General features: G+C 41.6%; 2 protein-coding genes across 4 annotated transcripts; both read left to right on the plus strand.

Annotated features, from left to right (window-relative positions):
* Positions 1 to 19,258: 19,258 nt before the first annotated feature.
* Positions 19,259 to 31,480, plus strand: Bloc1s6 (biogenesis of lysosomal organelles complex 1 subunit 6). The gene is made up of 5 exons (XM_036185975.1): positions 19,259 to 19,459; positions 26,702 to 26,843; positions 28,240 to 28,327; positions 30,188 to 30,274; positions 30,629 to 31,480. Exons 1-5 carry the CDS (start codon positions 19,378 to 19,380, stop codon positions 30,746 to 30,748), a joined length of 519 nt encoding a protein of 172 aa, XP_036041868.1. The 5' UTR covers positions 19,259 to 19,377; the 3' UTR covers positions 30,749 to 31,480.
* A 19,436-nt stretch (positions 31,481 to 50,916) lies between these two features.
* Positions 50,917 to 90,728, plus strand: Sqor (sulfide quinone oxidoreductase). Of its 3 annotated transcripts, XM_036184727.1 has the most exons (11): positions 50,917 to 51,008; positions 59,917 to 60,045; positions 70,000 to 70,250; positions 72,398 to 72,568; positions 76,916 to 76,969; positions 80,970 to 81,164; positions 82,283 to 82,492; positions 86,943 to 87,126; positions 88,736 to 88,803; positions 89,084 to 89,262; positions 90,424 to 90,728. In XM_036184727.1, exons 3-11 carry the CDS (start codon positions 70,017 to 70,019, stop codon positions 90,479 to 90,481), a joined length of 1,353 nt encoding a protein of 450 aa, XP_036040620.1. In that variant the 5' UTR covers positions 50,917 to 51,008; positions 59,917 to 60,045; positions 70,000 to 70,016; the 3' UTR covers positions 90,482 to 90,728. The 3 variants fall into 3 exon arrangements, with proteins under 3 accessions (XP_036040620.1, XP_036040619.1, XP_036040621.1); XM_036184726.1 differs by lacking the exon at positions 59,917 to 60,045; XM_036184728.1 differs by lacking the exons at positions 50,917 to 51,008; positions 59,917 to 60,045 and adding an exon at positions 51,135 to 51,271.
* The last annotated feature ends 53,451 nt before the right edge of the window (positions 90,729 to 144,179 follow it).

The raw sequence follows: 144,179 nt of genomic DNA on the forward strand, positions 1-144,179 counted from the left end.
GACAAAAACAGCCTTCCTGGGACATATACAATGTTTGGCATAATAGCAACTAGCATAGTGATTCATCTCATATCATTGAAAAATTGGCTTAATAATAACAGCAAAAATGAGACATTAATGGGACAGATACAGGCTTTACAAAGTGGCAATGAGGACTTGAATGGAAGGATTCTTTTTATGGAATCTGCTAATTTACCACAAGAACTTCAGGCTTTGCAGATGGCAATGAGGACTTAAAAAGATGGATTTGTTCTTTGGAATCTGTTAATTTATCACAAGAACTTTAGTCTGCTAATAATAACTGGATAACCAAATTCTATTGAAAAGAAATATGAATACTTAACAGACAAAACAATAAATCTTCAGAGCAATCTTAATGCTATTCAGATCATTTCTAAGGAGGAATGATCATTGTGAATTGATAGAATAAAATCTTTGGAATCATAGGTTTCTAGTGAAGATAAAAATTGTCTGATTCCATGAAATCTCTAGCATCCTTTACTACAGATGAAGTTCACACACTGCAACAGGTGGTAGTTGATTGATTTCAAGCTCTGGAGGAGTCTCTCAGAAAGGGCAATAAAGAAAATAATAAGCAGAAGGGAAAAGTCATACAAGTCATAACATTGCCAGGTGGCTCTTATAAAATGGCTTATCCTGTCATCATCTGTGAGAAGCCAGCAGATGATGCACATCCTGAAGAATATGTAGAATGTATCTGTCAACCTATTCATATGAAAGATTTAAAAAAGGAAGCAGTAGTCACCTATGGAATATATCCAACATATGTAAAACAGATGTTAAATACATGGTCTTCTAGAAATAGAATTATACCAGGTGACTGGAATCAGTTAGTCTCAGCTGTATTAGGATACAGCCAGCAGTTACAATGGAAAAGCTGGCTGAGAGAAGAAGCTTGAACAACAAAGTAGGATCAGAAGTTTTGAGATCTCCCAAGATCAAATTCTTAGTGAGGGCCATTTTGCTGATATAAATTTACAAGCTACCTTTCATGAGCATACATTATCCCTATTCTGTACAGCAGCTTTAAATGTTTGGGAAAAAATTCCAGAACCAGGGAAACCAACTGAGCTATATAAGAAGGTTTTCTAAGGGTAAAAAGAACTGTTTACTGATTTTTTACAAAGACTGACCAAGGCTATAAACAAGACAGTGTCAGACCAAGAATTAAGACAAATATTAACTCAGTCTTTGACTTTTGATAATGCTAATACAGAATGCAAAATAATACTTATACCTTTAAAAGTCAAGTCAGCACCTTTGGTGGAATGGATTCAATATATAAATGGTGTTGAGTCTCTTAGCCATAGTAATGAGGCTTGGATAGGAGAGGTGATTTCCAAAGGTGGAAGGAGGCATCAAGGTAGCAAATGTTTTAACTGTGAGAACCAGGTCATATAAGAAGAAATTGTACACAGGGCACTCCTAGAAGCAATTCTTCTAGAAATAACCCAAATAGGAGACCCAACCTTCTGGATAATGCAGAATATGTAGCAAAGGTCAACACTGGACCAATGAATGTAGATCAACAATAGATATACAAGGCAACCCTTTACTGGTGGGAAACACCTCAGGGGCCTTTTGCAGACCCCCAAATTGAACGTGGTCCAAATGTTTCCAGTCACTGTAGAGGAAATTCCTCCCCAGGACAATTAAATAACCCAGTGCCTAATGTAAAGAATGATGCTGCACTGGATGATAGAACAACTTTGATAGATGGATCAAAAATTCCAAAAAAAAAAAACCCACCATAAAATGAATATTTTGACAGACTTCCATAAATGAACAAAGCTTAGAGTGTGAATTAACATTATCCTGCAAGGATTGGTGGACACAGGTGTGAATGTGAAGATAGTTACACCAAAATTATGGCATCCAAATTGGCCTCTTCAAGAGGTAAATGTCCAATTTCTAGGGATTGGAACCCTATCTTAGGTAAAACAAAGTTTGAGATGGGTTGAATCCATAGGGCCAGAAGGATAAAGGAAAGCTGAAGCCATATGTGGCAATTGTAGCAGTAAATTTTGGGGGCTGAGATCTGTTAGAGCAATGGCATACCCAGATTAGAATTCCTCCAATCTCAAAGATGGAATAAGGACCAATTCTTGTTTCTGGGAATAACATTATAAGATACTATAAAAAACAGCTGCCAACCATTCAGGCTGTACATAAACACAGCACAACTGCCGTTGAACTCTCAGAAGTACCAATGGCCCTACCTTTAAAATGGCTAACTGATAAACCTGTCTGGGCTGGACAATGGCCTATGACACAAGAGAAACTACAAGCTTTAGAACAGCTGGTTCAAGAAGTGTTAAATGCTCAACACATTGAAGAATCTACCAGCTCTTGGAATTGTCCTGTATTTGTTACTAAAAAGAATATGGTAAATGGAGAATGCTGATAGATCTGAGAACCATAAATAAGTAATTCAGCCTATGGGCTCCCTACAGAATGGGATGCTCTTGCTCTCTTTGTTACCTAAAGAATGACCTATTATAGTTATTGACTTAAAAGACTGTTTCTTTACCATACCTTTACAGGAAAAGGATAGAGAAAAATTTGCCTTCACAGTACCTAATTATAATAATTCCCAGCTAGTCAAGAGATATCAATGAAAGGTCCGACCACAGGGAATTTTAAATAGCCCTACCCTATGCCAGTATTTTGTGTAAAAACCATTGGAAATAATTCATGCAAAATTTCCACAATCTATAATCTACCATTATATGGATGGTATCTTATTAGCTGATCCAAAGTTAGGTACCTTAGAAAGCATGTTTAAAGAAGTAAAGAAAGTTTTGCATTGCTGGGGACTACAAATTGTTTCTGAAAAAATACAAAGAGGAAATTCTATTAACTACCTGGGATATAAGATAGATCAACAAAAAATTAGACCCCAAAAGGTACAACTCAGGAGAGATAAATTATGGACTCTTAATGATTTTCAAAAGTTGTCAGGAAGCATTTCCAACCTCCAGACCATCACTGGAATACCTAAGATAGACTAGTAAATCTGACCAATGCCCTGAAAGGGGACAAGGACTTAAACAGTCCAGGAGAATTGTCAGTGGAAGCTAAGAAGAAATTAGTTCTAGTAGAAAAGAAAATATGGGAGGCACATGTGGATCGTGTGAATCCAGAACTTTATTGCATTCTGGTCATACTCTCCTCTAGACACTCCCCACAGGGATTTTGATGCAGAGGGAAGATATTATATTGGAATGGATATTTCTACCATGTAAACCAAGTAAGAAGTTAAAGACTTAGGTAGAAAAGATCTCTGATTTGATTGTAAAAGGAGAATTAAGACTTTGTCAGTTGACAGGAATGGACCCAGCAGAAATTATAGTACCTTTAACTAATGAGGAAATTTCCTCTTTATGGAAAGAAAATAAATACTGGTGAAGATCCTGCTGTAACTTTTTGGGAGAGATTAACAATTGTTATCCCAAAAGCAAGAGAATAGAATTCATAGAAAGAATTGAATGGATCCTTCCTCACATTGTATGGCAAAAACCAATCTCTGGAGTCCCCACATTCTATACTGATGTAAATAAATCATGAAAGGCAAGATATAAATCAGAAGACTTAAGTAAAGTGGTTCAAAGCCCCTACAATTCTGTACAAAAGGCAGAACTGTATGCCATTCTTATGATACTAATGGACTTCACAGAAACTCTCAATACAGTTACTGACTCTCAATATGCAGAGAGAGAGTTGTTTTACATATTGAAACTGCTGAATTTATTCCTGATAACATAGAATTAACTTCACTATTTATACAATGACGGGAAATCATCAGAAATAGGGAACATCCTACATAACACATATCCTACATAACACATATTGGATCCCATATAGGTCTTCCAGGTCCTCTAGCACAAGGTAATGATGAGACTGATCAGTTATTAATAGGTAATGTGCTAGAAGCCTCAGAATTTCATAAGAAACTTCATGTAAACAGCAAGGGTTTGAAAAAGGACTTTTCCATCACTTAGCAACAAGCCAAGAAAATTGTAAAAAAAAATCCTACTGTGTCTTCTATAACCAAACTCCATTACCTGAAGTCCAAAAGGTATACAAAGAAATTTGGCAGATGGATGTGTTTCATTTCACTGAATTTGGAAGAATAAGATATGTGCATCATACCATTGACACCTATTCAGGATTTCAATGGGCAACTTCTATGAGTTCTGAAAAGTCTAATTCTGTGATTACACACCTATTAGAAGTTATGGCCATCATGGGTATACCTGTATAAATTAAGACTGACAATGCTCCAGCATATGTCTCAAATAAAATGAGATAGTTATTTGCTTATTACAATATAAAGCATGTTACAAGTATACCACACAATTCCACAAGCAAAGCAGCCATAGAATGATCCAATCAAACTTTAAAGGATATGCTAAATAAACAGAAAGAGGTAACAATGATCCCTAGCAATAGATTACATAATGCCTTATTAATCTTGAATTTTCCCAATGCTGATGAGAAAGGGATAACAGCCCCAGAGAGACATTGGACAACAGAAAAAACTCCTGAACTAAACCAGTCAGTTTACTTCAAAGATGTGTTGACCTCAGAATGGAAACCAGGATATGTCCTACTTTAGGGACGGGGTTTTGCTTTTGTTTCTGCAGGAGAAGAAATGCTATGGATACCAACAAAATTAATAAAAATTTGCTACAGACAAGAGAAACCCCTTGATGAGAAGTAATAGCTCATCCACCCATGTGACAACTCTATAAGTTGTAAGAAAAACTCAACAAACAAGGATCAGGGCAGGGTTCTGTTTTTTGTCTTACAGGATAATGGAAATACCCATCTTCAAGAAATCATAAGGCCTTGGTCATCTAGACATCTACTGCATAAAGGAAGGACATATTGGTACCAATATACTCTAAAGTGTAGATGTAACCATCTTGTTAAATAATAAACACAGAGCCAATTGCAGAGTTAAAAGCCAAGAGGTCAGAGCAATAGCTGAGAGCTGAAAACCTTACCCTTCACTGCTGTTCTGTCTTTCCTCTCTGCAAGAAACCTACTTCTTCTTCTTCTTCTTCTTCTTCTTCTTCTTCTTCTTCTTCTTCTTCTTCTTCTTCTTCTCTCTCTCTCTCTCTCTCTCTCTCTCTCTCTCTCTCTGTGTGTGTGTGTGTGTTTTATAGACTTTCTGTTCTGCTTTCTCACTGGTTGTAAACCCAACCACATGACCTCCTCATCACTGCCTGTCTGTACAGACCTCCAGGTCTTCTATGGTTGGTATTGAGATTAAAGGCATGTGTTGCCATGCTGGCTGTGTCCTTGAACACACAGAGATCCTGCCTAGCTCTGCCTCCCAAGTGCTGGGACTAAAGGCATGCACTACCACCACCCATCTTCTGCTATGGCTTGCTCTGACCCCAAGGCAACTTTATTAATATACAAATAAAATCACATTTCAGTATAAATAAAATATCACTATACTACAGGGTAATATCTCACTGCCTAACATCAATATCTCTTTCACTCTAGAATAGTTGTGGTCCTGATTTGATTATAAATCAAGCTGGTGTTGGAGTTGGAATGTGGCTCTCTCCTCTAAACCCAAGCATGTGCTAAAAGAAAAATTAAGAGATTCTGTCTCATGTTCAAAGAGCTGACTGGTTTGAGACAAAAGAAAACCAATAATCTAGGGACCATTGTTGTTAAGATTCTATTTCTTTCCATGCTTATCCTTGATTTCTGGAAATACTTCCTAAAATCACCCTAAATCCAAACTTTCCATTTTGATATTATTAATGTTCAATTTTTCCACAGTGAAAAATAAGTCTTTTTAATAGTTTATATATTTCCTTGAATACTTGAGGCAGGACCAAGACCTTCTCCCCTATGTCAAATTGGAGCAAGGTATCCCACCCTAGGGAATATGTTCCAAAAGGCCATTTTATGCTCCTGGGATAAGTCCTTGTCCCACTGCCAGGGCCTCCCCAAACAGATGTAGCCACATAGCTGTCACCCATATTCATAGGGTCTTGTTCAGTCCCATGCAAGTTCCCCAGTTGACAGGCCGGAGTCATGAACTCCCACCAGCTTGGGTCAGCTGTCTCTGTGGTTTTCTCCATCATGATCTTCACCTCACTTGCTCTCGTGATCCCTCCTCCCTCTCTTCAAGTGAAGTCTAGGAGTTCAGCCAAGTGCTTGGTTGTGGATCACTGCATCTGCTTTCATCACTTACTGGATGTAGGCTCTATGATGTCAATTAAGGTGGTTACTAATCTGATTATAGGGGAAGGTAAGTTCAGGCACCCTCTCCATTATTGCTAGGAGTATTCCTGGAGATTTCCCTAGTACCAGGTTTCCCTAGCACCATGGTTCTCTCTACCAAGATACCTCTTTCATTGCTTTCCCTCTCTGTCCTCCCTCCTCTCAGCAATCTCAGCCCCTCCTACTCCAATCCTTCACCCCTTCCCTTCTACCTGCCCTCTGTCTTTCTGATTTTAATTCTGTCATGGATTTTTTTTTTATTTTGGTAGTAGATGACTGCATAAAATACATCCAATGCTGAAAATGTAAAATCCAGTTTTTATAAGTTTGGTTAAGAAGTATCAGTATCTAAGAGATTTTAACTATTTTCTCTTCCTGGGGCCCTCCATGTGTGTCCCTCTTAGGGTCCTCAATTTTACCTAGCCTCTCTGGGGTTGTGGATTGTAGCCTGGTTATTCTTTGTGTCTAATATCCATTTAAAAGTGACTACATACTATGTTAGTCTTTCTGGGTCTGAGTTACCTCACTCAGGATGATTCTTTCTAGTTCCATTCATTTGCTTAAAAATTTCATGATGTCATGTTTTGTTTTGTTTTTAACCACTGAGTAATACTCCATTGTGTAAATAAATATACCACATTTTCCTTACCTATTCTTTGGTTGAGGAGCAGCTAGGTTGTTTCCAGGTTCTAGCTATTATGAATAATACTGCTATGAACATGGTTGAGCAAGTGACCTTTTAGTATAATTAAGCATCTTTTGAGAATATGTCCAGTAGTGGTATTGCTGGGTCTTGAGGTAGGTTTATTCCCAATTTTCTGATAAACCACCATGCTGGTTTCCAAAGTTTATGCTCCCACCAGCAATGGAGGAGTGTTCCCCTTACTCCCCATCCTCTTCAACATAAGCTGTCATCAGCGTTTTTGATCTTAGTCATTCTGACAGGTATAAGATGGTATCTCAGAGTCATTTTGATTTGCATTTCCCTGATGGCTAAGGATGTTGAACAATTCCTTAAATGTCTTTTGGTCATTTGAGATTCTTTTGTTTATCTCTGTACCCCATTTTTAACTGGATTATTTGAGTTTCTTGAGTTCTCTATATATTTTGGAGATCAGCCCTCTGTCAGATGTGGGGTTGGTGAAGATCTTTTCCCATTCTGTAAGCTGCTGTTTTGTCTTGTTGACTGTGTCCTTTGCCTTACAGAAGCTTCTCAGTTTCAGGAGGTTCCACTTATTAATTGTTGTTCTCAATGTCTGTGCTACAGGTATTATATTTAGGAAGTGGTCTCCTGTACCAATGCATTCGAGGCTACTTCCCACTTTCTCTTCTATCAGGTTCAGTGTAACTGGTTTTGTGTTACAGTCTTTGATCCATTTTGACTTGAGTTTTGTGATAGATAATAATCTATCTGAATTCTTCTACATGTTGAAATCCAGTTATACAAGCACCATTTATTGAGGATGCTTTCTCTTTTCCATTGTAAAATTTTAGTTTCTTTGCCAAAAATCAGTTGTTCATAGGTGTTTGGATTAATGTCAGGGTCTTCATTTCATTTTCATTGACCTATGTGTCTGTTTTTATGCCAATACCAAGCTGTTTTTTTTTACTATAGCTCTATAGTAGACCTTAAGGTCAGGGATGGAGATGCCTTTGGAAGTTACTTTATTGTACAGGATTGTTTTAGCTACCCTGGGTTTTTGGTTTTTCCATATGAAGTTAAATATTACTCTTTCAAGGTCTGTAAAGAATTGTGTTGGGATTTTGATGAGAATTACATTGAATCTGTAGATTGCTTTCGGTAAGATTGCCATTTTTACTACATTGCTCCTACCTATCCAAGAGCATGGGAGATCTTTCCATTTTCTGATATCTTCTTCAATTTCTTTCTTTAAAGACTTAAAGTTCTTGTCATACAAGTCTTTCTTTTGTTTGGTTAGAGTTACCCCAAGATATTTTATGTTGTTTGTGGCTATTGTAAAGGGTGATGTTCCTCTGATTTCTTTCTCAGCCTGTTTATCACTTGTACATAGGAGGGCTACTGATTGTTTTGAGTTAATCTTGTGTCTTGCCATATTACTGAAGGTGTTTGTCAGCTGTAGGAATTCCCTGGTAGAATTTTTTGGGGTCACTTATGTATACTATCATATCATCTGCAAATAGTTAAAGTTTGAATTCTTCCTTTCCAATTTGTATCCCCTTGATCTCCTTTTGTTGTCTTATTGCTCTAGCTAGAACTTTGAGTACTATATTGAATAGGCATGGAGAAAGTGGGCAGCCTTGTCTTGTTTCTGATTTTAGTGGAATTGCTTTGTTTCTCTCCATTTAATTTGATGTTGGCTGTAGGCTTGCTGAATATTGCCTTTATTATGTTTAAATATGTTCCTTGTATCCCTGATCACTTCAAGACTTTTATCATGAGGGGTGTTAGATTTTTGTAAAGGCTTTTTCAGCATCTAATGAGATAATCATATGGTTTTTTCTTCAGTTTGTTTATATGCTGGATTACATTGATATATTTTCATATATTGAACCATCCCTACAACTCTGGGATAAAGACCCCTTGATCATGGTGGATGGTCTTTATGATGTGTTCTTGGATATGGTTTTAAAATATTTTATGGAGTATTTTTGCATCAATGTTCACGAGGGAAATTGGTCTGTAGTTCTCTTTCTTTGTTGAATCTTTGTGTGCTTTGGGTACCAGGCTAACTGTGGCCTCATAAAATGAATTTGTCAATGTCCCATCCTTTTTCTATTTTGTAGAATAATTTGAGGAGTATTGGTAATAGCTCTTCTTTGAAGGTATAGTAGAATTCTATGCTAAAACCATCTGACCCTGGGCTTTTTTTTGGGGGGGGTTGGGAAACTTTTAGGGATTATAGGTCTATTTAAATTGTTTATCTGATCCTGTTTTAAGTTTGATAAGTGGTATCTATCAAGAAAATTGTTCATTTCTTTTAGATTTTCCAATTATGTGGAGTGCAGGCTTTTGAAGTATGACCTAATGATTCTTTAAATTGCCTCAATGTTTCTTGGTATATCCCTTTTTGTTTCTGATTTTGATAATTTGGATATTCTCCCTCTGCCTTTTAGTTAATTTGGGTAGAGGTTTGTCTATCTTGTTGATTTTCTCAAAGAACTCTGTTTCATTGATTCTTTGTATTGTTCTCTGTATCTATTTTATTGATTTCAGCCCTGAGTTTGATGATTTCCTGCCTTCTGCTCCTCTTGGGAGTGTTTGCTTCTTTTTGTTGTAGGGCTTTCAGGTGTGTTGTTAAGTTGCTGGCGTGAGATCTCTCTAATTTCTTTACAAAGGCACCTAGTGCCATGAGCTTTCTTCCCAGCATTACTTTCACTGTGTCCCCTAAGTTTAAAGATGCTGTGCACTCACTTTCATCGACTCCTAGGAAGTCTTTGATTTCTTTATTTCTTCGTCGACCCAGTGGCAATTCAGTAGAGAGTTGTTCAATTTTTATTAGTTTGTAGGCTTTCTGTTGTTTCCATTGTTGAAGCCTAGCTTTATTCCATGATGGTCTGATAAGTTACAAGGGGTTATTTCAGTTTTCTTGTATCTATTGAGACTTGGTTTGTGACTGAGTATATGGTCAGTTTGGGAGGATGTTCTGTGAGGTGCTGAGAACAAGGTATATTCTTTTGTGTTTGAGTGAAAGGTTCTGTAGATAACTGTTAGGTCCATTTGCGTCACACTGTCTATTAGCTCCATTATTTCTCTATTTAGTTTTTGTCTGGAGGACTGACCATTGGTGAGAGTGAGGTATTGAAGTCTTCCACAACTCATGTGTGAAGTTTGATGTATGATTTAAATTTTAGTAAGGTTTGTTTTACAAATGTGGATCCCCTTACATTTGGGGCACAGATGTTAAGAATTTCAATGTCCTCTTGGTGGATTTTTCCTTTGATGAGTATGAAATTTCCTTCTCCATCTTGTTTGATTAATCTTGGTTGGATGTCTATTTTGTTTGATATCAGAATAGCTACACCAGCTTGTTTCTTAGGTCCATTTGCTTAGAAAATCTTTTTCCAACCTTCTACTCTGAGGTAATGTCTATCCTGCCATTGAGGTGTATTTCCTGTATGCAGCAGAAGGATGGATCCTGTTTTCATATCCATTTTTTTAGTCTGTGTCTTTTTATTGGGGAATTGAGTCTATTGATATTGAAAGATATTAATAACTGATGATTGTTAATTCCTGTTATTTTGTTGTTGTTGTGTGAAATGTTTGGTTCTGGGGGAGCATTTTGGGGTCAGATAGAAATCAAGGGAAACTCCCAGAAATCTACAAGAATGACCCCAGCTGAGACCCCTAGCAACAGTGGATACATAGCCTGAACTGGCCATATACTGTGACCAGGAAAGACTTCCAATATAGGGGTTGGGTCTCCAACCAGTCACATGACCTTTGACCTACAGCCTGTCCTGTCTAAGGGAGGTGCTGGGGTAAGGGTGGCACAGAGATTGTGGGAGTAGCCAACCAATGACTGGTCCAGCCTGAGACCCATGCCAGGAGAGTGAGCCCAGAGACCTAGGATATTCCCATTATTCTTAGGTTTGTTCTTTTCATAGTGTTCCAGATTTCCTGGATATTTTGTGTTAGGAATGTTTAAGATTTAACATTTTCCTTGACCAATGAATCTATTTATGTATATATATTTATATATATCATATAGTATCTTCAATGCCTAAGATTCTCTCTTCCATCTTTTGTATTCTGTTGATGATGCTTACATCTGTAATTCCTGTTTTATCCAGATTTTTCACCTCCAGAATTCCCTCCATTTGTGTTTTCTTTATTGCTTTTCCATTTTCCAGTCTTGAATACTTTCCTTCACTTGTTTGTTTTTCTTGGATTTCTTGGCTTTCTTTAAATATTTATTTCCTCTAATATTTTGTTTGTCTTTCCCTCAATTTCTTTAAGGGATTTTTCATTTACTTTTTTTTTTTTTTTTTTTTTTTTTTTTTTTTTTTTTTTTTTTTTTTTTTTTTTTGCCAGAGCTGAGGACCGAACCCAGGGCCTTGCGCTTGCTAGGCAAGTGCTCTACCACTGAGCTAAATCCCCAACCCTTCATTTACTTTTTAAGAACCTTTATCATCTTCATAAAGTTGGTTTTAAGGTTGTTTTCTTGTTTTCAGCTGCATTGGAATATTCAGATCTTGCTGTCATAGGATAGCTGGGCTCTAGTGGTGCTGAATTGCCCTATCTATTATTGATTGTGTTCTTACATCAAGGTTTAGGCATCTGAATTTGGGATAATTGTAGGTCTAGGTGTTGATTCCTGTGTTTGTCTTTGTTATGTTGGTGTTTTGTTCCTTAGTTTCCATTTCCTCTTTGGTCTTCTGGCCTAAGTGGCCAAGGGTTTTGGTGACTATTATGTCTTCAGGTTCTGTAAGATGTTTCTACTGGGATTTTTTGTGGCCTGCAAGACCTCTGGAGTTTTGAATGCCAACTTTGTCTCTGCTGTTCCAAGTACCTGTGTGGCCTCTGGGATTCTGAGTACCTGCTTTGTCTCTAGGATTTCTAGAATGGGGTGGCTCCCAGTAAAGCAGAAGTTTTCTGCTATAGTTGTGGCCTGGGATATGGGGCTCAGGATAGAATGCAGTTGGGGGCTGTTGGGGCAGCTTTAGGGGGGGTTAGCTGGCAGTGTCCATAGGACCAGCCTGACCTCTGGTAAAGCAGCCAGAGTTTTGGGCCAGAATATAGAGCCCAGGGGAGGGGGTTATTTACTGATTTTTAAAATGTCTCTGGGGCTTGGAGATTTTAAATTTGGCTCTGTGTTTAAGAGTGCTTCTTTGCAGAGGATTTGATTTCAGTTCATAGCATTCACATCCAGGCTCACACCTACCTAGAACTTCACCTTGGTCTCCTGGGTGCCAGTACTCATGTACACATGCTCCCCCATAATTAAACATTAAATAAAATCTTTAAAAATGGGAGAGGAGCTCAGAGAGAATAAGTGACCTGATTAAGTTCTGACAATTGATAAAATGGAAATCTGTTGTTTTATTTAAAGCAATTCCTCCCTTCTGATATTAGAATTCTGACATTCCTTTAAGGAACAAACAACAATGACTTCCCTCAACAGTGCAACTTCTTTCATAAACTCCTGGAAGAAATGTCAATGAAAGATTTCAACCTTTCCATGTTACATGGCTCCCCATTGGCCTGTTAAGGTCTTGTATATATATATATACATATATATATATATATGTATGTATGTATATATATATGTATATATATATGTATATATATATATCCTCCTTGTTGGTATAGAGGTAAGCATCAGATTGGTATAGGGGTAAGTATTGGATCCAATTTGAGTAATATTTTAAAATGTAGTTGACCATTAAGAATGAGTTGGTTTTTCTTGGAAGCTTCAAGGACATGAAAATGTGGGGAAAGTTTTCCAGCTTTACTGTGAGAGCTGATTCAGTGAAGCCCACAGAACGGAGGGCAGACTAGAGAACTGTAAAGACAGATGGGAAGGGATTCCAGATTTTATGCGAGAGAATGCATAGACTTGAATCTTTGAAGCCACATCAAGTACAGTGGATCAACACATTCCTAGTTTTGTGCAGGTGAGTTTGAACTGCCCTATTTTCAACCCCTGCTCCAATTTTGATATAACCAAGATGATTTAAACCAGGCTTGAAGTAGGTCTTTGACATTAAGTGCCTTGTTCCCACTGCTGCATACTTCAAAATGTTTCCCCTAAATATGATGCCCAAACTTTTGTGGCAGATTTGAGAATCTTCCCTGTTTTCAGGAAGATACAATCATAGGATCCCTTGAAACCTTCCCTTAAAAATTACATAAATGGGATGGGAAGGGAATTAGTGAAAAGTATTTGAAGACACATTTCAGGTAAAGGACTATTGTGAAAAATATAGAAGATACTTTTAAAAAAAAAACCCATCAAAACAAGAACACAACCTGGACAGACAGTGGTGGAGCACACCTTTAATCCCAGCACTCAGAATGCAGACACAGGAGGATCTCTAAGTTTGAGGCCAGCATGGTTTACAGAATGATTCCTAGGACAGGCTACACAGAGAAACCCCTTCTCAACAAACAAACAAACAAACTACACACAATAACAACAAAAAGGACACAATCTGCTTAAAAATGGGAAAAAGTTCTAAACTGACAGATGGATGGTAAATGATGCACATGAAGACGTTCTGACTGAAGAGTTACAAATTAAAACAATGCACCATACTTGTACATCCATTGCAATGGACACCGTTCAGGGTTCTTGAGGTTGTAGAGCTAGCTCGGTGGTTACCAGCACCAGCTCCTCTTCAGAGGACCCAGATTTGATTCTCAGCACCTATGTGGCAGCTCACAACTGTCTGTAACTCCAGTTCTAGGGGATCTGATGCTATCTTCTTGGCTCTGTGGCCACTGCATGCACATGGTGCTCAGGCACAAATGCAAGCAGAACACCCACATACATACAAAAAAATCTTTTAAAAAATGGGATCCCTATTCACTGCTGCTTTGGATGCAAAATGCAGCATCATTTTAGAAGAGAGTTTGTCATTTTTTATAAAATTGTACATATTATTCTAGGATCCAGAAATCCCACTCCTTTATATTTATGCACTGGGTTTGAAAATATGTCTACACAAAAACTTGCACATGGGCATTAATAGCATATTCTTTCATCATTGCAGAACTTGAAAACAACAAGATCTTTGCTCTTCAATGGAAAAATATATATATACATATATTTATATATGCGTATTCATTAAAGTATTATTAATTAAATCAGCACTAAAATATGAGTTACCAAGTTGTAAAAAGACTTGATGGAAACCTAAATACATATGCTATGTGGAACCAGACTAATGAGCCTGAAAAGACTATATACTATATCATTCCAACTATATGGCATTCTGAAAAGGCAAGACTATGGAGACTAAATGAAAGAGGCCAGTGGTTGCCAGATGTGTTCATTAGCTCTTCATTGCTATGGCAAAATAACTGAGAGAAACCATGTAAAATAGGAAGGGTTTACTCACATTTTCAGAGTCTTTGGTCTACCACAGTCAATCATGGGTTCAGGAGTTTCAGTCCATCACAGCAGGGAGTGTGTGGTGAGCAGAGCAGCTCACACTGAGAGGGCCAGGCAAATATTATGACAGCCGGCCCAAATAACTCAGTGAAGAAATAGACCTTGGTCCCTGATTTTTGGAACTGAGCAAGCAGTTTCTGAGGAAAAGCCATGAACAAAGGACAAACAATCTCTAACATCCCATAACAGGAAGGACAAGCAGGCCTGTTCACCTGTTGTATGATGCTTTGTTTGTGTTCTGGCAAAGGAAGCATGCCTGGAGATCAGAGGGCAGAGCTGGCTACTAGTTAACCATGGAGGCTAGGCAGTGGTGTCACACACCTTTAATCCCAGCACTTGGGAGGATCATGCCTTTGATCCCAGCACATAAGAGGCTCATGCCTTTAATCCCAGCACTAGGGAGGTGGAGATAGGAATGTGAGGCAAGTTGAGCCAATCATATCTACAACAGTTAGACACAGTTTTCTTGGGGTCTTCACCATCTTGCCTTTATGTGGGATGGCAGGCCCCAGCATGCTGGAATAAAAACGTTCTTGCTGATTCCATACTTGGATGATGGTCTTTTGTGGGACCTTTCCAGGACCCTAACGACATCTTGCAGTGATAGCCAGAAAACGGACACAGAATACCTTGATGCCAGGCCTTTTCCTGTGCTCCTAGTAGTCCATCTTGGCTTCTGGCTGTAGCTGGAAGTCTTCCTGTGTCCCACCCACCCAGTCTGCAGCTGCTCAGACCCAAGTAAACACACACAAGGCTTATATTAATTAAAACTGCTCTATCATTAGCTCAGGCTAACTACTGACTAGCTCTTACACTTAAACTCAGCCCATTTCTGTTAATTTATATGTCGCCATGTGTTCTGTGGCTTTACCTGTGTGCCATTACATGCTGCTCCCTGAACAAGGGGTTGGTGTCTCCTGACTCAGCCTTCCTCTTCCCAGAATTCTCCTTGTCTGCTTATCCCACCTATACTTCCTGCCTGGCCACTGGCCAATCAGTGTTTTATTAAACCAGTGTACAAAGTCCCAAAGCACCTGGCCCATGTGGCAATACTGCCTGCATTGAGAGAAGGTCTACTTTCACTCTTTTAGTGAAGATGGTCTGGAAACATTCTCAAAGGCACACCCAGAGGTGCATTTGAGTAACCTAACTGCTTCTGAATCTAACCAGATTGACATCTCAAATTCATTTTTGATGAGCATTGGGGTGCATGGGGCAGGTGTGTGTGTGTGTGTGTGTGTGTGTGTGTGTGTGTGTGTGTGTGTGTGTAAAGAGTCCTGAGAATATTCAGGCAGGGGAATTATGATAATATAATGGTGCCATGTATATTATATTGATAAACTTCCATGTGCTCACTGAGAAACTGTCTCTAGAAGTGGAAGATTATTTTTTTATGATCTTCCCCTCATTTCAGAACCAAGCACATATTTTCCAAGTCCCCTTGTCTGGATTTAGGCTGGTCTGCCTAATTCTGTGACAAGGATATCGACACAGAGTAAAAACACTATGTCCTTGAGAACAGCAAGAAGGTAAGCCATTTCCAACAGAGGTTACCATTGTATATCCCATGATATAAAAGTGCCTGCAGTGGAAAAGATAAGTCAGAAACCCAGCCATGGGAAGCTCATCAATAGAGAGAAAGTGCATCAGGAACCTCAGCTGACTGCCTCAACTTCCCCAACTGGTTTCTGATGGTTGTTGTGAGCTCCCAATTTGACGATGTTACTCCTATCTGTGACTATTTATTCTTTCACTTGGAGGTTTTACTTAAGGGGACCCTCTGCCATGCCTGAGACTCCCATTGGGGAACTTCAGCTGGCTGCCATAATGGGGCTTCCACAGTGAATTTCTGCTGGATATTTTAAGCTACTGATTTGACTATGTTTTGCTATTTATCCATCCATCATTCCATCTGTACACCCACCCATCTGCTATTTATTCTTTTACTTTGGCTTCATATATAATTAATAAACATTCTCTCAAAACCCAAAATTTGGTTATTATAAATTATTGTCTGGACAATACAGAACATTGTTACACATTTTCGAAACATGTAACATCAAGACAAACTCTAATGTAACCTATGGAATTTGGTACATAACAATGCTTCTGGTGGACAGGAACCAGAGTTCTATTTTTAGCATACCCTCTAAGGCACATAGTTTAATTCTAAAAAATATTACATTAAGGGATTTGGAGTGTATACCTTTGGTCTGTAAAAGGAGATGGGAAAACTAAAGGCACTTCAAAAAACATTATGCAACTCAACAAACTGTTGTGTTCTTTGCAATCAAATTCCAGCATTTTGCTTTTGAGCTCTGTGTCACATGCAGAGGGTCCTTAACAAAGAAGTGACACATTGAACTGCCATGTGTAAGAAAAAAAAGAAGGAAAAGTTTAGCATAAGAGCAAGATGACTCAGTACAAACTCCTTGTTTATTTAGTTGATTTTTGTTACAATGTTAAAATGTTGAAAAATAGTATTAAAATTTTTAACAAGACTTCTCCTTGGAGCAAAATAAATCATAAAGACAGGCAGGATGTAACGGTTTATTTCACCCATTAAATTTAAATTACCAATATTTAAAAATTCATGAAATATACCTAAAACTATGCCAAAAGATGAAGCAGCTAATGACAACTCACAGGATATGGATCTATCCTAAGGGCCCCACCACACTGTTGGTACATAAAACTCACAACCAATGATGCCAGGTATTTTATCAGGGGCAATGCCACATGATTCAGATTTTAGAATTAGGGGCTAGGGCATCAGTAGTTCACTAATTAGCCAATTTACTTAGGATTATTTTGATTCTCTCTGAATAAGGGCTTTTATTTGGCATTCATGAAATGGCTAATGCAAGGAGAAGCTAAGTGCTATATAGCAGGAGGATGCTTGTAGTTGTGAAATGTTATTACTGTAACTTCTGAATGAAAGGGGGAATGATAATGAATAGCTTCCAAAGTAAAAGTATGCCTGAGTGTGGGGGCTCAATTCAGTAATCAGAACATTTTCCTGGCAGGCAGAGGCAGAGGATCAGGAGTTCAAGGCCAGCTTTAATTACATAGTGAGTCTGAGGCCAGCCCAGGCTGCATGATACATTACCTCACAAAACAAAACAAAACAAAAAAAAAGCTATTATTCCAGAGCACCTTGAAAGATGAATAGGCTTTTGAAAACAATATTCTAGTTTAGAGCAGGAGCAAGCACACTGCACAGAGGAAGGACTGTTTGTTTTAGAATACCCAGAGTGCATAAGATGTTTGAAGGGTGACACATTGCTTTCCTATTGGTATAACAACACTAATCATTACTGTGTTAAGCTCTGGTGAGAAATGTTTCCCCAGTGGGAATGCTACAGCTCTAAGAGGAAACACATGCTGGCAGTTGGGAGCCTGAGAATACCACAAAGTCACACTGCACAACAAACCTCACAGAGATTTATTGAGATAGACACAAGAGGGTGGCTGCCTTTGCTCGAGTGAGAAGCAGCAAAAACAGGAGGCAAGGTTCATATAGGATTTCTTGGGGCTTGTGGTGGAGGTTTCCAGGAATTGGCTTAGGAATGGAGGAATTTTGTGGCCTGATCTTGGGATTTTTTTTTTTTTTTTCTTTCTAAAGGGTAGGCCCTGAAAGGGCTAGAAACAGACAAGTCTTAGGAGCTTACAATTACTTTATAAATTATCTAGTTCAGCAACCTCACGGGGAATAAAAATCCAGGTAATTTACAGGGTTGAGTTTCATTGCTTTAGGGAGGAATCGATTTACTTCTTTAAAGAGGTCACCCATCATTCAGATTGAAGACTCCCTCTGTCTTCAAACTCACCAGTGTTACATCTGTTTAATCATCCTTTAGAGTCAAATCCCTTTTTTGATGCCCTCCTTTCAGTTTTAAAGACTGTTACCTTGGGCTTATGGAGTAACCTTCCGATTTTCTAAAAAAAAAAAAAAAATTATTTATTTTTATTTTATGTGCATAAGTGTTTTACCTGCATGTGTATTTGAGTGAAGGTGTCAGAACTCTGGAGCTTGAGTTACAGACAATTGTGAGCTGCCATGGAGGTGCTAGGAATTGAACCGAGGTCCTCCAGGACGAGCAGTCAGTGCTCTTAACCGCGGAGCCATCTTTCTAGCCCGGTAGCATTCCTATTTTACGGTAGAGTTAACTAGTAATCTTTATTCATTGCCATGCATCCCAATGTATTTAGAGGTCTGTGGGATTAGGCTGCGGACATCCTACCTTAGAGAGTAAAGAGGTGCTGCTCTTGAATTGAAAAGTGGCTAAAAAGAAACGGTGTGAACATACTGATGAGGGTAATGGGGAGCCAGTGCACTCCTGAAGCGTGACATCATCATCATCATCATCATCATCATAATTGTTTTTAAAGATGGCTTTGGTTACAGCATGGAAAACTGAGCAGGTAATTATTTACGGATCAACATTAGAGGCTACAAAATGGTGGAGGATCGTTACATTTGCTGTGGAGCTGAGTCAGCCGGCATCTAAGTGCGTTCGGTCAGAACTCGTGATGTCATCCCACAGGATCTCAGCAGGTGCTTTTGGTAATTGGGCTTAATTTGTTCAAATGCTGCTCCAACAAAGACAACGTCATCTGCGAGCAACTGGAAGAGGTTCTAAAAACCGCTCAAGCTCTCAGGACTGAATCATTTTGTGGCTTACGTTCTTCAGGCTTTTGCGTAAACCGAACACAACACTGAAAAGGTTCACCGGGTTAGGGCTACGACTGGTCCTGGGGCCGTTCTTCCGGTTACCACCGCCCACCCTCTGCGAAACGGAACCGCACGCGCACGTCTGTGTCCGCGGCGCTCACGCGGGGGCGGGCTTTCCTGCCTGGCTGTAACGAGCGGCGCCTTCCGCTCTCGTCACTTCCGTGTGCGCCCGCAGCTTTTTGCCGGCTGGACGATCGAACCGGTTAGGTTCCTACCTCTGGCATCTGACTTCTTGCGTACACTCAACTCTTCTTTCGCGGCGCTCAGAGCGGGGACATGAGTGTACCTGTGCCACCGCCTCCGGATGGGGTCCTGACCGGGCCCTCCGACAGCATGGAGGCCGGCGAGCCCACGCCGGGTACGGCTGTTGGGGGGGCGACTGCCTACCTAGGCCGGGACCGAGTGGGTGGGACTCCAGCGCAGGCTGCCCTCTTGTTTTGGGCACCCACGCGCGGCAACCTTAGTCACTCGGGGAAACGCACGGTTGGGTGCGGTCGGTATTGAGAATCCGAGTTTGTGTTGTATTTTGACTATTTGTCATAGGGTCAGTGGTTGGGGATGAGTTTGTCAGAAAGACGATCGATTTCCAGAGAACTATCCAATCCTAGCTGCTCATGAAATAGTCTGACTCGGTGGCATTACTTACCCCGTCCCCCGTCCCCATAGTTCCAGGAGAGAATTAAGCATTAATGCTCGAACACATTCATTGAAAGAAAGGGTTGATTTACTTACTCTACAGCCGGATGGACACTGTTCATGTACACCGTCGTCTTTGTGAGATTGAGACCACCACCACTCAAAGCATTTTCTGTTCCAGAAATAGGAAACTACAAATCACTCTCAGCCTTTCCTGGTCATGCTTTTCTTTAATGACGTGCCCTCTTCATGGCTTGTTCCGTTGTGTCTGTAAAGATCCTGTAGTACCTACTTGCAGCTTGGGCCACTCGAACTTTTTTGCACAGAACTCATGAGCGTGCATATGAATAAAAGCAGGTGTCAGAGAGCTGGTGAGAGACGGAGATAGGTGCTGCAGATTGATCTCGGGGCTTCGTGCTAAGCAAGTGCTCTGCCGCAGAGCTAGATCCCTAGTCTCAGATGTCTGATACTCTGTTAGTGGTGTGAGGTTACTCTCCCATGAAACTTTGAAATTGTGTTCAACTCTTCTATTGACGTTCCTTTGTTTACTGCAGAGGATTCTACAGTATCCCCCACTCCCTCCCTCCCTCTCTCCCCCTCCCTCCCCCTCCCTCTCCCTCCCCCCCCTCTCTCGTTTTTTTGCACCCTAGAGTCAACAGTTCTAAAGCTAGTCCACCTCCAGTCTCTTATTCTTCCAACATTGTCTGTTCTGTTGTTACAGTGCTGCTCCACAAAAGCTCCAGCCATGTCATTCGCTTGCTTAGAATCCTTAAATGTCTTCTTACCACTTACTAAGTTTAGACCCATAAAATTGGCACTCAGGGGTCCTTACAGGCTGGCTGCACGGTATATATTAATAGTTTATTGTTGCTATTCTCTGTATGCCCATGTTCCAGACACATTTTATTCCCACTGTTCCTCATTTTGTTTCCCTAGCAATGTTACATCTTTTACACTCATATCATAGATTTGTATCCATTTGGAAGCGGTGGTAGCTGTGAAAGTTGGCGCCATCTTTTAGGAGGGTTTTCACAATGTCAAAGATTGCACAGATGTTTAGCCCCCGTTTTCTAAGAATTTATCCCATAGAAATGTGCAAAGATTAGCTAGGAATATCACTGCAGTTTCCTAGCAGCTAGAAGATCACAAGCATTTCACTGTTTGAAATAGCAAAAGATGAAAATAATGTAATTTATCCACAGGGGACTGGGTCAGCTACCATAGAATTTTGTTTTGCTGAGAAGAACTGAGTAGATCATATGCATTTCTGTAGAAATATCTCTTAAGAGGTATTTAAGAGAAAAGTTTGCCACATGTGGTAGCACATGTCAACACTTGGGAAGTTGAAGCAGGAGGATCAAGGCCAGCCTCGGCTGTGTGGCAAGACTTTGTCTTAAAACAAAACAAACAAGTAGACCTTCAGCACAGTATGTTGTATTTATGATAAACACACTGTGTGCATGGCTGGGTAAAGACAGTTTCTGGATGTCTCTTTGAGAAAACTGCAGAATGACTTTGGGAGTTAGGCCACAAGGAGGACCGTTTTTAAGTTGTGCCCTTCCCTGCAAGTTTCCACAATGATTAACACAGAGAACAAACAGGAAAGTAAAGAAATGAAGGCATTCAGTGTCTTCAACACCAGACTTCTTTGGAATCAGACTCCTGAACAGTTTTGGTAATGGCTTTGCATAGTCCCCTGGATTGTGCACTACCACGGAGGAGGATTTACCTATTTATTGTTGTGACTAAAATTAATACTCTTTTCTCTTTCATTTTTGTTTTGGAGTATTTCAGTTTCTAAGTAGCTCTTTTTCATTTTAATTCTGCCTTGCAACTTTAAAAATTCCAGTTGTTTGTGTTTTCAGGGTTAAAGTTAAAACTGTACAATTTTATCTTGATTTTCTAAAAGATTGAGCGTGACAGCTTGTTTTCATCAGCCTTTTCTAAATTTAAATCTGAGGTAAGAAGCATGATGAGAACTTTGCAATAAATGTGTTGTAAAACACACTCTAGAAAGTGATCTAATTTGATTTTTAAGAGATTTATTTTCATTTTATATATGTGTTTTGCCTATATGTGTGTATATGTGCTGTGTGCTAGCTGGGTGACCTTGGAAGCCAGAAGAGGACATTAGATCCTTTGGAATTATAGCTGGTTTTGACCTGCTATGTGCTTGTTGGGAACAAAACCTGGATTCTTTTAAGAGTATCCAGTGCTCCTAACCACTGAGCCATCTCTCTAATCCCATCTTAATTTGATGTTATTGGTTGTTACTAGACTGTAATTGATGACAGATATTTTAGAGCTTAATGTTAATTATGGAATGCTTTTGGGGTACAATTTTAGTGAAGTGAACATTTTACCTTTTTCTCTTTCAAAATCAGTGATTGTAAAAACCTTATAAACATTCATTGACCCCACTTTGAAACATTTCTGTACTTTATTCCTGGGACTAGTAATTGATTATCTTAGATGTTTGAATGCCTAGAAAAGGGTGAGACATCATTCCTGTGTCTAGATTAGCCCATGACATAATGAGAGCACCCTATCCATTTCCTATAGCAAATTAAGGTACTGAATGTTTTTTTCTTTCCTCCTTGAATTGAGTGATGACAAATCACTGAACTTGTGTCAATAGGCCCAGGTTCTGGGTCCCCATTTTCCAGCTGACTTTCCTAGCTTTGGCCCTCTTCAAATAAAGTGCTGAGTCTTAATTAATAAATGACAAAACAACCTTCTTTTATATGTAAATATATTATGCAAAAATGGCCAGCATTTTCTTTCTTTTGTGTTCAGAACTGATTTTGGATATTGCATCTTTGTTTATATAATATAGTTAGAAATTTCTCCAGTCCCACCTGGGCCCTGTGGTCAGGATGAATCTCTCCTGCCTGGCCCTGCAGCCGCTCACACCCAGCATTGCTGCATTGGAACTGAAGTCCCCTTCCAAATTGGCAGGTTTCAAAATCTCTGTAAGAACCAATTTCTCCAATTTCACATTCATGATTTATTATCTTAAAGGGTTTCCCAATTCATTCATGGGTAGTGTGCTATACAGGCATGGTAGATCCTGTGGTTGAGGAAGGTGCCCTCAAGTTTTCCCGATCTTCATTTTCCAATCGGTGAGATTTTTCCACACAAAAGCACTTAGGAACCAGCCTTATATTTAGTGTTTTTGATGCAGAAATGTTTTGCTCAAATTTATGTGAAGTTCTGTTTGAGACTCTTCTTGACTGTCATTAGCCCTGTTTAGTTCATATAATAGGAAGTTTTTATTTCTTACTTCATCCAGATAGTATCACTTGTACTTATCCGGTTCTCTCTTGCTTGATTTGTTGGAAGTTTTAACACTGGAGACTCCTGACTGCAGCCTCTTAATTGTGTTTTCCATCTCAGTAATAACTGAGTTATTACTGCAGTGTGCTTCTTACAGAGGTTCTTATTTTCCTGAACAGCTGTCTGGGCCAAACTGGAAGTCTGGGCCAGGTCTCTGTGTGTCTTTCAGGTGTCTCTGCAGATGTTCTATTTCCACCTTCTGTTTCTTCACTATAGCTGGTAAAGTGGTATTTTCTAGTTCTAACATTTGTAGGTGATCTTTTCTTTATGTAACTGCTTCAACTCCACATCTCTTGTTTTCAGACATATTTTAAGTTCCTGTGCCTCTGTAACTTGTCTGTTGAATTGTTCTCCTCTTCTCTCAATCATCTCTTTCTTTACTCTCAGTTCCTCCACAATCTTATAAGCACATTTATATTTCTTTTCTTCTCCACTTGCTCTTTTATGATTGACCTCAGATTACAGATTCTTTCGTTCTTTCTTACAAGTTTTTTCTCTAACTGTAAGTTCTCTTCTTTTACTTCAGATAATTCATTTTCCACTTTAGTTTTTAGTTTTTTTTTTTTTTTTTTTTTTGTGTGTGTGTGTGTGTGTGTGTGTGTGTATGTGTGTATTTGAACATTGATTTCCTTAAGCTCTATTAGCTCTTTATATGAATTAAAGATAGGTTACTTTCTAAGGAGCTACCAGGATATTCTGCTGAGCATGATTTAGTTATCGGAGTCAAGGCACTAAGATCATGTGTGTCTTTTCCTGGCTTTAGGACCTTAACCTTTTCCTTAGATATTTCTTTTTGTCCCCATCATGTTACTTCTGCCTCCTCAACGTGGGGTTGCTGCTTTCTCTCTTCCACATAACTTTCCTTGTAGAATCAATCTTCCTTTTGTAACGTTGGTGGCAGCGGTGGCGGTGGTGGCGGCGGCGGCGGTGGCAGCAGCAGCAGCGGGTGCAGCAGAGGCAGCCTCGGCTACAGCAGCAGGAGTAGCTGCAGCAACAATGGTTGCAGCAGCAATAGCAGCCACAACAGAAGCCTCAGAGACATCAGGTGCAGCAGATGCTGCTGCACGACTCTAGGAGTGTGTTGCATCTTCCATTTCATTGCTTGTACGTTTCTTCCTGTTTGCTGCAACCAGTGGCTGGTTACTTTTGCTGCCATCACACATATCTTGATCATTTTTGATAACACTTGCCACCTCCTCAGTTGATCCTGTTTCCTCAGACTGAAAGCCTCTGAGTACTCATCTGGATGGATGTCAGCTGAACTGCTCAAGGCGGGGCTCTTGAATTTCCATAAGGCCTAAAAGAGTTTAAAAAGGGTTTCTAAACATGATAATAGAGCCAAAACCAGCTTCCTACTTCCTGTCTCATGTGGGTCCAGATATAATGATGCCAAGATACAGAGACATTGTGGCATGTGGAATTGAGCTACAATATGTATTCACGGCATATGGGCTTGAGTACAGCATGGGGGATTTCTGCCACAGTACACAGTGTCTCCAAGCTGCACATTGTGGTATGTGGTGGATTTAGCCTTTGCTAGTACAGACCGGAAAAAAAAAGTTTCTGGGCTACACGCAGCTTTAATGGAGGCATAGACTCACTGCTTCTGAGAGTTGGTAGGAAGTTTGGCTCCCAGAGCTGGCAGTAAACATACCACCATCATGTTGAAAAGCTGAGGTGGGTGGAGTCAACAAATGTTTTAAAAACTTAAACATTCTGAACAATGAGATACATCTGCTCCTGGCAGCGCTGATTTACTTCAGAGAAGAGGATGGGCGTTGAAGAGACTCCATATGGAGTTTATCTTCTTGGCAAAAATAGCCATTTGGGCAAGAAACTGTTCTTGCCTGGACTGCTGATAAAATGTTGTATAAACTGGACATATAGGACTCATAGGATAGTGACCACTAAATTTGCCAAAACAAGATGAAATGGTCCTTCAGGTTCCTGCTTCTCAGAGGAGATTGCCAGACATTCTACAGGACACAGAGAGAAGTGGCTGAGAGATTCTAGGTCTATAGGCTGAAGATGGATGCCCCAACGTTACAGAGGAATATTGGATGACTGTCCAGGCAGCCAGCTGTCTTTGTCATTCTAGATTTTTGAAAGTTGCTTACAATGCTCTTGCTGTTTATAGGTAATATTATATCCTTCTGAGGTCTTTGATGTAGTTGAAGACTAGATATAATTTTCCTTGGTTATGATAAAAGAAATTAGGTATGAAACTTTAGACTCACAAAAATAGAATAGATAAAATATTTAATTTTGCCAAGTACAACTAGACTAGATATTGTAACTGTAATTCTTGCTTAATAACTGTTCTATTATATGTAATCTTACTATGCTAAACTTAAAACCTTCCTTTTTGATTAGACAGAAAAGGGGAAGTGCTGTGGAATCTCTCTGTATGCTGTGAATATGTGTTGCTCTGATTGGTTGATAAATAAAATGCTGATTGGCCAGTAGCCAGGCAAGAAGTATAGGTGGGAAAAACAGACAAGGAAAATTCTGGGAAGTGGCAGGCTGAGTCAGGAGTCACCAGCCAGACACAGAGAAGGCAAGATGACAAGGCAGAACTAAGAAAAGGTACCAAGCCATGTGGCTAAACATAAATAAGAATTACGGGTTAATTTAAGTGTAAGAAGTAGTAATAAGCCTGAGCTAATGGCCATACAGTTCATAATTAATATAAACCCCTGTGTTTATTGGGGTCTGAGCAGCTGCCAACTGGGTAGGACACAGAAAAACTTCCAGCTACAATATAATTTCTTTAATAATTTGTATTCTATTTGATTGTGAGCCTAGCCTTTAGTGGCTGAGCCATCTTTCCAGTCCTCCCTGTAAATTTTGATTTTCTTCATTATTTCTCTCTCTCTCTCTCTCTCTCTCTCTCTCTCTCTCTCTCTCTGTGTGTGTGTGTGTGTGTGTGTGTGTGTGTGTGTGTGAGAGAGAGAGAGAGAGAGAGAGAGAGAGAGAGAGAGAGAGGGAGGGAGAGAGTCCATTGTGTCCCTGTGAAAGCCAGAGGACAGTGGTCAGGCGGCTTCTCTCCTGCTGTGGTTCAGGGACAGATGTCAGGTCGTTGGACTTGCATAGCAAGCACTCTGACCCACTGAGCTGCCTCACCAGCATCTGTTTATTTAATCTCTGCATGCTTTTCAAAGCATTGATGATTCAGGAATTCATTAATTCAGTTACTGTTAACTCATCCTTCAGTCTGAATCCTTGGGAAACATAACGTAAATTTTACATAAACCTGTAAAATTGGAAATGTAAATACTCTGATGTCTGTTTACTCTAGACTTTGCTCTATACTCACATCTTAAAATTACTTTTCCTCCAGTTTTGGTGATACACAGCTTAGGAAGCTGAGGCAAAGGGATTAAGAGTTCTAGGCCAGCATGGACTACACAGGGAAATCTTGTTTCAAAATAAGAAAAACTCAAAACAACACAAAAGACATCTTTTGCCATGTCTTTAGTGAAAGCTCAGAAGGTACACGTTTAAAAGAAATGACTGCTGTAGTTAGGAGGGGGTGGGCTTTTCCCCTCCTCCCTGGCTGAGCTCCCCCAGCCTCCTTATAGCGCAGCAGCATTCAAGCTTCCTAAATTTGGTTTTCTCTTGAGCACAGGTTTAAGTGACGCTTCTCCAGATGAAGGGCTGATAGAGGACTTCGCTGTAGAGGACAAAGCTGTGGAGCAACTGGTGGGAGGCCTGCTGTCCCACTACTTACCAGATCTGCAGAGGTCGAAGCAAGCCCTCCAGGAACTCACGTAAGCCAATAGGAAGCCAACTGTGCATCAGTTCCCTCTGTGTAGTCAGAGGTCACTTGGTAGTAGCATGTAGTATGACAGTGTTGTCTTTTAACATTGAATCGTTGAGCATTTCTGTGTTTTGTAAATGAGATTCATGGAGTAACTCATAATCTAAATGTCAAAAGTGAAATGAGTACTCCTAGAGAGTCTAGGTTCTTTATAGGAAAATTTGAGAATGAGTGGTCCTTGTGTGGGTTTGAATCATTTGTGTCTTTGAATGAACTGATCTGCTCCATCTAAAGTGATCTAATGTGTGTTCAGACTTGGAGTTTATTGTCCGTTTAATGCCATAATAGCAGCGATGATCATCTCTTTTTGAATGATACTTGTAATTTGCGTCCTTTTTTTCTTGTTCCATCTGGCCAGTGGCTTTTATTGAAGCTGAAGCTTTTGTTTTCATTGCTTATTCTGCCCCACCCCATGGTTTTCCAGTTGTGACCACCTGCCTTTTGCTGTCCTGTATTTGGCAAGTTGTTGGATATTTTGTTCTCCACTCTGTATTTCCTCTTCTGTGATCCCTAGTCTGACATGAAGGGACAGATTAGTGACACAGGCCTGATGGTGAACACATGATTGCCCTTCAGTCTCATCACTAATTCACCTTCACTGCTCCTTATTTTGCAACAGATCACTTTATTTTCATTTAAAATGTTCATTTAGATGACCTTCTCTGGCACTTAGCCCTGTGATCGCCTTTGGTCAGAAGAGGAGCAGGAAGGAATTTAGCTTTCCTCCCTCGTAGGATGGAATCCAAACATTAACGAACCCTTAACGTTGTCTGGTCTGACCTTGTGTAGTGAGACGTAGAGCCAGAGCAGGAACAGGACCTTCCAAGGCCACACAGCTGTGAGGGAAGGCCACGGATGCTTCCGAGTCCTGTGCTGATTCCAACGAGCTGCTCATGTACCCTTGAGGAAGTTCTGTCCTTCAACCCTGCATCTTTCCCAGTGCCAAATCAAGAAACTCTTTGTTTCTCATTTACTTTTTGAGAATGCTCCAATTTTTAGGATACAGAGAGAGTTGAGTTTCATGAGTAAAATGCTATAAAATAGAACTTTTGGGGGGAGAATGCAGAATGGTGTTAAAACAGTAAAATACTTTTTAATAATCTGGTTATTTTTGTTATTAAAGTCTGAAATTATGACAAAAGTAAAGCATACACTTAGTTGTCAGAATATGTCTTTGCAATATGATATTGGGAAAGACTATTCTAAGGCAAGAATGTCTTAGAGAGGCACTGTATTGCCAGCTGGGTTTCCAGCTTTGCTTATTAGCTGGAATGAATGTGATTCCTTGTAATGAACCAATACTTAGAAAATGTAAAGTTTGCTTTGGCTGTGTGCTTTTGTTTCAGACAGAACCAAGTTGTATTACTAGATACACTGGAACAAGAGATTTCAAAATTTAAAGAATGCCACTCTATGTTGGACATCAATGCTTTGGTAAGTATGATTTTGCTTATGCAACTTAACAAGATCTTATTTTAGAAAAGCTTTGTACCTCTGTATTTTGGTGATCTTATCCTCTAACTTTTATGTGTAGAATTTATCAATTTTCACAGAGATCCTTGGTTGCTTTATTAGAGTTCCCATGGTTGCTGTCTTTCACATGCTGAACATGTATTAAGAAATTTATCTTATTTGCATTGTGGAGAAGATCTCAAGAAATGATGATATAAAAAGAAAACAGAAAGTAAGGGACATTTGAGGCACTGTGTTTACCATCAAGGAAAGGGTAGTCCTTTTTGAAGGGTCAGTTATGTGGTTTCTTAATTAATTATTAGTATTTCTAATGCCATGGCAAGATGGACACATTGAAGATGAGTAGTTGGATAGTTGAATTTCACAAGAAGCTCGTAAGGGAACATATCCTCATTAAGAAAGAGACTTAGCATAGGCAGGGTCCTGTTGCTTAGCATAGGTTAGATTGTGTTGCTCCTTTTCCTTCCTGGACATTAGATGCCACTTGTCAGCATGACTTTGCAAAGAATCCTACACAGTCAGAAGTGGATTCTGTATGACAAATGTGGGTCAGACTATTTCCCTTACACAGCAACCAGTGTTCTTCAGCATTGACAGGCTTAGTGCAGAAAGTGCAGCCTTCTCAGCAGCTGACTGACTGCTTGTGGAGGAAGTGAGCATGGCCACACTCACTCACTTGTTTTTTCCTAGGCATTGATGTTTCCATTGGATGGGTATTTTTTTAATGAGTGGAAGTTGAATAAATGAACAAAAATTCTGTTGCATCAACCTGGAATTGCATCAACCTTGAAGGACAGAACTGAGTTTTTTTGTTTTTTTAAAACTTATTTCTTCCCTTTGCCCAAGAGTGGTTTTAATTCTCACATAGGAATTGGAAACAGGAATGCCTTAAAAGCTCACAGACATAAACAGTCTCTGAGCTGACTTTACTGGCAGCTATTTGAGAAGTTGCTCTTCCCTCTCTACAGGCCTGTTTCTCATTCCTCTCTCTCTGTCTCTGAGAATAAGGTTCCCTTTACATTCTTTCCCACCTGTCTGGGCCTCCATCATCCTTCAGCTCCTCCCAATGGGACCGTTTTGACTTCAGGCTGTGATGCAGAGTCTGCACTTTAACACTGGGAGAGCAATGGTGACCGTTAGTAGATGTGTGGTCATTCTGACTTTAAAAACCCAAGAAACATGACTGCGTTTGTTGGCCATGCTTTCAGAATCTGTGCCCTGGCTGACATTTTTCTGACAGGAAGACACATCACTAACTGCCTGTGTGCTGGCTTGTGGCTTTTCCTGACAGGAATACACATCACACATCACTAACTACCTGTGTGCTGCCTTGTTCTCTCAAAAAGGCAGTAGTGACTGCCTTAATTTTTGGATTATGTGGGTTGTTTTTGAAGGAAAAACATCAGTGTTTTTTTATGTTTAATAACCTTTGTGTGTGTGTGTGTGTGTGAGACACACAGAGAGAGAGACAGAGAGAGAGAGACAGAGAGAGAGAGAATGTGTGTGTAGCACCGTAGCTGGCCTGAAACTTACTATACAGACCAATCTGGCTTCAGATTCACACAGATCTAACAGTCTCTGCCTCCTGAATGCCAGGATCAAGGAGTGCACTGTTATACCCATCTTTAATAGCTGGTTTTTTTTTTTTTTTTTGTCAGCTGAATTGAATCAAATGTTTTAAAAATCCTGCTAATGGTCAAATGAAATCTGCATTATAGAAGTTAGCACATGGACAAAATTGAGGTTCTAAATTGACTAGTTCAGGAGGGATGAACTGTATATAGTTTAGGTGTTGACATTCTGTTTTGTCTGACTGTTGAGTTCACGGAAGCAAAGCACTATCACGCCAAGCTGGTGAACATAAGGAAGGAGATGCTGATGCTCCATGAGAAGACATCGAAGTTAAAAGTGAGTGGAAACCCTGTGTGCTCTTTGAAAGTGGAGTTCTGTTTTCTTCAGTATTCATCTTGTGACTTTATACTTCCGTGTACAGTGAGGTACTAACTCGTGCTGCATTGGTTCCCTTTAAAAGTGAAGTCTCTTGACTCCTTCACCAGTACATGTGAAGTTGCAGTTCTCATTTTGTGTGAGCTTGGAGTCAGGTTGTTGTTGTTTTAAATTAGGAGGACCCTACATTACTCCAGATAAATTTAGAAGTTAAGCATGGAATTTACTAACGTTGTTGATTAACTCGAGTCAAACATTATTTTTCAGTTCTGCCATGACTAACCCTTGACCCCGCCCCCCCCTATCTCTCTACAGAAAAGAGCACTTAAACTGCAGCAGAAGAGGCAGAAAGAAGAGCTGGAGAGGGAGCAGCAGAGGGAAAAGGAATTTGAAAGGGAAAAGCAGCTGACAGCCAAGCCAGCCAAGAGGACATGAGAAGCCGAGCTGTGGGTGTCTGCTGCCTGTCACACCCCTGGCTCTCCAGTGCTGTGTACAGAGAGGATGTAGATGGTACCTTCTGCCATGGGCATGTTTGAAGTCCTTGCCAGGGTTGCTGTGTCTCTGTGACTTTATTTCACTTCACTCAAGAAGCCTTGTTTTTGATATTTACATTTTCAACTTTTGCTTAATTTTAACATTATTTTGATTTTAAACCATTTGTAAACTGAAAAACACTTTGGTTATTACTAGAGTCTGGATACTAGTTCAAAATAAGTACAAGTGTTTGAGCTTCTTGAGAATCGATTTTAAAGTTTCAGTTTCTCTTCTTATGATGACACTGTGACACTGATTTTGGGCAATTGCTTTTCATTGCTTAAAGAGAAATTCCAGTTGTCTGATCATAAGTCTCCCAGGAAGAAAACCCGAGCCTTTGTGAAGAACACTGGAAATACCAGCACCTTAGATATGGATTAGCGGAGGGGATGCCAGACATTCTTCCAGCTATTCTCTGTTTTTCAGTGTTGGTGCTTATATAGATTTTGGGTTTGAAGCAGGATTCCATCCATTGCTGAAGCTGTGCAGTGATGATGGACCTGTCAGATACTCTGATGCGCATATCTGTGTTTTTTGTTTTTTTTCTCAGATGGGGTCTCTACAAAAGCCTGGGCTATCCTGGACTCACTCTATAGACCAGGCTGGCATCAGACTCACAGAGATCCACCTGCCTCTTATTCCCAAGTGCTGGGATTAAAGGCATGCGCCACCATGTCTGGCTCAGTGCTTTTTAAAGTAGAACAAAATCTGCTGTTACTCACATCATGTGTAATTACAGGGTGGGTGGAATGTTGGTAAATAGTATACAGGAGAGGTAGCAGAGTACCTTTAGTTACAGTCTCCATGTTATATGTGGGAACTTACTCTGCAGGGCAAATGAAGTTTCATTGTTAGACATCAATAGTATGCTTTCCCATTTTAGTGTTTCATATACAGCTGGGTTCTGCACCTACTGTGTGTGAGCTGGGCTCTAACCCTACTGTGTGTGAGCAGTCCGGAACTACAAAGGTGTCTGAGTAGAATGTGCATCTTTATACTCCATGTTACACCTTTAGTAAGCTGGAATCACTACCTCTGATCATACACTGGGCAAACGATAAAGAGACCGTTAAAGATAAAGAATGATGCTAAAAACTCGTTGGTTTAAAGGCTTAACTACTTCTTTGAAAGAAGACCTTTTCCTTCTTTAAGGAATGAATTGTGGTCCGACAAGTCACTGCTCTTGACCTTCTGTTTAAGAATACAAAGTGTCTATTTGAAAGGCTGTTACCTTTAGTCACTTGCTGTCACTAGCAGAAGTCACTGGGACTTGCAGGGCAATGTCATTAAATTACAGAATGTACTGTTGTAATACGGTATCTGACACCTGACAGAGTGGAGATTGGTTTTCATGGTGATTTTAGACTGATGGTGCTGGTTGTTCACTCCCTCAGTCTGTTGAAAGGAATCTCTTCATTTGATTTGCTTCACGTTTCTTCCAGTGACTGGTGCACCTTAAAGGATGAGATGCTTCAGGTCTAGTTGCTACCGGCAAGGTTTCCCATACTAAGGAATGTGTCCTTTTCACCTGGGAACTTGAGAAAATACCAACACCTCAGTTCTTACTAGTTCTGATGTGGAGCCCATAGAAGTTTTAGAGTGCTAAAGACAATTCTGATGCAAAGAACTGGTGATATAGGTTGTTTAGTGACTTACGTTTATAAGCAGTGGAATAGTTTCAAAGCGACCCAGTAATTTGTGAAATTAATCTTAAGGAATAAATTATTTACTATTGTTTTTGATATATAATCAGATTTAAAACTGAACCTTAGCTGGTGGGGATTGAAAGAGTCCTGGTTAATTAATTGAACTTTTTGACCTGTATTAAAATAAATCATGTTTAATGAATGAATGGCAAGGCACATACATATGTTTTCAGGATTACATTAAGTTTTAAAGACTTTTTAAAACCTCAGAAAGATGGGCTGGAGAGATGGCTCAGCAGTGAAGAGCACGGACTGCTGTTACAAAGGACCCGAGCTCTCTTTGCAGCACCTGCATGGCAGCTCACAACCATCTGTAAGTCTAGTTCCAGGGGATCCAGTGCCCTCATCTAGGCTCTGTCAGCACCAGACATGTGGTACATGTGGTACACTTCGTCACATGTAGGCAAAACACTCATCCACATTGTATAGAAACAGATAAATCTACAAAAAAGAAATATGTTATTATCCACTATTTTAAGGTCAGTGGTTAATCAGAAATATGATAAGTGATCAATCCGTAAAACTTTAGTTGTATTTCAATAACATGGAAATACAATAATCAAACATGTAACCTTTTTATAATAATCTTGCTGTGTTTTTCAACAAATAGAAATTGACTGGAAAAAAAAATTTGCCCTTGTTTTGAAACAAGGTCAGATATGCACAGAGCTGAAACGTTGGGTGTTCCTTTCATGCTGACTTTGTTATGAGTGTTGTGTAAATATGCAGACATTGAATGTAATGTAGATGTGTCCACGGTGAGTTTTGTTGTGGATTCAGTTTATCAGTACCAATTGTGACCTTTGTATGATTTGGGTCTTATAAATGAAAACTGCTTTTTATGCACTTAATAAAAACATCAGAATCATGCGGTATTATTTATCAAGCACTATTCTGTACACGGCAGTATATATTTCTCTTTATGTACATTTGTAGGTGGTCTTTTCTTTTTCCACCTGCCAGTTCCCATGGTAGCTCAGCCCTGTCACCTCATTTTCTACACTTCCTGCTTCCTCTGCATCTGCTGGCATCTCCTCTGACTCTGCCCTTCTTCACCCCAGCATCCTTAGTTTGGTTGTCCCACCTGTACTTCCTGCCTGGCTATTGACCAGTCAGTCAGCTTTTTATTAAACCAATTTGAGTGACAAATCTTTATAGTGTACAAAAGGGTTATTCCACAGCATTTCCCCCTTTTTGCTTAAATAAAAAAGGTAGGCTTGTGAAAATGTGTTACTCTCATTGTTAAAAAAATAAAAGCAGATTGGTTGATAGCTAGGCAGGGCTTGGGGGGCAGAGAGAATGCTGGAAAGAAGGACAGAGAAGACTTGAGAAGCAAGATAGGCATGCTGTTCTGAGAAAAGGTACCAGGGCATGTGGCAAAACAGATAACAAATATGGGTTAATTTAAATGTAAGAGCTAGAAACAAGCCTGAGCTATTGGCTGAACATTTATTATTAATATTAAGTCTCTGTGTGGTTGCTTGAGAGTGGCTTGTGGGACAAAAAATTCTACCTATAAATGGCACCCAAGTCTTTGGCAACCACATCCACATAAAACCTGAGAGAGCTTTGGAAAGGGGTCTCAACACAGAAACGGAGCTAAGATCAGCTTCCTAGTCTCATGTCTCATGCCGGCCATGGTACAGGGATGTCTCCTGTGGGCTTGAGTCACCAGCACACCATGAAATAAGCCACGTAGTGGGTTCCCACAGTCTCTCACAATGGCTGCAGTACAAAAGTGTCTCCTGACAGCTGCCTGTGGGAGGGAGCCAGCTGCTAAAACAGAGGCAGAGGTCTTAGCCATGCTGCTTAGCAGTTTAAAGGCTCATGTGGTCAGAAAAAGATTACAAATATGCACTAGAGACAGACTCAGATGAAAAAAGCCTCTGAATGAGTTACAGTATGTTTAAAAATATACATAGGCTTAGGAAAGAGAAGATGAAGAGTATATACAGTCATAGATTGAAAAAATAGTTTTAAAAATGATAAAGTCCTTAAAAAGGGAGTAAAGTAATATTTAAAAAAAGCCACATAAAGATGGAATATACACAGAGTCTGGATACTTAAGGTTATTGTGTTGACTGCTGAGGAAGGAGCAATATCTGTTGAGACATTGGATTATAAAAGCTGCTGGATTAAATTAACCTATATATTTTAACGTCTTGACTTCAAAATGTAAGTCAAAATATATGTTACTTTAGGGGAGAGGTTATGCTTTTATTTCCACAGGAGATGAAAGGCAGTGGATTCATTCAAAGTTAAAGATGATCAGGTCTGATCAAAGAAGACCCCCTGAAAGTCCTGACTACAAACATAAAGAAATAAACTTTAAAAAACCCTACAAAACACATAATGTATATTTTACCTGCTCAAACATTAAAAAAAAAACAACAACAACAAACTTTAACTGACTTGTACACATCACGTACTCCATATTTGTAGTTTATGTTACCTTTAAAAGTTTATGTGTTTTCAGAGCAAGGGTACCAGACACCAATAAAAACATAGCCCAGGTGATCCAGCATCCAGAACAGCTTTGAGGATGCTGGTTGAGATGATACAGCCTCACAGAATACTCTAGCAAGACTTAACAATAATCCTGATTTTCTCAAGGTTCCTCCAAAGATGCTAGTGCCCCCAGACAACAGGAAACAGCCTAGAAAAAAACAGTGCCCATGTTCCCAAAAGATGGGTTATGGGTGTTTGTTATCATTTAAGGGGGGTTGGTTATAAGTTATTACTGGTCATAGTCAGAAAAAAGCTAAATAAAATAGTTAAATTTAAACATCTCTTTCTAAAGGAGTAAAGGGGGATATGGTATAGAAATGAGATAAATTATTTAATATACTTTAATTCGGAAACAACTATTAATCTCAAAATATTTCACATTGGTATACTGTGTGTATGTTTCTACTTGTTTGGGGTATTGTGCTTATGCAACTCATTTAAAAATGTATACTTAAGAAATACAGATTAGTAGTCATCTATAATAATCAAATGTGTAGTCATATTAGGCATGTTTTTCAAGGTTAAACAGGTATATTTATATAGATTAGATCATCTTCAAACACTTCAAAGACTTACAGAATATAGTGTTTAATATGTTTAATAACAAGACTTTTCTTGACAGTGAGACACATCTGTTCCTGGCAGCACCAATTTACTTCAGTGAAGATAATGGGCATTGAAGAAACTCCATATGGATTTTTTTAATGGCAAAAAGCTAGCCATTTGGACAAAGAAATGGCACTTGCCTGCTGATAGTATACTGTCCAAACAGGGTGCAAAGAAGGTGACTGCAAAACTTTGCCAAGACAAGGTAGGATAGTCCTTCAAAATTCCCTGCTTCTCAGTATGTTGCTATATTGTGTACCCTAATAAACTTGCCTGAGGATCAGAGGACAGAGCCATTGACATAGAGGTTAGGCAGTGGTGGCACACACCTTTAATCCCAGCACTTGAGATCTCATGCCTTTGCTTGGGAAGCACACACGCCTTTAATCACAGGAAGTAATATGGCAGAGCAGAGAAAGGTATATAAGGCATGAAGAAACAGGAACTCTTTAAAAACAAACAAACAAACAAACAAACAAACAGGGTTTCTCTGTGTAGTTTTGGTGCCTGTCCTAGATTTCACTGTAGACCAGGCTGGCCTCTAACTCACAGAGATCCACCTGTCTCTGCCTCCCGAGTCCTGGGATTAAAAGCATACACCACCACTGCCCGACTGGAACTCACTCTCTTTAGGCTGAGGATTTTGTAGAGGTAAGAACTATTGTCTAGGTGTTCTGCTTCTCTGATCTTTCAGCTTTTACCCTGGTATCTGTCAGATATACTAGGCCTGTAGGCCAATGTTGGATGCCCCAACATTACAGAAGAAGCTAGGGTGACTGTCAGTCAGCCAGATGTCTCTGTCATTAGGTAACATTTCACCCTTCTGGAGTCTTTGACAGAGTTGAAGACTAGATAGTCATAAATTTTCCTTAGTTATAATAAAAGATAAATTAGATATAAAATTTTAGACTCACAAAGAAAAGATAAATAATAGAGTACTTTCTCTATATTTGCCAAATACAAATGGACTGGATATTGTAACTATAATTCTTAGTTAATAACTGTTTTGTTGCATATAATTTTACTATGTTAAAGTTAAAAGCTTCCTTTTAAATTAGACAAAAAGGAGGAAATGTGGAATATTCCTCACTGTGTGAATATATGTCATTGTGATTGGTTTAGTAAAGAAGCTGACTGGCCAATAGATGAACAGGATAGAGTTAGGTGGGAGAGCCAGACTGAGAACAGTGAGAAGAGAAAGGGCAGAGTTTGGAGTTACAAGCAGACTCAGAGAGAAGCAAGATGGGCATGTCAGACTGAGAAAAGGTACCAAGCCACGTGGCAAAGCATAGACAAGAAATATGGGTTAATTTAAATGTAAGAGCTAGTTAGTATCAAGCCTGAGCTATTGGCCGGTCATTTATAATTTATATTAAACCTCTGTGTGGTTACATGAGAGTGGCTTGCAGGACAAAAACTTCTGCCTATATACATTACTTCAGATATCTGACCATTTTGCTACATCTCCTATTTTTTCCTCTTCATGTCCTCTTTGTACTGAATGATCTTTATATCCCATTTCAAAAAAAAAAAAAAAAAAAAAAAAAAAAAGTCCGGGGGCTAGAGAGTTCTTATAATTTCTCTTGCAGAGGACCCAGGTTTGATTTCCAGCACCCACAAAAGGGAGCTCATAATAATCAGTTCTGGGGTTGGGGATTTAGCTCAGTGGTAGAGTGCTTGCCTAGCAAGCTCAAGGCCCTGGGTTTGATCCTCAGCTCAAAAAAAAAAAAAAAAAAATCAATTCCCAGGGGTCTGACGTCTCTTCTGAGCTCTGTGAGCTCCTGCTTGCCCATGGTACATACATGCATTCAAGGATGCAGACATACATATAAAAATAAATACTTGTTAAAAAAAAAAAGAAAGTAATTACCAGTCCACTCATGAAATCCCAACCAGACACATGAGAAGACTGGTTGAAGTGATCCAACTCCACAAAGTTAGTTATTTGGGGGTTCTGCAACTTGAGCTATTATGTTTCTGTTGGAAGGAAAAACTCTTGGCATACACAATTAAAACTCTGCAACTCCCAGCATACACGAGTCTTGAATCTGAGTCAAAGTATTGCAGACAGTACTAGTTCTGAGATGTGCCAGCTTGTGCAGCACAAAGTACATGTTGAGAGTTCAGAACCAAGGTTGCTATGAAGTATCATAGTGCTGGTGAACTCTTCCAGAAACACTTCAGATTCATCACCTGCTCAATTATGAATTAATCTTTGTTTATTGCACATTCAGAAATGTTGAACTGTTGTTAACGTTTTCATGGTCCCGGCATTTAGCTATGTGACTTCATACAGGGTCACAGTTTAAGATGACAGGGTTTCTACCAGCAATTGGTTACTGCTTTTTGAGTTATTGGCCAGTGGGGTCACATAGACCCCCATTCCCAAGCATTCCAGGCTATTGCCAATACTCTTGACTACCCTTCTGAACTTCATGGTAAGACCTTATTGGTGAAGACATCACACACTTGAGTCACAGAACCTGGGGAAATCAAGATGGTACTCATCAGGAAGCTTAATCCCTACTGGCTATCATCCGTGGTTCTGAATGGTGCTATGCGTGATGCTGGAGTGGAAAATTAAACCTCAGTCTCACCCCGCTGTGAAACTGCAAGCTACAACAGTGACTGACCTGACAAGATCTGCCCACTGGTGCAATAGTGGCATTAATGTTATGGGAGTAACCAACCACTTTCTGCTTGGATCTAAGGCCTACCTCATGCGATGTAATACACAGCACTGTTAAAGAGGCTCAAGGCTAGATAGGTCACAGGTATTGGAGAACCCAGTGCTATTATTAACGTGACTCCCAATGTTTTACACAGATCAGAGCATCTCTTAACTTCCATCAGAGAAGCTTCTTTCAGGGAGATGGAAATGAATGTATTGACCCCCCATTCCTGAACCAATCCATGTGCAGAGAATAAGAGACTGAGGCATGATTTAACCATAAATGGGGGAACATATGTCACATCCTTCCCCACCAGTGCTCTGGGGTCTTCACAGAAGAGGGAGCAGAAAGGTTGTAAGAGCTGGAGGTGGTCAATAACAGCAAGGAAACTGTTTTCCAGGTACAACAGGGCAGTTGCTCCCACAGCCACCAGGACAGCATGCACTAGACTTGCACATGCTCCAGAGAGAAAAAAGAGCCCAGCACAAAAGGCAGAAGGTAGGCATGCCAACCTCATCACTAGCTGAAGAGCCGTTGACATCTGGTAGCTCCTGAGAGAAACTGAGTCCAAAGGCAGGTGGAATTTCCTCTTCTTGAGGACCCCTCTCAAGAAAAAGACCCCTGTTGGATAAGCCTTTCACTTCCACCCTTCATTCTGGAGGGTGAGCTGCTTCCTGCAGATGGTGTGCTCTGCTGTTGGAAATTCCCTGGGTGACATCTGAACAGGGCCGGGAAGTTTCCTGTCCTGCTTCTCTCTCTCTCCTCTCTCTCTCTCTCTCTCTCTCTCTCTCTCTCTCTCTCTCTCTCTCTCTCTCTCTCTCTCTCTCTCTGTGTGTGTGTGTGTGTGTGTATTAAAATGAGCTCCTATGCAGAGGGAAGCAAACACTGATCTCACCAAAAGGGCAGGAGAGCTCACTGAGTGACTTCAGAACCCATGCAATCAAATCATTTGAGTTGTTGTTTTCTCTGATGTTTGACCTGAGGGCATCATACATGCTAGTCAAACTTACCACTAAACTACATACACCTCTGGTCCCTCAGACTCTTCTCCAGTAAACAGAAGGGAATAAAGACTGGAAAGGATAGCTAGGTTCTGGCCAGTGTTATGGACAAACAGTTCTAAGAAGACTTGGAGCTCAGGAAAGAGATGAGGACCCAGGGAGGGTGACACTGGGGCCTTAGTATTCCAGACCAGTGAGCCTGGAGCACAACTGATGAGTCTCTACCGTGATGCATTCCCAAAGAAATGTGTACCGGACTGTTCTGTTAATAGTTAATATGTCTTCATTAAAACACATCTTCATAGCACCATCTAGACTAGAATTTGACCACATATCTGGGTACCGTGGCCTAACTAGGCTGCTATATAGAACTCAGAATTACAGTTGGCTTTTGGTGCATATTTGAGTATTATTGATTCTAACCTTTATTTGTCTCTGTGTTATTTCTCTACTATCCATTTCTATAATAAAAATTAGATTTCATAAATACATAACAAAGATTTTCACAATATAATTCTTGAAACCAGGAGATGACTATGAGGCTTCTAATCCTTGGATAACTTAAGCTACTGTTTTCATGACTAATTAATATACAATTAGACTAAGTACCAGGACCCAAGATCTTAGGAGTTGAATAAACCCAAAGACAGCAAATGGATTGGAAAGTAGAAGAACAGATGCCAAATATGTGGTTTAGATTTGCATTTTTTTCATCAACTAGAGGCTTCTCAGATCTCTCAAGAGTTAGCTTCAGGACAAAGTAGGTAATTGGCTGTTAGGTACAAGAGAAACAGACTTTTTTTCTTCCTTCCTTCCTCCCTTTCTTCCTTCCTTCCTCCCTCCCTCCCTCCCTCCCTCCCTCCCTCCCTCCCTCCCTCCCTCCCTCCCTTCCTTCCTTCCTTCCTTCCTTCCTCCCTTCCTCCCTTCCTCCCTTCCTCCCTTCCTCCCTTCCTTCTTTTTTTTGTTTAAAGCAACCTGATAGACCACACATGGGACAATGCTGCCATCTTGTGGTACTGTGCAGTATTATTCTCTCCTAGAACAGATTCTCACTGTATTATTTCACTTGCTTTGATGATGTTTGGCTAATCCTTTAAAAAAAAGTTAATTCTTCTTTGTTTGTTTTTGAGACAGAGCCTTAGGTACTTTATATTGGCTTCAAACGATGACGACGGTGATGTGTGTGTGTGTCATGGAGCGCACGTGGAGGTTAGAGGTAAACTTTGTGGGCTCCTTTATCTCTCTCCTTCCACCTTTACGTGGCTTCTGGCTATTGAACTCAGGTCACTAAGCTTGCATGGCAAACTCCATTACACAGGAAGCCACCTCATTATTCCTCAGCTATAGTTTCTTAATATGAGTTTTTGTTTAAACAGTGAGCTATTCTAAAGGTACCTGTGACAGGATTTAAAGCTGCATTTTCCAAATATTTTGAGTCTTCTAGTTTGATGTTGGACTTAATGGCTTGAAACTATTCTTCTCTTAAAAATCATGACAAATTAACTTATCATCATCTATCAATCCATCCTCTCAATCAACTATTTAATTATCTACATCTATCTATCCCATCACAATTTATCACATTATGCTTAGATTTTCCTAAGGAAAGCACTAAACGACCGCTGTGAGCAAAGATCCTGAAAGTCCACCTCTTTCCACCTGCCTTGTCTAATTGGTCAGGGGTGGGCACCTGGGCCAAGGGCAAATAACCCATGGGCTAGTCAATGCAGCCCTGGCTTGGAGGAAGTTCTACATGGGGCATAGAGTGACCCTCATCATCCTACTCAGTTACTGTCTTGGGAATGTGTTCTAGGATACATAGAGAACCCCTTTAGTAGTCAGAGGAGCAAAGAGTGGGGGTGCAGAGGCAGAGAGCAGCTGGGCGTTAAGTGGGGACCAGTCTGCGATCTGTGAAATTGTACTTCTTCTGAAGTGAACAGAGTAATCCCAGGTCTCAAGATGCTCCTAATTCTGCCTGGGTTCTGTGAAACCTGGTACTAGACTTCATTTAGGATTTGTTTACTGGGCTGTTTCCTATTTTCTACATTTCCACAAACTTTTTTTTATAATATATAATATCCTGCCTCTATTCCATTTATAAGATAACATTATCAATTATCTATTTGTTGCAACCACGGCCATCAAATATTTTTCATTGTCTTTTGTTAGTCCTAGCATGTTACAGTTATGTATTATTTAATAATAGAGGGGCTACTTAGGGACCTAGGTATCACCACACTCACTAATTCAGGAATTTGCAGAAAAAATATGTACAAAGAAAGGAATTACAGAAGATGTGACAAACAGACCAGCACTGGATGAGACTGGCAAGTCTTAAATCCACCCCCCTGAGGGAGGCTTTGGGGTATTTATCTCCCTATCCTAAGGGGCAGGGAAAGTGGCAGGAGGTTAATTAAGAGGAGGTTAAATCTAGATGCTTCCCCCACCACCACCCCGAGGCTTTATCTTCTGTGGCCAAAAGACTGGACAAAAGGTACATCCTTGCACACAGGCTACCATTCACCATGCCACTGAAATGAACTGGTAAGAAGGGTCCTCACAGCTCCATTGCAATCTGCAGACCATGGTTGATTGTAGAGCCAGAGTTTGTGAGCATCCAGAGGCATTATGGAGGCTAGGAGAAGGGCAGCCAATGGGATTCATTTACTGAGGGCTGGGAACATGGTCACTGAAGTATGGTGTCTACTTTTAACCTAGGGCAAAAGAGACAGTCATCAAGGGTTATCAACAATAAGAGCTATCACATGGCTAGGTAAAGTATAAGACAGTAAATACTTCAGGCTTTGGGGGTCATAGGCCCTCAGTATAGCTGCTAAAATCAGCTGTTGTAGAATAAAAATAGACACAGATAATATTAAAATAAAGGGGTGTGGCTGTGTTTTAATAAGAATTTGCTTATAAAGATAGGTGGCTGACTGGCTTTGGCTCATGGGACATTAGATAATGGTCCTTGACCTCTCTGTATATTGATGTCTGCGAGACAGACACATGGCAGTCAAGGACAAGGTGAGGAAAGTCAGATCAGTTACAAGTCATGATCCTTTGCTCAACTCTCAAATGACTCAGTTTTCAGGTCTGGAGCCCACTGACTTACAGGTGGCTGGAGGAAGTGCATTGCTACATGACAAGTAGACACCATGATGACTTCTCAGGCCTTCCAAGCGACCTGGGCCACTCACTTTGATAACAGTGGGAAAGGGGACAATCAGGTATTTTTAGGACTACTAGACATTGTCCTGTCATTGATACTGAGAGCTCTAAAGATGTCTTTGACCCTCTATTTAAGTGGGAGTACATAGAAACCAAGCAAAAAAGGGAGTCCTGGATAGAGCCCAGCTTACAATTGGCCCATGTGGCCTGCTGATCTGTCCAATGGTCATACTGCATCTTTGGCCATTCTTGGTCCCCTCCATCACAATGGGTGTCTGCTGGCAAGACTGGCTGTGTTGTGACTCATACCTTCCATAATACTCTGTCCCTTCCCATCTTACCCAAAGCTGGCACCTTTCTGCTATACTCAGAACAGGACAGAAAAACATCCCAGAGGTGGAAAGTATGGCCTTCAGAATACAACAAGGCAGTCTACAGGAAGAGACTTCCTTCCTTGTGACAAGATTAGAAGATACATCAATTTGGGGTAAGGGAGGGGATCCCAGAATACTGTCACCCACTCTTGTAATTGTAACATCCCATAAACTGAGACACCCTCATCTAGATGCTTCATAGGGTTTATCTCCCTTTTCAAAGCCTCCAGGATACAAGCCTTCTCTGGCCCATCCAGTTAGTCAGCTTTGTGTTGTCTTAATGGAAAGGATTGCTGTCTTTCAGATTTCTAAGAGCTTCTGCTTTCTCTAATATGATAGAAGGTGAAAGGATTAGCATTAGTAAGGTAAATGGCAAATAAATACTGTCTCTTTTTTCCTGACCTGAAAACCTCGTGTGGCACCCTTATCCAGGAACTTAGGCCAAGGTGCAGAACTCCACGTAGCAGAGCAGCCAATTGGCATCAACTTCAAGTGAAGGAGGTGTGGGTCATGATCATGAGAACTCCTGGTTGTCATACATTGCACTGTTTCCAGGGGGTATCAGAAATAGAGGTTGTTAGAGCCAGTGTGCACAGTCACAGTTGAAGACCTGAAAAGACAGTGCCATTTTTTCAGGACATGCTGCACTAGTTACATTGATGATGGGTCTCCAGAGGAAGATATAAGGGTCTGGAAACCAGGTGTGATGTGGAGTGGCCTTACCCCTCACCACCATTCCAATGGCCATCTTACTACCATTCCAAAGGACCCATGGCAGGTGATAGTGACCTACCCAGAATGAAGGTTTGAGTCATAACATTGGCTACGTCACCAGCAACTGCCAATAATGTCATGTTCTGAGGACAAAGCAGATAGAGGAGAAGGTGAGTGTTGATTGTGGCCCTGGGATCAAATGTGATCATAAGGAAGTATACAGGTAACTTTTTCTTTGAGTGGCACCTCAGGAAGGAGAGGCTCCAAGGAATATGGAGGTACTATTCCCTGGGACTGTGTGAAGTAGATTTTTGTGGCCCAAAAGGTGTAATATGGTAGTCATGAGAATACACCTGATAGACCTCTAACAACAGATGGCCTAACTGACCTCATGGCCCAGTGTCTTTGCTCTGAGACACTTCACCACATTGGTGTTGAGGCGTGGTTACTGACACCTGAGCTCAGTAGGGACAATGGAGCAGGTTCAGCCCTGAGAGCACTGTTAGCTGTAATAATGGTAGAAGATGAGGTAGAACCAGAGGCAAGACCTCTGGTTCAAATATTAAGAATTTCAAGATGGCAGTCCCAATGCATTAGTCAAGTGAAGGTCCCATGTGACTTGACAGGTTGCACATATATATTATATATAATATACATATTTATATATAATTTTATTTAAAAATTTTATGTGCATTGGTGTTTTGCCTACATGTATGTCTGTGTGTGGGTGTCAGATCCCCTAGAACTGGAGCTACAGACATGTGTGAGCTGCATGTGGGTGCTGGGAATTGAAACTGGGTTCTCTGGAAGAGCAGCCAGTGCTCTTAACGGCTGAGCCAACTCTCCAGTCCCGACAGGTTGCATTACTATTAATCTGGTTTTACTTGAAATATATGGATCTGACTTCAGCTTTGCTCCTTTAGCTGAGATGATACGTATTTTCTCCTTCATTTTGTTAATTTTGTATATTACATTGATCAGTTTTGTATGTGAACTCATCCTTGAATTCCAAGAATAAAGCTTACTTAATAGTCATGGTGTATAATTCTATGAATATGCTGCCTAGCTCATTTCATTACTATGCTAGTATTTTATTGAGAACCTTTGTGTCAATTATCATAAACAACATAATTTCTTTTCTAGGGTCTTTAGAATGAGTTAAGAATAGTTCTTCCTACTTAGGTTTTTGGGGGAAGTTTGAGAAAACTTGGAGTTAGTTCTTTAAATGTTTGGTAGAATTCATCTGGGAAGCCATCAGGTCCAGGGCCTTTCTTTGCTGAGAGATTTTTTTTTTAATCACTGATTCAATCTGCTTACTTGTTATTAACCTATTAGGAAGATCTATGTCCTCATGATTTAGGCTTGGTAAGTTCTGTGACTTTTGGAATTTGTCCATTTCACACAGGTTAGCAAATTTACCAGTTTGTAACTGTTCATTCTCACAATCCTTTGTATTTCTGCAGAGTTACATCTCTCTGTCTTAGTTTTCTAATTACTGTCACAAAAATGCCTGACAGGAAGCAACTTAATGCAGGGCTCACTCTGGCTTACAGTTCTCGGAAACACAGTCCTCACAACATGGCAGCTGGTACGTGTGGAGGCTGCTGGCCACATTGCATCTGCAATCAAGAAGGCAAGAGTGAACAGAAGGTTCCAGAACCTTCTGAGGCAGGGCCACCATCTGGGGACCAAGTGTTAATCTATCAACCTATGGGAAACATTTCACATTCAAACTACAATCACCCAAACTTATATATAGATATTTTCTAGAACTGAGGAGGATGGAACCCAGGGCCTTGTGCTTGCTAGGCAAGCGCTCTACCACTGAGCTAAATCCCCAACCCATATATTTTTTATTGTAGTAGTTTGAATGTTCTTTCTATATATATCCCCGTATGGGGGAGGTCACTATGTTGCTCAGGCTAGCCTCAAAATTTCCATTTTGCTTCATTCCCAAGTAACTTGGATCACAGGTGTGCACCATTGTGCTGTGTTCTCTTTACACCCAGCTAAAGATCTGTCAATTTCAGATCTTTCCAATTTTTTTCAATTTTATGATTTTTCTGTATTCCTTGTAAATTACGTTGGTTTTAATTTTGTTGTTTTTCAACTGCTAACTTAGGGTTTTGCTTGGTATTCTTTTTGTAATTACTTGAGTTATGAAGGTAAGTTTTTGATTTTAGTATTTGGGACTGAAATGGAGAAATCATTCAGGGAAGAGCCACACTAACAAACCAGTATTGCAGGGTTTTTCATATATCTAGATATTGGATCAGGCACTGAAGGCTAGGTAGGCCAGTGACAACCATATCTCTCCATCACCTTTGAATGACAGTTTTGATGGATAGAAGATTCTTGGAGGAGACTTAGAATAGATTGGCTAACTGCCTTTTGGTCCCTAATTTCTGGTAAGAAAACTAATAATAACCTTCTTGTGGATCTCTTGTATGTGGCAAATCACTTCAGTCTTGCTGATGAACTCAGGTGGCTAGGCTTGTGCATGCAACATGTACTTTTACCCATTGTGCTTAGAACTTAGTCTTATATAATGCCTTCAGCTACACTTATGATTGTGTAGCCCTCATAACACAATCACCTCAAAGGTCCCACCTCTTAATATTGCTATAATAGCAATAAAATTCCAGCACAAGCTTTGGAGGGGACAAACATTCAAATCACAGTAATAACATAATGACACAGTAACAATAAAAACCATGCAAACTGCAGTCATCAACTGAATACTTTTTCTATGCCAGGTACAGTGCCAGTCAGTTTTAAATATTAACTAGTTTCGTTTTACAAGGATCATATGAGGCAGGAACTTAAAAAATGATCTATCTGCTAATGCAGTTAACTGAGGCCAGTTAGTACATTCTCCTTGAGAAAGGTGATGTGCCTGAGCCCCACCCTGCTCTCAGTGCTCTAAAATGTGGGTCCTTAGCAGAACCCTTTCTGGTTGAAGGGCTGAAAATTTTACTATATTACTTTAATTATATGGTAAATAATGTATGTGAATAAAGACTTTGTATTTATAAAGCCTATAGCAGACATTGTGCTCTATCCCCCACTGTCCAGTACTCAATCTCTTCCCCATTGGGACAGAACACCCACTGTGGTAGCCCTAGTGCAAGCAGCAAGACCAAGCATGTGCCAGATATCTGTCCTGGCAGCTATGATATTAGTTGTTTATGTACAGTCAGCCAAGTGGACACTTTCTTTGAAGACTTGGATTCTTGGCTTCTTTTATATTTGTGGCACTCACTTTATAGTCATTTGTGGTGCTGTTGAGAGTATCCTAGGAGGGACCAGCCTGCTTCTGACAATGATCAATATGGCAAGATATACCCAAGGATGCAATAGTGGCACTTATATCTTGGGGATAACCAATTGCTGTCTAATCAAACTTTATGATCTCTCAATTGAAGGAATTTGTGATTGGTCCTGTAAACCTAGCCAACTAACAATGACTGGTGAGGTCATGAACCCCAGAAGAAGACCCATTACTGATACTTTCCTAAACAGTAAAATTCCCAGCTCAATTATAAATATTTATCCTTATATTCATAGACAAATGTAGCTCTCATCCCTTGCCAAAGGAGCTTCTTTTTTTTTTTTCTGTAGATGGAGAACATCACAGAAAGCCACAACTGATTAAAATGATGAAAACAACTGTTCACTTGGTCTACATTCCTAATAGATACATCTGCAACATAACCCCTGCATCTAAGGCTCAGGGCACATTGTGGAGGAGAGATGGAAAAATTGTGAGTCAGATGATCAGGATATCTGCTGTGAGATTGTGTTTTCCATATATGAAAGGGAGCTGCAGTCATAAAATTTCAACAATATGGTCACCTAAGCAAGTTGACACCCAGTGTGGAAGAAAGAAATCTCACCCGCCTTACCCTAGATGAAGAACTACAGGATGGATGCTAAGAAAGGGGGAAATTAGTCTTCTTTGGGGTGAGTCCCTTGATATTTAGGTCAGTCCTAAACACATATACATATGAGCAACACCAAATGGACTCAATGTGTGTGCGTGTATGTGTGTGTGTGTGTGTGTGTGTGTGTGTGTGTGTGTGTGTATCAAGAATAGTTAAAGAAGAGAGATCATGAATTTGAGGGGTAAATATAAGGGGTTGGAGAGGGGAGAAGGTAAAGGGGAAATGGTGTAAATATGATACTAACATATGAAAATCTCAAGAAGAAAATAATTTTTTTAAGGAAAAAATCAGGTTCACATCCCTGGCCACCATCACTTGAGAATTTATGAAAGCTTTCTAACAACCTCTCCTCAACCTAACTGGTTTCTTGCTTGCAACTGAGAATGCTAATTGGGCTAGGGCACTTAGTATTTGCAGAAGTCCACTAGTGCTTTCTGCCTGGAAAATGATTTGATCTTCTGTGACGCAGATGAAGAAGCTCTGACCGCCTTGTAGCTTGATAGCAGTTTGGTTATTTTACAGGCAGTTTGGCTATGAGGAAAGCAGCAGTCCAAGAGAGATTGGAACTACCTTTTAAAGGTCACATGTGAAAAAGTAATCACATTCTCTGTAAGTCTGCTCACTTCCCTTCCGGTTCGGGGACTTCCTGGTGGTCTGGCAGAACGGACAGTGTGCGCTGCTCATTCCAGAAATCCCCGCCCCCAGCTCCCAATATGTCTCATAGCAGCTGGCGATGATTAGCGTCTCTTTGGATGGGTGACTAGCACAGCTAGGAAGGTTTACTGGGGCAGAAGAAGCCACTTCTCTAGCTACACATTCACCCCAGGAAGCATTTGCTTCAGGGGTGAGGGCGGGCCTTGCTTAATGGGCGGCAAGCAGGTGCATTTAAAGCTGCATACCCACAGAATCACGCTGCCTTACCCTTATGCCCGGGTCTTTGCTCTTGACACAGAGTCTTCCTTTTTCCCCTCCATTCTTTATTGCTGCTCATTCCTGCTGCCTGCCCTCCCTTCCTAGCACAGGTCTGCATGGCTTCCCAGAACCTGTGGATTTCCTTTTCCCTGGATCTTCTTGAATAGGGATCTGTTCTTCTGAGCCCCAGCACCCTCCCCATGTAGTCCCAGCCCCCTCCATGTAGTCCCAGTCCCCCCCCCCTGTGTAGTCCCAGCCCCCTCCATGTAGTCCCAGCCCCCCCATGTAGTCCCAGCCCTCCCCCATGTAGTCCCAGCCCTCCTCCATGTAGTCCCAGCCCCCCATGTAGTCCCAGTCCCCCCCCCATGTAGTCCCAGCCCCCCCCATGTAGTCCCAGCCCCCCCCCGTGTAGTCCCAGCCCCCTCCATGTAGTCCTAGCCCCCCATGTAGTCCCAGCCCTCCCTCATGTAGTCCCAGCCCTCCTCCATGTAGTCCCAGCCCCCCCATGTAGTCCCAGCCCCCCTAGTCCCAGCCCCCCATGTAGTCCCAGCCCCCCCATGTAGTCCCAGCCCCCCCATGTAGTCCCAGCCCTCCCCCATGTAGTCCCAGCCCTCCCCCATGTAGTCCTAACCCTCCCCCATGTAGTCCCAGCCCCCCATGTAGTCCTAACCCTCCCCCATGTAGTCCCAGCCCCCCATGTAGTCCTAGCCCTCCCCCATGTAGTCCCAGCCCCCCCAGTCCCAGCCCCCCATGTAGTCCCAGCCCCCCATGTAGTCCCAGCCCCCCTAGTCCAAGCCCCCCCAGTAGTCCCAGCCCCCCTAGTCCCAGCCCCCCATGTGCCCTCTTGTCATCCTTTAATGTTTCTCTTAGTTCCTCATCCCCCTAACTGCACACTCTTCACTCTGGAAACTTCATATGGGTAGGAATCAAGTGCAGGTCAGACAGCAGCCTTGGGGCTTACTTGGCACTCAGCAGGCAAGGACTGCCTGGTTCTAAGCCTGATGACCTGGGATCCACCACGTGGTGGAAGGACAGATGACTTCCGGAAGTTCTCCTCTACCTCCATCTGTACACCAAGGGCACACATGTATACACCCTCCCCCCCCAAAGTAAATAAAATGTAAAAAAATTAAAACAGAATGGCAATGGAGTAAATTCTCAGTGCTCACCCTTAACGTCTGGTAGGCAAGTCCCAACCTCTGCTCTCTGATGGAAAGAAGGGTTCCCCCCCCCCTTTTAGCTTGCACTTGTTAATGCAGTTCTCCAGCCACCAACCTCAAAACACCCAGCAAGCAGATAGCCCCTTGATTCCTTTCCGCAGGAACCAGGCTTTCTTCATGGGGATGGAGAAGGAAGGAGAAACGGAGAGTATGGTGAATCAATTTGGAAATACTTGTGTGTAGAGTTTTATTTTTGTCAAAAATTTCGGCTATAATTGTTGGCATTTAGAAGGAGGGAAGCAGAGATGCCAGCCTCTCGTGCTGGGTGCAGTACCATACCACAGTGAACTGTCTGTGCCCAGGCCTGAACAATTTTTCTGATGCCTTGTTCTTTGCCTAAACTTTCAAGTATGTGAAACATTTTATTGGTAAAATAAATTCAGTTTTAGATAAGATTATGGCAAGCGTTAAGAAATTTTACATAGTCTTAATACACTGTTACCAGCAATAGATCTGTCAGTAAAAGACAGATTACATTTTGTTTTGTTTCCAGGTTCTTTACCTGGCAACGGTTACGGCAGAAAGTCAGGGAGGAGGCAGAGCTGCAGGTGCGAGCAAGTGTCGTGGGGTTACCATTAAACCCACAGTCTGCATTTGTAGTCATGTGACCAGATGATCTTGCCATAGATCCTTCAGGGTGAAGACAGAAAGTTTGAAACAAGAGACTCAAAAAACTATTAAAATGCACAAAAGCAAACAAGTGCAAAAGGAACATTGTTACACTTTTTATTTTTTTTTTTTTATTTAAGCTAGTGGCATTTGCATATCCTCTGAAGTTTTTAAAGCTGAGACGGTGGCAACTTTAGGGACGGTATTTACTTTAATAAATACAGAAGGCCATGGACTCTAGCTTGCAAACCTTAGAACAGTCCTCACTAGAAGGGGTGGAAAAGTTCAATGTCCCCATGATCAGCAGGTTCCCGAGGAAGGTCACCGCGCGGCTGTGAGTGTCAGTGGCCTTGTCTGCACCACCGGCGTGGGAAAAGCGTCTGGGCTGCGTGGGAACAGTCGCGCGGCGCGGGGCGCGAGGCACGGTTGTGGCCGAGGAGCAAGGGCCATCCAGGTCTCGGGTGACCGTGTCTGCTCCCCAGTGCTCGCTCCTCGAGCGGTTCTAGACTGGGTAACGCCCGGGGCGGCCTTTCCTGGGCGGGAGTCTGTGTGTGTGTGTATTGAGGGGGGGTGGCTGTCCCCGCTCCCGTCCTCCGTCCCCGCCCCGCCCCCGCCCCCGCCCCCTCCTCCCAGCAGCCGGGCGGGGCCCCTGGGAGGCCGGAGCTCCAGCGCCACTGAAGTTTTTGCTGCGCCAGCGCTGGGGCCCACGGTGTCGCTCAGCCCGGTAAGACGCATCCCACAGAGCTCTGGCCCTTGGCCCTGGGACGCTGTCACCCCTCACAGTCCGCTCTCTGTCTCTGCTCTGTCCTTGCGCTCTGGGGCCGCCTCTCTTCCTTCCCAACCCCTGACGCACACCACTTCAAGTACACGGATCTGGGACTCAGTTCGTGGACTCTAGAGCCTTCTCGGGAGTGGCCGAGCCTCAGCAATGCGGAGAGGGTGGCCATGGCACCTTCCCCACCCACACCGCCAGGACCTGTGGTCTTGGTGCGTGGGAATTTCAGGAGCGTTAGTTAGTTCCACTTGTTGGCTGTCACTCAGCACTGTGCGTAGCCTGCAGAGGTTGAGATTGAGCCGGGTGCTTTCAGAGAGTCGCGGGGGTGGGGCGTGGGGGGTGGGGGGAGGATTGCCGGGGTGGGGGGACGGTGCCCAGGAAGCTGCGGGGGGGGGGGTGTCAGCGGAGGAGCACAGGCCGGGCTGATTGGCAACTGGTGTAAAGTGAGGAATGGCTCTTTGATGGAACGTTTTCATCTTTCTTTTACTTAACCGAGGAGTTTCACCCCAGCTTCTAGGGCTCACAGACTCAAGCGAGTTTGCGCAGGGTTCTGTCGACGCAGGATTCTGACCCATTATTGTGTCAGGTTTGGGCAGCTTTGAGTTTGGGGGAAAAACAAAGGACTCTTTCTCGGAAGTTTTCCTTTCTTCTTTAAACTTTATTATTTTATTTCATGTGTATGGCTGTCTCGCTTGCATGTATGTCTGTGCAACAGGTGTGTGCCTACTACCCATCAGACCCCTGAAACTGGAGTTATAGAGGCTGCGAGCTGTCCTCTGGGTGCTAGGAATAGAACTCCAGTCATCTGGAAGGAAGTCAGTCCTCTGTACGAGCTCTTAACCATCTCGCCACCTCGCCAGCTCCTCTCAAAAAGACTTTTAAAAGCACAAAATTAAAGGTAGACCATGATGAAAGAGTATGCTTTTAAAAGCAAATAACTATGACAATTTTGAAACACTAGAGAACATAGAATTCAAGATATAGGCACACCCTGCAGTGTAAGAAAATACTTTTTAAAAGGTCATAAATGCTGCTGATATTGCTGTGGCTGACTGCCTACACAAAACTCGAAGAAATTGTTAAATTTCAAGTAGACGGCAGTGACGGTAAAGATTTTTCCTTCATTCAGATGAATGGGACCCAATCTATCCAGATATCCTGTTAGTAGAAAGGGTTTTGCCTTGCCAGTTAGGCAACTTGGTTTCTGGGGCTTAACATTTCCTTTAACTACCATTGTGTCCTCTAGTCGGGCTTCTTTGGACATCTGCTTCACCTAAGGAGGAGAAAAAAAAAAGCCACCCCTCACCTCCTGCAACAAAACCAGCCTAACACCTCCCCCACTTGAAGAGCACCCAAACTGAACTTGTTGTGGAGGGATGCAGTACTGACCACTTTTAGATCTCATCTGTTTCTCTTCCCAGTATTGGCCATCACCCCTGTGTCCCCTGATCGGGTACATCAAAGGTTTGCTGGATGACTTGGTGGGGGTGGCTTGTTATGCCATCCAGGAGACAGCTGGATGCTAGGGAAATGACTGCTGAAGATGGACTGCTGCTTTTGAACCTGGCGGGGCAACTCCATTAACACCCGGGGTCCTGGGAGTGCAAAACGCCAGTAAGGGCTCTTGGGTCTGTCGTGGGTCTGGCCCACCAGAGAAAAGATACCACTTGATAGGAAATTAGGATTCCGGGGTTTCTTTTGCCCATGTGTAGGCTTGTTAATCGGATGTGTTGTAATACAGGAAATGTCTTGTAAATAATGGAGACAGAACCCATGACAAAGCATTTCTAGATGAACATTTCTCTTCCCTCTTTTTATTTTCACCCTGCCCCTCACCCATCACAAAACTCTTTGACTCTGGAGACTTGGCAAATAGGAGAATGGTGGGTAACTGACTAAAAGCTACCCAGACTAGGCCTAAAGCCAACTAAACCTCCAATACAGACAGAACTTTCCGTGGGAGTGTTGGTCCTGTAGTTGGTCTGTGCTTCTGTGCACATGGGAGCATGTGAATGACACTTGAGATGGATGAAGCCCACCCCATTCTTCAGCAGTCTAAGTTTGGATTATCATGAGATTTTCCAGTCCCTCAATTCTAAGCTTGGTTTAAATAATAGAGAAATGCCTTTAGGTTCAAGAGAACTCACCTTAAAGACCTTTCTGAGCTCAAAGTGACCTACCCCGGTCCTATAGCCTCCATTTTCTTGCTAATAAAATAGGGTCAACAATTCTCTCTTCAGGGTTTGCTATGATAAATCGCATAAAGTATACTTTACAATATCTTCCACATAGCAAACTTTCCACAAATGTTGCCCCCCCAACCATGCATTTCTTATGCTTTGGATCATGCATTTAACCATAGCTGCTTCCCAGAGAACAATGGTGCAGAAATGGGACATCTGCTTTCCACTCTGATTGTTGCAGGCCTAACTAAGTATTTGACCTTGCTATTCTTTGCCCCAGAAATTCAATCTGAGGAATCAATAGACAAATAGCCCTAATGGATGTCTGCTGTGAACTATCACCTCTTCTTCCTCCTAAATGAGAAGGTAATGCAGTTTTAGGAAGTAAGAGGCCTTTCATCCATCTAGCCCAGGCCTTTGTCCTGGTGTGAAGAAAGCATGTCTCACAGTGGTTAAAGATGGGCCCTATCTGGTACAATCTGAAATGTGGACCTGGGGGTCCTGACTCATGGCATGCCCTCAAATAAAGCTTCCTAGTAAATGGGTAACTATGCCATCAGGTCAGACATAGGGGAGATGTGAGCTGTTAGGGAATCTGACACACCTGTTCCTGTGTGTATCTCATTGTGTCCTGACCATTAAAGGATCCAATTCAGCATCTGGGTTCAAACAACAGCTAGATAACTCGTAATTGAAGAGTCTTTTCTCATTGAGACCCCACACACTGGATTCTGGATAATGGTAGCCAAAGCAGTTGACCACTCTGTTTACAGTGGCACTCCACCCTTCATAACTTCCTTTCATGTACCTTTGCATCCCAGTGTACTTTGGCCTGATGAGTAATTTTATTGTGATCACTTTAATGATCCAGGAAGCCAGGTGTGGTGGCTTAAACACCTATAAATCCCAGCATTTGGGTGATGGAGGCAGAAGGCTTAGGAGTTCAAGGTTATCTGCACTTTTGTATGTTCAAGTTTATCCTACTCTTGGAGTCTTTTCCAGGCTACATGACAACCTGCCTCCTCAACCATCCATCCATCCATCCATCCATCCATCCATCCATCCATCCATCCACCCAAAGAAGCAAATACCAGATTCAGGAAGTCTGGGCCTAAGCTGACCCTCGCTGTGTGACCCCGTTAATTCACTGGAGACCTCCTTTCCAGAGGGTCTGTGGCTAGGCCCACATGGATTTGTACAGGCCTTGACAGGAAACCTGCCTAGAGGCCTGCCATGCACAATGCAGCAGGGAGTAGGGAGTCATAGGGAGTCTTTTGTTTTTACCTGTAGTGCATTAGACGGTGAGGAATCAAGTTCCCCTGGCAATGAAAAAATGGAAGCAAACAGAAAACAAGGCTTGTTTATGTTTTGTGTACTCCAGTCAAAACCCTTAACTTTCAGTTCATTGATGTGCAGTTTCCTTTTTTGAAGGCAAAAATATGTCCTTTATGTAAATATAAACTTTGTTTTTTGCTTGGTGAAATAATCAGCTTTATCATTATAATTATATATATAATATAACTATATATATAACTATATAACTATATAACTATATAACTATATAACTATATAACTATATAACTATATATATATATATATAACTATATATATATATATATGTATACACACATATGTATAAAACAAAGTACTTAAGCTTTGGAGGGAATTTCTCAGCAGCAAAGGGAATCACGTCTTCATTATGAAGTCTTCATTGGTAATTTTTTTGTTATTCTTTTTATTATAGAGATTATAATTACATCATTTTCCTCTTCCCTTTCCTCCCTCAAGCCCTTCTGTATACCCACGAGGGAGTATATTACTCTTTCTTCATTAATTGTTGTTATATGCATGTATGTGTACATATATATAACCTGCTCGGCCAGTGTGGCGTTACTAGTATGTATGTTTTCGAGGCTGACCATTTGGTGTTGGATAAACAACTTGTATGGTCTTCCCTGGAAAACAATGTTTCTTCCACTCTCAGCATTCCTAGTTGCCTAAGGTTCTTTGTGCAGGACTGAGGCCCTGTGGGCTTTCCCCATCCACTTGGGTGTGTCTGTTGGTGTTGTCTTGTTCAGCTCATGTTTAGGTGGTCAGGTTGGTGAGATTTTATGTGTGTAGCTTCTGATTTGACTAGGAGACACAATCTCACTGCAGACTCCCTGATCCTCTGGCTCTTACAATCTTTCTGCCCCCTTCTGAAATGTTCTCTGAGCCTTAGGTGCAGGTGTGTTTTGTAGATGTTTTGTAGACTCACCTCCATAACTCTGCGTTTTGATTGGCTGTGATTTTCTTTAGTGGTCTCCATCTGTTGCAAAGAAAAAGTTCTTTGGTGAGGGCTGCAGACTACACTTATCTGTGGGTATACGAACACATGTTCAGATTATTAGGTATTATGTTGGTTTAGTCAAGTAGTGGTTGTAGGTTCTCCTTCAAGATCCATGACTTTGCTATGCCAGAGTACTTGACTAAGTTTCCAATACCAGGCATAGTATCTCCCTTTTTGAGTGGGTCTTAAATCCAATTAGAGAGCTGATGATTGTCCCTAATGTATGTGTGCCACCACTGTATCCTTATTAGGGTTATTCTGCCTTGCTGCTGGTTGTTGTTCCAGTTCATAACTGGGTAGAACTGTTGCTACCTTTTCAAAGAAAATTCTTACAGTGCTCCCTGGAGAGTTAAGGAACCAATGTGGCCGCAAACCTTATGAAGAGCCGTATGCAATTGTTCCTCTTTCTTGGACAGCTTAGTCCTGGTCCACAACTGCAGCTCTTGCTTCACAGCTTAATATTTAAGCAATGCTTGGATTGACTGGACCCCACATAAAGTCCTCTCATGCAGGGCTGAGTGAATATTGCTTCACTTCCTTTATTTGTTAACAATATAGTAATCCAATTCCTGAATGTACAGGCAGGCAGGGCCAGCCCCACATTACTCAAGAGGAGGCGAGCCAAAAGCAGGGGCGAGGCCTGTGTGAGCCCTTCTGTTTTCAAGGGGCATAGTTTTCATCTCACATCATACTTCGGACCTTTGCTTCTCTCTGAATAATTTCATAGGATTGCTTTTGTCTTCTTCATTACATCCAACCAAACAAGTAGGTATGATGTCATGGCTCCAATTCTTTCTTCTTTATCACCCATAACTAGTTGTTTTACTCTCAAATGTCTCACTTTCACTTTAATTCTTTCCTGTGCCTGAGACCCAGCTTTTGCTGGTGCCTGAAACAGCCACCGGTGGATCATCATATTCCTGGGCTTTGCTGTGGAAGTAGACAGGCTCTCATTGTTTCTTCTCTGTGCCTAGCACAATGTTCATAGAGTGAACACTTGAAAATGCTGAAGTTAACTAAAGTACTCCAATTCATTCTCCCAGCTTCTCTGTCTACATTTCATTCCATTAAGAACTTCCAAGGCTCTCACTGCCATTAGCAGGGCACAGAAGCTGAAATCCAAGATAGGGCAGAACAGGTAACTTACATGACTCACCCAGGCTGGGTGGGGCAGTGAATTGGAACCTTATATAGGGTGGAGATGGCCCCACTGACTATATAGTTCCAACCAAGGGTTTCCATGTGTGAATGTTGAATGTGGGCTTCCTGTTGTCAGTAAGACCATAGGGTCATTTTTAGGTGATATCTCTAAAGTTTTCTACATTGGCAAGTAATTCAGAATTTAGGAAAACATTATAAGCTGAACAAAACAGCCTCATCTACAGGCCTGGGATTTGGTTGCTGCTTTATGAATGCTGGATTGTTGACAGTGGTTCTGGATTAAGCTTTTGTATTAGTCAGGGTTCTCTGGAGTAGCAGAACTTATACAATGAATCTCTCTTTCAATATTTATAGAAAGGAGATTTATTAGAAGCACTGACAGGCTGTGGTCCAACTAATCCAACAATGATTGGCTATGAATGGAAAGTTCAAGAATCCAGAAGTTGTTCAGTTCATGAGGCTGGATGTCTCAGCTGGTCTTCAGTAGATGCTGGAATCCCGAAGAAGTAGTCTTGATTGCCAGTGAAGGAATGGACTTGCCAGGAAGGGCAAGAGCAAGCAGGCAAAGAGCAAAAGCTTCCTTCTTCCATGTCCTTAGATAGGCCTCCAGCAGAAGGTGTGTCTTCCCGCCTCAAGATCAGGATCAAAGGTGTGAGTCTTCGGACCTCAAAGGTCCAGACTGGAAGTGGGTTCACCCACTTCAAACCCAGCAAAAATAATCTCTCACAGGTGTGCCCTCCACTTCTAGATTGTAGTTCATTCCAGATGTTGACAACCAAGACAAGCTGTCACAGCTTTCAATCCTAAATGTCAGAAACATAGCTAGCCTGTCCAGTTTCTCTTCCCAATGCACATTTCCCCAGTGCTGCCCTCTTTGTCATCTACAGCTCGGTGATCCCCATTCCAAGTGAGTCAACCTCAACTGTGCAAAGCTAGCTCCAGCAGGCCCTTGACATAACCTCCCTGTTCTGCGTATATAATTCCTTTCTCCTGTGTTTCCTTGTTTATTCCCAGAGGACCTTTTCACTTCTCACCTACCTACTCATTCTGTTTTAACTGACTAGTTATTTGAATTTCAGGCCCTTATCACACACACTCATCAAATGCAGTAGACTTGTAATATTTACAGAACTGTAGCTGGGTTTATTGTTCCCTCTGATTAATTTACCCCCTGTCTTATATGGAAATATACTTAGTAAAAATACTCATGAATGATTTTATTCCTTTTAGCAAATATTTCTGAGCTCCTTCATTGTGACAAGTATGTTATTTCCCGGGACTAAAACCATCAGTATATCACATCAAGCTAGCAGAGCTTATGTGAAGTGGAACACAGTATGTATTAGCTCCCCTCTTTCCCCCCCAAGACTGTGTCCCCCTGAACACTGCTTGCCCTGTTTTGCCTTCCTTCTACTGGAGCCTTATCACCTATGCCATCCTTCTGGGGACTTGCTTGTGGGCACTTCTTTTTTTGTTGACATTTTGATGCATCTCTTCTCTCCAGAGACAGACAACCTTCTTTGTGGCTTCCAATTCCAGCTTGATGTTCCTGTTTGTCACTACTGACAGTATCTGGGCTCTTCTTGCCTTTCTCTGGGGTGCTCTGGATGGTTAGGTAGACAGTCAGAAAATCTGTGCTTTCTACCAAGAGAGTAACATCAAGCTTTTCAGCTATATCCTTAGGAATAGTTGTCAGGAATTGCTATATCTTTACTTTTGAGCACATCTCCTCTATACTAGTGGAAAAAGTAATGAGATTAGCTTCCAAAAAAATCTAGGATTGTACTCTTAGACTTTACTGGGGTGTCATTTAACTTCTTTTGAAGCATAGCATCAATATCTGTAAATAGGAATAACAGTACCCACCTCTTATTGATTTGTTGTGGAGACGAGATGATATATGTATTAGTCTCCTGAAGCTGCTATAACCAACTACAGACTTTTTAGGGATACACATACCCCTTCCTTCTACCCCCACCCCAACACCCATTTTGTGGCCCTGGCAGTTGAACTCCAGGTCTGTGCATGCTAGGCAATTGCTGTACCAATCAGCTGTGGCCCTCACTCCAACAACAGAATTTATTATCTTATAATAGTCTACTCCAAAGTTCCAGTACAGACTTCACTAGGCTAAAATCAAGGTTCTAGTAGGGCCTTGTACTTTCTGGAAATTCTACAGGAGATTCTGTTTATTTGTATTTTCTGGCTTAAGTTATTATCCTCACCTTCATCTTCAAAGCCAGTTACTTTTCGTCTTTATGACTAGTCTTCTATGATCATAGCTCCCTTACTGCTGGGAAAATCTCTCCATTTTTAAAGGATTTAGAGAGTTAAGTAAGGTATGCTCACCTGGCTGAATTAGAGTTGTCTCTTGGTGGTGATTTAGATGTTTTCTAAGATGAACTATGTTTTCCTCTGCCATTGTTATGCCTGCATCATGAGCACCCCAGAGACCACCAGGAGTCTGAGTTCATATGCAAAAGCAAAGAGCCTTTATTGCAAGCTTGAGCTTGGGCTCTCTGTCCATTCTAACACAGTGGCTGGATCAGGGAGAGCCTTGGGCTCAGTTGAGGCAGGGTTTTTAAGGAGTAAAGGAAGGGGGAGGTAGGGGAATTCTGGATTCAGATGGGGGTTGAACTGTTGATTGGACAGGAGTGAGGCAACAGAAGTCTTGTCAAACAGTGATCGGTACTGGCATTGCTGCAACAAAATTGGCAATCTATCCTTAATGTTCTAGAGCATTTAGTACTTGTTTGTCTCAATTCTGATTAGTCCCCTGCTTGGTACAGTTTGTGGCTTTTCCTGGCTATTGTAATGATGAGGCCTAGTCCCAGTATTATTAATCTGCAGCCTGTTGTGGCTGCACTAACATTAAATTAGGCCTTGTCACCATTTTCTAAATGGATTTTCAAGACAATGTATGGCATTTCTATCATGATTTGAACAGTGTGATGGCTATTTGTGGTTGTCAATTTGACTATATCTGGAATAAACTATAATCCAGAAATGGAGGGCACACTTGTGATCTGGATCTTAAGGCAAGAAGACAACGTGCCTTTTGATCCAGACCTTGAGGCTGGAAGGCACACCTTGAGTCTGGGCCACGTGTTCTCCTGGAAGCCCATGTAAGGACAATGGAGAAAGGGAGGGTTCATTCTTCGCCTGCTTTCTTTCACTCTGTCAGCACATCCATCCCTTCTTCGGGATCCCAGCATATGCAGAAGACCAGCCGAGACACCAGCTTCATGGGACTGAGCAACTTCTAGATGCTTGGACTTCCCAATTACAACTAGCCATTGTCAGATTGCATCCTGTAAGTCATTCCAATAAATTCCCACTTATTTTCTTTAAGATCTTGTTAGCACCTCCCTTTAGCTAGAGCCAACCAGAAGCCAGAGAACAAGAAAGACTTGGGATGCAGGGTGAGAGGTGAATGTTGGGAGGTGGTATAGAGGATAAGTAGCAAAAAGGTCTAAAATCACTGATATTTGTTTGGACTCGTGTCTTTGGTTAAGAAAGTTTCCATCTTGCTAAGAATGACATAAATTCTTACTTAAATGTTCTTCCAAGATGATTATGGCTTACTTTCAATACTTAGTAATTAAATTAAACTGTCTAACATTAACAAAAGAAAGCCTTTCCCCAAAGTTGGGTCTACCTTCTTCCTGGCCTGTATTACCGGTAGCTGCCAAGCTCGTTTGTTCCCTCAGCATCTGAAGTTGATAAATTAGGAGTGGGGCCAGGACTAGAATGAGGAAAACATTTTTCCATCAGCCCAGATCCTTCCTAGCTGCTCAATGAGTACTCTGGGAACATTCTTGACTAGCAGAGCAAGCATGACTATGCATATTTCATGTAATTCTACTTTTCATCAAGATAATTTTAGACATTTAGCCAAGTAAAATGTGACTTGACATATCTACTTTTATGCAGGGAATGGATCCTGTAAGTTAAAATATTGATTGTATTTCCTGTTTTTCACTTTTGAAAATTCAGCTATTGCCTGATTAAGATGAGCTGAGGATGGGTAAGAAGCTGAATTTGCCCATAATCTTACACCTTGCAGAGAACTCAGTCCTTAAATATCTTTAATGAACACACCTGACTGGTGTGTCAAGGTTAAATGGATCAAAGAGACGTGAAGATTTTCCTTGGTGGAGAAGACACTGCCTAGTTAAGTTCAATAGCGTGGATGGTAGAGGTTGACAAGGGAAAGCAACACCAGGTGGCATATTCTTCCAGATTAATTATTGCATTAAAAAGTCAAACTGTAGCTATGTTATGGAGCTGCAAAAATTTGGCCCAATCACCCATGTAATTACAACATTTTTCAGTGGTATGTAATTAAATTGCTTTTTAAATGCCACCTGACAGTTCCACACACATATAAGGAGAAGAAGCCTAACAGAATTTTGTTCAACATGTAAAATCTTCCATCCGACTGAGCAGTTGGCACACGCATTTTAATGTAGGTATATTAAAATGCACCCAGAATTTGTTTTTATCAAGTATGGCAAGCACCGTAGATCATGGGCTGACTGCCATGAAGGAAGACATTTTTACTCATAGTTCTCAAGAGACCAGGGGCACAGCATGCCATTTAGGGCCCTGTGGGGAAGCACCTGGGGTTTGCCACAAGGCAGAAATGAGTGAGGAAAAGTATGAGCAAAAGTCAAAAGCCTATGTTATGAGGCAGGCAAAAAGGCTGAGCAGGTCAGGACTGGAAGTTGTGATTATGTCCACACACCCTGGGTGCAAAGGTTGCTTCTGGTTGCCTGGTTTCTGGTGCCAATGTGCTTGTATGAATATCGTTGCTCCATGGAATATAAAAGCCAGTCAGACAAGGTGGCATAGACTCCATGATCTGAATTAATGTCTTACAAGTTATGCTGGCAGGCCAGACCTTCAGAAGTCTCCAGAAGTTAGCTGGGCCTAGAAGAGGAACTAATAGATCTCAAAATGTTTTGGTTTCCTCCCTCATTGTTTTAAATCTCCTCCCTATGAGTGTTGGTCTTGTTCTGGATTGGCTGTATGACCTTGAGGATAGAACTTCAGCCTCAATTTTCCCAGCTAGAAAATGGGCATTATGCTCACTTGAGCACCCAGCATTGTGCCTGGCACATAGGAGTCTTGTCTAGGGTAGTAACAAGCTAGTTTTATGCTAAGGATTGTGACTAAGTTTCAGATTGTTCAGAAAAACCATGCTATATAGCTGCGTGCTCATAGAAGGAGGGGAGGGGAGGGGAGGGTGTGGCAAAGCTCAAGGGCGGCGTGAAGGCGAGGGGGTGGGGGAGGAAGGGAGGGTCTCCAGGGGGCCTCTGAGCAGCAGTTAAGGAAGGAGTCCTAGAGAAGGCTGTGGTCCCTAGAGGCAGATTTGCTGAGAAGTTTCTGTTTCAGGGCCTCCATCTTACACAGGGCAAGCCAGGGTTCCAGACAGGGGAAGATGGCTTCTAGTCAGGAAGATCTCTATGTATGTACTTCTGATAAATCACTTAAAGGTGATCTCCAAAGGAAGAGCTCTGGATTTCCAAGGATCCATGCATTTCTTAGGATTTATTTTGTCATTCAGAGGGATATTGAATGTGGCGTCTAAACATATTCTGAGTTTTAGATTCCTAAATTACTTCAGTTTCAGTGCCCATAAATGCATAGATCTGCCCCCGTCTAAGTCTGCCTCTTGCCAGGTGTGGTGGTGCATTAGGTCCAGTGTTTTGGGGGCAGAAGCAGGTGCATTTCTATGAGTTCAAGATCAGTCTGAGTTCTAGGCCAGCTAGGGCTACACAATGAGACTATGTGTGTGTGTGTGTGTGTGTGTGTGTGTGTGTGTGTGTGTGTGTGTGTGAATTTGGAGTTGCAGTACTCTTCTGACTTACCTAGGCCTGCAGGGGGTGCTATTCTGGGTCCTGGATCTGGGGAAAGTTCCAGTCTGGGATGTTTCTTCTCTTTCTGGATTTGATTGCTGGCTGCTGGGAACACCTGCATTGCTGCTGCAGAGGCTCTTCAAAAAAAGTTGCTTTTCATGAAAGGAATCAATTCCATATCTGGCCCTACTGCTTACGCTATGTGATTTTTGAAGGATTACTGCCCTATCTGAGCCTCCGTTTCTCCATTAGGTCAATGTTTTAAAAACTTTCAGTGTTGACTCAGCTGTGGAGCCTATGATGAACGATTCTAAGTTGTGTTGCTAATCTTGACATTAATATTCTCTTGAAATGACTTGAAATATGCCCAGATCGTCACATTCAATGACCAAAGCCTGCCATGTCCTTGCATGGTTTTGGACTTGACCTGACTAGATGCCATGAGGAAATGAAGAAATGGTGGACATACAGACACAGAAAATTGGGATTTGGTGGGCTATGCTTATTCTGTAGGAGGAGTCATAACCCTCTGGAAGCTTAGTGTGCTTATTACATACACTTGAACATGAAGGTGGGGTTATTACACACAGATAAACAGGGAGGCAGGATTATTATGGACAGTGGAACTAGGAGGCAGGAGCTTTCTCTGTAGGGGTGCAGTCTTCAGGTTGTAAACATCCTGGGGACTAAAGCTATGGGTGGCATTTTCTGCACACTCTATCAACATTCACACTCAGGTCCGAAGAAGGCTTTGCCATCACTCTGAGCCTCCCCCAGGGAAAGGTTGGCCATTTTTATGGGGCTGAAGCATCGGTCTTTGGCACAGCCATGCCCATGTCAAACACTGCACATTTGCTCAGGACTTTACTTGATCCCTACAAAAAGTCAGTGCTCTAGCACCCCCCAATTGACCTAAAATTCTTGACTCATGGGCCTTTTTCTTTGGTCTTCATTCCCACCAATTCCTGTCTACTGTAGTATTTTCAAGGGAAATCCAGGCCATTTCAACTGACGGCAGAAAGAGAAAGGCATATAAGGCATGAAGACCAGAAACTAGAAGCATTTGGCTGGTTAAGCATTTGGCTTGTTAAGCTTTTAGGCTTTGAGCAGCACAGTTCAGCTGAGACACATTTGGAGGAAGACTCAGAGGATTCCAGTCTGAGAAAACAGGATCAGCTGAGGAATTGGCGAGGTGAGGTGGTTATGGCTTGTTCTGCTTTTCTGATCTTCCAGCGTTCATCCCAATAACTGGCCTGGGTTTGCTTTTATTAATAAGAACATTTAAGATTCCTGCTATACTTTAGATGTTGGGCCAATGTGCAATAACAATATTGATATAATTTGTAAGCCGTCACTCCCTGGGATTAAAGGCTCGATTTCTGGGATTAAAGATGGGAGTCACCATGCTTGGCTATATCCTTGAACATATGGATTTCTGCCTCTGGAATGCTAGGATTAAAGGCGTGTGCTACCACTGCCTATACTCTATGTTTAATATTGTGGTTGTTCTGTCTCTGGCCTCAGATAAGATTACTAGGGTGCACAATATTTTGGGGAACACAGTACCACCACACTAAAGCTTAGATTTTCTTCTTTCTAATGTACTTAGTATGTTAAACTTTAATATCACATTAGTATTTAGAATACAATCCAGCTACTTTCTGTGAAAATGAAATTCTGCCAGTGGGTACTTTTTCCCTGAATTATTGAAGAGTTGGTTTGAATGAAATCTTGTTGACTAATGAGTGATATGACTACCTTTGTTTTGTGTTTCTGTAACAGGACACCTGAGTTGAGGTAGTCTATAAAGAACAGCTCATTTCTTAAAGTTCTGGAATCTGGAAGTACAAGGTCCGGAGTGCTAAATATGGAGAGGGCCTTCTTGCTGTATAGTGCAGAAGCATTGTGTGGGATGAGAGACCCAAAGGAGGCACACTTACTTCTATAACAACCTTATCTCCCATGTGAAGGACCTTTCATGATCTAAGCACCTATTGGAGGTCTTGCCTCTCATCTCTGTTGGACTGGGGATTAAGTTTTTAACACTTGAATTTGGGGGGCCATATTTCTATAATCACACAGAAGTGACTTTTGGCAAATTCTCTTATTGATCTCCAATCCTCAATTTTCTCATTAGCAAACTGTTTACAGTGTTATGAAGTAGCATAATATCAGCCAGTATAAACATATACCACTACTCGAAGAACAGTTACTATTTTTTATAAGCGTTTCTCTACGTTTTCCTATTTAATTCTGTCTTGAGGAAATAATTTAGTTGAGAGATGTCAATAGCTAGCGACAGCTTTAGGACTGATGTAATTATGTTCCAAATCCTCCACACCTGGATACTACATCAGGCCTAGTTGTTTTTTCCAGCTGAGGATCATGTGCCTCAGAATCTGGAACTCAAGAGTCCTAGAACCTGAACTCACAGGGATCCCAGCCACAAAGCCATTCAGAGTAGGTTTACAGCAAATCTTTTTGGGTAGCAAGAGCTGCTTGCTCCCACTTTCACGTTCCACTTGGAAGTGTTCTGCAAAGGTGAGCAGCTAAGATTGTTCAGCTAAGGTTGGCCATGTGCTTATTGAAGCTCAAGACAAAATGAATCAGCCCAGAAGGCTTGAGGAGTTACTCTGGGCTACACAGTGAGCCATATATTCTTTTCTCAACAGCTGAAAGAGCCAAGGGTTGACTCCAAGCTTGAAGAGTTGGTGGATCTTACATTAAGAATGCTCTAGATAATAGTTGTTGAGATGCCAGCTCTGTTTAACTCTGCTAGGCATCCTGGCTGCTCACAGCCAAGTGGGAGGTGTGCCAAATGACATCAGACTAAGGACCTTTGGACACAGGCAGTCTAATGCTTATTTAGGAAGGGCCCACTATGAAAAGGTTGCCAGAAAGTGATGTAAGTAGAGATGTCCAGGAAGCTGTTGACCCCTCAGCCAGCAGGAGTTTTACTGTGTCCATGTATCTATTTCCACCTTTTGAAGGAGGCACTCAATCGATTTAGGACCAACCTGGGGAATTTTTATCTAGCTTAAAAGCATGGTATCATTTACTTGTAAACTATATTGAATGTGCCACTTGCAAATGAAAGTTAAGTTAGTCTTATTTATTGATTTGTTAAAGTGTGTGTTTCACTTTGTAAGGATGCAGAGGTAAAGTGGCTGCTTCGTTCTGTAACAATGATGGTTGAAACACTTCTTAGACTGATAAGTGCACAGGCTTTGGGCTGTTTCCTGGGGAGACTGAGAAGTTGTGTTAGATTTGTGCTCTGTTCTTACTTTGTTATCCAGGGCTTTCCATTTCCCCTCTGCTGACCTCAGGGTCAGGTTTGGCCTTCTTTTCTTCTTTCCTGTCTTCTAGTTTAGACTGTGTGGCTGTCACTTCCATGACTTGTCTGACGTTCTGGTTGTTGCTTTAGATCTGGTTTAGGTCAATGTCAGATATGCCTGTTGGCTGCTCAGTGTTTCCTTACCCGGCTTCTAACACCAAATATCTCTTTTTGCTCACCAACACCATTCCATTTTTTTGATACCAATAGGGTATTTTAAAAATTCAATTAAATATTTATATTAACACTAAGAGTTCCAGGCTCAGCCCCACAGACCATCTTCACTTTGGATTCCCACAACAAATGATGGCCCAGATGACCCACATGTTTGCCCAGTTGATACAAGTTCAGAACTTCCTGTGATCACCCTGCAGGTTTGATAATTATCTAGAACTTCTCACGGAACTCAGGAAACCACTTCCCTGGCGTCTACTGCTTTATTACAAAGGGTAGAACACAAGGATGCCTGGATGGAAGGTATTGGGAACCCAGCACGTTTGTACTTTCCCTGGATATGCCACTGTCCCAGATCCCACTGCTACTCTTTCCTTCTTTCGGGTCAGAGGTGGGGCTCAAAGTTTGAACCCTGTAATTGTAATAATGTTTGTCATTTCTGGTAACCAGTCCCATGTTGAATCGAGGGGTCCTACCCTGAACCATCCCAATAGCACAAAATCATAAAATATTAAGGTTGCAGAAGCTTTGAGCTAAAAGTCACACATGTATGCATGCACACACATATTTATACACACCCTAGTATACTATAGTTCTAAAATGAGATATTAAATATCATGCTTATGAGTATTTCCACTGGCTTCTTTCTAATCTTTGACATTGTTCCAGGCCATATCTTCTTCATTCACAGTGCTGGGTGATGGTTCTGGGTTCTCTGATCTGATGTTACATGACTAGAATAAAAAGGATGTGGAGATTTCAAGTGATTTAGGGCATGAGACATTTCTCTAATATATTTGTGGTTTTGGAACTGTGTATTCTAAAATGGAATATGGCTTTAACAGCTGGGTCACTCTGTGTTCATTAATGAAGTTGAAAAAACTAGCTTGGAAGGCATTTTACTTAGCTATGCTGAGCCCAGAAATGGACTCTTGGTAAACACTGAAATTAAAATGGAAAAAGCTTTCTTGGCTGAGTGAGGAAAACATTTGTGCAAGTTTCAAAAGAATTGAGGTCAAATAATTCAAACTGGAGTGGCTGCAAACCAGAAACTTAGCTCTTCCTTATTTTGTGTTGTCTTAAAATAATAGAAGTGAAGGAAATGAAACAAAACTCTTTTCCATGGACCTAAGCTGTAGCGTGAGAACAATGGAAAACTGTTTTCTCCTTTCTGGGAATTTATGGAAAATAATCTTCTTTCCCCATTTAACATTATCATGCAGGCATTGTTTTGTGTTCCTGTTTGTTAGTTTTCCATCCCTGTGACACAATCTAAGTTAATGTGATGGAGGACCGTTCCCTTTGGCTCATGCTCTAGGGGTCTCTGTCCAATGTCAATTGGCCTCACTGCATTAGGCATGTGCTGAGGCAGAGCATCCTGTGTGGTGGAGGACTATTCACCTCATGGTGGTTAGGAAGCAGAGAGACAGGGGGCTGTGTGGAGGACATAGAGATCAGAGTCCCAAGGTCCTCTTCAGGGCCATGTCTTCTTTAGCTAACATCCTCCAACTAGGTCTCACCCCCTGAGCTACCACCCCTTGACAACAGTGCTAACAGGGTGAAGACCAAGCTTTAAGACCTGGGGCACTGGGGACATTAAAGGTCTAACAGGTATATGCAACATGCATCCCAGAGGCCACATGCATCTCAGGATAGCTGTGAATGTGGTCCAACCTATTTGCAGATGAAAACCACATATCACAATGTCAAAAAGTTGGATACTCCTGGCAAACCATGGCAGCGCTGATATGGACTTGTCCTGAAGATCATAGACATAGGATAATACGGTGACTGGAACTCCTGTTGCTCAATCAGCCTGCCACCCTTGGGCTGTACAACCTGGAGAGAATCACAGGAACACTATCTGCCTCACTTTGGTCACCTATAAATTAGGGCGGTAATGGTGGTCTACTCACAAGTTCAGTGATGACGGAAAAGATGTCACCAATGTCACTTATTATCACTGAAATAGATATTTTATTGTCAAATATGTATTTAGTAGAATATTTATAAAACACTGAAAACCAGAAAAATCATAACCATCCATTATTTTAAAACCCAGAGAAATTACTTATTCAATGTAACATTTTGACTATTTTTTTTCCTTTTAAAATATTTTCCTCTTACTTTGTTGGAATAGCAAACATATTATATCACAGCTTATTAAATGTAAATATTTGGTTCCCAATCTTGAGCATTTGATATATATTCTTTGTACACATTAGGATTTTAAAGGTCTCATGAGTCATTGTTGTAATCATATTTTACCCCACCTTTGCTCAATATTTGACGTTCAGAACACTCTCTGTCTCCATATAAAACTGAAGTGATCAGAAATTAACATCCATGGAAATAGCCAAGGACCAGGACTGCCCCTGGCCTGAGTGGAGTCTGCTGCTGTTTGTCCAAGGGTGTTATCAGTATTGGTCTACGAATTGGGAAGACAGCTGGCTGTGTTGTGAAAAGCGTGCTAGTGACATCTTTGTAATGCTTTTTTTCTTCTCCCGTATTAGCAGATACTTCCTTAGGCTCGATCCCAAGAAACAGAAGGCAGTGGGGAGGGGCCACAGGGGTTATTTTCTAGAGCAGGTGTATTGCTTTTAGACTGGAGGCAATAATGTATGGGCCCGCCCCACTTTCTGTGGGCCTCTGATTTGGAAGTTTGAGGGATATTTGGCTTTACCAAAGCTCTGCAAATGAGTTAATACTGATTAAAACTGACATCGGCTTCCACCCCATCCTTCCCTCCTCCAGGGTTTTCCTTTCTTCCCACCTCTTGGCTCAGGGTTCTCTACACCTCCCATCTCCCGCCAGCCTGCCCCATGCAACCTTCCCCTTTTCAGTCTGTGGATGTGGTATAATGAAGTCATCTCCATCCAAAAGTTAGTGATGTTAGCGGCTGGGAATCTTACTCCTCATGGAGTGTTCATATCTGAATAAAGGCTTCCTGGGCCCTGGCTGAACCCACAAGGCTGAAACTGATATGATACTCAAAGTATGGACCCTTAAGTCACACGAGTCAGTGGTGTCCTCCACGCAAGGCCAGTGCTATGCATGGAGGGCATAAGGCCAGCTCTTAAAAAGCCTCACTGTTCTCCGAGGAACTGACTGCTCAGCGTGGATGCTCACCTTCTTAAGGGACCTCTTGTCTGGGGGCTGAAGCCCTGACAGCCATGATCAGAAGGAACTCTGAGTGGCAGAAAGTCAGACTCTTATTTGACTCTTGCTCTTCAGCAAGGTCACAGGTGATCTTTGTGGCAAGGACCATTACCTGTTGCTAGTCGGAGACCTGTATGTCCACTTTAGTGGGCTTAAAAGCCAAAGAAATATTTGGATGTGCCTGAGAGAATGGAAGACATCTGAGAGAAGCAGATGGTACCTAGATAGATAAGGATGGGTAGAGACAGATGATTAGTGAGATTCTAAAGGGGGAGCAGGGCTGGAGAGATGGCTCAGCACTTTAAGTGTACCTCCTGCTTTTGTAGAGGATAGAGTTCAGTTTCCATCGCCCACATAACAGCTCATATCCACCCATAAAAAACTGGTAGGATGACTCAGCAGCTAAAGGTGCTTGCTACTGAGACTGATGACCCAAGTTGATCTCCAGGACCCACATGGTGGAAAGAGAAAACCCACACGGGCACACATATGTGCACAAATAAAATATAAAAGGGCAGGAATATGTCCTTCAGACAGTCCCAGATGGCCTAATAGGCAGGAAGGAAAGGGAATGCTTAGCTCAACCCATAGTTCTTAGGATGCTGGCTTCCCGGAAGGAAGATAGTCTTCAGCAAAGGCAGTCGGTACCAAATAGAGCTGATCCGATGCCAGACTCCCCTTCCTCAGGTCATGGAGTGATCTTTCCTTGGTGCTCATAGTCTCCTCTCCTTCCTTTTAGCCTGATCTAGCCTGGTGATGGCCCCCCTGGTTGCTGCTGTATCCAGTCCACGTGCCCGGCTCTTTGCCTATTTCCTTAGGCTGGGCACTCAGCAGGCTGTACCCCTCCAGCTGCATACAGGCGCCTGCTGCACAGCCAAGAACCACTATGAGGTGCTGGTGCTGGGTGGGGGCAGTGGGGGAATCACCATGGCCACTCGAATGAAGAGGAAAGTGGGAGCAGAGAACGTGGCCATTGTTGAACCCAGTGAGGTAAGTGTCCCTCGGCATGTGTGAGAGCAGGTATGTGTATGTGTTAGGCTGTGTGGGTACATGGCTTTTTATATCTTATGGTTAATGCTTTTCCTGGGCATAAAAAAAGGAGGTGGTGAGGATCTAGGAGGAGTTTGGGGAGGGGAAAGAATATGATCGGAATATATTGTATGAAAACAATTTTTTAAAATAATAATAAAAATACATTGGGAGAATGTGGAGGGTGCTCGAGCAGGCAAAACCTCGAAGCCTTTTGTGCCTCCTCTTCAGTTCTGGCTCATTAGGGCTGCCACAGCAAATTACTGCAATGCGTGTGGTTAAAACAGCAAACTGTCACATGTTCTCTCACATTTTTTGAGGCTACTAGTCCCAAACTATTGACAGGGTCATACTCCCTCTGAAGGTTGGATGTGGGGGAGCAAAGGACTTGCTCTGTTTCCCCTCCTAGGTTCTGGAAGTTAGGAGCAATCCTTGTCAAGCTAGGTTTGCAATGGCATCTGCATTCTTGGTCTTTGTCTTCACATGATATCCTCTGGGTGTCTCTGTATTATGCAAATTTTAACCTTGGGGTAAGCCAGGGTTAGGAAAAGTGTACCCCATCCCCATAAAGTCCCAACAATAAACCAAATTTGACTGTAGAAACCAATGGGTTTCCTAGGATTACTTACAGAGCATGGGGAAGGGGTTTGGGGCAGTAGAATAGGTGATCCTGAAGCAGCCTCCCTGGAAAGTCCGCATTCATCATGGATGATGACTGACACATGGCTGTGCATTATAGAGCCCTTCCCTAGTCCTTACATACCTGTATACTCTAACCCCTTCCTGGAATCCCCATGGCCACATGCAATTAGGGCAGAGTTATATACACCTGGTTGGGTAGGATGGCAGGATACTCAGTTGAGGGTTCCATGACCCCCCCCCCATCCCTTTATTTGATGACATAATGTCAACAATCAACAAACCCAGTTGTGATGGTCTTGCTGACATCCTGAAGATGGTGACAGTATGGCTCCGAGGATTATCCTGTACAACATTGTCACTAGGTGTCCATAAAACCTTCTTATAAGGATGCAATTTAAAGGATCTATGGTGCCCCTTATTCAGGTATGACCTCATCTTAACATGACCAAATCTGTTTTCAAATATAGTCATGGTCAGCTGAACTGGGCTTTGAATATCAACAAACATCTTTTAGGAGACAATTCAACTCATGATATCCTCCCACTCCAATCTTTTGTCCAGAGGAAAATCAGCAGGCAGTGTGCCCTTTCCCATGTCTGTGCTTTCCCAGAGAAATTATTCTTCTATCCCCTTTACCACCCTCTGAGTACTAGACTGCTCTGGCCAGCCAAACTGGCCAAAAAGACAGAGCATTTTGGTTATATGGAGAGATTTTGGTTTCTTGATCCACCCAAATGAGTGAAATCTTGCAGCCTATAAAATTAACCTGCCCTTTGCCCCAAGCCCAGAATTCTCACAATTAATGTAGATTAGGAATAGGCTGTCTGAAGCAAGAGTGCTGTGGAAGACTCTGAGAATGTATTTGCATTTTGCTTTGTGAAGAAGAGTATGGCACCAATTGGATTTGGGTGTAGAACCCCAGAGAAAGGAAAAGACAGATGAACCAGAAGTATCTATAGTTTTTTGTGGGAAAGTAGTTTCAAGTTAGTGAGGTTTTGATGACCTCCAGAAATGCTAGTGAGCTTTCTAGACTTGCCATAATTTTCACATTCTCTGAAGAAACCATGTATTGCTTCTGGACCTAATTTTTCTTACTATCTATACACATAAGTTATGCACATAAATAGATTTATATGGTCTTTCTGTATTTCATATATGTAATACATACATAATAAACCAAGCCAACGTTTAGCAATAAGAAATTGTGGCTAACCTAGTAGTCATTATGAAAACTTATCCTTTTTTTTTTGTTGGTCTTGGAAGTACTCTTGGTTGGTGATCTTGGAAGTACTCTTGGTTGGTGTATTAGAAGATGCAACAGTGGGGAATTAACCCTCTATGGGCTTCTCTGTGCAATGCTCTAAGGGCCAGGAAAGGCTAGTTGAGTCTAGTTGAAATAACTTCAGCTAAGCCTCTTCAGATAAGGCTCCAATGGAAACAAACCTCCTTAACACTTTGTTTCTCAGAGACACTTCTATCAGCCAATATGGACATTAGTGGGTGCTGGTGCCAAGCAGTTGTCCTTGTCCGGCCGTCCCACAGAGAGTGTGATTCCATCTGGTGTGGAGTGGATTCAAGACAGAGTGGCAGAGCTGAACCCAGACAAGAACTGTATCCGCACAGACAACGGCAAGGAGGTAACCATCACATCTGTTGAGCTTTCTTGTCGTCTGAGGGTGGCATACCCATTCTCAAGCTGCACACTCTTATTGTAGAAGATGGCATAGATACCCATGTTTGTATTTACATCTCTGTGTTAAAGCTGCAAAAGATAGCAGTGTGTAGTGAATGGCAGATAGGTGGAAGGCTTGAGTGGTTTTGAATTAATAAACTAAAACAAGTACTTGTTGAACACCCACTGTGTGATACAGTGGTCCTCATTGATGAGTATAGAGTTTTGTGACCTAATTTTTGTTGAACAAATGCTATTTTTACATGTTAAAATTGCAGGTCCATTTCCCCCTTTTCTTTGAAGTAAGCTAGTATTTCTAACTGACACCTGGTTTTCCATAGGAGGTGAGTATTGGGAAATATCCACACCAGTTTTGGAAGGGGCACAGTTAGGGGAGTCCTGTGACTAAGGTTTGTCTCAGCACTGAGCAGGAAGTGATGTCCCAGAAATAAGGTTCAGAAGTGCCTAGCACTGTTTAGATGTTACTTTCTACACTAGACCCACAGGGTTTTCAACAACTATTTTCTCCATACTTGAAGGAACAGTTGAGAGGACAGTGATGAGGCCACAGGTCCAGTATCCAGTTGTAGTTTCATGTTCCTATCTGCCTCTGAGCCCAGAACAGCAGCGGCCAGTCAGTTCTCCAGGGAACTCAACCTTCCTTGCCACAGGCCCCTCCCAGAGTTCCCTTAGCACAGGGCCCATGATGCTTTATGGCAGTGGGTATGTTATACAGAAGCCATGCCCTCCCCTACTTCACAAAACACCCCTAGAGGATAAAGGCTGCATCTTCTCCTTGGAGTCCTAGAACTAGTAAGGAACTCAACAGTGCTTGCTGGAGGAGTGGATACACAGGTAAACACTTTCAGTTAAAAATGGAGTTTTATCAAAGTAGATGGATAATAACATCCATCCTGATCTGTATTCTGTGCTCCTCAGAGAGTCAACACCTTGACATTCGTGGTTCTGTAGGAAATTTGGCCATTGAAGGACATGGGAAGGGGCAGGAGCCCTTGGGTCTGGATGATGTCCTAAAGGGAACACTGTAATGGAATGATATTTTGCTCACATACCTTGGTGGTTTAATCAAAGTGTAATATCGATTATTTGTAAGGACTGGGCACAGACAAACTTATGGGAGGGAGGTCTATAGGAAAGAATAAAGCCTAGCTAGAAAGAAAACAAAAAGCAAGCCTCAAGCTTTTAGAACCAGTTTCCAAGCCAGCTGGCCCAAACCCCAAGGAGCTGCAAAGCCTGTAGACATGGCTTTTGAGCAATTGCAGAGAACGGCATAGACCTTGCCAGAAGGCCAAATATGGACAAGTCTCCTCATTTCGTACAAGGGTGGGGGTGTGGACAGGGTGAGGGATCCTGAAACTAAGAAATTATCCTAGTAAATCAGAAGCTAAACCCTTGCAAAACTCCGGGCTCACCTACTAAACAAATGTCACATAGTAATTTAGAAATAGAAGTGTGCCAACAAGGTTCAAAGATGACAAGCCCGCCTTCAGCCAATGACTAAGCTTTCCTTTCCCTTTTTCATGTTCTTTATAAAACAGTAACAACACTTCTTGAGCATGCACCTGTACGAAGCACTGCTCTAAGTGCTTACAGGTTCCCGCTCATTGAGTGCTCAGAGCAGCTCAGCAAGGTAAGCACTGTTCTCCTTTCACAAATGAAGAAACCGAGACATGGCTTCCTTACAAGTATTGACGGCTTAGATGTCATTCTGGAGACTGAACCTACAATGATGAGCAAGACAGAGAGTTTATCTCCTTCAGGAACTCAGTCTGATGGGAAAGATAAGGGCTTCAGATAATCACACAAGAAATTACTAAGCCACAGAATGACAAGAGGGAGCCAATCAGGTCTATCAGGTCAAGGGAGGCTTGCCTAAAGCAATCCTTTCTAAGTTAAAGAGTGAGTAGACATTAGTTAGGGTTAGAGGTAGGAACTGCACGCAAATGCTTTGGGGGGAAAAAGGAAGCAGAGGCGTTGGAGGAGACAGACACCAGTGTGGCTGGAGTAGGAGAGGTAAGAAGGAAGACATGTTCAGAGAAGAATTAAGGCATGTGGTCTAGAAAACAGACTCCCAATGCAGAAGTGTCAGAGACACAGTCTAGGTTGTGGAAGTGATGACAAGTCCAGTTTCTATCTAGTGTCTGTGGCAGGAGAAGGTAAACTAAGAATAGAATGATTTGGTAAATTGAATCATGTTTGCTAAAGAACACTGATTAACTTATGCAATCTGAAGAAAGCTCTCTAGGGACATGTCACAGAATTAAAACGAACTTAAATGAGCCCATCTGTGCTGAAAATTGTTAACTGGGTGACAAGAATCATAAATCCAAGACTCAGACACAGTGGGAGGATAAATTGAAGCCAACAAGCTATTTCCCATGAGATGTTATGTGCCGAGTTCTGATACTATCAGTTTATGCTGTACTCTGCTCAATAAAGTCCTGGAATAACATCCTACCAGATTCACCAACTTTTTCCCTAATCTCAAAAACAAGACCCTACAATTTTCCCAACTTTCTGAGACTTAGAAGACACAAATGGTACATGGTTAGAACATCTACTAGGGTACTTATTCTCAAGAGATGTAAAAATTTGATAATCCTGAAGATAATGAACCTAATACAGAGACACTGAGGAATTCTCAGATCTCCAAGGGGTCTACTCAATGAGGCAGACTTGGTTGTACCAAGGAGCCATGTATGGTATCAGGGAGAAGCCTCTTGACCTATGAGCAAAAGACTGCTAGGTAAACAAGCCATGTACATATGTGCACATGTATTTACTTGTATGTGCTTGTATATGTGTATTTCCGCTAGGTAAAATGAAGAACAGCTTTTCTGTCTTCCAGGGCAGGGCAGACTGACTCAGCAGTGGGTTGTGTAGGAAGGGAGGAATGGAGAGTTGTGAATTGACCTTGAACTCAACATGAATCAACACTGCTGACTGTCACTGAAAAAGGCAAACACAGCACCTAACTGTGAGAGAGAAAAATCCTGCTGATTCTAGGCCTTTCTGTAGTGCTCCTATCCCTTCTCCTGGGCACTTTGTTCATGATAACATTAATAACTCAAATGATGTTCCAAGTAGGGCGCCATCCCATACCCCAGACCTCTTGTCATTTCCATAGCTGGCTTCCCTATGGAACCAAAAATGTCAAGGTGTCGACTCTCTGTGGGCATTGCATACAGACCTGGATTTGTTTTTTTTCTGTTAACCTTGATAAACTTTATTTTTTTAAAATGAAACTAAAACTCTTCCTCCATATATTTATCCATCCAACAAGCATTGCTGGTTCCTCAATAGGTTCTAGAACTACAAGGAGAAGATGTCAACTTTATCCTCTAGGAGTGATCTGTGAAGTGGGGGAGGGCATGGCTTTTGTATAACATGCCCACTGCCATAAGGCATCACAGGCTCTGTGCTAAGGAAGCCCTGAGAGGGGCCTGTGGCAAGGGTGAGAGGCACAGGGAAGCCTGGGCACCCTGGAGCCAAGCCTCCCTTTGGGCAAAATGGGTCCTTTTCAACAACTGCTAGATGCCCCAGATCGAGTGGGACACTCTCAAGTCTTGGAGTCCACTCTCTTTAACTGGAGTTTGCTCAGCTTGCTGCCTGTCCTTCTTAATCTGAGATCATGGAGATTCCCACCCATATCTCCTTGCTGGGCTCTTGGTTCTTATCCAAGTATTTTCTGGTTTAGCTATTTTTAAGGAATATTTTTATACTTTGCATTCCTCTTACAGTTTCTTGTCCCAGTGTATCTTTCCCTTGATCCTAAACATATATATCCATTACCATATTTATGGATCTCATTGTCTTCAGCATGAACAGCCACAATACCCATTTAAATCATTAAACATAAATATTACATTCTTTTCAGTGACCTTTGAAGAAGTTTCTCAATTATGATATTGGTTCAGTTCATATTATATATCAGATTCATATATTGCCCATAGATCTAACAATAATTGACTACCTTTTGAGATTAGAAAGTTGTTCTTATTTACTACCATTTGAAAAAACCACAAGATTTGCACAAAGGATTATCTCTTTGTATTCTTTGGTGTGTAAAATTATAGGCATCCCAAGCTTTCAGAGGCCAGGCAGAGGATTTTTGAGCCATGAGATATGAGGCTACAGAAAAAGAAGGAGGATGATCAACTGTAGTGTGTATCCAACCCTTCCCACCCTGCCCACCACCATCCACCTCGAGGCACTCACATTGATAAATGGAGGCATGGTGCTGATTTTTGAGCATTGGTCTAAACTATATGTTTTCTGATGTGTGTTGTAGATCTCCTACAGATACCTTATCATCGCTCTTGGAATTCAGCTGGACTATGAGAAGGTACAATCTTCAGTTCTTCTTGCTGTGTTGCACTCTCTAGTTTATGCTAAGACAAAACTAAAACACTGTATTCTTTCTTTACATTCATTTATAATAGGGAAATGGTTCGAAGATACTGTACCCCACCAAGCCTTGACTATTTCTCAGAGACCTTTTAATGATGCCAAAAACTCTTCTCTAAGATCCTGTCACTGATAATAATGTGTTTTAGCTTTAAGCACAGCTCAAATGCTTATTCCCTAATTGTGTTTCTTGCAGAAACCAGCTCTTTCTGCGCTCCCAGGAAGCTGGACTTGTTATGTAGGGCTGGGCTGGCCCCATAAAGAACTGGATTTCCTTTGCAAAGCAGATCTGGTTTGAGTTCTGAAGCAGACTGTAACAGTAGAACACAGCAGTTAGTTCGTCAGACTCTGGAAGTGTACTTAGGGGTTATTGTATAGAGACTTGAGTGTTTGGGGTATGAAGCGACCCACACAATATAAATGCAACCTTAGAAGCTTTTTAGATGTGTTTTCAGCAAGCAAGGGAGCCACAAGTGCACTGAGAATTGTGAGATTCAAGTTGATTTTCCTAACACACTAGAGTAATCCATTTGTTGTGATGATCTCCAGGAATGTGGTGGAGAGTTTTGATGCAGTAGGACAAATACTTATGCTAGTACAGAAAGCCTGGTGCTGACACAGGCTGCAGATGTGGGATCCCATCTCAGGAGAGGTGGCCCAGCAAGGGTCTTGGGGGTGTGTTTAGATATGAAGAATCATGACATGCCTGAGGAGGGGTAGTGGAATGTGTTGAGATATGATATATGAAAGTTCGTTCTCTAGTGGCTTCCTTGCCTTGTGAGGAGGGCAGAAGAGGGCAGGATTGAGAGTTTGTAGCACTCTCTTGTAGCCAGCTAAGAAACAACAGTATTTAGAGGCAGCCATTACTATGGAAATCCTACTACTCATCAAGAGAGACAATGCTGGGGACTGATCATGATCCTCTACAGCATCTGATGAGGAAGGAATTTTTCCTCCTCTTCAGAGATGGGGAAACTGAGGCTAAAGGAATGTAACCTAACTGTGGCTACCATGCTCCCAGGTATTCTTTGGCTGCAAATTCCAGAAAACTTCTCAAATGAATGTAAAGCAAAAAAGAAGGCAACCATTTGCAGCTATGAGATCCCCGTGGAGCACTAGGCAGGGGATGTGATGGTTTCTGGCAGGCTGGATCTTCACGCTGTCTGTTGGATGTACGGGGCTCTCATACTTGACATGGACCATCTGTCCCTGCTCTTCGTCATGCCAGCTCCACTGAGTATCTTCAGCATGGTGTCCTGCTAGTTCATTGGTCTGTCATGTGACAGGCAGGCTCAAAGCCTACCTTTGTACTACCAAAGGGCAATTCTATTTCTCCTCTTCCCTGATCCTCATGTGTGCCCTCTCGGCTCCCATCTCTCTGCCTCAGAATTTTCTGAAAGCAACTCTGATTGATGAGGAGCATAAAACACACCTCATCACACAGAACTTCCTGGAAGGAATTTAGTTACCAGGTTGTGGCACCCTTTCTTTTAACAGTGGCTTTTAAGCACAAGGTAACTTACTCAGAGTTACAACACTGCTTAGTAGGAAGGTGGGACAGAACCTAGGTCTTCAGTATTCTGAAGTCCATGTGTTTAATGCTTCACTTTACTGCTTCATCAAGAGTTTGATCTGCACAACCCGAGAGGTAATTTCGGTCTTATTGACATCATGGATGAATGGCTCTCGGTCCTGCCTAACTTCTCAGGAAGGCAGATGGTTCTCCTGAAGGCAGTCGTGGCTGGCAGCCTGTCCCCACTCTGAAGGTGCGGAAGAGCTGTATTTCAAAGGCAGCCTCACATCCAGGGAGGCGGGGTTGGGTTCTCCGAGGCTGAGCCCACTCTGCAGCCTGACAGGGGACTTTAGGGTCATGGCTGTGGTCTGAGCCTCTCATTTACCTGTCTGTTCCTTGTGTGAGCACAGGGGCTGATGCCACCGTAATGTCTGAAGGGCTGGAGGCAAAGAACAAGGACTCTAAAGCACTGTGACAATTTTTGTTTTTTAATATGTAAATTTGCTTTAATTGCCAATAAATGGCAAATTTATGTGTATACCAAAAAGTGCTTTAAAGTAAGCTTCTTTATTTTTTGCTGATGGACTTATTTCTCTTTTAGTTTTGTTAAATAGCATGCATAATAATGGGTTTCATTAGGACATCTTCATGTGTCTTTTCACATCCTGCCCCACATTAGTTAGCAGGCCCCTTGCTCCCTTCAATATTCCTTCCTTAGGGTTTCATGTCCCGGGCAGCCATTACTTCTCTCCTTTATCTTATGGCATCTTTCTTTCCCCTATGGTTCCTTTTCCAATCCCTTCATGTACACACCACACACACACACACACACACACACACACACACACACACATACACGCACACACATACACCACACCCCTCACACCATAATACACACATACACACACCTCACACAACCAGCACACACACACACACACACACACACACACACACACACACGCACATACACCACACCCCTCACACCATAATACACACATACACACACCTCACACAACCAGCACACACACACATGCACATACACCACACACATATACCACACCCCTCACATCATACATACACACACACACCACACACACCTCACACACACACCACATACACATACACACATACACCACTCCCCTCACACCATAATACACACATACACACACCTCACACAACCAGCACAAACACACACACACACACATACACATATACCACACCCCTCACATCATACATACACACACACCACATACAAATATACAACACACACACACCACACGCACCTCACACACACACCACATACACATACACACCATACATACACACACCACACACAAACATATCACACATGCCATACACACATACCACACACACATCACACACATACACCACATACACACATACCACACACACCACACACACACACACACACACACACACACACACACGCACATACACCACACCCCTCACACCATAATACACACATACACACACCTCACACAACCAGCACAAACACACACACACACCACACACATATACCACACCCCTCACATCATACATACACACACACCACATACAAATATACAACACACACACACCACACGCACCTCACACACACACCACATACACATACACACCATACATACACACACCACACACAAACATATCACACATGCCATACACACATACCACACACACATCACACACATACACCACATACACACATACCACACACACCACACACACACACACACACACACACACACACGCACATACACCACACCCCTCACACCATAATACACACATACACACACCTCACACAACCAGCACAAACACACACACACACCACACACATATACCACACCCCTCACATCATACATACACACACACACACCACATACAAATATACAACACACACACACCACACGCACCTCACACACATACACCACACACACATACACACATACACCACATCCCTCACACCATACATACACACACACCACACACAAACATACCACACATACCATACACACACACCACACACATATTGCACACACACACCACATACACACATACCACACACACACCACACACACACACACACACACACACACACACACACACATATACCACACATACACACACATATACCACACATACACACACATACCACACATACACACACATACCACAGACACAGGTGTAAATGTAAGTCTAGAATATGTTTATTAGAAAAATATGGCATTTGCTTTTCTGAATTTGTTATATTTTGCTCAATATAATGATCTACAGTTATATTAATTTTTCTACAAATGTCATGATTTAGTTTTTCTTCATGGCTGAGTAAAATTTCATTATCTATTTATCTATCTCACACTTTTTAATATATCTTTTAAAAGGCAAATTTCTGTGTGTTTGGTTACAGATTAAAGGACTACCTGAAGGTTTTGCTTATCCCAAAATAGGGTCCAATTATTCAGTCAAGACAGTGGAGAAGACATGGAAGGCTCTGCAGGACTTCAAGGAGGGCAATGCGATTTTCACCTTCCCAAACACTCCCGTGAAGTGTGCTGGCGCCCCCCAGAAGATCATGTACCTATCAGAAGCCTACTTCAGGAAGGTGTGTCTCCTCTTCAGGACAAAGATGACAAGGGCAGGTGCCACTGACTGAGTACCTGCCACAAGTTCACTTTTCTCCCTGTCATCTGACCTCTATATTTCTGAAAGTTTTGTTCCACGTGTACGTAGTTACATAGCTGGGCATGGAAGAGACCACTCACCATGCACATTCTCTCATAAAGCTGTTCTCAGAAGTTAGAAGAGGTTTTTCTACAGACTTAAAAAGCATGGATACAATCATACCATACTTACAAAGTAGTCCATGTTAATAATCCTTGTGACAGACTTTAAAACCGAGTATAAAAGTCTACTGGCAAACTGTGTTAGAGATTGTTTAAATACTTTAATATATGTTGTTAGGTAATTAATTATAAATCACACACAGACTCTCAATTACTTTTATTCAGTCTTAAGGTTATGAGTATTTTCTGGCTTTTGATACATGCATTTGCAAATAGGCTAAATGCCAATTTTAAAGCTAAAAAATGTTCTCATGGAATTTCAGAGCTTTTGGAAAGAGTTTTTTGGATTTTTTTTTTAAAAATGAGGGTCAAGGAGGTTTCCTCAAGTACCTACTGTGTGAGAGCAGATGGCTGCCAGTGGAGTATAGCTGACATCAGGTAGTGTGTGTGTGTGTGTGTGTGTGTGTGTGTGTGTGTGTGTGTGTGTAGGGGGGGAGGTGGGGGGCTCTTTCTGGCCTTTACTGAGACATGACTTTCGGCTCACTGAGGCATGGTTTGGGTCCAGCCATGGCAGGACCCAAAGCAACTTGTGCTTCTGTAAAAGGACGGGAAGGGAGGAAGAGAGGGGAATGACTTGAGGATTCTGGTCTTTGTTCTTGGAGCCTGCTGATGGGCGCCTCTGAGCTCTGTCCACTGGTGATCCTGTAGGTGGGGAGCTAAGAGCCAGCTTCCGTGGTCACGCCTGATGCTGAGGATGTTCATTCAAGACACAGGGTTGGTACAAGCCTTTGAAGTTCTACCATCTTAACTTCTGGTGAAAAGCTGGCACGATCTCTCCTGAGGGTTTTAATTCTGGTCTGGATGAAAAAAAGAAATTAAAAACAAAATGGCGGCTGCAGTAACCATCTGGTTTTCCTCCCCTTCCCTTTACTCTCAGATGGGAAAGCGACCGAAGGCTAATGTCATCTTCAACACCGCTCTTGGAGCAATTTTTGGGGTTAAGAAGTATGCAGCTGCCTTGCAGGAGATCATCCAGGAGAGAAACCTCACTGTCAACTATAGGCACAACCTTATCGAAGTCCGGGCTGACAAACAGGAGGCAGTTTTTGAGAACCTGGACAAGCCCGGGGAGACGCAAGTGATTCCGGTGAGTGGCAGGTTAAGCTGGCCGCCTGGGGCTTTATCTCCTGTGCTGAGCTGCAGCACAAGAGACACAGTGGCCTTTGCCACTTGCTGGAGAAGGCTGATGGTGTGAGGGAGAGAAGGGGAACTGGAAGAGGCAAGGGGAGAGAGACTGTCAGGAGGGAGTGGGGGTGGGGCTTGTCTGTGGGGCGGAGCTAAGAGATTTTTTTTTTTTTTTTTTGGTCTTATTTCTTTAAGTCTACCTTTCCTGATCCTCAAACTATTTCACCTGAGAGATTTTCTTGCCTGGAGAGTTTAGGAAGGGCTTCCTCAACTGCAAGGCGCTGTGGTTGTCTCAACCTTTGATGTGTGAGAAACAGTCCTGCTTGTGAATGGGAAGGAAGCTGTGGGTCTCTCAAGCAAGACAGGGGTGTTTTTCATCTTTGGAAAAAACTGTCTTAATACATCTTTCTTCACCTGAGCAAACATTCGGCCCTTAAATTCTTTCTCAAGGGATATGGCAGAGCCACCACCTTCCTTGGAAAGATTCTAGCCTGTGTTGTGTGTGCTGGGTCTTGGGCACCTGTTTCTTTTCCCACAAAGTGGGAATACTACTTTTGTAGAGTAATTATTAAGATTAAGCACAAGATGCAACGGTGTTGGAGAATATTTGTTCACGGCATTCTGGAAGGAGCAGTGAGAAAGTGTGACATGCTCACATTGTGCTCTGTATTTAATGACGAAGGGTTCCATAAAAAGAAATTTGGTATGAACCGGAGATTAGTCTTCTAAACATCAAAAATTTAAATTTGAGTCTTTTTACCTCAAGCTCTTTAAAAAAATCTACTGCACCCATTTTTCTTTCTTAAACAGAATACATTAAATATCATTAAAAATGTTACTGATGGCTCAGGGGCATACTTTAAAAATCCTTTATTTGGAAATATCCTCAAACTTGGAGGAGTTATAAAAACAAAACTGACAGAAATAAGAATCTTATAGCAGTTGCTTTAGCGCTATTATTTGATTTCCCCTCAATCTCTATTTGTTAATTTTCCTAAATATAAGTTACATTCATCAAGCATTATTCTCCTTATCTCCAGATAATTTTTCTAATAAACTTCTTAAGATAAGGGTAATTTTTTAAAAAAATGAAACTATAGTAGTTAATCAGCTTAGTAAATTTGGCACATGTATGATATTTTTTATCTACTACTGTATCCAAATTTGTTGATTGACCCAGTAGCTTCTACAACATTCTTCCATCTCTAGTACAGTTAGTCTGATGTCTCTTTAGCCTCCTTTAATCTGAGGCATTTCCACAGCTTTTCTTTATCTCCTATGGCTTTGGCATTGTGGGACAAAATAACCTCCTAAACTTACTCAGACCCTTCCTCATGTCTAGTAATGAATTTTGCTTTGTGAGCATTGCATAAGAACAGGGTGGTCCAGTGAATTGCGCAAGCACACAGGCCCCTCACTGGAGGTTTGCTCTGGTCTCCAGTCTAGGTACAGCCTGGAGTATAATTCTCCATGTAATTACTATTCTCTTTCTCATTTGCTAATAAGAAAGTCTTTAGAGAGGCATTTCAGGTCATGCATACACTCCATTCTTTAAAGTTTCACCTGACTTAGTCCCCAGTGATAGTACTCATCTGCCTCACTTCCAATGTGATGACCACAGCACGATTTGTTTTTTCGACCACAGAATTCCATCCACACTTACTAGTAAGGCATTTTGTCAGCAAGTGCCTTTCCTTTTATATTTTTCAATTAATTACTGGCATGGACTCACGGATGCTCATTTTCTCCAATGTTTTAGTATTCATTAAACGCTTTTATGATTATTTTTGTAGTCAAATTGTCCCAGATTTGGTCAGAAGCCTCTTCAAATTGGCTGTCTGCTGTTACACTTGGTCCCTGCTGTCTGGTTCTGTTTCCTCCAGTCCAGGGTCCTCACTGTGAACAGCTCTCATGCAGCTGTGTGCAAAGGCAGCCTGGAGTTTGTGGTTACTAGTTTTCATTTTGCACAAGGCCCTCTGCTCTTCTCTGTGGCTGTTGTTGATGGTGGCTTTTCAGTTTTCCAGGCTGTCAGGAAGTTGTGAGTTCTGGAAGGGCCTCCCTCCTTCAGATATTTAAAATTCAGATTGTTGCTCCCAATTCTTTCTTTTTCTTTTCTGGAAAACAAGTGAGCCAAGTAGTATTTTATGCAAGTAGAAGTGAACGGGCTGTGAGTGACTTGACTGTCTAAAGCAAACGTCAGTGAGAAAAGTGTGACCTTGAACAAAGGAACTTAATTTTGTGATTTTTAAAACTGGGGTTTTCAGCTGTGGTCTGGGGAGCTGAGGCTGTGAGTAGAGGCCTGGATGAATGAGTGGATGTTTTCTTTTTACCAAGTTTGTAAAGTAGGAAGATATTTATGTCACCTTTGAGTGATCAGATTTCAGCTCAGATATTTCAGTTATGCTCTTAGCCTATGAATATCAAACAGCTTACTGAAGGCTTTCAAGTAACTGCTCTCGTGCTGGAATTACCCAGGAAGCTTTTAAAATGTGCTGATTCCTGGGTCTCCATGACACAGATTTTGATTAATTGGCCTGAAGAGTGGCCTGAGGATGGCTGAAGACTGAGTTTCAAAAATTGCCCTACGACTTTCCTGTTCAACTAAGGCTGAGAATGGCCATGTAAGAATTAATGTTCCCTAAAGCTGAGTAGCCTTGGATACTTTACAGACAGTGTGCTAAGTGGTCCAGATTTCTCCACAATCACTGACAAACAGACCTGGTGTCAGGGACTCATGCCCTTAAAGGAATAATGTGCAATATTTTCCTGAGCTGAAGTAATCCTATAACTGACAGACAGTTTGAGTAAATACAACTCAGCTCTTTGATTTCTGGCCCCTCAGTGATTGTTCAGTTCAGATGAGGGTACTGGACACTAGGGGCTATTGACTATTACAAGATTGAGATACCCTTAACTTGTTACCATTTTTACCCTGGTAAAACATGAATATTCGAGTATATCCTGAAGTAGATCTGTGTGGTGATATTTTATTTGTTCTGAAATGTAGTGATATTTTATTTGTGCTTTAATAAATAAAGCTTGCCTGGAGATCAGAGGAAATAGCAAGCCATTTTAAGTCAACAAAGAAGTCAGGCGGCGGTAGCACATGGCCTTAATTCTATCATCTAGCAGGCATCTATGTGTTTAAGGCCACACTGGAAACAGAGCCAGCTGTGGTGGCACATGGCTTAATTCCAACACTACTTAACCATGGAGGTCTGGAGGTCTATAAAGACAGACAGAAAGTGTCAGAGCTGTGTGGGAAGAGGAAGTGATATAGCTGGGATAAGAAAGCCAATGAGAGAACAGAATAGAAAAGGCATATAAATGTGAGTATACAGGAAGAAGGTCTCTTTTGGAAGCTGCAAAGTTGGTGAGGTGAGGTTAGCTAGTGATTTGTCCTGTTCCTCTGATCTTTCTCTAAGGTTTTCACCCCTATATTTGGCTCTGTGCTTTTTGTTTATTAAGACCATTTAGATATTTGTCTACAATTGGCACCCAACATGGGGCACCATTTGTAGCTGAAAGTTTACTTGGGTCTAAATGGCTATGGGACTGTGGGGCTGTGGGGCCACAGGGCCATGGGAGCTGGGCAGGACCAGAGAAAACTTTCAATTATAGACCTGATGATACATTGAAGTTGTGACATGGAATTGTAAAATAAAATGAATAAAAGATATGACCTACAGAAAGTAGAAGAATTTTATGTAAATAAAAAAATAATGAATGAGTGAAAGCCTCAGCACAGGATCATCAAGGACAGCCTTCATTGATATGTTTGGGAAGAGAAAACCCACCCCTATATTCAATACTACTTAATAAACTTAAAGTTAGACAAGATCTCTTTTTAATTCTCCAAGGTGTTAGAGAATTTTATCACTCAGCTTGCCATCTCATGTTGGTGACCGGCACTTTTCTTTCTGTGTTTTGAGAGTTGAGTCCTATTTGGGAGTAAGCTCTTAACATAATATTTACAAGTTCCAGAGACTAAACATCTCCTTCCAGAATACAACAAAAGAACCAAATCAAGACAGTACTGAGTTGACAGCTGAGGGCCAGCAAAAGAGAGGCAATATATGTTACTTCTCAGTTTTTAGCAAAAAAATGGGAGTATCAATGGATTATTTCAGATATTAGTGAATTCTGTTTCAAAATATTGGATTCCCCATCTCTTATGTTGGACATGGGCTCAGTATAGGCAGACTGTATCAACCTGAGGGACAGTTGTTTAGTTTCTAATCATCCTCCACAGTAGCACATAAGGTCTTGGGGAGTATATGGATTGGTATAATCACTAATGCATACTGCTCCCTGCAGCCATTTTGATGTACAAAATGTGGAAGATATAGAAAAGCTTGTGGGCTGTGGAGACATTGAGGAGATGAAAATTTGGATGTTCTTGTTTTGTGTAGTATGAAATGCTTCATGTCACACCACCTATGAGTTCACCAGATGTCCTCAAGACAAGTGCGGTGGCGGATTCTGCTGGCTGGGTGGACGTGGATAAAGAGACTCTGCAGCACAAGAAATACCCAAATGTGTTTGGCATTGGGGACTGCACCAACCTTCCAACTTCAAAGACTGCTGCTGCAGTAGGTAATGTGACCAGCTCTGAGTCTCCTCTCAAACTGACATCCATTTCCTCAAGGTTCCATTAAACAGGAATAGAAGCCTATCACCAACTTTCATAACTTAATACTTTTAATAGTATTAGATTCGATAATAGAAAGCTTTTGTGGCTTAAAAATGACTTTGGCTTCTTCAAGGAGTGATCACGTGATCAATGAACCTGGTGTTGTATGGAGAAGGAAGTAGCTTTTAAAGGCTTTGCCAAAATACCAGAACTCTGTCCTCACCTCTCATAGAGACTGCTGTCAGAGCAAGAATGACCTGAAAGAGGATGACACTTTCCCTGCTCTCTAAGTTCTACTCCTTTTCCGATTGCCATGCTTACAACTCTGGTACTCTTGGCCCTTGGTTCCAGGCAGGCTGGCTATTTTTCTTCTGCCTAAACCACTGCAAATCTAGGGAGGCATTTGTTTCCCTAGGAAACACATGCAAGTCAATGAAAGCTCGCAGACCAGAAAATTGTTCTGTATAGACAAGCACAGTGGAGCATGCCCTGATTGGTACACGATTAAGGCCTCAGCCTGGAAAACTAAATTTCTTTACCTAGATGTTCTGCACTAGCAGTGATGGGAAGAATTGCCTTTTAGATTCTGTCTTCTACAGAGAGGAGCTGTCTTCTGTGGATGCCATAAAACATGGACCTCCCAGCTGAGGGGGCGGTAGTGTTTTGTGTGATTTAGACACCTGTGGAGCATGCTGTGTTACTTTCATTTTCTAAATATTAAGAAAGACTTTCTATGAGACCTACTGAATGTCTTTTTCATTATCAATGATATTATCTCTCATCTCTTTAATTCCAAAAATCTCAACTAATGAAAAAAATTGAAAAAAAAAAACATATTTGAATTACCACTCTTTAAACTTTCATATGTTTTTTTTTTTTTTATGAGTCATTTGTAAGATAGATCTATCTAGATCTATTTATCTAGCTTGGCTTCAGCCAGGCAATACTTAGAAAGGAAAACCCAGTATTTGCCTTAGTGGGTATGCCTGAGGCTACCAATCTAGGCTGTCTGTGAACAGGGACATGCGGTGCCATAGAATATGGCACCCAGACCAAATTGATAGCCACCAACCCCCAGGAGTAGGGGGAATAGGATTTGGGTAGAACTATTCTTATTATCCTGTTAGAGAGGACTGGGTCCTTAATTTCAAACTAATAGTGACAGTTGTGTGGCTTTTGATGAATTGAGAGCCGCCTCCTGATGGTCAGAACTTCAAGTAAAAGAAGACTCATACTCTGCTCACAATCTAGAGGAATGGGCTTGTGATCTTCTTGGGGAGAGTCAAAAGACCCTTTTACAGGGGTCATCTGAGGCCATAGGAAAACACAGACATTTACATTATGATTCAAAACAGTAACAAAGTTACAGTTATGAAGTAACAGTAAACATAATTTTGTGGTTGGGAGTCACAACATGAGGAACTGTATTAAAGGGTCAAACCATTAGGAAGGTTAAGGACCACTGCTCTAGAAGGATAGGGATAGAATCACCATTCATTTGTTCACATTAATGTTATATGCAAATGAGTTTTCATGGAAAACCTGAGGCTTTTGCTTTCCATTCCTTTATAGCTGCCCAGTCAGGAATCCTTGATAGAACAATTTCCCTGATTATGAAGAATCAAAAACCCACGAAAAAGGTTTGTATGCCTATAGGGATTACTGCTTCATTTCTCCTTTCTGTATGAAGGTAGTGTTATTCCACAATTCTGGTACTTTCTTATTAGTTTATTCCGTATGGGGACTTTAATTTTTTGTCTTTAGTATTATATTTCATTGGATAATTTGCATTTTTCATGGTCCAAAAAACTAGAACATACACACAAAAGAAAAAAATTGTAGTCAGTCAGCAAATAAATTATAAAGTCTCCATATATTACCATGACAGAAAAGAATTCTTACTCATTCTCACAATTTCAGTATGATGGCTACACCTCGTGTCCACTGGTGACTGGCTACAACCGTGTGATTCTTGCCGAGTTTGACTACAGAGCCGAGCCTCTGGAAACCTTCCCCTTTGATCAAAGTAAAGAACGACTTTCTATGTACCTCATGAAAGCTGACATGATGCCTTTCCTGTATTGGAATATAATGCTAAGGTGGGTGCCTCATCTGGTGCCTGTGCAGAGGGTACCAACTTTTGCATGGGGTTGGGGGCTGTTTCTGTGGTCCTTTCAGCTTCTACTCAGATCAGAACTTGCTAATGGGACCTACTCTACTGTGCCATTTCTCATTAAGAATTGTTGGTGGCCCTTAAAGGACTCCCGAGCCTCAGCCACACTTGGGGAAGAGGTTAGGGGAAAGTGTGCAGTATCTCCCACTTGTGGTGGGGTGCCACTCTCCTCTTATTCACCGGAGGAACCAAACCTTGTGTCTTCCACTTTCTATTCCCTTTTTGTTCCTAGCTAAATTAGATAAATAATAATGTTAGTGATAATACTATAATAAAAACTGTTCTCCCAGGCCAAATACTTTCTAATCTTTCTACCTTTCTTCAGTTTCTATTATGTTTGAGAAAAATTAAAAGTAATTAAGTGAACAGAGATAGACTCCAGTTCTGACTTACTTTTGAATAATGTTTCTACCACTTACTAGCTGAGCAAGTTGATTAGACAACGTTTAGTTTCTCATCTGAGAAATGAACATAACACTAAGGAGATATTACATGCAGAAGCAGACAATGGTAGGCATTCAATAAGTAGACTACTACAAATGAATAACTCTTCCTCTTTGCTATAAAAAAATTCTTTGCCTTTTCCAGACAGCTGTGAGATTGGTAATGTCAGGGCATCTACACCAGTGATCCTCAATCCCGGATGATTCTGGGGACATTTTGCAGTATTTAGGGACAATTTTGCTTGTCATAACTGGAAGGATGCTGTTGACAGCTAGTGAGCAGAGGTGTGGGATACTGTAGTGCACAGGGCAGCCCCTGTGATAAGGAACCACTGGGTCCTAAGTGTCAGTGAGGTTGAGAGACTCCGCCCCCTTTGAAGTCATGCGGTAAAGCAAAGTAGACAGCAGTGTCCATGAATCCGGTGCTTCATGGGGTCTTCTGAGTTGAGTCAGCATGGCTCACACAGCAAGTTCAGTGTCAAAGCTAGGCCTCAAGGCCTCAAGGCAGTTGTCCCAGTCATGAGATTTTTTTCCACCTCGGTAGACACGTCTTGCCTTATGTGCTGATAGGCATCCCTTGTGACTTCTCATAGCATGGAGTTGGCTACTTTGTCTTCATAGCCTCTCTGTGTTGCTTCTTACAGAGGCTACTGGGGAGGTCCAGCCTTTTTTCGAAAGCTGTTTCATCTGGGCATGAGTTAAGGATGACTCAGAGCTTGCTCTCCTTGGATGGCTTCTGGACCAAAATCGCAGTTACTGATTGACTATGATGGACATGGAGGACTCAGAACCTCGCCCTGTAAGGAGTTTCTTAGTGGATGTGATGACCTTTCTAGACTTTTGAGTGGCTATCATGTGGACAGCCCAGAATGGGCTTGATTCTTTGGAGCTATTCAAATGAAATAATAGACTTCTATTTTCCAAATAAAACTTTGTCAAAAAAACCCAACAACAACAACTTTGTCATTGATTGGTTTGTATGAGAAAATATCTTGCCTAGTAGAAATGGGGAGCTGCAGTACTTGGGAGAAGAGGCTGGTGCCAGAGGGATCGCTTTCATGTTGTCCACCTTGTACAGCTGGCATTAGTTTGCAGAGACTGAGTCACTGAACAGAATGGTCCCATGACATTATTGAAATCCTGTCACAGCCCTGCATACTGCTGCCTAGAACTCCTGCTGCAGGAGCTAGCATGGAGATCTGAGAGTCCAGATGCCTCCCCTTGGGTGTCTCAACTGTTTGAGCTGAGTCTGTGCTTTTCCAGCCAGAGACAGGCACTGTGGTTCCTAATCTCTGCCAATCCCTTGGGTATAGGGTCCTCTACTGGGCAGTTTTGGCTCTGGAGGCCCTATCACCTTGGCTGAACCTAAGGTATTTCTTTCTTCTCTCTTTTATCAGGGGTGTTGTCTGCATCATAGTCTGAAGGGAGCCTTACCCCCTTCACCTTCCTTTCCTCTGTCCTGCGGGGCATTTCCTCTACTAAATTACTCGTTAACCTAATTCTCTCATGGCACCCAAGTTTTCTAGAGAACTTATACATACATAGTGATGCTGGATTTGAAGAATTCCAGAGGGTGTGGTGAGTATTGGCTCAGGTCAGTTTGCCCAATAAAGTGTGAGTGAGTTTGCACTGGAAACAGTTCCAGTTTGTTTAGAGCTCAGTTGTAGCTCCAAAATGATTTTCTCCCAATCAGGTGATTGTGGAAGTTTAGTTTCAGTCAGTCTATGATTTTAAAGGCATGTATATTTCATATTCATAAATATGTTAGATTTTTATAATTGAAACCATTTTTATTACTAAGTTACTATTTTGTTACCAAGTCTCTCTGGGTTCCTAGAGTTCTCCTTATGAATCTAGAAACCCCATTCAGACATTTATTCATTCAACAAATATTTACTGAACACCTACTAGTTGCTAAGTACTATTTCAGCTTGGGGGATGCAGTGAGGAACTAGAGGGGTAAGGATTCTGCTCTTATTTTTGTGGTCTTTGTGATAGTGTCTTTCCTAGGATACCAAGGAGCTTGCTGAATTAGACAAGACTTGATTTGGGAGGACACTTTCCTTTTGACTCTGGGGGTGAGTCGAACACCAACCTAGCAGGAGGCCTTAAGCTAATGGAAGTGGAAGACTTTCCCAGGAGTTGACCATGCACCAGTCACTTTCCTGCTCAACACTTGTCCTGGCCCAGACATCCATGGCAGTCCTTTCACTCTCCAGGATGTCCTTGTTTGGACAATAGCCTGGACCACTCCCTTATTTTGCTTCCAGGATGGCCAAGTCATGCTGCCCAGGGTGCTCATACCAGGGTGGCCACTTGCCTTCATGTGGTGCACACCAAACAATTAGAGAAGACATCGTCCTGTTAAGGTCTCCAGCTGAAGTCAGAGAAGCCCTGCCTGTGCTCTCCTGGGATCCCTGCAGCCTGCCTGTGCACTCTTGCTTAGGATATGGGTTGTGAGTTCACTCCATAACATTCTTCACTACAGACTCCAAGGAGACCTGGGAAGAATTCAGAAGGGATTGACTTGTTGGATGTGGGAAGAAATGCTAGTAAAGACGGGGTATGATCTTGGTAATGGCTGAGCCTCTTGGTAGAGGAAATTTGAAATCCTTTGCAGACTTAACACAACCTCCTGGGTCTGCTTATGCTAATGCATTCTGAGTAAATCCCCCAAACAGGGAACTACTTCAGAGATCATGAATACCAGAGTAACTTATTGCCACTGCTGCAGGAACTGTGACCCTACTGGTCCGTACATCGGTCTTCAGCTTTCAGCTTCGCAAGCTGGAGAAGGTAACAACTGTGCTCAATTCTAGAAAAGCTTAGCCTTTAAAACCTTCTCACTTTATTTATGAGTATGGGGCTAGTCAGAGGAGAGGGCATTTTTGGAATTGTCTTTAAATTAGGAGCAGGGGTTAGGAAAAGGAGAATGAGGCTTGGCGTAGGGTAGGGGTGCAGGTTTCTTGACAGGCAGTGTATTTGGGTGGGACTGAGTCACAGGTTCTCCTGGTAGACATATGCCTCAGACAAGTTCCCTCAGAATTTGGAAGCGACAGGGTTGAGCCTGCTGAATGGAGACTCCTTTTTACCTGTTGTTACCTTTGCCTTCAGAGAGTCTTCCTTCTGATGGCTAGATTTGGAGTTACAGATGGCTATGTGCCATGGCGTGCATGCTGGGAATAAAATCTGGCTCCTATCAGCCCTGGGTAGGTGGTGTATGAAGTGATGGAACTAGGTCATCATTTAGAGATACAGAGAGAAGGCTGGATTCAAGTCAGCTAGGGAAGACCAAGGTTCAAGGTTTAGATTTCTTTCTTTTGTATAATGCCATGTGAAAGTGTTCCTCATTTAAATTTTGTAGAAAATGTAAAGAGTAGAGACAAAAGGAATAAAAGTAATCACTTTATCCAATAGCAAGTAATGACAGCAAACAGCAGGTAGGTGTCTCTCTTTTGGTTTAATATTACAAATAAGGTTCAGACCGAACAGGTTATATTTAGGACTATATACGTATAAACATGTGCATCTGTGCATGCACTAACAATTAGTGAAAGAAGAGGCTGTGAATTTGAAGGAGGGTGGGGAGTAGTATATAAGAGGCTTTGGAGGGAGCAAAGGGAAGGGGAAAATGGTGTAATTAAATTATAATCTCAAAATAAATTTCAAAACAAATTATTTTTCTTTTTGAGGAAGGTGGCTTTTGTAATTCAATATGTAAAAGCAGCTCATGTTATGAAAAATGTACTGGAGCCTTCTGAACTGATTTAATTAATTTTTTCCCTGTAGTTCTGGGAATTGAATCCAGGGCCTTGTGCATGTCAAGTAAACACACTACTACTCTGAGCTATATCCCCAGCTCTCTGATCTGATTTTCTCCTTCATACCCGGAAACCATAGGGCTTTAACTCAAGATAGACTTATTTTGATCATCTCAGCCAGGAAGAAAAATTGTTTGGGTAAGATGAGGCTTTCTGATTAGGTTAATAAAAATTAGATCTGTCTGTTTGCTTAACTACCAAGTAGCCAAGGGAAGTGCTTCTCCACACAATGGAAGAATTTAAGGTCAGTACCATGCAGTAGATGGAAAGATCCCATGAGGCTGAGAAAAGAGGAGATGGCGGCCAACTTTCTCTTCCAATATTGATTAATCTTTTGCATTTATGAACATGTTCCTGTGTGTGTGAGTGCAAGGTGCCACAGTACACATATGGAGGTCAGAGGCCAGTTTACAGGCATAGGTTTTCTCTTTCTGTCCTGGAGATCAAACTCAGTTGGGCAAGCTTGGCAGCAAGCACCTTTACCCACTGAGCCATCTTGGTGTATTCCCTAAACTTCTCTTCTGACCTGTCTCTGCAGGCTGTGGCACACATGCACACATGCATGTTCCCATGTGAACTCTCACTCATGCACGCTGTGACACACATGCACACATGCTTGTTCCCATGTGAGCTCTCACTCATGCACGCTGTGGCACACATGCACACATGCTTGTTCCCATGTGTGCTCCCACTCTCTCTCCACCCTCTGCCCCAGGAGCCCATCAAATGTTATCTATATCAATGGTCTCTTCTGGTGCCTGTTTTCTGGTTGAGTTTGACCAGATGATGAGAGGAGACGGTGGGATGGGGGAAGAGGGAGAGTAAACTGGCCCCTTATGCTTCTGATTCCCTTATGCTTCTGATTCCACCCTTGCAGGCTGTCTTGACCCCACAATGAGGTAAAAACAAAAATTAAGGCTATAACTTTGTGAAGTTTTGTAGCAATTTTATAAAGCCTTTCCACCTGTTGAATCTAATGATTTCAGGAAATTGAGCTTTATTTAGTGTGTTTTCCAATCTCATTTTTCTAGTCATTTTTATTGTATTTTATGAGAAGTCCTGGCCTAAGAACAAAATGAACAGAAAATTTACAAACTTGGCCCTTCAGATTGCTGGCAAAACTCTGCTGTGGGTCCTGGTACTTGCTCTCTGGCTTCTGATGGGCTAGGTGCCAGAAACAGCACATAACTGCAAACCCTGAGTGACAGCATTGTGCCGTTGCCTGTGCCTTCCCTCCACCTGGCTTCTGCCATGGTGCATCAGCCCATCTTGAACTGATCCAAGTGAGATTCCTTATCTTCTCCTTGTTGGGACCTAACTGACATTAGGAAAACCTAAAGCAGAGATGCTGAGACAATGTGTGCAGGGGTGACAAGAGAGTGTGAAACCATGAGTGAGTGTGGACTAGAGGGAAGTTGAGAGCACATGGGTGTGTGCATGCATGTGTGTGTGTGTGTGTGTGAGAGAGAGAGAGAGAGAGAGAGAGAGAGAGAGAGAGAGAGAGAGAAAGAGAAGGAGGGGGAGGGAGGGAGGAGGAAGGGAGAGAGAGAGAGGAGTATCAGTCATTATCATAGCAAGGGCTAACTAAATTCAAGACGAATAGTGTTTGCACTAAGGTCATGGCAACAGGGCTGGGTGTCATATCACCAGGACTGCAGAAACCACTGTATGAATGAATAGCTTCAGCAGAAAAATTAAATACTGTGGCAGCTGTGAAATTATGACCTATGAGACAAACACAGCCTACTATCTATTTTTTAAGTAAATGAAAGCATCTTAGAACACGGTCTTGCTTATGTGATGATTAAGGTGTTCTTATACTATGAGGGCATAGTTAGGGAGTGATGAGAGAGCCCATGCGTGGTCTACAAAGCCTGAGATATGTACAGTTTAGCTCTGGAGAAAAGGTTTGAAGACTCTGGCATGAGGAAAGCAAGTGGTTACTCTGGAAACAAGAACCTGGGAAACTCTTGTTTCTCAGAAGGTTGTGGAGCTGCAAAAGCTCCAGGCCAGTGGTCCTGACTGTTGACCACATCGAAGTAGGCAATTGCAAGGCCTGGGAGATGGCTTAAACCTTTTAGTGTCTAGCCTGGTGTGGACACCCTTGCTACTACTCTAAATGAAACTGGATGTATTTGTGTAGCATTCCAGGTGATGAAGAGAGGACTGTGGAGTGGGTGGGGAAGCCATTTTCTCTCTTGGCTTCTCTCTCCTGTATGTCCTCTTCATGTGCCAATCAGAATGGGCTGTAGCTTAGATGATCTGTGCCATTTGTCACTTTCCTTATAATCATGGATCCGCTCCTAGGGGGAAGGTTCTGAGTTGGTTTTGAATGAGGTTGTAAGACCTGAGAATGGGACTCATCTCCATTGAGAGGCTGGTGTTACAAGGATAGGAAGCTGTGGTGGCCTGCCTGCTCATTCACCAACCAGTGTTTGCTCCTGCATGCATTCTGCAGTCATGGACCGTATGGGTCCCAACCCAGCTGCTGGAGCTTCTCAGGGAACTAAGATGGGAACCAGCCTTGGAGGAGGTGGAAGGAGCTTGTGGTCTAAGAGGAATCCACTTCTTAGGGAAGAACCCTGTGGACCTTACAAGGTGTCCTCCTGGGTAGGCAGGGGGAGTGGGACTTCTCCAGGGAGGATGGGTTTCTGCCTGCTGGCAGGTTGCTTCCAGGCAGCACCTGTTTATGTGGTCACAGGGATTCCTTTTTTTTTTTTTTTTTTGCTTTTCACAACAATATTTTTTTAAAATTTTATAATTTAATCTAATTTTTACATATCAGCCACAGATTCCCCTGTCCTCCCTCCTCCCGCCCTCCCTCCCCTCCAACCAACCCCCATTCCCATCTCCTCCAGGGCAAGGACTCACCTGGGGATTCAGTTCAGCCTGGTAGATTCAGCTGAGGCAGGTCCAGTCCCCTCCTCCCTTCACCCAGGCTGAGCAAAGTGTCCCTGCATAGGCACCAGGCTCCAAAACAGCCAGCTCATGCACTAAGGACAGGTCCTGTTTCCACTGCCTGGGGGCCTCCCAAACAGTTCAAGCTAATCAACTGTCTCACTTAGCCAGAGGGCCTGATCCAGTTGGGGGTTCCTCAGCTATTGGTTCACAGTTCATGTGTTTCCACTAGTTTGGCTATTTGTTCCTGGGTCACAGGGATTCTTGGTGGGTTTTCTGCCCAAACCAGTCAAGTAATGGTATATAGAGGAGGAGGAAAGGTCAGAACCCTCTTGGCTTATTTCTGCTGCCCAGCAGTGTTTCCTGCCAGAAACTGGGGGACCTGCCTCAGATATCTGCTTAGTCATCATTCTTCCTGAGCTGCCTTCATGAACTCTGCCTAGAAATGCTTGTCTGGCTAGATACAAGTCATGCCAAGCAGTGCATCTTACCCATTTTTCTTCATTGGCTGGCAGTACTGTGAGTGCTGTACAAAGGACCCCAACCCCTAATCACTGGAGACTCCAGCCCACCTTCCTAGTCCACCCTCCCTATAACTCATGGGGACCCGTTTCTCCAGATGTGCAGAATGCTTTTATTTCTTTACCTTTCTGCTGTTAGGATGCTCTGTCCCTTCCATGCAGCAAGCTCCCATTTTTCTGATTAAGACTCCTTCCAAGAGCTAATCGTAGGCAATCTCCAGGCATCATCCTCAAAGTGCTACTCATCTTGATTCTAATTCAGAGAACTCGGGCTGCTCTATAAATACTCCTTACACAAAGGAGTATGTAAGCGAGGTGATGCAGGTGATGCAAAGGGTAGTGGATACCACCATACAGATGTGCAGGACTGTCTCCCTTCACTGCAGCCTCATACTTATGTAGAAGGCATTTATGGCAACCCGACTAGCCCCGGTGTCTAATTTTCTTCTACTGTGAGTCATGATGTTTGGGAGACAAGGTGCTACATCTGCAGGCTCGAGTTCCACATAGGACAGGAGAGGGAACAAAACTAATTTGTTGAACAGAACTGCTTTGGCTACGTCCTGCCAGCGCTGGAAAGAGGACAGCGCCATTTCTTGTGAAGCAGAGCTTGCTCAGTCTTTATCCCATGCTCGACGGTCAAGCACTTTGAAGCACACGGCTGGTCAAGAGCTTTGCATCCAATTTCTTATCCCATCCTCAGGACCTCAGTAAGGGAGAGCCTGAGTTTTAGGGAGGATCCCGGGCTGAAAGAAAATAACTTGCCTTGGTCATGTGACTAGGAAGTGGCAAGGGCAGGTCAGAGCCAAGCAAGCATGCCCCACTCTTCTCTGTGTGCTGAAGGCTCTGTCTTTCCACTGGGGTTCCTTTGACAGGCTTAAACCACACACAAGCACCTTCCTTGTTAGCTCCTTTATTTCAGAGGAGGGGCAGCACTGAGGGTGTGAGGCTGGAGGGGGACATTTCTAGAACTGGAAATTATGCCACACTTCCAGAACAAAACTTCAATTTAATTCAATTTAAGAATCTCGCCTTGGAGGTGGTGGCGCATGCCTGTAATCCCAGCACTCAGGAGGCAGAGGCAGGTGGATCTCTATGGGTTTGAGGCCAGCCTGGGCTACAGAGTGAGTTCCAGAAAAGGTGCAAAGCTACACAGGGAAACCCTGTGTCGAAAAAACAAAACAAAACAAAACAAACAAACAAACAAACAAAAAGAATCTTGTAGAAATCTATGCTGTTTGCTCTCATACTAAACAGAGGGAAGATAAAGCTGAAGGGTCCTTATAAGCTGTGGTTGGCAGTTCGTGTGTGTGTGTGTGTGTGTGTGTGTGTGTGTGTGTGTGTGTGTGTGTATGTATGCATGTATAAGCTCACACAGTTAACTAGAGCATCCCCCAGGCCTATTCTCAGTTCTCCCTGGGTTGGATAACATTTAGCCCGAAGCCTTGTTCACCTCCACACATTTGCTCCCTGTGTGAGTGCCCCCAGCAACGTCTGTCCAAATTTATCCACTCTCCACAGAGTATCAGCTTTAGCCGCCTCTCATGGTTCTATCTGTGAGTAGCCACTCTCCACACTGATGAGCAATTCATTATAAGTGATGGCTTTCAAGCTTTCTTTCTTTTTTAAAAAGAAATTGTTAATTTTTTTCATATAATATATCTTGATCATATTCTTTCCCTTCCCCCAACTCCTCCTAGGTCCACCCTACTCACCTAAGTTCATTTTCTCTCTTCAAGACAAAACAAAAATAAAAATGAAAATCTAACAAAAGACCAATAAGACAAGAAACTACCAAACCAGAAGAAAATGAAACAAAAAGCTCACCAAACAAGACATGGGATCCATTTTGTGTTTTCTCAAGCCCCATTGGTTGTCCCTCCCATAGCCTAGGCATTTGGAGGACAAAGCCTCCATCCCCCTCTAGTGGTGGAGCCTTCTCTGCCCGTGTTGGGTGATAAATCTGGGCGACTCCACACCCACGGTTCTAAACTTGGTAGCACACCCAACAAGCTTTTCCAAACACAGCTTCCCAGACCTTCACCAGAAAGTTCTGTCTAGCTTGATTTGATCAAACCTGTGCAATGTGAGAGGTGGCTGCCGTCCACATGGCATCTATCTCTGCACAGATGCCTCCCTATGTTTATAGTATGGCTTCCAGGGACAGGGGAGGGGTGCCTTTGATACTTGGAGAAAAGCTTGGGTCTGCTGGTAGGGCCAGCATCTCCTTGCTCTTGAGTGTTTTTGAAGGATGTTGATGAGGAAATTCATCCAGTGTGAGGAGAGCTGTGAGGGAAGCTGTGAACCCTATCTTTCCATGTCAGTACTGTATGCAGGAGCTGGGGCTTGGGAACCTGTGTCTTTAAAAGCTCTTAAGGTGAGCTGGTGCTCTCCCAGGCTTGGAAGACACCTGGGGTAGCAGGAGGATGCAACACAAAGCAGAAGGAGCCAGGAGTGAGTTCTAGAGCCATGACCTCCCATCACAGTCAGGGGTGAGGCTCTTTGCTACTAACTTACTCATTTATATAATTTTCTCATTCATAGACTTGAGGTCAAGATATCAAATAGGATAAGTGTATGAACTATTATTGAATGTGTTAATACATGTAAGGCATATAAAAAAGTGTCTGAATTTCATGAGAGCATTGTACAACATTAGCCACATTTGTGCACATGATATTGTCATTGTTAACAGCATTGCAAAGCGGTGGCAGAAAGTGACGTGAGATCTAAGGACGTATCTGATGTTTTTGTATTCATTGGCTCTACTACACCCTTGATGGAAACACTACTCCCCTCCTCTTCTGGCATCTGAAAGTTACAAAAAACTCTAAACATAAAATAGCACTGTCTTAGTTAGGGTTTCTATTGCTGTGATGAAACACCATAACCAAAATGCAAGTTGGGGAGGAAAGGGTGTATTTGGCTTACACTTCAGCATTGCTATTCATCACTGAAGGAAGTCAGGACAGGAATTCAAACAGGACAGGATGCTGGAAGGCAGGAGCTGATGCAGAAGCCATGGAGGGGAGCTGCTTACTATCTTGTTTACCCTGGCTAGCTCAGCCTGCTTTCTTACAGAACCCAGGACCACCAGTTCAGGGATGGCACCACCTATCATGGACTGGGGCCTTCCCCATTGATCATCAAATGAGAAGATGCCTTACAGCTGGATCTCAAGGAGGCATTTCCTCAGCTGAGGCTACTTCCTCTTATGACTCTAGCTTGTATCAAGTTGACACACAAAACAATCTAGTACAAACACAAAGAGCAATTAGACAGACTTTACTCAGATTCACCAATTGGAACATTTCACTTAATGCTGTGTTCAATATGGCTCCAGGGACTTGGACTAGCCTGGGGCGATGAGGGAATGAAGAAAAGTCAAACAGAGACAGAAAGCTTGGGTTGAGTGGTGAAGAGTCTCTACTGGAGAAACCTAAGCACCACAGAAGCTCAGAGTGTTCTAGAGTTGAGCAGAGAGAGTTGAACATAGCTGAACAAGGAGGCATGGTTTATGGCATATAGCGGTGCCAAGGAGGCTGGTTTAGCTAATCTGAGTCTTCAGGCTGTAAACATCCAGGAGGGAGAATGATATGATGTGTGTTCTATGTATACACTGCCAACATCCACACACTGAACAGAAGGTCAGGCTAAACATCCAGTGGGGAGAATGATATGGTGGACAGTTTTTGTGCACACTGTCAACAACCACACATGAAGCAGAAGGACAGATTTGCTATTTCCCTCTGAGGTCTTGACATGGCTGGGCCTATGTCAACAGCACACATTCTTAGGACTTAACTCACTTAGGGGTTCCTCCACTCCCTATAAGTTATCTTTCTTGCTACTTCCCTGTATATTTAGAGTTATATATGTTTAATATATGTATATACATTGTTTCCAATAATTAAACATTAATGCCAGGAATACTAAACACTAATTGGTGATGTTCTTTTGTATAAACACAACGTGGTTGTCAACCTCACAAATTTACTGACATATTTTATCTGATCTATTGTTCATATTCTGACTTACAAGTTCATTAAGGATGTCCTTCATAGCACTACTCCAGTATGGAATCCAGTGTATGGTTTGGTGGCACTTATATGTCCAGGGTCTATAGCTTTACCATCTCATCTGGAACATTTCCATAGCCTTTCTTTGTCTTTTATAACATTGACTCCTTAGTTTTTGCATATATTGATTGATTGATTGTGCATGCATGTGTGTATGTATGGACACAAGTGGAGATCAGAAGACAGCCTTTCAGAGTTGATCCTTTTCTTCCACCATGTGGGTCTCAGAGAACAGACTCAGGCCATCAAACTTGGTAGTAAGTGCCTTTACCTGCTGAGCCATCTGACTGGCCTAACAGTGACATCTTTGAAGGATAAATGATACCCCCTCCCTTTAATTTGTTGTTATAAAAAGTGTTCTTTTTTTTTTTTTTTTTTTTTTTTAAGACAGGCTGTCTCTACTTATCCTGAGCTGGCTTCAGACCTGCAGACTTCATGCCTCAGAATCTGGAGTGGTGTAATTACAGACGTATGTGACCATGCCCACTGCGTATGCCTCTAGGTCTGGCTATCACCCTAATTTTTAAATAGGTGTTTGGTGTTTATGAGAAGTTGCTACTGTGCCCTTGGCCACTACACACTGTAGCCTGAGTTCCATTGGACAGGGGTGTCATTTCTGATTAGACATCAGGATGAATCCGTAGCTGCTTTTGCTCACTCTCGGCCTGGCACCAGAGAGGAACTCAGGGAAGTCCCAGGGGGACCAAAGCTACAACCATCAGGAAATCTTGAGTACTGTTTGGTGCAAACCATATAACAGCACAAGCAAAACGAGAAATGAAGTCACTAAAACCAATCTGATCGATGCTATCTCAGGGTTAAAACCAGCTGTGCATTTCTAATTTGTGGGCGATGACTTTTGCTGGCCATAAAATAGATGGGGTTGGCTTCTGCTCATTTCAGCCCAGAGTTGCCATCATCATAATACACATTTTTTAAAATGAGAGAGTAAGGTTGGAGGGGCAGTGAGCTTCAAGTAAGGCCCCATAGTAATCATCAGAGCAGGAGTTAAGAGTCCCAGCCTGTCTGGATGCCTGTGGTGCTCCACAGGGGAGCAATTCTTTACCTTGAAAACTCAACTGTTAGTCTGAGGCCTATAACAGGAGCAGTGAAGCCCTGGATAGGATAAATACCAGCTTCCAGAGTTACTAAATCCTTTGTCTCTTTTTAATGCTCACTCTTGATAAACCACTGTGGAATGTCTTGGGTTCAGAGACTTGTTTCTTCTAGAACAACTGCTTAAACCAATTCAATGGTCTGCATTCCTCTATTTGTGACCTTTCTGGTTGCTGTAACTGTTTTTGCTGATGTCAGCTCAAGAAGTTGTCCTTGGACAACTGTACTACGTTGAAAAAGAGATGGCGTGGTTGAAAGTGCAGAGGTGGAAAGTAGAAAAATGACTGTAATGGGTAGCCATCCCAGCCTTGGCCTGGAAGTTCCAACCCCCACTGAGGCTTCGGTAATGGTCACGCCCACAAGGCGGGGTGGAGGAGGAAGCGGGAGACCCAGGATCGAGAGGAGGGCTCTCTCTTGGTTCTGGGACCCTGGATGCTGGAGGTAGACCGAGCAGAGTTCTCCAGAGAACACCGCCGGATTGCGCTATACCTTTGCCAGACCCTAAAACCTACCCCTTCATTTGTAAGTTACCCCACAAAATAAACCTCCCTTTTAACTACGTGGAGTGGCCTTAATAATTCCACCAATAAATGACCTCTGTATGGAAGGTCACATAGCCTACTTCTTGGAATGGTCAGGATGGGCTTGTTCCAAACTGTGTATGTGTACAAAGTTCTGGGATTTTCCTTTGGGTGTGAGAGAAGCTTCTGTGGTCCAGAGACTATCAGGGTGTGTGGTTTATATGTGTGTAAATAGAATTTTGCTTCTCTGCCTGCAAAGATAAACTGTCTTTTTAATTATTATTTATTTAAAGCTACTCTGAGGTCTCAGGACTACCATTTCATCATGATAACAACCAGAACAATAATATATAAATACCAGCAATAATAATGATAATTGTTTGTTTTGTTGGAGTGCTATGGGGGAAATGAGCTAGATTGTGGTTCCCAAAGTGCTTTGGAATTCAGAAAGAACTATCATTATACTGTCATGTTGCTAAGTATCTGTTGTAATCACTGCTGACCAGACGCGGGAACTTGGTCATCATGTAGGTTTTACCCTCTTGTGGTGGAAAGAAGAGCAGATGCAGCTTTAGCATTTTCTTGTTTCCTTTGGAAGAGACAACTAACTGGTAAGCAGCTTGGCCACGTGTGAGGTGATTTTAAATACCATCTTATGTAATTAAAATAAAAGCTTGTTATTATATATAGTCATTATTATTATTACTCCTTTGATATTTTAGGGCTAACTGCAGACATGATGCTGCAATCCTTTTAAATAGACCAGTTAGGCATTCCTGAGAAGGGCAATTGTCTAAATAATTACCACACTGTCCTCCAAATAAAACAATAAACAATGTTGGTATGTTTCTACCTGTTTTGTGACACTATCCCTGGGGAGACATGAACAAAGGTCTACTTACTCCAGATAGAACCTAAAGACAGACCAAAGTAAGGTTACCACTGAGGTCTAACCAGTGAGTTTTATTGGATTACTTACAGGAGCAGAAGGAACTCAGGTAGCCATATCACCAAAAGCCCACCCCAGGATGGATGACAGACAACTCATGGCTCACTGCATGACCTTCAGGCAGCTCAGCAGCTTGGAGAGTGTCTTCCTGGCAGCTCCACTGCTCTCTACTTCTCCCAGGCAGCTCAGTTTGTCTGAGAGTATCTCCCATCAGCACTTAGTGAAGGAAGTGGCCAGTGAATCTGGTTGGTACCAGGGACTTCCTGAATCGATTATGTTGCTTATTTCCTTTAACAAGCAGGATATAGAATGTTTTAGAACACTCCATTTCATAATGATCTCTGCTCCAAGACTACCCACAACCATCTAGTCTCCAGATCCACAGACCCAACTGTCCCAACCATGTCACATTTGCCATTCTGGTATTAGATCTAGCCTAGCACTATGGTAATACTTTATTTGCACTGAAATGTGATTTTATTTGTATGTTAATAAATAAAGTTGCCTGGGGGTCAGAGCTAATAGCAAGCCACAGCAGAAGCCGGGCAGTGGTGGTGCACACCTTTAATCCCAATCACGATCACATGACAGACAGATCTCTGTGTGTTCAAGGATACAGCCAGCATGGAGACACACGCCTTTATATCTCAATACCAACCATAGAAGACCTGGAGGTCTGTACAGACAGGCAATGACGAGGAGGTCATGTGGTTGGGTTTACAACCAATGAGAAGGCAGAACAGAAAGTCAAAAAAGACAGAGACACAGGTAGTAAGTAGTTTTCTGAGAGGAAGGACAGCAGCGGCAGGAAGGGTAAGAAGGCAGTTTTAAGTCTCAGCTCTCAGCTGCTGCTCTGACCTCTTGGGCTTTTAACTCTGCATTTGGCTCTGTGTTTCTTATTTAATAAGACTGTTTAGAATTACATCTACATAACACCACACTCCATTGTGTCTCCTTAGTTTCCTGCCACCTGGAATGTCTTCTCAGCATTTCTCTGTCTTGTGTGGTTGGAAAAGCTTAGAGCACTGGCCTTTCATTCTGAAGGCTAACCTGGTTGGATGCTGGCTGTGTATTCTCAGAATTCACAGAAATGACACTGCTCATCCTGGGAGGCAGAAGATGCCAACTCCTCCCTTGATTTTCTCCTTGACATTTAGTCCAATTGCTTTCTGTCACATTTCTTCACTGTAGTCACTAGTTTTTCATTGTGATTAATACTTTGTTGGAAGCTATTCACCAGGCTTTTCAATCATTGGTGACTTCCTTATTGATGGTGCCTTCCTTCCAGCTGGTGGTTTCCTGTTCCCGACATTCCATCTGCATTTGTTTGTTTGCACTCACTGGGAGGAAGAGTTTCCCCTCTCATCCGTGGACTGACCTGTTTCTTCAATGCCTCATGGATTTTCACTCTATCCAATGGCTTGCTTTTGGGTCCTTTTGATAGCTCTCTATTAATTTGTGGGCACTTTCATACTTCCACACACATGATATTCTAGACTTACGGTCATTAATTTGTTCATTTCTGTAAGACCTCTGCTTTATATTTTACTCAGCAGTGCAACTCATCACTATCACCAAGTGACATAGAGTAATTGATTCTTTCACGTCCAGTCATTTTTTTCCCTCGAAACCCATCCCATTCACTTAAGCTTTGTAGACCTTGGCACAATCACTACCATTATCTTTCCAACAACTTGGAGGAAACAGGAATTATCCCAGTCTTCTGGTCCAGCATCAGGGACCTCTCCATTCTTTTAGGCTGTCTACTTGCATGAATCTCGGTTTCCTGGAAGATGTTCCGAGCGCTTTGCTTCCTCCCATTCCCACTCCCTTCCCTGCTCCTTTCCTTCTGTTTATCTAGAAACTAGTGTACCAGCCCGTGAACCAGGCATTGAGAAGAGCCGCGGGCATAATGTAGATCCTGCTACGTTATGTGAACGTACAGATACATGTAAATCAGGTGATGATAAAGTGCTGTGAGAAAGACCGAGTCACTCTAGAGGAAGAGTGCAGAATGGTGTGTGACTGCCACCGGGTCTCTGACTGGTGTATGTGTGGGTCTCTGGATGCTGTTTTACATCGTACACAGCTAGTCATCCCTTCTGTTAGACGTGTGACTATTTTCCATCGACATTTGAGCTTGAACTTGAAGTCAGAATTCCCCATCACCATGAAGTCTTCTTCTTTGGCTGAGTCAGACTCAGTGATCTTTGCCTTCTCTGAGCAAATGAAGGTCAGTAGAAAGCCTGGGTCTGTGCCTATGTTTGGTTATGGAGAGGTGGCAGGATAAAGCTTGGCCGTGCGTGTTCTGGAAGGCAGGACTTCCCTCTGTGTTCCTTTCTCTCTTTTGCTCTTCCCTTTGTATCTAGTAGTAGATGCTTGATCAGTCTGACAAAAGACCGAGGGAGGAGACGACTTGGAGGGACTGGCGGAGAAGGGTACTGTGAGTTCTTTTGCGAACCCTGGGCTGCGACCATACCCACCTCCACCTTCTGGAAGGTTGAGGATTCTATGCCTGAGGGCTTGTTTGGTAACTTCAGCTAGGGCAGATGAACGACGGCTCGTTACAGATCATATTTCAATATCAAATGCTCTTGACGATTATGTCTGATTGATTATACACACCCTGGCAACTTCCTAAAATAGGTCTTCAAGGAAAAATAACCATGTTTTTAGACGTTGTTAACTGAAAATAAACACCCAAAACTATATCATCAATCAGGCCTATAACCAATCAGCAGCGAAGCCTCTTTCTTGCTGTGTTCTCCACCGCCATACATTCCCAAATAAACATAATAACCGCTAACTTTACATAGGCTAGATGCTCTCTGCTCTCAGGGACGGCCTTTGAACAGGGCGGTGATGAGTTACGCCTAGAGAGCTGTAGGTGGCGCTGTGGGTTCGGTGCACCGTGTTCTGCGCATCTTTTAAGATTTAAGATTTCCATTGCAAGACATGGCGTCTGGCATCTTTTCAGTTAAATTTCATCCTATCTGCTCAGCTTTTGCGGAGCAAGCCTGAGAAACAGATTAGCCGATTTCTGATCCTAAACGGAAGGTCAGCCGTTCTGTGCTCAAATATAGCATTTCACCGCAGCCTGAATCATGTCCTGGGCTGGGCTTTGGAATTCTGCTCATAGGCTGTGAAAATGACCCCAAGGTGTTTCTTAGCTCCTTTCTTTGCCTGGGAGTCTTTTCTAAAGCTTTTATACATTAAAGCAGAAACCACATTAGCGTCGTGTTCCTGGCCTCTGTATGTGTGCATGTGCGTGTGCGTGCGTGCGTGCGTGCGTGCGTGCGTGCGTGCGTGCGTGTGTGTGTGTGTGTGTGTGTTATTGTTTCATCAGCTGCAAGGCTACTTGATGTTTTATATCACTTTCTGAATACAGTATTTCTATTAGAGTGGGCACCTGCTTGAATGAGGCCTTTATTACCCCAACCTGGTCCCCAAGTCTCTGGGAATTGTTCTTTGTTAAGAATCATTATGACCATTGGGGAAAATGGGACTCACCACGTTGCCAAGGCTTTGTGGCTGTAGTGCCCATCCACTTAATAGCAGAAAATTGGGCGCTGACTGAATCATTTGTCAGCCACGCTGTGGGATTTCAGATTCCTTAATTAAACTTGCATGTTTCAGATTTCAAAAAATGAATATATGTGTTTTATGTTCGTAGAATGTGGGCATGTAGAATGGAGAGAATTGAACCTTGATGACTTCCTAGACTGATACAATTCAAATTCCCTAAACACATTTACTAAAGGCATGCCTGACTTTCAGTGTCTCTTAGATTTTCTTGTATTGAAGAGAATGAGATGACACTTCCCATCACATTTCTATAATGAAGTTATTAGGGTGGAATTTATATTCATTTCCCCCCACATTCACCGTTTTCAGATGAGTACTTTTGTTTACTTACTGATGACCAGTAGATGGCTCTGTGGCATTTCTTGAGCTGACACATGTTAGTTTGGTTGCCCCTTAATTTATGAGAGTAATTTACTTTCCCCCTGGCCTGTGGGGAAATCTTGAGCTGTTCCATTCAGCCACGTGGATGAGGAGAAAGGCTGATGAAGGTTCTTTTTCTTCCTGAGTTGTTGGGAAAGTGTGTGTGTGTGTGTGTGTGTGTGTGTGTGTGTGTGTGTGTGTATGTGTGTGTCTCCTACTGGAGTAGCCAGATAATGACAAACTATGGGCATAGGACCTCTGGGATGGCCAGTGTGCAGTGTAGTGGCTCCTGCTGGCCATAAATCCTACCCAGATGCCAAAAGGAAGAAGTGACTAAGCATGACTGCTGAACACCAGCTGTTGGAGCTCCTTCTCTGGTGGGAAGGGATGTGGACATGCGTAGCTGACTCAGTTTCCATTTGTCTCCCTGGGGCGGGGGACCATTGCCAAAATACAGGTAAAGCAGGTGGGTACACCTCTGGATGCTATCTTCTGTGCCTCTGTCTACACGGTGCCTCCAAATGAACGCTGTTATCACTTTCTCCCATTACTTTCCGTTGTTCTGCCTTCCTGACACTCACTGTAGTGATGGGATGGGGTGGAGGGTTGACGGCGTGTGCTCCCAGTCTTCTTTTCTTGCCTTTTGAGGTTAGATGGCAAGTGATTGCCCATGCCTGGTTCTTCTCTCCTTCCAGGTACACATGGAGATGAAGGGTTTTAGACCCTCTTATAAATTAGGTGGCTTGTTGTAGTCAGTAAAATTTAAACAGGATTCCAGGATGTTATGGACTGAATTGCATCCTCTGAAGTTGAAGTCTTCGCTCCCAATGGAACTATATTTGGAGATAAGAGGGTGTTACGGTTAAATGAGGTTGTAATGGTAGGATCTTAGTCCATCATGCCTGGTAACATAAGGAAAGGGAGAAACAATAGGGTATATACAATAGGGTATAGATGGGACCAATGAGGAGAGGAGAAACGATGGCCATCTGCAAGCCAAAGAGAAAGGCCTTAGCAGAAACCAAATCTGCTAACACCTTGGTCTCGAACTTCCAGTTTCTAGAACTGTGTGCGATCAATTTTTATCGTTTGAGTCAACAAGCCTACAGTACTTGTTATGACAGCTCTAACAGACTGATACACAAGCTGAGAATTTGAAAGTTTAGGTTATCCATTCTATCTTCTGCCTTATTGACCTTCAGTGGTATGTTCCTGATGATGTTGCTAATAGATGGAGGGGCCAAACAAATAATTTGTCTTACACCAAGCCACTCATATTTCTGATTGCATATTGCTGCAATATGGTCTGACACTAACCAGGTAGACCAATCCAACCCGAACTGTGCCTTTTGAAGGCAAATCAAATGTCTGACCATTTGTATGGGATAAATCCTCTTGTAGGCAATGGATGCCTCAGGCCCATGTAAGGGAATTGGGCTGGTTCATAAGATAACTGGGATCATGGACATGAATAAAGTTGGCTAACTCATCACAATATTATATTGCTGTAATTACATATGGTCCCAGGGGACAGTGGAGGTTTCTGTTTGGTTTCAGATTGAGACCTCTCAATCTCAGAGAGCTGCTGAGATAGCTTAGGTGGAGGTGGGGAGGAAGGTGAATCTTTGTCTTTTCTTTCTTTAATGAGAGTAACTATATTTTTTATATGTGTGAGGTTTTGTATGCAATTTAATTAAATGAATGACTGTGTTGCTAAATTTTTTTAAACTCACACTTGAGATTTTACAGGTAAAGAAATACAGATCTTAAAATTTATTTATTTATTTATTTATTTATTTATTTATTTATTTGTGTGTGTGTGATTTTTATGAATGTATATATGAAACTCTTGGAGCTTGAAGTTTAGTCTGAATCAGCTAGATCTTCTTTATTGATATGTTTATGGTCATAAGCCTCACTTTAAATCAGTTTCTTCATTTCTAGCTGGTGTGTAAAATATCTGTGGGGGCTGTAGAGATAGATGGCTTAGTGGTCAAAAAGAAAACAACCAACTTGTTATTCTTGCTGAGGACCCAGGGTCAATTCTCAGCACATACATGGTGGTTCACAAGCATCTGTAACTCCAGCTCCAGCACCCCTTATGACCTCCATGGTCAGCAGACACACATGTGGTGCACATACATACATACATGCAGGCAAAATGCTCACACACTTAAACAAAAATTTTTAAAAAGAAAGAAAAAATGTGGTTCATGGAAATAGAGTTGCATAAAAGTTCGAGTCATAGGTATTCAAGTATTTACACTTAAAGGACATTATAGAAAATGTTGATGGCACACTCTTTTGTAGTAGTGAATCAGAAACCATGGTTTGAAGGAGCACATATGTATTTTTCTTTCTTTTTGAATTTATTTATTTATTTTTCATCCTGACTACATCCTCTCTTCATTCCTCTACCCCCACTACCTCCCCTCTGTCCTCTCCTCCACCCCCTCCCCAAACCCACCCCTCCCCTGTATTCACTCAGAAAGGGGCAAGCCTCCTCTGGGCATCAGCAGAGCAACACATATGTATTTTCAATGCCTATCAGGAGGGTTTCAACTCCTGTCCTATGCAGACACTTGATAAATTACAAACTCATTTCCACAGAGCATAGATATCTCCACTTAATTCTTAGAAAGAGAACACTTTTATCATCTTTATGCATAATCAACAGCCATTTGGGATTCACTTATCTATAATTCAGAGCATCATTTAGAGTTATGGCAAATTTGGTAAACAAATTGCTGGATGCCAGCGAGCCAAGTAGCAGAGGTGCTGAATGGGTCCTTTTTCAAGATGACTTCTTTATGTACATGTACCTTCAGGGCATTTTATTTTTCCTTCTGTAAATGGCGTCTTATTCTCTAGGCCTTCTTCACATGCCTTGAGATCATCTAGCGTGTTGATCCCACTGCAGCAGCATATTTAAAATGTTGACTGGCGCCTTGCAGACAAGGAATAGAAGTTCCCAGGGAACTTAAGGGCTGTGTCTAGAATGTGCACAATCATCTTTTTCTGTATATTATTGATTAAGAAATCACAGGGCTGGCCTAGATTCCCTAGGTATATCAAAGTGGGAGCACAGACCATCTCTTGGTGGTAGCCTAGCAGCTCACTTTGCAGAAGAGCAGGTGGGATGGAAGATACCATTGCCCTAACTCTGGAAATGTTCTCCATGCATTCTGTCATCCTTTGCTTCACTTATTAGATGGTTTTAGTTCTTTCACTGAGTTCTTGATTTTGACTTATTATGCTTGTCTAGTATGCTCCACATGGTGCTAAGTGGTGGGTCAGCAGGCTGTCGCTGACTCCCGGAATCATCCACCAGATAGATACTGTCATCTCCATTCCAAAGATGAAGAAGATGAGGTAGCAAGAGGACACTTATCTTGCCTAAGGTCAACAATAGCCATACAACGCAGTGTTTCAGTGGGATTTATGATAACTAAGAACATACAAAATGCCACAAAGTAGTATAAAATTAGCAGGTAAGAAGGATGCTATTGTGGGAAATACGGGCTGCAGAGAGGTGAGAGGGTAGTGTGAGTGATGCCTGCTGTCAGGTCTGCCCGGGGAACTTGCTTGGAATTGGGCTGCCTGTTTGGCTTTGAGATCTCTTGAAGCTGGTGCGAGTCAGGGTACGAGCAGTGTGTGCAAGAAGTGGAACCAGGGTCGGTACTTCCTTCTGTTCCTGATGGCAAACTCAGAAAAGTGTTCCTCTCTCGGGTCCTGAAAGAATTTAACATCCTCCTCCTTAAACTACTTGCTGTTTCATTTCGCTGAGATTAAAAAAAAATTACACTTTAATGTTGACTGAAGCTTGGGGGGCATCTCCAAAACTAAAACAGGTCCCCAAAGGTGAATTTAAAAACATATCCATGGGATAACTTGAAATGTCCGGAAGCAATGTCCTTCACTAAACTTAGGATCATCCCCTTCAGCACCACTCAGAAGATGCCAGTCTGGAGGTAGAGACCTTGCAAGTCTTCTCGGAAGGAGTGAGGGTACCAGCCCATGAGGGTAGGGGTTGGGCTGTCATAGGCATTGTACCTTGGTCTGTCTGGGGGAAATGAGAGTTTGGCTGTCTTTACTATCCCTGCTGGTAATTTCTAAAGCAAATCATAAAAAATAAAGACATAGGAGAAGAAAGGAAAGAAATAAAACTTAAGAAAAATAAAGTCAGTGAAGGTTAAGGTAATATTAAAGGTGAAACATCGAGGTGTGATTAAAAGGCAAAGGACAGACTAAGAAAGAGAGTAGAGTCCAGTCTGAAAAATGTAAAAGGATAGTGACAGATAAATAAAACCTAGGATGAAGGGGTCAGAAAAAGATTGGGGTTCCTAAAGGAAAGCAGGGAGCAGGGAAAAGCTGAAACTAAAATCAGTTAAAAAGGAGGTCAGGAAGTTGTCAATAAAATTTAAGATAAAAATAAAAACCAAGAATTACAAGTCATGATAATTTAGCTAACAAGACTTAATTAAGACCAGGGATAAAAACATGTAAACTGATGATGTGAAAGGTTAACAACATCGAAGTGAAACAGAACGCAGAGAGGAAGAGGCTCCAGACTGAAGCCCACAGGGAGACATTCTGAAAACCTCAGAAGGTGGTTTGAAGCTGAAGTGCACGATTAAGGCCTTAAGAATGTTCTTCTGAGTGTTAATACTTTGAAAAAGAGGATTACAAAAAACACTTTAAAAGGAAAATAAAAGAAGTGTGAATTCATAGGAATAGATAATAATAAAAAAAAGAATAAAAGAAAGGGAAGTTTAGAGCACACACCAAGGCAATAAAATTCTCAGTAACAACAGAAACAAAAATTAAAAATTCTATGTAGAAATCCCTGAATGTTTCCCTGTCAACAAATATTCAATAAAAACTATCTCTCTGATACAAACTCAAGTATCTCCTGGGTTCCTCCCTGGAGAATCCTGTTACAGCAGCGTGGATGGCTAGCTAGCTACATCAGGATAGAGAAAGAAACAGGGTATGCTGTAAAACGCCTGGTGGCTTGGATTCTTGGCTCCAGGCACTAATTTTTCTGTAAGAAAATGGCAGTTACTCTGTAATCCAGGCAGTTTGGGTTGGAGTTGGGCATAAGCAGTGGCCAATCCCTGCTATGAAAACTTCTCAGGCGAAAACGCCATGGGAGAGTAATTTGTCACCCAGAGAAGGAAGGGGAATGAGGATAGGGGAGAGAGACAGGTCAGGAGCAGCAGTTAGAGGAAGGTGAGAGTATAGGAGGGCAGGAATTAAGAGTAGCTCTTTTCAGTGATGCAAGGGATGGAGTCATCTCCTGAGAGCCAGAGGGCAGGACCAAGGATGGTCAACACAGTCTCCTGTAGCACAATCACGCAGAGAAGAACCCTGAGGCCAGTGCTGCATGATAGCTGGTCTGCCCAGCCGGTAAAGCTGCCAGACCATACCACACTTCAGTGCTGACTCTGTAAGTCGGATTTCAGTGGGTACAAAGTCAAGGGTAGTCAGAATCCTGGGGCCTTAGTGGAGCAGAGTTAAATGGTGATGGATCTACGTGGTGTATCCAGGCACTCGGGCAGAGAACACTGGTGGGGTGCAGAAGAGGGTGGAAGGTTTACACGAAGGCAAGATAAGGGCTGTTGCCTTGAAACTCCCGCCTGATTCACACCTCTTCTTTAGTCCTTATCTTTATGTTCTGGAGGTCAGTCACGCTAGCGCTCGCAGAATATGGCGCTCTTCAGACAAAGAGGATGTTGAAGAAGCATAGACGATTTACATCTCTCAGGATGTTGGGAGCAGATACTGGAGAAGGAGATGGGAACAGGGTTGGAAAGCCCCTGAAGGAAATGGGGAGAGCTCCGAATGAGCAATAGGAAAGGGAAGGCAGGACATTCAATTCAGAGGTTACAAATAGAGGTGGTAGGGACACTTGTTCAACCATGTTCATTGCCGCTCTATTCATAATAGCCGGAAACTGGAAACAACCTGGATGTCCCTCAGCAGAAGAATGGGCAAAGAAAATGTGGTACATTTATACAATGGAGTATTACTCAACTCTTAAAAAAATGGCATCATGGAATTTGCAGGCAAATGGATAGAACTAGAAAAAAATCTGTCTGAGTAAGGTGACCCACTCTAAAAGATAAATATGATTAGTACTTTATTCAGCCAACATCAGAAAGTCTTCCTCTGTCAACAGACAGGAACAAATATAGAGACCTACATCCAGACCAGACAAGATGATGATGATGATGATAATGAGAGAGAGAGAGAGAGAGAGAGAGAGAGAGAGAGAGAGAGAGAGACCTTGGAACAAACAAGATGTCTCCATCAAATCTCTTCCCTCAGAGCTCAGGGAACCCTGTGGAAGATGAGGCAAATGGAACCAGGGAAATAGAGAGGTTGGAGGACCCCAGAAGAACAAGGCCCTCTAAAACAACTGAGCAAAGCTCATATGAACTCTCAGAGACTGAAGCAGCATTCACAGGTCCTTCATGGGAGTGTGCACCAGATCCTCTGTATGTGTACTATTACCTCTCAGTTTAGTGCTTTATTGGGAATCCTGAGTGTGTGAAAAATGGGACTCTGATTCTTGTTCCTTCTCTTGGGGCTCTTTTATTATTTTTCTGCAGGCTTGTTTTGTCCAACTTAGATATGATGGTTTTTGTTTTTATCTACTATATTTTTATTTTGTTATGTTTTGTTGTTATCTCCTAGAATCCTGTTCTTTTCTAATGAGAGACAGAAAGGGAGTGGATCTGGGTGAGTGAGGAGGAGAAGATCTGGGAGGAGTAGAGTGAGGGGAAACAGTATTCAGATTTTATTGTATGAGAAAAGGATTTATGTTTAATAAAAGGGGAAAATAAGTGGGGGTGGTGAGCTTAATGGAGGAAATTAGGACATCTGGTTCTTTGCATTTGGGTTCTAGAATTGCTCCAAGAGGCATCAAGGTGAAGGAAAGCGGCTTGCAGTAAAGTGGAAGAGCAGATGAGGCGGGCGGGGGAGGAGGCAGCAGGATGCAAGGTCGTTTTAAAACAAGCGTAGTGGGGGCTGGAGAGAGGTTCTGAGTTCAATTCCCTCAACCACATGGTGGCTCACAGGCATCTATAATGAGATCTGATGCCCTCTTGTGGCGTGCAGGTGTACATGCAGATAGAACACCATATACATAAAATAAATAAATCTTTTTTTTCCTTGTGGAGCTGAGGATCGAACCCAGGGCCTTGCGCTTGCTAGGCAAGCACTCTACCACTGAGCTAAATCCACAACCCCCAAAATAATAATAATAATAATAATAATAATAATAATTATTATTATTATTATTTTATTATTTTGTTTTTCGAGTCAGGGTTTCTCTGTGTAGCTTTGGTGCCTTTCCTGGAACTCACTCAGTATCCCATGCTGGCCTTGAATTCACAGAGATCTACCTGCCTCTGCTTCCTAAGTGCTGGGATTAAAGGCATGCACCACCACCACCACCACCACCACCACCACCCAGCAAAAATAAATAAATCTTAAAAAATTATTTTTTTTAAGATTTATTTTGTTTGCCTACATGCATACCAGTTCTCATTATAGGTGGTCATGAGCCACCATGTAGTTGCTGGGAATTGAACTCATGACCTCTAGAAGAGCAGATGGTGCTCTTAACCTCTGAGCCATCTCTCACAACTCCAGGGAGGCTACCTAGTAAAGAGAACTCTAAGAAAGACACAGGGATCACCCAACGACAGAGAAATGGATGAGATCTACATGAGCAAATTGGGGGTGAGGGGAGCAAATGGAGGGCAAGAGTCGGGGGAAAGAGAGCTTAGGGGAGCAGGAGGTCCCAGCTGGATCAGGAACAGAGTGGGAGAACAAGGAAAGAGATACCATGATAAATGAAGACCCCAGGGGAATAGGAAGGAGCAGAGTGCTAGAGAGGTCCCCAGAAATCCACAAAGATACCTCCACAATAGACTACTGGCAATGGTCGAGAGAAAGCCCAAACTGATCTAGTCTGGTTATCAGATGGCCAAACACCCTAACTGTCATGATACAACTCTCATCCAGAGACTGGTGGAAGCGGATGTAGAGATCCACAGCCAAACCCCAGGTGGAGCTCCAGGAGTCCAATCGGCACGAGAGAGGAGGGATTGTATGAGCAAGAGATATCCAGACCATGATTGGAAAAAGCACAGGGACAAACAGCCAAACTAGTGGAAACACATGAACTGTGAACCAATAGCTGAGGAGCTCCCATGGAACTGGACCAGGGCCTCTGGAAAAGTGAGACAGTTGATTTAGCTTGAACTGTTTAGGAGGCACCCAGGCGGTGGGACCAGGACCTGTCCTTGGTGCATGAGCTGGCTGTTTGGAACCTGAGGCCTATGCTGAGACACTTTGCTCTGCCTTGGTGCAGGGAGGAGGGGACTGGACCTGCCTCAACTGAATCTACCAGGCTGGGCTGACTCCCCAGGGGAGATCTTGCTTTGGAGGAGGTGGGAATGGGGGGTGGATTTGGGGGGAAGTCTGGGGGGGGGGGTGGGAGGAGGGAGAACAGGGGAATCTGTGGCTGATATGTAAAATTAAATTAATTACAAAATAAAAATATAAAAAATATTTTTAAAAAAGGTAAAGTATGGTGTCAGAGAAGAGAAGTCTTATTCACCCTGGGCAGACTAGAGTGGAACAGGCTGAAGGAAGCCTGAGAAGAGAATGCCATTTTATCTATATCTAGGACAATATGTTGGTCACAGAGGTGACCAGCCAGATTCTGAGGGTGTTGGGAGAGGGACAGATGTGTGGGCAGTATTGAGGGAATTTGTTAATTTTCAGTTTGTGGGGAAACATGACTACAGCCATCTTGTTGGTAACAAAGCTCATGAAGATAAAGCCACCAAAAGAGTCAGCTGAGCGTTTTGTGCCAACCATTGATGTTGGGATTTAACTAATATCAGCATGCTGACATTAACAGTTCTTTTCTAATTAGCAACCCCAGGTACATTCTGATCATCTGTGGGCCATTTGCCCAGCTTAGCCCTGTCCTGCTACCTCTAGAGGCAGAGGACCTCCTGTTCTGCTGCCTCTGAGACACTTAGGTGGTTAAGCCTCTAATCGTTCCTTATTTGTTCACCTTTTTCTTTGGCCTTGTGGCATCTTCTTCCTTTGGCAGTCAGATCTCATGTACTAGATTTTCTGAAACATCACTGGACAATTTAATGCAGCGTATCTCATTCCAAGGTTTTGACGTAGATGTGAAAAATTCTACATATTTATTGGTAACCAAGGACAGGGCTTTATTGTTGTTGTTTAGGGATGCAGGTGTATTATCAGTAGAGGCTGGGAGGAAGGCCATTCAACACTCACTCTCCAGTTTTGATGATTTACAGATACTGATGTAAACCAAAACTGAATGGTGAAAATTTAGGACGTAAGAATAATTAGAAAAAGTACAGATTTGAGACTCAGAATGCCTCATAGTATTAGAGACTTGAATTGCAAACACCACTGCCAAATGCACATTGTCCTGGCATATTAGACAAGAGATATGAAATATTCTTGTGTGCCTGGAAAACCATTCTGAGGCAATAGCTGCTGGCAACTCATCTGCAGGTAATTACCACACCAATCCTCACACACCTGCTTAGTAGATGGCCTATCAGTGATGCTTAACAACAATGATTTGTTTCTGGTTGGATGTGTTCGATAGTCAGCTACCACACATTTTCTGTGTGAGCCTGCTGGGGAAAATGTGATTGCAAGGGCTGTCTCAGAGCGTGTCCTCCTCAGGAACAGCTCAACATCCTGTGCATGATCCAGCATCCATTTCTGTGAGGGAGAAAGAATCAGGACCACCACTTTGAATACCAATTAAATGGCTTAAAATGCCCTGGTAAATGCATTGATCCCAGACAATCTGTTTCCAGAAGGAAGAAAAAAGCCTTTGATTACTATGGGAACTTAAATGCTATGATAGATGACTGGCTGGAGAGGGTGTCAGGGTTCTTTAGACTTATTAAAAAAAGAAGGTAAATGACCTCTTTTGACTTTGGGCTCCTAAGGAGAAACTTTTCCTTAGGAAGGCACTAGGGTGGGTCTTTCAGAGAAAGAGAGGGGTGCTTGAGACTGACTATAGATGTAACCAGCTTGTTAAATAAGAAACACAGAACCGATTGCAGAGTTAAAAACCACGAGGTCAGAGCAAGAGCGGAAAACCTTACCCTTCACTGCTTCTGCTGTTCTTCCTCTCCGCAAGAGACCTACTTCTGTGCGTCCTGTCTATTTAAAGACTTTCTGTTCTGTTTTCTCATTGGTTGTAAACCCAGCCACATGACCTCCTTGTCACTGCCTGTTTGTACAGACCTCCAGGTCTTCTATGGTTGGTATTGAGATTAAAGGCATGTGTCTGCCATGCTGGCTGTGTCCTTGAACACACCCTTTTCTATTTTAATAAAAAGAAAAAAAGGAAAAAGTTATAACTAATATAAGAAAAACTATATACAAAAGTACAATAACTATATATACCATATATACAAACAATAAATACCTAAACAATATCTAGTCCATTTGTATTTGACAAATTCAGAGAAAATAACTCCATTATCTATCCTATTTTGGTAAGTCCAGAATGTACCTGATTCACTTTTATCCTAACTTATATTGCTAATGGAACTGTCTTATAACATCTTTCAAATTTATACACTTACAGCTCTTAGTGAGTTTTTCTGAAATCCTTAACAAAGATAATTATAACTATAACTAACTGATCTTCAACTCCCTCAGAGACCCAAGAAGGAAATAATACTACCTAATAAAAAATAAAAACAAGAAGTGCATGCAAGCAACTTCCAAAAAAAAAAAAAAAAAGTGAGTTGACAGAAACAGCCAGCTGCCTGGACAGTCACCTGAGGTTTCTCCTCAGTGTTGGGGCATCATCTTCAGCCTATAGGCTTAGCGTATCTGACAGACTCTTTTGTGAACTAGGATGTATACAAGGTCAACAGTTTGACCTCACATTTGGTGAGAGCAGTCCATGTACCAGAAATACCTGAATTCCATTAGTGTCATGTCATGATTCAGGATTTTAAATTCTGGAAATTATTGATGTTTTTTTTCAATTCAGCTGTCCATTTTTCTTGGCTGTGTACATGTGGCTTCATCTTGGCATCCGGTTCTTCTCCACATCCCTCTATTAAATGCCAGTCTACTATTGAGAGGGGTGAGCTTAGTTATTCTTCAAGAATAACTGTTTCATCTGCTGTTCCATTGCACATCAGAAGCCATTGGCCCACTCCCTGTTCAGCTGCCTTCGAAGAAAAGGGCATGGTACCTTTTACAGATTGCAAAGGTCACTCACTTCAAGGATGGTGCCATATTGTCCTGGCTTCAGAAGATGCCTTTTGTTAAAGCCACAACCACACTTGTTTTGGCAAGAATTGGTAGTCCTTGGTTTAATGTCCTGTCTGTCCTGTTTGTCAGCAGTTGATTAGAGGATACTTTGTTGTCCATTGGCTAACTTTTGCCACAATGAAAGTTAACTCCATATGCAGTTTCTTCAATGCCCATATTTTCTCTGAAGTAGATTGGTACTGCCAGGAGCCGTCATGACTCATAGTCATAACAAAAAAGAAAAATTCTTAAGTTATTAAAACATTTTAAATGCCATGTTCTGTAGATCTCTGAAGGGTTTGAAGATGACCTGTCTATCTAAAATATATCTGTTTGATCTTGAAAACACATCTAATATGACTACAAGTTCAATTGTAATGTCTAACTACTAATTTTCATTTCTATATATTCTAATAGTTGGTAATACTAACATTCAAGGATTAGCAAATTGCATTACATTGTTAAATGAATGGTATAAATACAATATCTCGAGCAAGATTAGAAATACATGTATAGTATATTCTAACAATCTCAATCTCAATAATAATTTGTATACAATATAAAACAATCCAATTGAATGTAAAGTATTTAAAACTAGTAATTGTCTTTTTCTTTTTTTCTTTTTTTTTTTAACAAGCACCTTTTGCCTAGCCCTTTTCCTAACCCTTAACAACTTGTAACCAACCCTCCTAAACAATGAAAACTATCCCAGACCCAATACCCATAAAAAGACCAAAAAACCACCCACCCCACATCACCCCTTTGGGAATGTGGGCGTTGAATTCTTAAAATTGCTTCCTGCTGGGTATGGGCGAAGTTATCTTTATTCTGAAAAGAAAAATTTTGGTTTAATTGACAAATTCTAGGAAAGATAACTATATTCTTTGTTATCCATAATGCCAAAGTTCAGGGTTTATCTCAAGTCCTTATTCAAGTAGTCTTTGAAACTGGATCATCTCAGCTAGCCATCTCAGAATTGCTCTAAGCACTTTGTAGTCCAAAGCTGATCTGTAGATGATGTTTGTCAGCTTAGTGATATTATTTTCCACGTGGAATTGTGGTTGTGGGGCCCCATCTTCTTCCTGGAGATTTCAGTTGAAGTTAGGCCTAGCCGTGATTTCCTGCAGAAAACTGAAAAGAGACTTGAACACAAAGACATGTATAGGCAGCTAATTGAAGCCTTTTCTCTAGAATTAATTAGTACTCTATATGACCATTATTATCTTAACAAAGTTTAAAAAAAATATATATATATATTGTAAATTTCGATATAAAATTCATACTTTAAGAAAAGTTTAAAGAATCAGAATAGAGTCAAAGAATTGAGATTAGTAATAGAATAGTCCCTTAATTAATTTGGTTTTTCTCCTGTCCCATGTCAGAAGATGGCTCTTTCTTCTGGTATGATACAGGGAGTTTTCATTTTCCTTTTAACAACATGCTTGAGTTTAAAGGAGGAGGGAGCCATTCTCCAACTCCAAAATCAGCTTGAAGCTTTAATTGAACTGGGACTACAAGAAGACTAAGAGTATTAATTTTTTAGAGAAGAGCAGAAACAAACATTTAGAAAGATTTATGAAATTCTGTAGGTGATATACCAATAGGCCATTTTACTCTTTTTCCTGGGACAGATGATTTGTCCTTTTTCTTCAGTTGTCTCATTTGTCCAGTGTTCTTCAGATTCCTTAGTATTCATTCTCCTAAAAGACAAAAACAAAAACCCTTCCCCAAGACTAATTTTGGGGAGGTCCCCTTTTGGCAAGTTACATCTGAATAAATGAAAAGGCATGTATTAATGGTATAAGTGAGTTTAAACTAGATGGTCATGTTGGTTGATGAACTATCACCTCTTCTAATTAAGAGGTCTCTCTTGTTCAAATCGAACCTTTATCAGTTTTGATGGTACCCACAGCTTATCTTCTCCTGCAGAAACAAAAGCAAAACCTCGTCCCCAACGTAACACATACCCTGGTTTCCATTCTGAGGTCAGCACATCCTTGAAGTATATAGGCTGATTTAATTCTGTTGTTTTTTTCTATTAACCAATGTCTCTCTGCAGCTGTTATTCCTTTCTCATTAGCATTGAGAAAATTCAAAGTTAATAGAGCATTGTGCAGTCTATTTCTGGGGTTTTTTGTTACCCCTTTCTGTTTATTTATCATGTCCTTTAGAGTTCTGTTGGATCTTTCTATAACTGCTTGGCCTGTAGGATTATGTGGTATACCTGTAATATGCTTTATATTATAATAAGCAAAAAACTGTTTCATTTTAATAGAGACATATGCTGGAGCATTGTCAGTTTTAATTTGTGCAGGTATACCCATGATGGCCATAACTTCTAGCAAATGAGTGATTACAGAATCAGCTTTTTCAGAACTCAAAGCAGTTGCCCATTGAAATCCTGAATAAGTATCGATAGTATGGTGTACATATTTCAATTTTCCAAATTCTGCAAAGTGAAACACATCCATCTGCCAGATTTCATTCCTCTGAGTACCCTTTGGGTTACATCCTGCTGGTAATGAATGGTGTCTGATTGTAGAAGGAACAAGTAGGACATTTCTTTACAATTTCCTTGGCTTGTTGCCAGGTTATGGAAAAATCCTTTTTTAAACCTTTACTATTGACATGATGTTTCTTATGAAATTCTGAGGCCTCCAGCACATTTCCTATCAATAATTTATCAATCTCATCATTACCTTGTGCTAGAGGGCCTGGCAGACCAGTACGGGATCGGATGTGAGTTATATATAAAGGATGACTCCTTTCCCTAATTGTATTTTGTAATTGAATAAATAGTGAAGTTAATTCTGAAGCATCAGGGATAAATTCTGCAGTCTCAATATGTAATACCACTCTTTCAGCATACTGAGAGTCAGTAACTATATTGAGAGGTTCTGAAAAATCCATTAATACCAACAGAATAGCATACAATTCCGATTTTTGAACTGAATTATAAGGACTTTGAACCACTTTACTTAAATTTTCTGATTTGTAACCTGTCTTTCCTTGTTTGTTGGTATCTGTATAAAATGTCCAAACTCCAGATATGGGTTTTTCACGTACAATTTGAGGCAAGATCCAATCAGCTCTCTTTATAAGATCAATTCTATTGCTTTTAGGATATTTGCTGTTAATTTCTCCCAAAAAATTACTGCAAGCTCTTTGCCAAGGTTCACTTTCTGTCCATAATTTTTCAATGTCCTCTTTAGTTAAAGGTACAACAATTTCTGCTGGGTCTATTCCTGCTAATTGACGAAGTCTCAATTTTCCTTTCAAAATTAAGTCAGAGATTTTTTCCACATAAGTTTTTAATTTTTTATTTGGTTTATTTGGTAAAAATATCCATTCCAATATAATATCTTCTCTCTGCATTAATATTCCTGTAGGAGAATGCTTAGAAGGTAAAATAACCAAAATGCAATCCAGCTTTGGATCAATACGATCTACATGTCCTTCATGTACTTTTTTTTCTACCAATGCCAATTCTTTCTCAGCTTCAGGTGATAATTCTCTTGGACTATTTAAGTCCTTGTCACCTTCTAAGGTTTTGAACAAATTATTCAGTTCATCATTTTTTACCCCAACAATAGTTCATAGATGAGAAATGTCCCCAAATAATCTTTGAAAGTCATTAAGAGTCTGTAGGCAATCTTTCCTAATTTGTACCTTTTGAGGTCTAATTTTTTGTAGCTCTATTTTATATCCTAAATAATTAATAGAATCTCCTCTTTGTATCTTTTCAGGAGCAATTTGTAATCCCCAGCAAGGCAATATTTTCTTTACTTCTTCAAACATTCTTTCTAAAGTATCTGCACTTGAGTCAGCTAGTAAAATATCATCCATATAATGATAAATTATAGATTTAGGAAATTTTTTACGTATCACTTCTAAGGGCTGTTGTCCAAAATATTGGCACAGGGTTGGACTATTCAACATTCCCTGTGGGAGGACTCTCCATTGAAATCTTCTAACCGGTTGAGATTATTGTAAGGAGGCACCGTGAAAGCAAATCTTTCTCTGTCTTTTTCTTGTAGGGGTATTGAAAAGAAACAGTCTTTTAAATCAATAACTATGAGAGGCCATCCTTTAGGTAACAGAGTAGGCAAGGGAATTCCAGATTGTAGAGAGCCCATTGGCTGAATTTCTTTGTTAATTGCTCTTAGGTCTATTACCATTCTCCATTTACCAGATTTCTTTTTAATAACAAATACAGGAGAATTCCATGGGCTAGTAGATTCTTCAATATGCTGAGCATTTAACTGTTCTTCTACCAGCTCTTCTAAAGCCTGGAGTTTCTCTGTTGTTAAAGGCCATTGATGAACCCATACAGGCTTGTCTGTTAACCATTTTAAAGGTGGTGTCTTTGGAAGATCATCAGTTTTTCTGCCCTGTTCTTGTATAATATGGATGGCTGGTGACCACTCATTAGAATAATACCTTCTAATATTTCTCTCAGAAACATGTGCTAGTTTATTATTTATTTCTGAGGTTGGAGGGATGTTAATCTGAGTATTCCATTGTTGTAACAGGTCTCGACCCCACAGGTTCATGGCTATGTTAGCCACATATGGTTTTAATTTGCCTCTCTGTCCTTCTGGGCCTATACATTCAAGCCATCTTGCACTCTGTTTAACTTGAGATAATGTTCCAATTCCTAACAGTTGAACATTTACCTCCTGAAGAGGCCAAGATGGATGCCAAAATTCTGGTGCAATTATGGTAACATCAGCACCTGTGTCTACCAGACCAGACAACAAAACACCATTTATTTTTATTGTTAATTTTGGTCTTTGTTCATTTATAGAAGTTTGCCAAAAAATTTTCTTTATGGTTTCTCCTGAATTTTCTGTTCTCTCTGTCTCAGTTGTTCCATTACTCTGAGTAGCCTGGTTTATTCCAATAGGCATTTGGTCATTTAACTGCTCTGAGTAGGGGTCTCCTCTACAATTGCAGGAAAAGTCTGAACTGGATTCACTGTAGGGGCCTGCCTGAGGCCCCTCTGGGAGTTTCCCAAAGACTGAGGCAAAGTATTACCTTGTCTGTCCCTTGTTGATCTACATTTATTGGTCCAGTGTCTGCCCTTTCCACACCTTCTACATACTCCTGAAGGAAGGGGCATTCTGTTGCTATTGTTCCTTGAAGAAACATTGTTTCTAGAAGTGCCCTGTTTACAGTCCCTTTTCAAATGTCCTTGCTTTCCACATCCCAAACATCTGACATTCCTCAAACCTCTTGAAATTGCTTCTCCTACCCATTATCATGATCATGAGCCTTAACATTAACCATGTCTCTAATCCAATCTTCCAAGGGTGCAGATCTCGCCTTTAACGGCCTGATTATTCTCTTGCATGCTTCATTTGCATTCTCAAAAGCCAAAGATTCAATTATTATCTGGCTAGCTTCTGAATTTGGGACCATTCTCTTTACTGCTGAAGTCAGTCTTTGTAAGAAATCTGTGAAAGATTCTTTTGGGCCCTGTATAACCTTTGTAAATGACTCAGTTTTCTTCCCTGGTTCCTCAACTCTGTCCCTTGCATTCAAGGCTGCCATTCGACATAGAATTAGAGTTTGCATATCATATAAACATTGTGTTTGTACTGCGGCATATTGGCCTTCTCCAACAAGCTGATCCTGGAAGATTTGTATACCTCTATCCCTACATTGTTTTGCTATGCTTGTAGCTTCCTCTTTGAATCACATTTGCCACTGGAGCTGCTGTCTGGGTTCCAGAACTGTCTGTGCCAGCTCCCGCCAGTCCTGTGGTATAATCCTATTATAAGTTGACCAGGAGTTTAACATCTGCTTTACATATGGAGAATGCATGCCATAAGATACTATTGCTTCCTTAAACCTTCGTAAGTCTAACATTTCAACTGGAGTCCAAATATTTTGCGTATTCACTTGACCAGGTTGCTGTTGTATGGGTACCGGATAAATTAAGGGTGATTATGTGAAAACAGGCTTTCTTTCTGTAACCTTATAATCCAATCCTGAAACAACTTCACTGTTAATTTCTTCTGTCTGAATCTGAATTTCTCTATAATTCATTTTAACAGGTTTAACAAGTTTTTCTAAAATTTTTATCCTGGCACTTGTCTTTTTAAATTGTAAAATAAGGATAAGAAGAATAATAATGTACATAATTCGATCAACATGAATCTTCTCATATAGTTGTTCCATTACCATACTGCCTAAAATTTCAAACAAAGCCCAATTTTCTTACAGTGTACACATAAAACCCATTTTTTTTTTTAATGTGGAAAAAAATCTCTTTTAAATAGTTTCCTTTAAAATATCTGATATAAATGACTTACCAATTCTGCGTAGAACAGTAGAAATCCAAGGGAATTTCCAAACAGCTACCTAGCGTCCGAGGTGGGAATTGAGAGAGAGAGAGAGAGAGAGAGAGAGAGAGAGAGAGAGCGCGAGCAAGAAAGCGTAGCCACGTTCTGGCTAAAAGCTTGAATCCAACCGCTTCAACGTTCCCGTTTGACCCGAGTCGAGCCTGGGCTCTGGCTTCCTTAAGCTCCGACCGACCACATGCGCTGGCGTTTCAGCCAAAAGCAGCCTATCTGCAGTTGCGTGTAGCTCCTGCAATTGGCGGTAGCTTCCGCAGGCCTGAGTTGTTTGTAGTACCAGCTTTTTAAGCAAGTAACTCCAGCTGCGGCTGTAACCGCCCGTAGCTAAGGTAGGTTGGGCCTGAGTCCTAAGCTGAGCTAGGCCCAGTTTAGGCCGGGGCAAAACTGGAGCTAAGGAGCCGGGCCCGCCCAGGCGGGAAGCTGGACCCATTGCCAAGGCAAGCGGGTTTTTAATGAATTCTTGCCACGTTGGGCGCCAAATGTAGATGTAACCGGCTTGTTAAATAAGAAACACAGAACCGATTGCAGAGTTAAAAACCACGAGGTCAGAGCAAGAGCAGAAAACCTTACCCTTCACTGCTTCTGCTGTTCTTCCTCTCCGCAAGAGACCTACTTCTGTGAGTCCTGTCTATTTAAAGACTTTCTGTTCTGTTTTCTCATTGGTTGTAAACCCAGCCACATGACCTCCTTGTCACTGCCTGTTTGTACAGACCTCCAGGTCTTCTATGGTTGGTATTGAGATTAAAGGTGTGTGTCTGCCATGCTGGCTGTGTCCTTGAACACACAGAGATCTGCCTAGCTCTGCCTCCCAAGTGCTGGGATTAAAGGCGTGCACCACTACTGCTCGGCTTCTGCTCTGGCTTGCTCTGACCTCAAAGCAACTTTATTGACATACAAATAAAATCACATTTCAATACAAATAAAATATCACTATAACTGACACTTTATTAAGTAATAGAAAAGAGTTATATGAGTAGTCCTTGCTTTAGGCAACACTTGAATGTCTTGAACTTATTTCTCTTCCCCCTTTCCTGTCCTTCCTTTCTTCCTTTCCTCCCCCCTCCCTTTCTCCTTCCATTTTTTTCCTCCTCCTTTGAGACAGGCTGGTCAAACTTACCCTGTATTTTCTAGGCTGGCATTAAACTTAGGATACTCCCATTTCTACCACCCAAGTGTCACAGTTATGTGCCCCCTGAAGGATTTTTGTCTGATTTTATTTTTCATTGCTGGAGACTGAACCCAGGGCTTTACCTATATATGCCAGGCAAGTGTCCTGCCACAGAACTATATCCCCAGTCCCATTTAATTTTTCTTTCAAGACAGGGTCTTGCTATGCTGCTCAGCTTGGCCTCAAACTTGTGATCCTCTTGCCTCTTCTCCTGAATATATGAGATTATAGGCACGTCTGTCTATCTGTCTGTCTGTCTGTAGTGCACTACCAGGCCTGCTTTCTTCCTCCCCTCACCCCCACCCTCACATCCCTTCTGTTTTTGTGAGGTTAATTTTTCAGGGATATTATCTAGTAAGCATTTAAAGACTAAAATACAAACAAACCAACAAACCAACAAACCATACTAGTTCTTTCCTGTTTCTGCTTTGCCCGTGTGGGGTGTGTGTGTGTGTGTGTGTGTGTGTGTGTGTGTGTGTGTGTGCATATGTGTATGTGAAGCATAACTCTATTAGGATGAATCAGATAAATAATAAGGAATATTAGAAATTGGAATCAAGCCCACAGAAACAGAAGACTACCTTTTCTGGAATAGGCCTCCAAGTGCAGTATCACCTAAGAAGGTTGCTGCTGTTTCTGAAGAGATAGTGGAAAGGAACCTTAAGGACCAGTGCTGATGGTGACATGCGCCATGGGTTTTGTCTAAAGTAACTCCAATCAGTCTCAACTCCTGGGATTTGTACCACTGTGTAACCCTTTCATTCAAATGTGGGCTGGACCTAGTGGCTTCCTCTGGATTAATGCAATATGGAAAAATAATGAGGTTCCAGCCTTGAGACTGGGCGGCAGAATGACCGTAGCTTTCTTAATTGCTTTCTTGCTCTTTTATTCCAAGGAAAGCCAGTTGTTTTTATGAGAAGCCCATTTAGAAAATAGGGAGTCCTTGGTCCACAGTTGGTGAATGTGGTGGTTTGATTGAGAAATGTCCCCTAGGAGCCCATGTAGTTAAACACGTGGTACCCAGTGGTGCTGTTTGGGCCTGGGAAGAAACAACACCTCCAAAAAGTATAGGGGGAGAAATAATCAAATAATCAAACTTGAAGCTCAAACCAGTGAAATAGAAACAAAGAAATGAGCAAAAACAATACAAAGAATCAATGAAATGAAGGTTGGTTCTTTGAAAAAAAAATCAACAAAATTGGCAAATATTTAGCCTAATTAACTGAGAGAAACAGAGGATCCAAATTAATAAAATTAGAGGTGAAAAGGGAGATATTTTGATAGACAGCAGGGAAAGTCAGAGAATAAGGACATAATTTAAAAACTCTGTATTCCACTAAACTGTAAAACCTATGTGAAATGGATAAATTTCTTGATATATACAACCTACCAAAGTCAAACCAAGATGTAATAAACAATACAAACAGACTCATAACCACTAGTAAAATAAAAGCAGTATTTAAAAATGGCCCAGCTGAATAAAGCCCAGGGCCAGATGGATTCAGCATAGAATTCTACCAGACCTTCAAAGAAGAACTAATGTCTCTTCAAGTTATTCCTCAAAATAGAAACTGATGGAACACTTCTAAATTATTTTCATAAAGCCTCTATTACCTAGCTACCAAAGCTTTACAAGACCCTCAAAAATTATAGATCAATATCCTTTGTAGTCATAGATGTAAAAGTCCTCAATAAAATATTTGAAAAACAAATTCAAGAACACAGCAAAAAATAATTATTCACCTCGATAAAACTGGCTTCATACCAGAGATGCAGGGATGGTTCAACATACATAAATCAATAAATTAATCCAACCATAGACATACTAAAAGATGAAATTTTTTCCCTAAGTTGCTTTTTGTCAGGTATTTTATCATAGCAACAGAAAAAAGTAACAAACACAGCGAGGAACTGAAGCCCTTAGTCCAGCAGCCCTCAAGGGACCAGGTCCAACAGACATGGGTGTGAGCAGATTCTCCTTCCGTCCAGATGATGGTAGCCATGTGAGAGACCTTACACAAGAAGAGTCTGCTAGCCTGTTCCTGGATTCTTGACTCACAGAAACTGTGAGGGAATAAATATTTGAGTTTTTCAAATTGCTTAAGTTTGGATCAATTTGTCACACAGCAATAGGTAACTAATACAGAGACTTACTTGCTCATATCCCTTGAAGAGATATTGGAAAACTTCAGTAGAGTTGTGGGCCCTGGTCTTTCTCAAGCTACCGCCTAATGTAATTCTTTTCCATGGGTGTGAATTCATCTTTGGACAGTTTTACTGTTTAATATTTATCCCTCATATGATTCTGATAGCCAATAACCTTCACCGCCTCTTTGATGGTCTTATGTCCCTTGAGTTCTGAGGTGATAAAATGTTTACAGAGAAGCATATAAAGCACATTGGAGATAATGGATTTTTTTTCAGAGCTACTGACATTATCACCTTTACTGTCAACATGACCTGTTTATTTTGCAACTAACAGGACTTTGAGCACATGTAAGTTTGATGTGACATCTCATTAATTTGCACATGGTCCTGGGCACATTAGGACACTCATAATCCTCTTTGATTTGACATCTGTACACTTAGATGTTCAGAAGCAAGCCATCCCAGATGCTCCTTTGCTCAGTCATGTGAAGAGCAGACTCAGATAGAAGGATGTACTGGGACATTTAGCCCTGGTGTCAGCATTACCATGGTATTCACATAGAAGGACTGTTTCTGATAAGCTGCAGCCAGAACTAGATAATCACCCACAAGGGTGGGATTATGTGGAAAAGAGATGTCTATGGCTTTGCCTTCTTTGAGTCAATGGGATATGCAAATAACAGACATTGCAGAATGGGAAAAGAGAAAAGAGAAGTCTTGGTAAGTATATGGATCAGAACTCAAATTTTGTGTTGTCTTTGCTAGCATGGGATCTGGGTACCTATCTGACTTTCTTGATCCTTCTTCTCATGTATACTATGGGGATAACAATATCTAACCTAAATCTAACAAATCTATCCTGATTTGTTTAAGTCAATAAACACATATAAAACGCCTGACCTATGTATGTTACTCAAGAATAAGTAGCACTTTCTGTGAATCCCTACTATGGGTATCCTAAAGTCTAGCATAGTACCCAATAAAGACTGCCCTGGTTCTTGAGCCAGTAATAAGCCAAAAGGGGAATGGATGAAACAGTCACGGCCCTTCAGAACTCCCTTGAGAGGATGTGTTGCTTTTTTGGCTTAGGTTCCATGGTAGCTCCAAGACCTTCTACGGCACCATGTGGGTTGGACTCAATATATACCAGGGTCGGTATGGACCTCAGATCTGGGCATTCTGATGATGACTCTGGTTTGGGGTGTAGTTCTAGCTTCTCAGGTAGATCAGATGTGAGGCTAGGATTTCAAACATTGCCTGAAGGACAATGGCTGGCCTCTGGCTCTTCCCAGAAGCTCCAGATGAAGAAGGATTGAATTATTCTGCTTCTAGAAGGAGAAATGATTATGTTTTTCTTTGATGATGTCACAGGTGGGGTTTGGGTAAAGCAAAGGCTAATGGTTACAGAAGAAAGGACCAATGCAAACCATGACCCACAATGATGAATTCTTGATGGCAAGAAAGACGGTGCACAAAGAGCAACATCTGATTGTCAGCTTATAATCATGCAGACCACACAGTGCCCCTGCAGCTCTTAAGGAGAGACCTCCCACACAGCTGCTGGAGATGGGTTGAGGAAAGCAAGGAGAAGGGGCCTGGGTTTGTAGGGGCACATGGAAGGTGTTGAAACAAGAGAATGGAGTGACTGCATTGATATTTTACTGGTGATCTAGAAACAGCGTAAGGGAGACTCTGAAGGTGGAAAGGAGTGGGACAGTGTTACAAAGCTCCAGGTTGGAAATATGACTGACAAACTAGAATTTAAGAGTAATAATGACAGTATAGGGATGGATGGATTGCTCAGTGGTTAAGAACACTTGTTTCTCCTGCAGAGAACTGAATTTGATTCCTAGCACTCACATGGAGGCTCCTAACTCTTTTTAACTCCAGTTTCAGGGGATCTGATGTCCTCTTCTGACCTCTTCAGGCACCAGGCACATACATGGTGCACATACACACATGCAAGAAAACACACTCTTTTTTTTTGGTTTTTCGAGATAGGATTTCTCTGTGTAGTTTTGGTGTTTGTCCTGGATCTTGCTCTGTAGACCAGGCTGGCCTTGAACTCACAGAGATCCGCCTGGCCCTGCCTCCCGAGTACTGGGATTAAAGGTGTGCGGCACCACCACACGGCTAGAAAAACACTCTCTCGCATTAAATAAATAAATAATTACATACTTCCAGATATATAGAAAACTTGTAACAATTGTGTGAAGAGCTATGTACATTTCATTCAGAATCACCAATTTGTATCTTGCTATCCTGGCTCCAGCAATCTTTCAATCTACCTGTTAAGCATCTTTGGTACAGGAAGGTACCCTGCACACTACCAAAGGAGAAATCCAAACATCAACCCAACCAAAACGCCTTTGATCTTCAGTGGTGTACTGTTTGCAGGATATGCTAAGGCAATGGTGGCACAAAGCTTGTGGGCGTAACCATCCAATATCTGATTTGATTTGCAGCCCACTCCATAAGATGGAACCCAGACTTGATCCTGTTTGGGTGACCAAGAACCTGAGACTAGATAGTCCAGTGACTAGATTATCCAAATACTACTGTTCTAAAAAAATGTAGAAATAAAATGACTCTTAATGATAGCCTGCTACACCCATAATTCAGTGGCTTATTCAGCCGTCATCAGAGAAGATTTTTCCTGCAGCAGATGGGAACAAATACAGAGACCCACAGCCATACAAAATGAAGAGAATGAGAGACCTCCAAAAACTCAGCCCTAAATGGAATGTCTCTATCAAATCCTCCCCATCCATCCCTGCCTCGCCTTGGGTTCAGGGAAGCCTGCAGAAAAGGAGGCAGAAAAAGTTCAAGAGCCGGGGGGTGGGGGAGTGGAGGACACCAGGAAAACAAGGCCCTATAAATCATCTGATCACAGCTCATATGAACTGACAGAAACCGAGGCAGCATGCACAGGGCCTGAACAGGTCTGCATCTGGTTCTTTGTGTATTATGACATCCAGTTTAGTGTTTTTATGGGATTCCTGAATGTGCAAGAGAGTGGGTCTATATTTCTTGTGCCTTTTTTTGGAATCTTTTCTTACTGTTTGTTGTGTCTAATTACAATGTGTTAGTTTTTGTTTTATATTATTTTATTTTTATAGTAAACAAACAGACAAATAGAAGAATGCCTTTTCTGAGCTGCTTGGTAAGATAACATTCGAGACATTTCCCTATTGAAGAATACTTGTATGCATTTCCTACTAACAAAAACTTCTTAAATTCTAGGACTGACATATGAGTCCTTAGTTTACCATAGCCAACCCCAAAATAATGTATTGCTTCACTTACAGTTTAATTAACATAAAACTGCATGTTTCATTTCTGTCTCTGGTCTTCTGTGAAATTGTCATTAATCTTTACTTTTATGTTTTAAGCACTACAAAGTGTTGTTAGAAACATTTGAATAACCAAAAGATGAAATATCCACTTATTTATGGGTTCTGTTATTTTGTGTAGATTTAGGTTTACATTTGACATCATGTAACATTTTCTGTAGTGCAGATCTGCTGGTGTGATGAATTCTCTCAGCTTTTGCTTGAAAACCTTATTTTCACCTTCTTTTTTTTTTTTGTCTGAGTATAGAATTCTGGGTTGACAAGTTTTAGTACTTAAAAGGCAGCATTCCATTTTCTCCTAGATTTTTATAGTTTCTGGCTAGAAGTTAATTTCTCCTTGTGTCTTTGTGTCTGTTGTATTCCCCCTCTGAATATTATAAAATGCTTAAAATAATCTCATTGCATATGTTTATCATGGTATTGTGTTATAGAGGGGCTTTTTCCATACATGTATACATTCCATTTTGAGCATATTTCCCCCATATCCATAAACTTTCCCTTTCTACTTCTCCTCTCACTGGTCCTCATTAGTCCTCCTAGACTTTTCATATCTACTTTTGTATCATTTTGATTTTATGTATCTGTGTAACCTTTATGACCCACCCATAGAAGAAAACATGATAACCATGTTTGAGATATCTTATTCACTTACTATGATCACCTGTGATTGCATCCATTTTCCTGAAGATTACAACTGCTTTTATGGCTGAAAAATTTTTTATTGTGATATATATTACATTTTCTTCTTATATTTTTAAAGAAACCATTTAAATTACCTTATTGTTGCCTGTGTGCATGCCATGATTTGCACGTGGAGGATGGACACAACACTCTGGAGTTGGTTCTCTTTCTTTCTTTTTCTTTTTTTCTTTTTCTTTTTTTTTTTTTTTTTTTTTTTTTTTTTGAGACAGGGTTTCTCTGTGTAGCTTTGCGCCTTTTCCTGGAACTCACTTGGTGGCCCAGGCTGGCCTCGAACTCACAGAGATCCTCCTGGCTCTGCCTCCCAAGTGCGCCACCACTGCCTGGCTGGTTCTCTTTCTTTACCTGCACTTGAGCTCTGAGGACTGAACTCCAGTTGTCAGGCCTGTGTGGCAGGCTTCCCCTGTTGAGTCATCCCCATCGACCCATAACTTACTGTCTTTATCAGTTTCTCTGCTCCTGGCACCTAGGCTGGTTCCATCAGTTAGCTATTGTGGAGAGTACTGCAATAAGCATTGCTGGGCAAGTGTCTCTGAGACCCAGTGATTTGGAAGTTTTTGGGTAAAGGTCTAGGGGGTGATGTTGCTGAGTCATATGTTAGATCTGTTTTTAGTTTAGTGTTTTTGTTTTTTTGTTTTTTGTTTTTTTGTTTTTTTGCGTGGAGAGGGGGTAAGAGATTCTGTGTCCACCTCCCGTCTCACTATGAGAGTGCAAGGATTGCAGAGGTACACTCTTGCATTTGGTCTTATGTGAGTTCTGGGAATCCAAACTCAAGTTCTCACACTTGGGTAAGTGTTGAACCACTGAGCTTCTCCACAGCCCAGTTTTTAGGCTTTTGATGAACTGCCTTGTAGACCGGGCTAGTTCACAGTCTCACTAGTCACAACCTAAGCAACACCTGTTTGTTTTCTGAATGACTGCCATCCTGACTGGGGAGAGGTGGAATATCAATACAGTTTGAGTTTACATTTCAATGATGGCTCTTAGAGTTGCGCACTTTTTCAAGAGTTCATTGACTATTTGTAGTCTATCTCTTGAAAATTCTGTTCATTTTATTAATCAGTTTATTGGTTGTGTTGTTCAATTTCTTGTTTAATTTATTGGCATATTCTAAATATTAATCCTCTGTCAGCCATGTGGTTACTAAAGATTTTTCTCCCATTCTGAAGGCTGCCTCTTCTCTCAATTATTTCCTTTTTTTTTTGTTTTTTTGTACAGAAGTTGGTTGTTGTTGTTGTTGTTTTTTAATTCTCCAAGGTCCATTAGTTGGCAATTGGAATTAGTGACTAAGTGCTGGAGTCCTTTTCAGAGGGTCCTTGCCTATGCCAATTTTGAAGTGTTATCCCTGCTCTTTTCTCCTACATTTGCAGAGTTTCAGATGTTACAGTAAGGTCTTTGATACATTTGGAGTTGGCTTATGTGCAAGATGGTAGATAGAGATCTAATTTCAGACACCCAGTTTCTCTGGCACCATTCATTGAAGAACTTGTCTTTTCTCCGGTATATATTGTTGACATCTCTGTCAGAAAACCAAGTGGCTTCAATTGTGAGGGTTTTTATCCAGGTAGTCTGTTTCACTTCAGCGATCTATGTCATGTTTGTATCATTGCCATGCCAGTTTTGTCACAATGACTCTGTAGCGTAACTTGAAATCAGGTATGATGACACACTTTCAGTATTAATTATTTTTGCAGTGGATTGTTCATTTTTTGTGCTTTTGTATATGTGAATTTATTTATTTTTGTTTCTGTAAAGAATAGATTGAAATTTTGATGAAGACCCAGATTGAATCTGTAGATTGGTCTTGGCAGCATAGCTGTTCACAATATTGATTCTTCAAATCCATTAGCATGGGAGGTCTTTCCACTTTGTCTTGTGTCTTCTTCAATTTTGTTTTTCAGTGTTTCAGAGTTTTCATTGAAGAAGTTTCACTTCCTTGGTTGAGTTTATTTGTTTGAGGCAATTGTGAATGAAATTGTTTCTACAATTTGATGCCAAGTATGTTTGTTGTTTTTATACAGGAGGGCTACTGAATTTTGTCTGTTAATTTTGTATCCTGCTGTTTTGCTGAAAGTGTTTGCCAACTCAGAGTTTTCTGGTGGTGTCATTAGATTTCTTATGTGTAAAATCATGTCATCTATAAATAAGGGCATTTCAACTAATTGTTTACTCTTGCTTCCTTTTCTTTTCTTCTTGCTCTAGCTAGACTTCAGGCACTATACTGAGCAAGGGTGGAAACAGTGAACATCACTTGTTCCTGATTTTAATGGGAACACTGAGTTTTCTTGCATCTGTGATGCTGGCCATAGGACTCTCATATATAACCTTTATTATGTTGAGGTATGACTTTTCTGTGTGTCATTATTTCAAGGCTTTTGATCATGAGTGGTATTGGAGTTCATCAGAACCCTTTTATGCACCTATTGAGATGATCATGTGTTTTCAGACCTTGAGTCCATTTACATAATGTACCATATTTCTTGATTTGCATATGTTGAACCATCTCTAGGTATTTGGGATGACGCCACATTGATCATGGTCAATTATATTTTCTCTGTGTTATTGAATTTGGTTTGTAGACTTCACTTTAATTTAATTTGCTAAATTTTATTGCCATCATTTGCATCTAGGTTTATCAAGGAGATTGGTGTCTAATTTCCTTTTTTGTTTTTGTTTTTGTATCTTTATCTACTTTTGGTATCAGGTTGATTCTGGATTCATAAAAAGATTCTGGTAGCACTCTGTACTTTTCTATTTTATGAAATATTTATAGACCCATTAATATTGGTTCTTCTTTTAAGATCTGGCAGAATTAAGCAGGGTATATACCTGGGCCTGGACTTTTTAAGTGGAATTAAAAATATTTTTACATTTATTTATTTGTATGTGTGTGTGTAGAGGTCAGAGGATAATTTGTGGGAGCCAGTTTTCTTTTTCCTCTGTATTGATGTGGGAGATCAAACTCAGGTATTCATACTTGGGACCAAGTGTCTTTACCCACTAAACCATTTTGTCAGTTTCTAATAGAATTAAAAAAAAAATACCACTGGGCAGTGGTGGCACACACCTTAATCCTAGTACTTGGAGGCAGAGGCAGGTGGATCTCTGAGTTCAAGGCTAGCTTGGTCTACAGAGTGAGTTCCAGGACAGCCATAGTTACACAGAGAAACTTTGTCTTAAAAAACCCAAACCAATTAACCAACCAACCAACCAACCGACCAAACAAACAAACAAACAAACAAACCACTTCAATATCACTTCTTGCTATAAGATCTGTTTAGTTTATATCACCTTTGTTTAATTTCGGTGGATCATTTACATCTAGAACTTCATTTATTTCTTTTTATGTTTTCAATTTTAGTGAAATATAAAATTTAAAGGTATGTCCTAATAATTTTCTGAATTTCATAGATATTTATAATGTCTTTCATTCTTAATTTTAATAATTTAGACCTACTCATTCCTTTGGTTAGTTGACTAAAGGCTTATCCAATTTTTCAAAGAACCAATGTTAGTTTCATTGATTTTTATATTATGTTTGATTTCCATTTGTTGATTTCTGAACTATTTCTTTCACAATCCACTGATTTTGAGTTTGGCTTGTTCTTCTTTTTCCTGAGGCCTTAAGGTAAATAAATTGTTGTCTATTGGGAGCTCTCTGATATTTTTAATGAAGGAACTTGCAGTTGTAAACTTCCCTCTCTGGATGGTTTTCACTGTAGTGCATATATTTTGGAACTTTTAAAATATTATTTTTATTTTTATGTGTATATGTGTTTTTCTTACATTTATGTATGTGTGACTATGTGCATGCCTAGTGCCTTCAGAGATCAGAAGAGGGCATTTGATCTCCTGGAACTGGAGTTACAGATGATTGTGAGCCACCATATGTGTGATGGGAACTGAACTTGGGTCCTCTGCAAAAGCAGACAGTGATTTTTCTACACTGAGCCATCTCTACAGCCCTGATATAACTCAGGCGTTATTTTGTTTGTTTGTTTATTGTTGAGATCTGTCTATTGATGAGAATGGGGCATTGAAGTCACCATTATTATTGTCTTGGGATTAATCTGTGTCTTTACATCTAGTAGCATTTGTTTTATGAAATTGGGTGCATTCAGATTCAATGTATGTATGTTTAAAATGATAGTATCTTCTTGATGTGTTGTTCCCTTAATAAGTACAAAGGCTTCTCTACCTCTTCCACCTAATTTTTGTTTGAAATCTATGTTGTCACACAGCAGTGTGGGGATAGTTTCCTATTTCTGTTCGCCATTTTCCATTCTTTTTTTGTAAGTAGAATCTGTCTTTGATAATGGAATGCAGTTTCTTGGAGGAAACAAATAGATGGATCCTATCCTTATATTCAATCTCCTAGCTTGTGTCTCTTCTTTATGGAATTTAGGCTATTGATATTCAAAGTTATTATTAAAGTGTGTTTAATAATTCCTGTCATTTGGTGATTTTTGGAGTATCTGTTGTTTTCCATTTCCTTATTATAATGTGGTTTATTCCTTCCTATACCTCATGGATGTGCCTATCTCTCTTTGTAATCCTAAAGATTTCTTTAAGTATCTTCTCTAGCATTGGCTTGGCAGTCATGAATTCCTTGGGTTTATTTTTTATCATGGAAAGTTTTTCTTTCTCCTTCAATTATAACAAATACAGTCATTGGGTATAGCCTGAGTATTTACTAGATATAATAGTCTGTTGTGTTTCATAATTTCACATATATCTTTCCAAACCCCAGTAGGATATTAGAGTTTCCATTGAGAAATTTACTGTTATTTTATGGCTTTGTCTTTATATGTGACTTGCTTCTTTCAATATATTTCCTTTCTTTTTCTGTACACGTAAGTGTTTTGACTGTAACATGACATTGACAAGTTCTTCTCTTGTCTTTATTGTTTGATGTTCTAAATGTCTACTGTGCTTGGGAACACATTCATTCCTTAGATGTCAATAATTACTGAAATTTTATTGAAAATGTTTTATGTGCTTTTAGCATGAAAATTTTCTCCTTCTGTATCTATTATTCATAGACTTGTTCTTTTCCTAGTGTTCCATAACTGCTGAGCATCTTACTTTTAGCTCCTTGTCCTAGTTTGTTTTTCTGTTACTATAGTATAACATTATGACCGAAACACCCTAGGAAAAGGTTTATTTCATCTTAGAAGTCTATCACAAAGGATGTCAAGGCATGAGCTACAGCAGAAACCATGGTAGAAACCGTAAGAATGCTACTTACAGGCTTGCTCATCTAGCTTTTTTATATAGCCCAGGCCCACCTGCCTAGGGATAGCACTGTCAACAGTGGGATGGACCATTCTACATCAATGAACAATTAAGAAAATGCCTTGCAGACATGCTCACAGGACCGTTTTCTGATCAAGAAAATTATTTAGTTGAATTTTCCTCTTTCCAGGTGACTCCACATTTCTGCCAAGTTGACAGCAGATGATATTTCTTATGAATTTATCTTTAGGTGAAAATTCCATTCCTCTACCTCATCTTGAAGCCCCAATAATATCCTGCCCACCCCTTAATGTATTGGTAGGGTTTATAGTAGAACTGTTCATCTGATTTATTGAGTCTTTCCTTTCTTGTACTTCATTTCTCCCCAGTATTTCTGTCTCTTTATTCATCTCTACTTTTGTATCCTATATCGACTTCCTTATTTCAGTGAGCTGAGCTGATTTTTATTTATGGGAATCCCACTTAGGAGTTTGTTTGTTTCCTCCTTGTGTTATTTGAATATAGTTATAGTCACCCCTTTGAATTCTTTGTCTGGGATTTTACCTATTTCATTCTCATTAGAGTCTGTTACTGTGGGATTAGTAATTTTTGGAGGAGTAGTGTTGCCTTAGTTTCTTTGTTTCTTGTGTTGTATGTGTGGGGTCTGTTTCTTCGTTTAACTAAAAAAACCATTCTTTCAGTGAATTTGTTTGCAATGTTCATGAGGGTGGGTTTTAGTAGAGTTGAAAAATCCTTTTTTTTAATCTGTTAAACTGGTGTTCAGGGAGTCAGGTTCAGGCCTTGGTACTCTGCTAAAGTATAATAACGACTGGGAAATCAATCACTGCAAGGATATAGATTCACCATGAACATTCAATGTAGGCAAATAACATCAAATCACTCCTCAAAGTCCTATCATTTTAGGAAGTAAAGGAATATTGGTAATACAGAATGCACTAAGATATTAGTTGCCATGGTTATGAGCGCAAAGAAAAAGAGCAGAGTCAGACTAGTGATTGCTATTAGGTTGATAGAGAAGTAGAGGAGGGTAGAGTAAATAGAAGGGGTGAACAACAAGGACACAAGTGAGGTAAGGCAGTTTTGAATAAGGGTAGAATGGACATAGAGAAGAAAATAAAGACAATCTGATACTGTAGAGTCCTATGTCCCAGAAGACTGAACTATGTGGACCCCCAAAACTAAGCTGGTCTGTGCTTGTTAGAACAACCTGTCAGAAGGAAAATGAATCAGGGTTTCCCAAACAGTACAGGCAATTACAATCGCTCTTGACTGACTACCCGAATTAGAATATAAGATCTACTGCTGAAGACACCGTATTCTTTGGTTGTGCATCAAAAGAAGGAGAAGGAGATGAGAAGAGGAGAGAACAAGAGAGAGATAGAGAGACACAGAGACAGAGAGACAGAGGCAGAGAATTAGCTTGCTAAACTGATCACTGGATATTAAAGAGGAATAAATGTGGAGAGGAGAGACCTGGATTTCATTCTCTCTTCTGGAATCTTCAGATGTCATATTCCCAGGAAGTCCTTCATGTGGTTAAATCCCAGATGCTAGTCACAACTACAGGCCATCCTTCAGGAATCTGATTGTGTATGCTGGTCACACCTCTGGGCAGTCCTTCCCAGGAGCACTGCTTGGAACCTGTCTATGTTCCCCTGCAGACTCTGTCTCTAACCAGGTTTCCAGACTTCCATCTTGCTGAATACTGCAAACAGTTCTGATTCAATGTTTCTTCCTATGACACATATTTTAGTAAATATATATGTTAATATATATTAAAACACAAACTTATTTGCAGCACTCTCAGTGATTACTGTTTTCTATTTTAGGTATTTATTTATTTATTTATTATTTATTTTTACAAAGAGACATTTCTGTCACAGAATAATAGTCTTTGCTGAGCAGTCTGTCCATCTGTCTTTTTTTTGTTATCACAAATTAGTTAAATAAAATAATAGTTAATTTTTACATTTTCATACAAGCATACAACACACGGTAATCTTGCCCTGCCAGTCTGGCTCTTTAAATAATCCTGGTCATGGACTTAACATATAAGAAGGCTGATTGTGAGCATGTACACCCTCTCCCTTTGTTCTCACCCCCAACCATTTTCCTGTTCCTCTTTCTCCTCCCCCCTCTCTTATTTTTATTTTGCTTCAGCTTTCAACTTCTCTGAGTGACTCACAGAGTGGGAAAGTTTCTAAAGGTTCCTAACTGTATTAGCTGTTTTTCTGAGGTTGTGATAAAATACCAGATGAAAGCACCTTCAGGAAGAAAGGGGTTATTTTAGTGCACAGTTCAGAGGGGTGGAGTCTGTCTGGTGGGCCAGGCATGGCATGGTGTCAGGAGCAGGAAGCTGGCCAACTACATTTTCATCCAAACACAGGAGACTGAGAAAGCAAGAAGGGTGGGGGGCTACAGCCCTCAAAGCCCGTCCCAAGTGATGTATTTTTTTTGGCAAGGCTCCACCTTCTAAAGGTTCCCTAACTTTCCTAAACATTAGTACTAACTGTGTACCACGTTTTCAGTTACAGGAGCCTGTGGGGGACTTTCATCATTCAGACCACCACACTAGTCCAGTTCTTCCTTCTGCTTTTGCTGTCAAGCTTCTGGGGTTGCTGAGCTGGCTGTCTCCAGAAGCAGCTGTCACTCAGACACATCTAGGGACTTGTTCTGAGGAGCTGGCAGCTGCACTGCACAGACACTTCCCTGCAGCCCTGTTATTTTGGGCTTCTCTTTCCTTCTTGAGGGTAACTGGCTCCTAGTCTTCATGTAACACCATAACCGTTATGTACGGGAAGTCTTCTGTTTCTTCTTCAGTTTGCCCTCACTGATCCTTGTGTCTTTATAAGGTGGGCAGCGTGTCTCAAGGCCCTCACATGTCACCTGCCTATGATTGCCTGGCTCATCCTGCAAGGCGACTCCACACACAGTTGGAGGGTCTTGACTTTCCATCCTGGTTTGCAGCAGTCACTGTCTGGAGATGGCCTGATCCCTGACAACACATGAAACCTCTAGGCCGTCAGTCGGTGAGCCAGGAGACTGAAGATAAGGGCAAGGAGCTGGCCTCAGGACTGGCCTTGGTCTCGCTGGCAGTTTATGGGGCCAGAGGGAGCCCTTTGCTCTCAGAGGCAGTGCTCAGCAGTCACCCCAGACCATCCTCAGGGCGAGAATAAAGGGCAGCTCATTCCCTCTCTGCCTGCAGCAGTAGAAAATACAGAGTGCTGCCAGAAGAAAAGGCCAGACGAAGGGCATTTGTTTTTTCTTACTGTTCCTTTCCCCAAATGGCTCCCCCTCTCTCCCCCTATGTGTAGTTCTCTGTAAAATTTAATCTCTTGAACGCCTTTGTTCCTCTTCCATCCCATTTCTTTAGAATGGCCACTGATTCTAATAGAACCGATGCACACAAACTCTTCCTTCTGAAAGGAAATGATACGATACCTTAACACAATGAATTTGTGGCAACTACAGAAAATAAAAACACATCTATTGGTGTATATCCCCTTGCACGTAGATTTCATTTTTAAAAGCCGCTTTAAAGTTATTGCACAATTGAGTGGTAAGTGCAGACAGAGAGCTCCCGTGTAATCCTGGCCCAATACATACAGAGACTCCTGCACCATCAGCGTTTCCCACAGGCTGAGACATTTGTTACCAGTGTTCAACAGCCTATAGGCTTGGACAATGTCCAGTGTGTTTTCACTGCCGCAAATGAGCCCTGTTCTTTACCATTCGTCTCTTCCTCCTGTTTCCCATCCTGGCAAACAGACTGTCTCTGGAGTCTCCTTTTTCAGAATGCCGTGCAGTTTGAGCTGGGACTGTCCTGTGGTCATCCTGCTCAGATGGGTTCCTTCACTCACGAGCACATGCGCTTCACCGCAGCTGCTCCCCTGGGTACCAAGAATAAGAGCTCCAGTCATTTGACTGTTCCCGAGGCCTCTGTACAAGAAGACAAGCATGAGTTCTGGGATGATGGACAACCATTTGTGTGACCTCAGCCCTCACTTTTTTCACCTGCAAGAAGAGAGAGGGAGGAGTGGGGAGTGAAATACATCTCACAGTTTGTTGTGAAGAGTCAGTGAAATAAGGCATATAAGGTAACTAATACACCCTGGGTCTTGGTAAGTGCTCAGGAAATGGCAGGGAAGTATCTACCTAAAGTTATTTATTAATTGCAAAGGCAAAGGTAGTAGCCTAGTGGGGAAAGGCAACAGATGTCACAGTAAGAGATCAAAATTAATACCACAACCAATAATGAAGCAATTTGATATCAAGCACCTTCTCATACGACATACTGTTATTATAGCTTAGCCAAAATTGCCTGCCTAAAATATCATATAAAGCCAAACCGAGGGACATTCTAGAAAATACCTGGACTATAGTCCTCAAACCTTAAGAAAAAGAGTATGATAAATTCTTTCTTACTAAAAAACAGAGATACAGAAATTGAATGTAATACATGATCCCAGATCAACCCTAGACCAGAGAAAACAATAGCTATAAGGAACATTATTGAGACAATTGCTAAATTTTTAATGTAGAGAGGATGCTGATAACAGAATTACAATGTTATACATATTTCAGCAAATTTTCATTTGATCATAACTGTGGTTATGCAAAAGAATGTCCTTGGAGATTCAATATGTCAGATAACATGAAGGCACAGCACTGGGGGTTCAGAAGGGAGGTACAGGCACAGGTTTGTGGAAACAGGCTGTCCATGGTCTGAACCTTGCCCATCTGGGCTGCTCAAACTCCTTGTTTGCTCAAATGGCCTGCTCCCAAACACAAAATTCACAGAGCCTTGTGCAAAATGAAAATAGAGGGTCATTCACTCCAAAAAAAAAAAAAAAAAAAAGGAAAATAAACATCTTTTATTGTTCAAAGCACTAAAATAACTTTCTTTACTTCTCTCACAACTCTTAATGGTAGTTTTGATTTGCTATTTATTATCGTTTCTAAGAAAAACCGAAATTATAAATAACACAAATTCATTGTCCAACTTTACATTGGGCCATGTCAGCTTTGAATGCAAATATAATAATATTCAGCTCATATGCAGAATCACCAAAATTATACAGCTCATATTTCATAGAGCATATGTGCATGGTATTTTATTCTTGTTAGAAAATGGAAACTCTGAACAAAATGAACTCATTTCTTGGTATTTCCAGTTCTGTCTTAGCTTCACTGAAGGTAGGGAAGGATGGAAAGGCAAGGAGGCATGGATATTGCCTCTCTCTTCCTTCTCTTCCCTTTTCCCACATCACTGTGTTCGGGCAAAGTGGCTGGGATAGCTTATAGTAATACATGTAATAATATGCCATAGGGACACAATGGGGGTGCCTTGGTCATTTAGTGATTTAGAATATCACTGCTTTTGATGGAGAGAAAGTTCTGGTTTGAAAATCGAGTATGACCTCTTGGAAATGTCAGGCTCCTGCGCATTCAAGGGCAGAAATGTCATGGTCAGAATTTATCCATTAATACCAACAATGGTCATCTTGTTATTATTTGGAGTCTTGCTGATTCTCTGATGTCTGCTGGAGTCCTGTATCAGGCAATATTGAAAATGCTTTACTGGGAGGGTAAGAACAATAAAGGCATGCACATTGACCATATTGCCTCTGCCATGTGCAAGGCACATTTTTCACTGGATTTCTCTTACAAAACCACAAGTTCAAAGACAGAATAAAGAACTTCCATGCAGGAACAGCAAGTTCGGGGCCTTCTGAGGGCAGTGCACTGTGTGACTAGGCTGGTTGTACATCTGCAATGCTGGTCCTGTCAAAATGACGAGTTGGGAACTGCAGTGTTGATTTGCTACTAAGAATAATTTCATTCTGGTTTTATTTTAATGTAGGTTTTTAAAATTGAGAAGCTTATTTTTGTTTAGAAGTGTTATCACTTCTGTAATTAACCTCATATTACAAGCTGAATCACTTCCTGCCTAGACTAATTTGAACAGGGGAATAGAGAGCTGGATGAGAAGTAGGATTAGAAGCCGGGGAAGTCAGAAATCCCTGGAAAGCTGTCAATCAGGCTCATTGGATGTTGCAGAGGGAAAAGGCAAATACCTATTTATCAGAACTGGAATGCCAGCTCCGGTTGCTGGGGACCCCACAATAAGACCAATTAGGAGGGAAAGGTACGCAGCTGTGAGGGCAAGGCAGACCAGAACTCTGGGGGTGGTTCAGCAGGTATCCGAGGCT

Source organism: Onychomys torridus, chromosome 4, assembly GCF_903995425.1.
Source record: "Onychomys torridus chromosome 4, mOncTor1.1, whole genome shotgun sequence".
In the NCBI taxonomy this organism is placed as follows: Eukaryota; Metazoa; Chordata; class Mammalia; order Rodentia; family Cricetidae; genus Onychomys; species Onychomys torridus.

What these genes read in the sequence shown, in the direction of transcription:
- Sqor (XM_036184727.1), top strand. Translation starts at nt 70,017, where the DNA reads ATGGCCCCCCTGGTTGCTGCTGTATCCAGTCCACGTGCCCGGCTCTTT. An exon ending in CCATTGTTGAACCCAGTGAG is followed by an intron (nt 70,251 to 72,397) that starts GTAAGTGTCCCT and finishes TTTGTTTCTCAG; the next exon opens with AGACACTTCTATCAGCCAAT. An exon ending in GGGAGACGCAAGTGATTCCG is followed by an intron (nt 82,493 to 86,942) that starts GTGAGTGGCAGG and finishes TGTTTTGTGTAG; the next exon opens with TATGAAATGCTTCATGTCAC.
- Bloc1s6 (XM_036185975.1), top strand. Translation starts at nt 19,378, where the DNA reads ATGAGTGTACCTGTGCCACCGCCTCCGGATGGGGTCCTGACCGGGCCC. An exon ending in GGCCGGCGAGCCCACGCCGG is followed by an intron (nt 19,460 to 26,701) that starts GTACGGCTGTTG and finishes TCTTGAGCACAG; the next exon opens with GTTTAAGTGACGCTTCTCCA. An exon ending in AGAAGACATCGAAGTTAAAA is followed by an intron (nt 30,275 to 30,628) that starts GTGAGTGGAAAC and finishes ATCTCTCTACAG; the next exon opens with AAAAGAGCACTTAAACTGCA.